Here is a 144179-nt window from a genome sequence, read left to right as displayed (position 1 = left end):
CCCTCTTAAAGTGAAAGACTGAACACAATGCAAACTTGCTCTTGGCATCTTCAAAACACCCTCCAAAACAACCTGCTGGACATAAGCCAAACCAATCTTCTCTCTGAAGTCCTCAGCAATCGACACCCAATGTGTATGGGAAATGTCTGGCACATTGGTAGCCATAATTGCCCTATTGCCTCTTTAGGCTGGAATTCAGAGCACCCCAGCCCCCAAAAGCATTATGTGGCTGAAGTCCAGGAACAATGCCACAAGGCCAAGAGAACGGCCCTACTACCCAGTTGCTCTATGCCTAAGGAGTAGCCCTCCCCTCCCTATAGCAGTAAGAGCCCAAACCCGAAGGGAATGGACCCCAGGCTGAATGAGCAGGTCTCCCGGCAGCAAATCTTTCAGCCAAGACCAAACACAGAAAACTGCACTTGATCCCAGCCAAAGCCCAGAGAAGCAACCTCAGACATACATTTCAACCTAGTGTGGACCTCTTCAGTGAGGTGCAGCCATATCCTTCTAGGCACACTGAACAACGGGTCCACGTCTGGATTCCCGCATCACACTTAGAGAGACTTCCCTAAGTGTCATAATTTGCATAAACAAAAAGGGAGAAGCGCTCAACCTGGGAAAGAACAATAGCATTATAGTTTGTTCTATGGCGAGTTACCACCCCAGAAGCAGCCTCTTTTTGCTTAACATGTGCCTTTCACAGACAAGAACTTTCATGAAGCATAGAACAAGCTATTATGCTATTGTTCTTCCTAGGTTGAGCGCTTCTCTCTTTTAATTTATGCAAATGATGACTCTTAGGGAAGTCTTCTATGAGATAGGGGGCGCCCTAAAAAAAACAAGTGTATCAAACCTAGTATGTTAATATAATAAATCTCAGATCTGTTGAACAAAAATCATAAATCAAAACATATATCACAATCAGTGCATTAGCAATTAGTAGTACTCCAATAATTCCAAAGATGTAAATTAAAAGTCTCTGAGGAGTAGATTGAGGATAATCTTAGGCAGCAATCTGTAAAGAACCCGGCCAGGATCCTATGGAGATGATCTACAAAACAGAGAGAAGACAGATGCGCCACATGGCCCAATATTGTTTGTTCAACACAGTGGATATGATTTAGTTGTGTCGATGCAAACTCACAATTTAGGGAGCACTCCAGTTAGTGCAATAGAAGCAGTCTTGGATCAATCACAGTCACCCAGCAGACCGACCTCTTGGATAGGGAAGATTAATCTGTGGTGGAAATACAAAGAGATACAGAGGTGCCTATATGGCCTAGTACAGTTTGGACCCAGGAAATAGTACTGTGTATAGTTGGTAGTGTACTCACATTTAGTAAAGCATCTTCAGTGATGCTAGTCAAGCAGGATGGGATCAATACGGTCACCCAACAGACTATGACAGGTTCCCACCGGAGGTAGTCAGCAGAAGTCCAAGGGACCAAAGTTGGTCCAAATAATGCACAAAGCACAAAAGCAAGTGTTTTATAAAAAAGTAATATACTTTACTATTTAAAAAAAGTAAAAACAAGCGATGCGTTTCTCAGCAAACAAGCTGTTTCATCAGGCTTACAACATATAACTAAAACACTTGCTATTTATAACCAACATTTGTATCAGCTTAATTGGACACACCTGTTAGGGGAGTGGCAGAAGGCAACTCCCTCCGATTACATCCTATCAGCATTAACTATAATGGATGACATATGCAATACACACTAAAAGGCATAACAGTGTAATATATTGGTGTTTACTTACAATGATAAAGCATTTTTTTCCCATCGTTATAGTCTCATATATGTTCATCAAACCTAAACATTAGTGATCCTGTTGGGCACCACCAAACAGTAAAGTAGTGTGCATAATATCGTTATATAAATTCTCTCTATTGAAAGCTAGAGAATGAAATGACAATATATATTTGCAACTTAATAAGATTCATTAACTTACGTGAGATTAATGCTATTATATCAAGTATCAATGGAGGATTGATCTACGTGTTTACATTTCCTACGGCGTTCACTCATTGTAATTGCGCATGGGAGTGATATCAATGGAGGATTGATCTACGTGTTTACATTTCCTACGGCGCATGCGTGTGATGTCATCTGTCAATCTCTGTCTTATAGATGCGCATGTGTATATTCCGTAAGTGCCGCGGCTCTATTAAAAATGTTTGTCTAATCAATTTAAGAGAGATTCATATAACATATATGCAGAGTGAAAATCCTGCTGTGCTTGGGTATTCAAACAATGCACCGCTATTTTCAATATCAAAAGGTGTTAAGTGACAAAGTTTGAGTAACACTTCCCAAATAAATTACGGAGTTTTAGCCCCTCATCGTTATCTGACAGATTATGTTTCTACTAGGGGATGTACAGTGTTCTCAAAATCAAACTCATTATAACAGACTTTCGAAAAGAGTAAGTTAATGAATCTTATTAAGTTGCAAATATATATTGTCATTTCATTCTCTAGCTTTCAATAGAGAGAATTTATATAACGATATTATGCACACTACTTTACTGTTTGGTGGTGCCCAACAGGATCACTAATGTTTAGGTTTGATGAACATATATGAGACTATAACGATGGGAAAAAAATGCTTTATCATTGTAAGTAAACACCAATATATTACACTGTTATGACTTTTAGTGTGTATTGCATATGTCATCCATTATAGTGAATGCTGATAGGATGTAATCGGAGGGAGTTGCCTTCTGCCACTCCCCTAACAGGTGTGTCCAATTAAGCTGATACAAATGTTGGTTATAAATAGCAAGTGTTTTAGTTATATGTTGTAAGCCTGATGAAACAACTTGTTTGCTGAGAAACGCGTCGCTTGTTTTTACTTTTTTTAAATAGTAAAGTATATTACTTTTTTATAAAACACTTGCTTTTGTGCTTTGTGCATTATTTGGACCAACTTTGGTCCCTTGGACTTCTGCTGACTGCCTCCTGTGGGAACCTGTCATAGTCTGTTGGGTGACCGTATTGATCCCATCCTGCTTGATTAGCATCACTGAAGATGCTTTACTAAATGTGAGTACACTACCAACTATACACAGTACTATTTCCTGGGTCCAAACTGTACTAGGCCATATAGGCACCTCTGTGTCTCTTTGTATTTCCACCACAGATTAATCTTCCCTATCCAAGAGGTTGGTCTGCTGGGTGACTGTGATTGATCCCAGACTGCTTCTATTGCACTAACTGGAGTGCTCCCTAAATTGTGAGTTTGCATCGACACAACTAAATCATATCCATTGTGTTGAACAAACAATATTGGGCCATGTGGCGCATCTGTCTTCTCTCTGTTCTTAGGGAAGTCTCCCTAAGCGTGATACGTACATATGGGGTTTTGCCGTTTCCCTTGTTCAAAGAGGGATTGCCTGGTGTTTTGGGGCTGGACTATACTGTTAAGTCAGGATCAGACTGATATGCTACAGGAAAGTTCTTCTCTGAGTAAGGCACATATTGAGCAAAAAGGGGCTGCTCCTTGGGTGGTAACTAGCCACAGAACAAGCTATTATGCTATTGTTCGTTCCCAGGTTAAGTGGTTCTCTCTTTTAATTTATGCAAATTATGACTCTCAGGGAAGACACCCTAAGTGTGATGTGGGAATCCAGACGTGGACTTCAATTCAGGATCACTTGAGGTTGGTCTAGGCTGTAAACAGTTTAATTTATGATGCAAATGTTAAAATGCCTCTTATGAATGGGAAAACTGCTGCTATGACTGTTCTGGCTAGAAGTCATGGGGGTCTATTTATGATAGTGCGGATGGACATGATACGATGTAGCATATCATGTCCGCCGCACATCGATAAATGCCGACAGTATACGCTGTCGGCATTTATCACTGCACCAGCAGTTCTTGTGAACTGCAGGTGCAATGCTGCCCCCTGCCGATTTGTGGCCAATCGGCTGCTAGCAGGGGGTGTCAATCAACCAAAATGTATTCGATCGGGTAGATTTCTGGCGATTTATGTCCGTGGCCTCAGAGCAGGTGGACAGGTTATGGATCAGCGGTCTTTAGACCGCTGCTTAATAGCTTCTGTTTCCGGCAAGCCTGAAGGCTCACCAGAAACACGGGGTATCAAGCTCCGTATGGAGCTTGATTAATTGACCCCATGGTCTGCTGATATGGTATCTAAATGTAGACTCCCATCCTTTCCAGTTTAGTTTGGACCTGGACTTGATACTATTATTGCAACAGACACTGAATTAGGAAGTTTTCCTGCCACAACACAAAAAAGCTAAGGGTTAAGGCCCCAGGATGTTATTGCTCCTTTTGTTATTCCAAGACACAAAGATCTTCCTCAGTGTCTCAATAGTCAGACACCTCCAAGTCCTTGTGGAAACCTGGTTCCTCCTCGTCTAAGCCCAAACAGGCCAAAAAGCCTGAAACCTCCTCCAAATCTGCATAAAGGTGCAGCCCTCAAACACAGTCAAAGTTCAGGTGGGGGCATATTGGACCTTGGGAGAAGTCCGTTCAGGACCCTAAGGTACTGAACATCATTTCCCATAATTTCACATAGGTTTTCAGTTTCACCCTCCTCAAGGAAGATTCCTCCTGTCTCATATTTATAAAGTTCCTATAAAGTCCTGAGCCTTCTTGGCATGTGTAACAGACCTAGAAACTATGTGGCTGCAATCTGTTTCCATCTAGAAAATGTAAATATTTAGGATAAACCCAAATTATTACAAAAGGAAAAGCCTTTAATGCAGAATGCTGTAATATGCCTAAAAAACGCAAAAAGTTGATTTGCATTAAACATCTAGACCAGTGTTTCTCAACTACAATATTCAAGTAAGCCTAACAAGTCAGATTTTCATTTTATGTCCAGTAGACCACAGGTGAAATAATAAACTGATGAGTGAGATTGGTTACTGATCAGCTTATTATTTCACCTGTTCCCTTTAAGGGTATTTGGGGATTGGAGTTGACAAACACTGATCTAGACTAAAGTGCAACTAATTATGATCATTAAGCTTGAGGGGACCCACTAGAATCCTCTTTCACTCCTTACCTACTAGTGCTCCTATAGTAATCCAGCAACCCCTTCCATCTCTCATGCCTATCAGTGCCCCTCAGTAAACACACTGCCCCCCTCAGGGGACAGTACCACCCACTTTGGGAACCACTACTTTAGAGGAACAGAATCAAGGTTTCTATTCCAATTTCTGCCACTCTCTGCACCCTCCTCACAACCACTGAGAGTGAAGTGACTTCCCTATTGTCTTTCTCACACCTCACTACCTGCCCACTTAATCCTATTCCTTCACATCTAATACCTTCTCTGTCTCCCACCCTCACTCTGGCTCTTACTCATATATTCAACCTATCCTTTTCTACCGGCTCATTCCCTCCTTCAAACATGCAAAGTTCACCCCATCCTCAAAAAACCCTCCCTCAACCCTAACTCTCCTGCAAACTACCGCCCCATATCACTGCTCCTGCTAGCTTCAAAAATCCTTGAAAAACTAGCTTTTGATCGCCTAACCCACTTCCTGTCCTCATGGTGAGGGCAGTCGACTGAGACTGCCCTCACCATGGTTACTAACGATCTCCTTTCTGCTAAAAACAAAGGTTACTACTCTATTCTCATCTTACTTGACCTCTCTGCTTCCTTTGACACTGTTGACCATCCGCTTCTCCTAAGGACTCTCAGCTCTCTTGGGATCTGTGACACTGCTCTTTCCTGGATTCACAGATCCTTCTTCATCTCTTTTGCTGGTGACTCCTCCTCTCCATTGCCTCTGTCTGTTGGAGTACCTCAAGGTTTTGTCCTGGGCCCTCTACTCTTCTCTATTTACACTTCGTCACTGGGTAAACGTATCAACAGCTATGGCTTCAACTATCACCTCTATGCTGATAATACCCAGATCTACCTTTCAACCCCTGCACTCTCTCCTCTTAATTCTCACATCAGCGACTGCTTATCTGACATTTCCTCCTGGATGGTCTCTCACCACCTAAAAATAAACATGTCCAAGACTGAACTACTTCTAATCCCACCCTCTAACTCTACCCCAGTTTCTAATTTTTCCATCACTGTTGGCGGCACCACTATCTCCCCATCACCCCAAGTCTGCTGCCTCAGAGTCACACTTGACTCAAATCTGTCCTTCATTCCCCACATCCAATTGCTCTCTTCATTCTGCCACAACCATCTAAGGAATATCTCCAAAATGTGTCCATTTCTGAGTGACAAAACTACTAAACTGCTAATCCACTCCCTGGTAATTTCCCAACTTGACTACTGTAATAACTTACTATCTGACCTCCCTCTCTCCCGCCTCTCTCCCCTTCAATCCATCCTAAATGCATCTGCAAGGCTAATCCACCTATCTCGATGCTCTGTTTCTGCTGCACCTCTCTGTGAGTCCCTTCACTGGCTCCCCATTCACAGCAGAATTAAATTCAAAATTCTCACCCTGACCTACAAAGCCCTCACCACTCTACTTGTCCTCACTCATCAACAAATATACTCCAGCCCGCCCCTAAGATCCAACAATGACCTGCTTCTTGCGTCCTCTATTATCACCTCCTCTCATGCTAGATTACAGGACTTCTTTCGTGCGGCACCAACCCTCTGGAATGCACTTCCTCAAGCTGCCAGACTTTCCCCTAACCTCTCCTCCTTTAAATGTTCCCTAAAGACCTTTTTGCTCAGGGAAGCTTATCACCCGACTCATTAACAAATTAACTTCACTTACCTAACAGTTGCCCTCATCTATCTCCTCACTAATATCATTCTCACCTTGGCAGTCCCCACCTCCTGTTTCCCATCCTCCTACCCATCTAGATTGTAAGAGCCCTCAATTCCCTCTGTATTTGTCTGTAAAATGTTGTCTCTTATTGTATTTTTTCTCCGTTGTACTTTTCTCCTTGTACCCATGGGCAGCACTGTGAAATCTGTTAGCGCTTTATAAATAAAGAATAATAATAATAACCTTTTCATTGTTCCAAAAAAGGGACTTTTTGGATCTCAAAACACTAAACAAATTTCTGTAGGTTCTAACTTTCAAAATGGAGACAATACGCACTATACTTCCTTTAGTGCAGGAGGGTCTATTCATGTCTACCATAGACTTAGAAATGCATATTTGCATATCCCTATTTACAGGGATTATATTAAATTCCTCGGATTTGCCTTTTTAAACAGGCATTATAAATTTGTGGTATTTCCCTTTAGTCTGGCAGCAGCACCCAAAAATTTTACAAAGGTTCACAGGGCACTATTGTTGGTAGTGAGAGTTCAGGTAATTGTGGTAGATCCTAACCTAGATGAGATTCTGATACAGGCCTCTCTCCAGATGGCAAAGCAATAAACAAACAAATTTCTTAGGTTCCTTCATATTCACGGTTAGAAAATCAACCTCCTAAAGAGCTCTCTAATTCCTCAAATCAGAGTTTCATAATAGATGCAGTATCAATGAAACTGTCTTTAATGGATCAACACAGACTCAAACTGCAGAAGGTTTGGGCTCTTTTCCAGCTCACTTTTCTTCCTTCAGTCCTTCAATCCATGGAAGTAGTAGTTCTCATGGTAGTGGCTTCAAATGCCGTACCATTCACCAGTTACATCCTCTACAACTAAAAATGTTGCAACAGTGGAACAGGGATTACAAGGAGCTATCTCAGAAGATCTCATTAGACTTGAAGACTTGGTAGTGCCTAACATGGTGGCAGACTCACTAAGCTCTTATTCAGAGGGGTCTTCTTTCTCTGTCCAACTTTGGTTATGATCACCACAGATGCCAGCCTGTCAGGTGTGGGTGTGGTGTGGATGTCACAGAGAATGCAAGGAGCTTGAACTCCTCAGGAGGTGAGGTTATCAATCAACATCTTGGAAGCTTTCAGGAATAAAGCTTCCCTTTAACAAATTTGTAAGGCAGTCATATGGTCCTCTTTTGCCTACTTTTATCAAGTTGTAAAACAAATAAATAAAACAATGCTACTCTACACACAGATCAAATAATCCTCAATACAAAATCACAGTTCACTATAAGAAGGATACAGAATTATTCACTATCCAAACTTCATGTAAGTCATAAATACTATACCCTTAAGGTTAGAATATCCATAACCAGAATAATTAGAAGTGCAGCTGAGTCACTGGAGTACACTTGAGAAACCTTCAAGCTCGTCAAGCAGTAAAGATAGAAATACACACAGCCCAACTCCAATTCAAGGTAAAAACTTATTTAATGACTTCACCACACACAAGATAAAATGCACTTACTAGAAGTACACAAATCAGTGGCACATCTGAGAGTCCCAAATGACAGAGATCCTACATTCCCCTACTTGCACCATTCAGAACATTAAATGTGAACATTCTATAGGTTTCAATGTCACCCGGTTCCTAGTTCAGTGAAGGAAACACAATGGATGCGTTTCATCTGCTAAGTCATGCAGACATTATTAAAGGCTGGTATGATTTAGTGCCTATTTCACATGAAGAGCTTAAAAGGACACTGAACCCAAATGTTTTCTTTCATGAGTCAGATAGAGCATGCAATTTTAAGCAACTTTCTAATTTACTCTTATTATCAAATTCTCTTCATTCTCTTGTTATGTTTATTTGAAAAGCAAGAATATAAGTTTAGATACCGGCCCATTTTTGGTGAACAACCTGGGTTGTCCTTGCTGATTGGACAGCACCAATAAACAAATGCTGTCCATGGTTCTGAACCAAAAATGTGCTAGCCCCTTAGCTTAGAAGCCTACTTTTTCAAATAATGATTGCAAGAGAACGAAGAAAAATTGATAATAGGAGTAAATTAGAAAGTTGCTTAAAATTGCACACTCTATCTGAATCATGAAAAAAAATTGGGGTTCAGTGTCCCTTTAAGTATTCTTGTCTCGGTAATGCTACGCCTCACAATAGGGGTGTCATATCATATACATGTAACTACAACCATACCTTAATAATGGCTCTTAAAAAAATTACAATAAACATTGCAAATATTTATAAAACAAGTAATTGCATGAAACCATATAAATAAAGCATGATAAATGCATACATAAAAACCAGACCATAAAATGGTATATAAAAGCGTATATATCCATATCTATATTTAAATAATGTTGCTGAATATCCAGTATTATTCATGTTGTCTTAACCGTAAAACGCTATCCTGGTTTAATCCAGTCAATAACCTTAAAAAATAAACATTTGGGGATACTACCATGAGATTCAGACATGCTGTAGTTTTTAAAGCTTTGTTTTATATTATAAACATGTTCATAGAGACAAATTCTAATATTTCTTTTAATATGACCTACTTAAAGGGATATGAAACACAAAAAAAATCTTTTGTGATTTAGACAGAGCAAGCCAATTTTAAAAAAGTTTTCCAATTCTCTTCTGTTATCAAATACGCCTAGATTTAGAGTTCTGTGTTAGCCTTCAAAAGCAGCGTTAAGGGTTCCTAACGCTGCTTTTGGCTGCCCGCTGGTATTTAGAGTCAGGCAGGAAAGGGTCTACCGCTCACTTTTAAGCCGCGACTTTTCCATACCGCAGATCCCCTTATGCCAATTGCGTATCCTATCTTTTCAATGGGATCTTCCTAACGCTGGTATTTAGAGTCTTGGTTGAAGTGAGCGGTAGACCCTCTACCGACAAGACTCCTACCGCCCATGGAAAGGCTGTAGTTAAGAGCTTTATGGGCTAACGCCGGTATATAAAGCTCTTAACTACAGTGCTCTAAAGTACACTAACACCCATAAACTACCTATGTACCCCTAAACCGAGGTCCCCCCACATCCCCGCCACTATAATAAATATTTTTAACCCCTTATCTGCCGACCACACATCGCCGCCACCTACATTATCCCTATGAACCCCTAATCTGCTGCCCCTAACATCGCCGACACCTACATAATATTTATTAACCCCTAATCTGCCCCCCCCAACGTCGCCGCCACCTAACTTCAAGTATTAACCCCTAATCTGCCGACCGGACCTCGCCGCTACTATAATAAATGTATTAACCCCTAAAGCTAAGTCTAACCCTAACCCTAACACCCCCCTAAATTAAATATAATTTTAATCTAACGAAATAAATGAACTCTTATTAACTAAAGTCTTCCTATTTAAAACTAAATACTTACCTGTAAAATAAACCCTAATATAGCTACAATATAACGAATAATTATATTGTAGCTATTTTAGGATTTATATACTTATTTTACAGGCAACTTTGTATTTATTTTAACTAGGTACAATAGCTATTAAATAGTTATTAACTATTTAATAGCTACCTAGTTAAAATAATTACAAAATTACCTGTAAAATAAATCCTAACCTAAGTTACAATTAAACCTAACACTACACTATCATTAAATTAATTAAATAAATTAACTACCAATAACAACAATTAAATACAATTAAATAAACTAAACTAAATTACAAAAACAAACAAACACTAAATTACAGAAAATAAAAGAAGATTACAAGAATTTTAAACTAATTACACCTAATCTGTTCCAATCAGCCAATAGAATGCCAGCTCAATCTGATTGGCTGATTGGATCAGCCAATCGGATTGAACTTGAATCTGATTGGCTGATTGAATCAGCCAATCAGATTTTTCCTACCTTAATTCCGATTGGCTGATAGAATCCTATCAGCCAATCGGAATTCGAGGGACGCCATCTTGGATGACGTCACTTAAAGGAACCTTCATTCATCGGGTAGTCGTCGGTGAAGAAGAATGTTCTGTGCCGGAGGTCTTGAAGATGGAGCCGCTCCTCGTCAGATGGATGAAGATAGAAGATGCCGCTTGGATGAAGATGTCTGCCGGTCCGGATGTCCTCTTCTGCCCAGATAGGATGAAGACTTCTGCCAGTCTGGATGTCCTCTTCTGCCCCATCGGATGAAGACTTCGGCCCGGCTGGGTGAAGACAACTCAAGGTAGGGAGATCTTCAGGGGGATAGTGTTAGGTTTATTTAAGGGGGGTTTGGGTGGGTTAGAGTAGGGGTATGTGGGTGGTGGGTTTTAATGTTGGGGGGTTGTATTTTTTTTTACAGGCAAAAGAGCTGATTACTTTGGGGCATGTCCCGCAAAAAGCCCTTTTAAGGGCTGGTAAAAGAGCTGATTACTTTGTAATGTAGAATAGGGTAGGGACTTTTATTATTTTGGTGGTTTTTTATTTTATTAGGGGCTTAGATTAGGTGTAATTAGTTTAAAATTCTTGTTATCTTTTTTTATTTTCTGTAATTTAGTGGGGTTTTTTTGTAATTTAGTTTAGTTTATTTAATTGTATTTAATTGTTGTTATTGGTAGTTAGTTTATTTAATTAATTTAATGATAGTGTAGTGTTAGGTTTAATTGTAACTTAGGTTAGGATTTATTTTACAGGTAATTTTGTAATTATTTTAACTAGGTAGCTATTAAATAGTTAATAACTATTTAATAGCTATTGTACCTAGTTAAAATAAATACAAAGTTGCCTGTAAATTAAATATAAATCCTAAAATAGCTACAATATAATTATTTGTTATATTGTAGCTATATTAGGGTTTACTTTACAGGTAAGTATTTAGTTTTAAATAGGAAGACTTTAGTTAATAAGAGTTAATTTATTTCGTTAGATTAAAATTATATTTAATTTAGGGGGGTGTTAGGGTTAGACTTAGCTTTAGGGGTTAATACATTTATTATAGTAGCGGCGAGGTCCGGTCGGCAGATTAGGGGTTAATACTTGAAGTTAGGTGGCGGCAACGTTGGGGGGGCAGATTAGGGGTTAATACTATTTATTATAGTGTTTGCGAGGTGGGAGTGCGGTGGTTTAGGGGTTAATACATTTATTATAGTAGCGGCGAGGTCCGGTCGGCAGATTAGGGGTTAATACTTGAAGTTAAGTGGCGGCGACGTTGGGGAGAGGCAGATTAGGGTTTAATAAATATTATGTAGGGGTCGGCGATGTTGGGGGCAGCAGATTAGGGGTTCATAGGGATAATGTAGGTGGCGGCGGTGTCCGGAGCGGCAGATTAGGGGTTAATTGTGTAAGGTTAGGGGTGTTTAGACTTGGGGTTCATGTTAGGGTGTTAGGTGCAGACTTAGAAAGTGTTTCCCCATAGGAAACAATGGGGCTGCGTTAGGAGCTGAATGCTGCTTTTTTTGCAGGTGTTAGGTTTTTTTCAGCCCAAACTGCCCCATTGTTTCCTATGGGGAATCGTGCACGTTTTGCCAGCTTACTGCTACCGTAAGCAACGCTGGTATTGAGGGTTGAAGTGGCGGTAAATTCGGCTCAACGCTCCCTTTTTGGAGCCTAACGCAGCCCTTCAGACAACTCTCAATGCCAGCATTGTTTGGAAGCAGCGGTAGGAAAAAAAGCTGCGTTAGCTACGCGGGGCTTTACCGACAAAACTCTAAATCTAGCCGTTAGTTTCCATGATATTCTGTGTTGAAGATATACCTAGGCAGGAAATAGTGTTAAATAAAGAAAAAATATGGAGGGTCTCCAAATATGCCAAAAAATATATTTTAATGTGAAAATTCAAGACATAGCTATGTCTTGAATTTTCACATTAAAAGATATTTTTTGGCATATTTGGAGACCTTCCATATTTTTTCTTTATTTGATACATTGGGAGTTTGGTAGTAACTCCAGGTGGGTCTGACTAGTTGGACTGTTGTGCTGGATACAGCTCTGTTTGCAGGAAATAGTGTTGCCACCTAGTGTTTGTGAAAATGGATAATATTCTTTCAAAACTGCTGCCATATAGTGCTTCAGAAATGGGCTGACTCCTAAGCATATGTCCCTGCTTTTCAACAAAAGACACCAAGAGAATGAAGAAAAATTGATAATAGAAGTAAATTAGAAAGTTGTTGGGGGGTGGAGCCTGCTCTCATTGCGGAAAGATGCGTCTTTATGAAGCTCCTGAAGTTCGAAAGATTTTCTGTGGGTTTCCTGCAGCAAATCCACATCATTTTATGCCTATGTGCACATCTGTTTAGCTGGGATCTGACAGATGTTAAGAGTGGATGATCTGACTGTGTTTTATCTATGTTCTTTGAGATAGCTATATGACCCTCATCTCCACAGGCCTAGAATCAATTTTGTACCTTGCTGCGTTTGAGCAGCGTAAGGATCTCAAGAAGTAAGGTCGGTGGGAGGAGTGAAGCGTAGGTCTGGAGCTGCCACAAAATTACCCCCCCCCCCCCAAACTCTTGGGTTAAGATATCCTGTAATAGGATAAATGCCTGAAATTAACAATTTATACAGCAAAGAAGTGCATTGATACCAGCCACTATCCTACAGAGACAACGTGTACCAATAACGCAATAAATAATGGATGCACTTGATAGATGAGAGACAAAAATCCTACAGCTACTTCAAACCTACTTCTCTATCCTGGAACAACAGTTTTCCCAAATCCTATGCCCATTAAGCGAGAGGATGCAATCCAAGGAAACTGACGAAGTTGAATTAGTCCAGCTTAATGGGAGCTCTGAGGAGTGTGCCATAAAGAGAGAGAAAGGAACTTCCTACACTACAACCTTCGGTTCCGAAGCAGGTACTCAACCCTTACAGCCCCTGCTAGAATCACCCAAAGGTGCTACAGGAGACAAAAGTCTCTTAATTCTCAGTTACATCTTACAGTGGACGATTGAAGCAAAGACCTTCTATGGCGGCATCTTCCAGACCCAAAGGAGAGTATGTAGAGAAGAAGCGTAAAACCTCACTGTAGGGTGCCATTGGTTCCAGCAGTTGAAGCATGAAGGAGACACACAAATGGATCGGCACAGACAGGGGAAACAGGAGCAATTATTCTAAATGTCTGATTGCTCCCTGGTCAGCCAAAACTCCCTTAACAGCGAGTATGGATAGATATACGCCGCAACCTACAGCTGTCCATAAAACTGGAGTGGGGTAACCTACACATACTCTTTAGTTGCCAATTTGTTAAGTCTCTCAGCTTGGACGATCAGAATTCTTGTAAACAGACATACAATTCCATATAGACAGCTATTATTTTGGGAGTTCCCTAAAGACTGAACTATAGTGCGTTAAACAGCATTACTACAATATTTTGGCCATTATCTGTGACAATGTTAAAATACCAGGACACTAGTTTATGTTTGTATGATTTCAGTTATTTACTAACACTATGCGTTGCGGTTCGTAACGCTTAAAATATGGCATTTTCAGCGTTATAACAGCACCGCAGCTATTACAAGTCTTGTCGTTATAGGTGTACCGCACACCTTTTAGCCTGTACCACAACGTCAGTCCCGCACTTGTAAAAGTTACGTTTTTTTTATGGGATTCCCATAGCGCCGGTATTACGAGTTTTGCGGTATGGCTAAAAAGTGAGTGTTACAGTCTAAAACGACAAGATCCATAACGCCATCTAAAGTCAGTAGTTATGAGCTTTACGCTACAAAGCTGTAACATAAAACTGATAACTAAACTGCTACAACGTACACTAAACACACATAAACTACCTATTAACCCCTAAATTGAGGCCCTCCCGCATCGCAAACACTATAATAAATTTATTAACCCCTAATCTGCCACTCCCGACAATGCCGCAACTAAAACATTTTATTAACCCCTATTTCGCCACTCCACGATATCGTCACCACTATACTAAAGTTATTAACCCCTAAACCGCCGCCCTCCAGCATCGCAAACACTATTTAAATATTATTAACCCCTAATCTGCCGTCCGCCCACATCGCCCCCGCTATACTAAAGTTATTAAGCCCTAAACCGCAAGCCACTATAATAAACCTTAACCCTAAACCGAAAGCCCCCCACAACAAAATATACTAAATAAAACTATTAACCCCTAAACCGAAAGCCCCCCACATCGCAATAAACTAATCTAAACTAGTAAACCCTAAACCTAATGCCACCCTAACTTTATATTAAAATTACAATTTTCCTATCTTAAATTAAATTAAAAATTACCTGTCAAATTAAAAAAACTAAGTTTAAACTAACAATTAAACTAATATAATTATTAAACTAAAATTAAACTAACTACCAATTAAATTAAACTAAACTACACATTAAAAAAATCCTAACACTATTCTAAAAATTACAAACTAATTAAAAAAAAAAATACTAAGTTACAAAAAATAACAAACACTAAATTACAAAAAATAAAAAACGAAATTATCAAAAATAAAAAAAGAATTACACCTAATCTAATAGCCCTATCAAAATAAAAAAAAACTCCCAAAATAAAAAAAAAACCCTAGCCTACAATAAACTACCAATGGACCTTAAAAGGGCCTTTTGTGGGGCATTGCCCCAAATATATCAGCTCTTTTACCTGTAAAAAAAAAACAAAGACCCCCCAACAGTAAAACCCACCACCCAACCAACCCCCCAAATTAAAAAACCTAATTCTAAAAAACGTTAAGATACCCATTGCCCTTCAAAGGGCATTTAGCTCTTTTACTGCCCAGACCCTAAACTAAAAAATAAAACCCACCCAATAAACCCTTAAAAAAGTCTAACACCAACCCCCTGACGATCCACTTACAGTTTTTTAAGTCCCACTTGAACGATCTTCATCCTGGCGAAGTCTTCATCCAGACGGCCTCTTTAATCTTCATTCCGGCGGCGACGTCCTAATCCAAGCGGAGAGAAGTCTTCATCCAGGCTGCCTCTTCAATCTTCATCCAGGCAGCATCTTCTATCTTGAGCATCCTCTTCATACGGTCGCCACCGTAGACTGGATCTTCAATGCAAGGTACGCTATTCAAGATGGTGTCCCTTGCAATCCTATTGGCTGAAAATTTTGAATCAACCAATAAGAATTAGGGCTGCTAAAATCCTATTAGCCAATAGAATGAGAGCTGCTTAAATCCTATTGGCTGATTTGAACAGCCTATAGGATTTTAGCAGTCCTAATTCCTATTGGCTGATTCAAATTTTTCAGCCAATAGGAATGCAAGGGACTCCACCCTAAACTAAAAAATAAAACCCACCCAATAAACCCTTAAAAAAGCCTAACACTAACCCTCTGAAGATCCACTTACAGTTTTTAAAGTCCCGCTTGAACGATCTTCATCCCGGCGAAGCCTTTATCCAGATGGCCTCTTCAATCTTCATCCAAGCAGCATCTTCTATCTTGAGCATCCTCTTCATACGGTCGCCACCGTACACTGGATCTTCAATGCAAGGTACACGATTCAAGATGGTGTCCCTTGCATTCCTATTGACTGAAAACTTTGAATAAGTCAATTAGAATTAGTGCTGCTAAAATCCTATTAGCCAATAGAATGAGAGCTGCTTAAATCCTATTGGCTGATTTGAACAGCCAATAGGATTTTAGCAGCCCTAATTCCTATTGGCTGATTCAAATTTTTTCAGCCAATAGGAATGCAAGGGATGCCATCTGGAATTGGGTCCCTTGCATTTAAGATCCAGTGTACGGCGCCGACCGTATAAAGAGGATGCTCCACACCGGATTTCTTCAGGATGGACCTGCTCCGCGCCTCCAGGATCAAGATAGAAGATGCCGCCTGGATGAAGATTGAAGAGGCTGCCTGGATGAAGACTTCTCGCTGCGTGGATCAGGACGTCGCTGCCGGGATGAATATTGAAGAGGCCACCTGGATAAAGACTTCGCCGGGATGAAGATCGTTCAAGCGGAACTTCAAAAACTGTAAGTGGATTGTCAGGGGGTTAGTGTTAGGCTTTTTAAAGGGTTTATTGGGTGGGTTTTAATTTTAAGTTTAGGGTCCGGGCAGTAAAAGAGCTAAATGCCCTTTTCAGGGCAATAGGTAGCTTAGGTTTTTTTGTGTAATTTATATTTTTAGGGGATGGTTTTTTTTTTAGCAAAAGAGCTATTTATCTCAGGGCAATGCCCTACAAAAGGTCATTTTAAGGGCCCCCAAAATTCCCTTTTAAGGGCCCTTGGTAGTTTGGGGGGTGGGGGTTTGTATAGTGTTAGGGGGTGTTTGTATTTTTTTTGGAGCAAAAGAGCTGTTTATCTCAGGGCAATGCCCCCCAAAAGGGCCCTTTTAAGGGCCCTTGGTAGTTTATTCTAGATTAGGCTTTTTTATTTTGGTGTGTTTTTTATCAAAATAAAAAACCTCCCAAAATAAAAAAAAACCCTAGCCTACAATAAACTACCAATGGGTATTAGAATAGGAATACTCTTTATTTTTTTGGATAATTTCGTTGTTGTTTTTTTGTAATGGTAGTTTTTTTATTTTGTTTTAACTAGGTATTATTTAGTTAATTATAGTAACTTTAATTTAAATCTAATTTCATTATGTTAAAGTTAGGGGGTGTTAGGGTTAGGGTTATGTTAGGGTTAGGTGTAGGGGTTAATATAGTTTAATTTAGGTTGTTGCGATGTGGGGGCTGGCGGTTTAGGGGTTAATAGGTATTATTTAGTTAATAATTGTAAGTTTAATTTAGATCTATTTTAATTATGTTAAAGTTAGAGGTTGTTAGGGTTATGAAGCAGCGGTCTAAAGACTGCTGCTCCATAACCCTGTCCGCCTACTCTGAGGCAGCGGACAGGAATCACCACAATTCAACCCGATCGAGTACGATCGGGTTGATTTACACCTTCCTGCTGGCGGCTGCAAGTCTGCAGGGGGCGGCGTTGCACCAGCAGCTCTTGTGAGCTGCTGGTGCAATGCTGAATACGGAGAGCGTATTGCTCTCCGCATTCAGCGAGGTCTTGCGGACCTGATCCGCACTGTTGGATCAGGTCCGCAAGACCTTTAATAAATAGGCCTCAATGTGTCTAGCAGGTGTACTACATTTTAAGTGGGATCTCGGTCCGAATGCTATATGTGGATGCATTATGAGGAGGCAAAGGGACCAAACTATCAAGCCTTGAACAGAGCTTGATACCCCTGTTTCCGTGCGAGCAGTTATGACCGCTGCTCCATAACAGCAGTTAAGACCGCTGCACCATAACTGATCCGCTGCCTCTGAGGCTGCGGTCTGCAATCCACCTGATCCTATACAATCGGGCTGATTGATACCCCCTGCTAGCAACCGCGATTCTGCAGGGGGCAGCATTGCACAAGCAGTTCTGGTGAACTGCTTGTGCAATGTCGGCATTCAGCGATGTCTGTCGGACATGATACACTACAGTGTATCATGTCAGACAGACATTGAAAAATCGGCCCCAAGGTCTTAATTCTATTTCTGCCACACACTATAATAACATACTGCACTCAGTACAGAAGTTTCGCTCTGCTTTATTAAAAGATAAAAGAACAGGTACAGCACAACTGTACGTGCAGACAGGAGACACTGCTGAATCTTCAAATAATCTGAAAATCCAAAGAACGTCCACAGCACTCCAAGATTACTTAAAGCAATTTATAGTGATGAATAAAACAGCAACGTTTCAGGGTCCACTAGGTGTTTGATGCCAAACTAAAGGTTTAAAAGTCTTGTTAAGATATACAATGTATCAACCATGATTAAGGTGCTGTGACCCCGAAACGTCACGTTTTTATTCATCACAATATCACAATAAATTGATATAAGTAATCTTGGAGTGCTGTGGACATTCTTTGGATTTTCTGCTTTATTACAAGGTAGCCTGCAAATTTAGCCCGGAGGTATTGAGTTAGAAATGTAACCTAGGAGTTCAGCAAATGTAAGTTAGATAATTATACTGTCACACAATTTATTGCTCCTAGTTGTATTTGTTAATTTATGGGTATGTTTAGTCGAGCGTGACCCACTCTGAGACAGAGGGACTATTGAGTTGAAAACAGAATAATGTAAATGAGGTACAGTAATTGACTGATGTAAACTTTCGAAATATTTCCTTTCCTCATATCGTTCGTTATGCCGAATATTCAGCCAGATTTAACAATCTACCTTCTACTTATCTCTTGCTCTGCTAGCTTAGATTATATACCAGACAATTTACAATGACAGCTACAGTTCATGTGCTATCTGCACCTACTTCATGTTATGTGCCTGAGACTAGCAGGTTCACAGAGTTACCTAGGGTTATTTATTCTTCACTATGTTTTTTTGTTTTTTTGTTTTTCTTTGCCTGCATTTTCTGTCCCATATAACTCCAAGAGGCCTACTCATCAAGCCGTCAACTGTGCTGCATTCGCCGGCACCAATACGCTCGCCTAACATCGAGCGTATTCTATCAGCCAGTCGGAATTAAGGTTGAAAAAACCATATTGGCTGTTGCAATCAGCCAATAGGATTGAGCTTTCATCCTATTGGCTGATCCACTCATTGGCAATCAGCCAATAGGATTGAGCTCGCATTCTATTGTCTGACTGGAATAGCCAATAGGATGAAAGCTCAATCCTATTGGCTGATTGTAAAAGCCAATAGGATTTTTTCAACCTTTATTCCGATTGGCTGATAGAATTCTATCAGTCAGTTGGAATCTAAGGGACGCCATCATGGATGACGTCATTTAAAGGAACCTTCATTCGTCAGTAGTCGTTGGAAAGAAGAGGATGCTCTGCGTCGGATGTCTTGAAGATGGAGCCGCTCCGCGCCGGATGGATGAAGATAGAAGATGCCATCTGGATGAAGACTTCTGTGGGCTTGGATGAAGACTTCATTCAGGACTTCTCCCGACTTCTTGGAGGATGGATGTCGGATCTTCAAAACTGTAAGTAAATCTTCTGGGGTTAGTGTTAGGATTTGTTAAGGGTTTATTGGGTGGGTTTTAGTTTTAGATTAGGACTTGGGCTGCAATAGAGCTAAATGCCCTTTTAAGGGCAATGCCCATCCAAATGCCCTTTTCAGGGCAATTGGGAGCTTAAGTTTTTTGAGTTAGCTTTTTATTTGGGGGGTTGGTTGTGTGGGTGGCGGGTTTTACTGTTGGGGGAGTGTTTCTATTTTTTTTTACAGGTAAAAGAGCTGATTTCTATGGGGCAATGCCCTGCAAAAGGCTTTTTTATTTTCATAGGGCCCTTAGATTAGGTGTAATTAGTTTAAATCTTTGATAATTTATTTTTTATTTTTTGTAACTTACACCTAGATTTAGAGTTCTGCATTAGCCTTAAAAAGCAGCGTTAAGGGGTCCTAACGCTGCTTTTTAACGCCCGCTGGTATTTAGAGTTTGGCAGGTACAGGTGTACCGCTCACTTTTATTCCACGACTCGAGGCTACCGCAAATCCCCTTACGTCAATTGCGTATCCTATCTTTTTAATGGGATTTGCCTAACGCTGGTATGACGAGTCTTGGAGAAAGTGAGCGGTACAGCCTCTACCTCCAAGACTCCTACCGCATAAAAAAGTCAGTAATTAAGAGTTTTATGGGCTAACGCTGGAACATAAAGCTCTTAACTACAGTTCTACAAAGTACACTAACACCCATAAACTACCTATGTACCCCTAAACCGAGGCCCCCCACATCGCAAACCCTATAATAAAATTATTTAACCCCTAATCTGCCAACCGGACACTGCCGCCTCCTACATTATAGCTATGAACCCCTAATCTGCTGTCCCTAACATCGCCGACACCTACATTATATTTATTAACCCCTAATCTGCCCCCCAACGTTGCCGCAACCTAACTACACTTATTAACCCCTAATCTGCCGCCAGGACATCGCCGCCACTTTAATAAATGTATTAACCCCTAAACCGCTGCACTCCCGCCTCGCAAATACTATAATAAATTTTATTAACCCCTAATCTGCCCTCCCTAACATCGCCGCCACCTACCTACAATTATTAACCCCTAATCTCCCGCCCCAACGTCGCCGCTACTATAATAAAGTTATTAACCCCTAAACCTAAGTCTAACCCTAACCCTAATACCCCCCTAAGTTAAATATAATTTAAATAAAACTAACTAAAATTACTATAATTAAATAAATTAATCCTATTTAAAACTAAATACTTACCTATAAAATAAGCCATAATATAGCTACAATATAACTAATAGTTACATTTTAGCTATTTTAGGATTTATTTTTATTTTACAGGCAACTTTGTATTTATTTTAACTAGGTACAATAGCTATTAAATAGTTATTAACTATTTAATAGCTACCTAGTTAAAATAATTACAAAATTATCTGTAAAATAAATCCTAACCTAAGTTACAAATACACTTAAGACTACACTATCAATAAATTAATTAAATAAATTAACTACAATTATCTAAACTAAAATACAATTAAATAAACTAAACTATAATAAAAAAACACTAAATTATAAAAATAAAAAAATATTACAAGAATTTTAATCTAATTTCACCAAATCTAAGCCCCCTAATAAAATAAAAAAGCCCCCCAAAATAATAAAATTCTCTACCCTAAACTAAATTACAAAGTAATCAGCTCTTTTACCAGCCCTTAAAAGGGCTTTTTGCGGGGCATTGCCCCAAACTAATCAGCTCTTTTACCTGTAAAAAAAAATACAATCCCCCCAACATTACAACCCACCACCCACACACCCCTACTCTAAAACCCACCCGATCCCCCCTTAAAAAAACCTAACTCTACCCATTGAAGATTACCCTACCTTGAGCCGTCTACAGCCAGCCGGCCACCGATGGGACAGAAGAGGACATCCGGACCGGCAGAAGTCTTCATCCTATCTGGGCATCTTCTATCTTCATCCTTCCGGAGCGGAGCCATCTTCTATCCAGCCGACGCGGAGCCATCCTCTTCTTCCGACGGACTAACAACGAATGAAGGTTCCTTTAAATGACGTCATCCAAGATGGCGTCCCTCGAATTCCGATTGGCTGATAGGATTCTATCAGCCAATCAGAATTAAGGTAGGAAAAATCTGATTGGTTGATTTAATCAGCCAATCGAATTGAAGTTCAATCCGATTGGCTGATTGGATCAGCCAATAGAAGATGGCTCCGCTCCGGAAGGATGAAGATAGAAGATGCCACCTGGATGAAGATGTCTGCCGGTCCGGATGTCCTCTTCTGCCCGATAGGATGAAGACTTCTGCTGGTCCGGATGTCGTCTTCTGTCCCATCGGTGGCCGGCTGGCTGAAGACGGCTCAAGGTAGGGTGATCTTCAATGGGGTAGTGTTAGGTTTTTTTAAGGGGGGGATCGGGTGGGTTTTAGAGTAGGGGTGTGTGGGTGGTGGGTTGTAATGGTGGGGGGGATTGTATTTTTTTTACAGGTAAAAGAGCTGATTACTTTGGGGCAATGCCCCGCAAAAAGCCCTTTTAAGGGCTGGTAAAAGAGCTGATTATTTATTATTTTGGGGGGCTTTTTTATTTTATTAGGGGGCTTAGATTAGGTGTAATTAGATTAAAATTCTTGTAATATTTTTTTTATTTTTTTGTAATTTAGTGTTTGTTTTTGTATTATAGTTTAGTTTATTTAATTGTATTTTAGTTTAGATAATTGTAGTTAATTTAATTAATTTATTGATAGTGTAGTGTTAGGTGTATTTGTAACTTAGGTTAGGATTTATTTTACAGGTAATTTTGTAATTATTTTAACTAGGTAGCTATTAAATAGTTAATAACTATTTAATAGCTATTGTACCTAGTTAAAATAAATACAAAGTTGCCTGTAAAATAAATATAAATCCTAAAATAGCTACAATGTAACTATTAGTTATATTGTAGCTATATTAGGGTTTATTTTATAGGTAAGTATTTAGTTTTAAATAAGATTAATTCATTTAATTATAGTAATTTTAGTTCATTTTATTTAAATTATATTAAACTTAGGGGGGTGTTAGGGTTAGGGTTAGACTTAGGTTTAGGGGTTAATAACTTTATTATAGTAGCGGCGAAGTTGGGGGCGGGAGATTAGGGGTTAATAATTGTAGGTAGGTGGCGGCGATGCTAGGGAGGGCAGATTAGGGGTTAATAAAATTTATTATAGTGTTTGCGAGGCGGGAGTGTGTCAGTTTAGGGGTTAATACATTTATTAAAGTGGCGGCGATGTTCGGTCGGCAGATTAGGGGTTAATAAGTGTAGGTAGGTGGCGGCGACGTTGGTGGGACAGATTAGGGGTTAATAAATATAATATAGGTGTCGGCGATGTTAGAGACAGCAGATTAGGGGTTCATAGCTATAATGTAGGTTGCGGCGGTGTCCGGAGCGGCAGATTATGGGTTAATAGTATAATGCAGGTGTCAGCGATAGCAGGGGCGGCAGATTAGGGGTTAATAAGTGTAAGATTAGGGGTGTTTAGACTCGGGGTTCATGTTAGGGTGTTAGGTGTAGACTTAGAAAGTGTTTTCCCATAGGAAACAATGGGGCTGCATTAGGAGCTGAACGCTGCTTTTTTGCAGGTGTTAGGTTTTTTTTCAGGCAGCTCAGCCCCATTGTTTCCTATTGGGTTATCGTGCAAAAACGCTGGTATTGAAGGTTGAAGTGGAGCTAAATTTGGCTCAATGCTCACTTTTCTGAGGCTAACGCAGCCATTCATAAAACTCATAATACCAGCGTTGTCTTAAGGGTGCGCTGGAAAAAAAAGGCTCATTAGCAACGCACGGCTTTACCGACAAAACTCTAAATCTAGCCATTAGTGTTTATTTTTTTTTGTAACATACGGCTAGATTTAGAGTTTTGCGTTAGAAGGGGTGCGTTAGCTACGCGTCATTTTTACCTAACGCATGCTGTTTTTAACACTGGTATTACGAGTTTCAAAACAAGCTCCTAACGCGAATCCTAACGCGTATATTTTAGACCCGTAATCACGCCCGCGGTAGACAGTCTCCCATATAGATCAATGAGAAATCAGAAAATCGCGCTTTTTTCACCTAACACTCGATCTTGCAAGAAATACGCACTGCTCAGTCATATGACCTATACCACATAATGCACAATAAAAAAAAAATGAAAATGTAATAACAACAATCACAAAACGTAGCACACACACATTACACATTCATAAGCGGGGAAAATAAAACATTACACTAAACAAGGAATACACATATACCTTACAATCTGGAAACAAGGAACAAAATAACACGAAAAAAGAATTGCATACTCATACACAAGCAAAACACTCGCATTCTACATTACGGAATATTAGTACAAACAAACATTTACAACACTTCACAAATACGACACCATCACAAATCAACATTTACATTTACACATAATACTATTGGACAATGTCATGCAAAACAATCTCTATGACATCATCGCATTCTACACATTCCACAAATACTAACTCAATATGAGCATGCACAAATTCATACAACTAATACACATTGCACACATACTAATTACTAACAAAGCACACCTGAACAGAATTTACAAGGCAATCCGGTACATAATTAAACATTTACACAGGGTATAAAGCACCACACAAGCATGGCTTCTTTGACTGTGTTGCTGGTGGGGTTTTGGAGATTTGAGATTTAGTGAGTTATTGTGAGAGTTAGTGCGAGTTAGTGTTATTGGGAGAGTTAGTGTTAGTGTGAGAGAGTAAGTTAGTGTTATTGGGAGTGAGTTAGTGGTAGTGTGAGTTAGTGGTAGTGTGAGTTAGTGGTAGTGTGAGTTAATGGTAGTTTGAGTTAGTTAGTGGTGGTGTGAGTTAGTTAGCTGTAGTGTGAGATAGGAAGAGAGCGGTAGTGAGTGAGAGTTGGTTTGGGTGAGTGTGCGAGTGCTTTTACTGTATACGTAACACATTTACACGCAAACACATTCAATACATACATACACTTATCAATAACACTACATACACTCCATACCCCATATCCTCTCATACTACACTCCATACCCCATTCCCTGTAATCCCATCCCCCATTCCCTCGAATCCTATACCCATCCCATCGTTACATTTAGTTTACATATCCTCATTTTAGTCTACTTTTACGTTTTAGTTTGTTAAATAATCCTTACCCTCTTTTATTTATATCCCTTTCACACTTTGAGCACTTTTTTGTCTTTTTATTTATTTATTTTTATTTGGGCACATTCACTTTTTGTTGTAGGAGTTAGGGATTAGTGTAGGGAAGAAATGGAAGAGGAGGGCAGGCAGGAGATTAGTCAGGGGAGAGGGAGGGGGAGAGGGAGAGGAACAGGACAGGAAGGGGGGCAGGAAGGGGGGGAGGAAGCGGTGGGTGGACCCAGCCACTTAGTTCAAGATGAACAAGTGGCTGGGCCCAGTGGCGGACAGAGTAGGGCTTCACAGTCTGGGAAACGGAGGACACCATCACAGGGGAAGGCCAAGCTGACTAGGGCGGCGAGGTTTACTATGGAGGAGAAGGAGGCCCTCATAGAGGCATATGTGCCGAGGGCTAGGAGGCTGCAAGCTCAGAAGGCCACCCCGAGGGACAAGCGGAAGCTCTGGCTGGAGATAAGGGATGCAGTTAATGCAGTAGGGGGCCACAACAGGGATGTCGAATCCATTAAACATCACTACCGGGACTGCAAAATGGAGCTGAAAAGAAAAATGTCTCAGGAGCATCAACATGCAACTGCAACCGGTGGCGGGCCTCCAATGACCGTGGAGTATAACCGATGGGAGGATATGTTGCGTCCCAGCATCTCCGAGGTGGCCATAGTCGGTATCGGAGGAGACGATACCGGGTACCTGCCACTCAGCTCATTTAATAATTTCTCAACCTCAAAAATAAAGAATGGATTTAAAGGGACATGAAACCCAAAATGTGTCTTTCACGATTTAAAAATAGCATGCAATTTTAAACAACTTGATAATTTACTTCTATCATCTAATTTGCTTCCTTCTATAGATATCCTTTGCTGAAAAGCATATCTAGATAGGCTTAGAAGCTGCTGATTGGTGGCTGCGCATAGATGTCTCGTGTGATTGGCTAACCCATGGGCATTGGTATTTCAACAACAAAGGATAGCTAAAGAATGAAGCAAATTAAATAAAAGAAGTACATTTGAATGTTGTTTAAAATAGTATTCTCTATACTGAAAAGAAAAAAATGTGGGTTTAATGTTCCTTTAGGAATATGATTAATGCTATTACTTTTTTTTACACATTATTACGTAAACGCATTCACAATTACTTTGCGATTACATTAGTATCTAGGCTACAGGTTAGGTGTGCATTTAAACAGACTGAAAACAAAATCAAAAACATTCAGATAGACCAGATAGATATCAAAAACACGGTTTGGAAAATGCAGAAATCGTATTGATTGTTGTATTTCAAAGTGGATTAATGAGGCTGCATTTGTAATTCTATTGTAAGCAAAAGCATTTACATCTTTATTTGGCAATATGCTAATATATACATTTCTTTTTTTTTGCAATATACAGAGTCTGGGGAGCAACCACAGGCTCCTCATTCACCCAGGTATGAGAGTGGTGGGGATCAATTGCCACCTCGGGACACATCGAAGACATCCCTCTATACGAAGAAGCCACCCCCACTGCCGAAGAGATCCCTGCACCAGAAGAGCCTCTTGACCCAGAAGAGCCTCTTGACCCAGAAGAGCCTCTTGACCCAGAAGAGCCTCGTGCACCAGAAGAGTCTCATGCACCAGCAGCCTGCCGTGCACCAGCAGCACCTGAGGAGGAGGGGATAGCCGAGGTGCAGGTATTGCTGGATTTCCAAGAACAAATGCGTGCCTCCCGGAGGGAAAATATTCAAACTCGAGTCCAGATGTCAGAAGATATTCGTGCCCTTCGAGAAGGACAAAGAGAAATTATAGAAGGCCAAAGACAAATTATAGAAGGCCAAAACCGGCTTGTGCAGATTCTCACAGATCTATTTCAGTTCCTCCGGGAGGCGCATGCTAGGTCATCTGCTGCTGGGCCATCTGCTGTTGGGCTATCTGCTGCTGGGCCATCTGCTACTGGGCCATCTGCTACTGGGCCATCTGCTCCTGGTACTCAATCTCCTCCTCAGCCTGGTCATCCCAGTACTCCTCCTTCCCCTCTTCCCCAAACATCTCCTATGAGAACTCATCGGAGGGGGCAGTTGCCCCCCCCCAGAGCCTCAGTCTCGTGGGAAGAGGGGAAGGAAGAGGAAGGAAGTATTTTCTGGTATATATTTTTTTGGTGATTTAATGTTTAATGGATAGGTATGTGATGATGTGGTCTTCTTACACTTGTGGACCACACTCTGCATATAATCTGCTTCTATGGGACCGGGTCCATGGAGGCAGATTTTTTGCAGAGTGTGGGTTACAAGTGTGTGGACACCACATCATTACATACCTATCCTTGTTCATTTCATTGATTGGTTTCTGTGATGTGATGTCCAAACTGTTTCCCTAATCTCAAACAAAATGACCATTACAAATATACATGATGGCATATTACTGTTTGAATGCCAATAACACAGCTTAAAGGGACAGTCAGAACATTATTGTCGTTTACAAAGAAAACACTGTATTACGCATTATCAAGTTTTTAAAATGAAAATTTGAGAAATACACGTGTGACTTATGTGATTACCCTTGTATCTATGCCTCTGAAAAATGACCACTTATTTATGTTATTTTGACAGACCAACATTTTAGCCAATCACTGATCAATCCAGGGTCACTATGCTGTATGAGCTCAATGTTTTCTATATGAAAATTTGAACAAAATGCCCTATAGTGGTCAAAATTCATTCAGATTACATGCACTCTTCAAGCTCTAAGAAATGATCCGATGAACCTCCTAGGTTTAGCTGTCGACTAACAATAACAAGAGAATTATGATAAATTGGTGATAAACGTTTGAGATAATTTTTAAAAATAAAAATGTTTTTTTCACCATTAAATTCATTATTGGTTTCCCAGACTGTCCCTTTAAAAAATTACATATGCTAACATATGCTAATTCTTTGATTGTTGGTATATCTACATGTATTTGTTCAAACAAGAAAATATTGCAATAGGATTTCTAATGACGTGTTAAATAAAGTCTATTTTCTTAAAGAGACATTATTGAGTATTAATTTTTTTAAGTAAGACATTTCATTTAGAAGGAATATGGTTTCATGTCCTTTTATGAGTTACTTTAGAAATATATGCTCACAATAATATATTTGGAGATTAACCAATGTGGAACTCATACATGACACAATACTCAACATTTACATTAAAGAGACAGTATACAATCATTTTCAGACAACTGCACGTAATAGATACTACTATAAACAACCAGATGACCACATACTGATATCAAAATCCATGAGAAAACGTTTTAAAGACTTACTTTGAAAATCTGTTTAGCTATGTTGAAAAGATAGCTGGAAAGCCCATTCCAAGTGGAAAATAACACAATACCCCTTCATTTGCATATGAAAAGACCCTTTACACAAACAGGAGCAAGCTGGAGAAGGTAGCTGATGGTATTCACATCAAACTTTGAGGATTGGGGACTGGGGAGGAGTCAGAAAAACATGGCGCATCAATGCAATGTTATTTAAACATCATCAAAAATAGACATGTATTTTAAAATAAGCAAAATAAAAAAAATATAGAAAAAACATATTTGTGTTTTAAAAATGAGTGTCTAATGACCCTTAAATAAAAAATACCATGACATAACATCTTGAAAAAGTAGGCATCTCATATATTTAGCATATGATAAAGGTCAATGCATATTGATTACTTGATTCAAATACAATAGGGCATATTTCGGAATTAGATATGTTGAAACTTATAACCAACACAGTCATTATTCATATAAAGGAACATATTGTTGAGAAAAATATTAAACAAGATGGACTATATCCATGGATTCGCACTTGCCTCAAAATATCTTATGCAGGAAAACATTTTGCTTTCATTCGTTTCTTCAACGAGATAGCCATCAAAAGAGAATGTTGTGTTCTTTATCAGCTATGGGTCAACAATGTACATGATTCACACAATCCATACTCACCATGGTTTTAAACTTGGCTTCTCATTCACAAACGTGGGTTACGTGCAAATTCAAATATTGCGGGACTACGTAATCCAATCAGATGGATTTTACACCAAGGCATGTGACGTCTTAATTAACATGGCGCATCGTTGATCGCGTAAAAACGCCATCCAATCAAAGGCGCATCCTTGATCGCGTAAAAACGCAATACAATCAAAGGCACATACTTGATCGTGTTAAAACGCCATCCAATCAAAGGCGCATCCTTGATCGCGTAAAAATGCCATCCAATCAAAGGCGCATTCCTTGATCGCGTAAAAATGAAATACAATCAAAGGCGCATACTTGATCGCGTAAAAACGTCAGTAAATACAAAGAGTCATTGGACAGCCTGGCAGGTGACGTCTTAAGCAACATGGCGCATCCTTGATCGAGTGAAAACATCAGCCAATACAAGGACTCATTTGACAGCTTGGCATATCAATAAGAAACATATTTATATTTTATAAACTAGTATGTGCTATATTGCTAGCTATGAATGTCACGCGAGATAACGTAATACTGTGATATATGAAATAGAATCCATTACTGAAAATAAAGAGATATTTAATTAGAAGCAGAGGATTATTAACTCAACTTTTTTGCAAGCAGCATGGTTTAAATAGACATTAAAACAACATTTTAGGTTACCCGATTATTGCAATACGACATTGCAATTTTAAATACATTTCATTAGAAGCAGAGGATTATTAACTCAACTTTTTTTGCAAGCAGCATGGTTTAAATAGACATTAAAACAACATTTTAGGTTACCCGATTATTGCAATACGACATTGCAATTTTAAATACATTTTAGAAATAAATGTAAATATTTGTATTGTGTTTCATGTCACTTTAACTGCTTTATAATGCTAGGAGATGCATTAGGAAAATAGGAATGTGTTATATATTATATGTTACCTATAGCTATGGTGTCCATCTTTACCATTTAAAAGGTACACATGAGAAATACATATGTCATTGATGTTTTCAGATTATTTTTTTTTAAATACCAATAATGACACATGTATTGATCAAACGTGTCACTTATTCAAGTTTATATATGGTCAGCCTATCTATGACCATATATCGTTGCATAATTAAATATAAACTTTAATAAGAGAAACATATTCATCATCTAAAATATGCGCATTACACGCAGTGATTAATTTTGTTACACTACTACAATAGGATATAAGTGAAATTGGAATACATGTGCTGTCAACATTCAAATAGTCTTTTTAAAAAAAGATTTGATGTCCATGTTCATGTAAAAATAAAAAAAAACGCATTCCAAATGCATATCCATTACTTAAAGGGACACTGAACCTGAATTTGTTCATTTGTAATTCTGAAAGAGCATGCAATTTTAATCAATTTTCTAATTTACTCCTATTATGAATTTATCTTCGTTCTCTTGCTATCTTTTTTCAAAAATGAAGGCATCTGACCGTTTTTTTGGTTTCAATACTCTGGACAGCACTTTTTTATTGGTTGTTGAATTTATCCACCAATCAGCAAGGACAATCCAGGTTGTTCAAGAAAAATGGGACGGCATCTAAACTTACATTCTTGCATTTCAAATAAAGATACCAAGAGAATGAAGAAAATTTGATCATAGGAGTAAATTCGAAATTTGATTGACATTTCATGCTCAATCTAAATTTTTGGGTACAGTGTTCCTTTAACAATTGTGCTCAGCATCACTTAAAGGGACATAAAATAAAAACTATTCAGTTTCCGGATTCACAGAGAGGATACTATTTACATCAAATTTATATTTTTAATAAATTATCTCATTGTATCAATCCTGGGATCATTTGTTAAAGGTGCATCAATTCACGAATAGTTTACAAATGAACACATGGATGTGAAAAAAAAATATATTAATATATATATATATATATATATATATATACAAAATTATATATATATATATATATATATATATATATATATATATATATATATATATATATATATATATTCATTCCTATGATAATCCTAATCTTGAAAAGGTAAACCTTGATGAAAAGTATATAAAGAAAATGATTCACATTAAATTGGAGATGTAAATATTAAAGATTGGAGCCATCTGACAAGGTAAAAGAGTGCATCACAGTCCTTTGAAGGAGTTGACAAGGGCCAACCCAGCCCCATTGGAGCCATTTGACAAGGTAAAAGAGTGCATCACAGTCCTTGGAGGGAGTTGACAAGGGCCAACAAAGGCCAGCACAGCCCCATTGGAGCCATTTGACAAGGTCAAAGAGTGCATCACAGTCCTTGGAGTGAGTTGACAAGGGCCAACAAAGGCCAGCACAGCCCCATTGGAGCCATTTGACAAGGTAAAAGAGTGCATCACAGTCCTTGGAGGGAGTTGACAAGGGCCAACAAAGGCCAGCACAGCCCCATTAGAGCCATTTGACAAGGTAAAAGAGTGCATCACAGTCCTTGGAGGGAGTTGACAAAGGCCAGCACAGCAGCCACATTGGAGCCATTTGACAAGGTAAAAGAGTGCACCACAGTCCTTGGAGGGAGTTGTCAAGGGCCAACACAGCCCCATTGGAGCCATTTGACAAGGTAAAAGAGTGCATCACAGTCCTTGGAGTGAGTTGACAAGGGCCAACAAAGGCCAGCACAGCCCCATTGGAGCCATTTGACAAGGTAAAAGAGTGCATCACAGTCCTTGGAGTGAGTTGACAAGGGCCAACAAAGGCCAGCACAGCCCCATTGGAGCCATTTGACAAGGTAAAAGAGTGCATCACAGTCCTTGGAGGGAGTTGACAAGGGCCAACAAAGGCCAGCACAGCCCCATTGGAGCCATTTGACAAGGTAAAAGAGTGCATCACAGTCCTTGGAGGGAGTTGACAAGGGCCAACAAAGGCCAGCACAGCCCCATTGGAGCCATTTGACAAGGTAAAAGAGTGCATCACAGTCCTTTGAAGGAGTTTACAAGGGCCAACACAGCCCCATCGGAGCCATTTGACAAGGTAAAAGAGTGCAACAGGCACAACAATAAACAAAAAAGGCCAAATGGCAACATGAAAAAACAAAACAGCAACATGTGGAAGGAAGATTCTTATCTGTGCCCTTGGAGCACCTCCAGATCCTCCACTTATTGGGCATCACCTTCATCGTCCTGTGCATGTCCAGCTCCAGATTCAAGCGTTGACTGTACATGCATCATACGTTGTAGAGTCAAACGCTGAACCTGTAGTTCAGCATGCATTGTGTCGTTCATCCTTCCAAGGACCAAGCGAGTTCCTCAACACGGCCTGTTCTATGCGTGCTAGAGCTTCTAGCATGAGCCATATTGAGTCAAAACCTAAAATAAAGAAAATTAAAAATATTAATGATAATTACACAACATAATAAAAATTGAGCAAAGATACATTGTAATAATAAAGACAAATCATTCTTTAAATTAAATTTTCGAGATTGATTATTTACACATTAAATATGTTCTTCAGACATAAACCATTGAAGGGAGAGTTTACTCAGACATGTTCTCCCCTTTAATTTGTTTTCAATGATCCACTTTTCAAGCTTGAGTGTATAAAATCTTGTAAAAGGATTTCCATTGTACTTACATTGGCAATTTAAATAGTTTATTTATACTGTGGTATCCACACCTATCCTTAAACCTTTTGGCCTTGAGGCCAAGCTGTGTAAACATAGCAAGCAGAAGAAATTACACTTCCACTGAGATAAGGTATGAAAACTTTTAAAGAAATTGTTGTATTCAAGTAGTGGGGATTGGTATATGGAGTGATATCATATTAAAGGGACACTGAACCAAAATATTTTATTTTGTGATTCAGATAGAGCATGACATTTAAATCAACTTTTTATTTTACTCCTATTCTTAAATTTTAATCATTCTCTTGCTATCTTTATTTGAAATGCAAGAATGTAAGTTTATATGGCTGGCCATTTTTGGTGATCAACCTTGGTTGTCCCTGCTGATTGGTGGATAAATTCATCCAACAATAAAAAAGTTATGTCCAGAGTTCTGAATATTTTAAAAAATTATATGCCTTTCTTTTTTTAAATAAAGATAGCAAGAGAACGAAGAAAACTTGAGGAGTAAATTATAAGTTTGATTAACATTGCATGCTCTATTTGAATCACAATAGAAACAATTTACCTTCAGTGTACCTTTAAATATGTTATAATGTTGATTTTGAATGATACTTACAGTTGTGCCTGGGAAGGACAATCCGACACCCAGGAAAATGAAGGTTGAGACAGGGGGAAGGGATGGGATTGGGCTGGGGAGGGATGGGCTGCCGCTCTGGGGTAGCCCGTACAGCTGGGGAGTGGTGAGTTGGGGGCTGGGCAGGTGGGGGAGCTGTACAGGCCAAAAGACGGGGAGAGCGGCGAAGGGGGGTAAGGAGCGTTTTTTGGGAGGGACAGGACAGGCGAAATGGGAAGGGCCGGGAGTTTCTTGGGCCTGGGAAGGGGCCTGGGCAGGGGCCTGGGAAGGGGCAGGGGACTGAGCAGGGGCCTGGGCAGGGGCGGGAAAATGATGCCCAAAAGTGGAGGTTCCATCTGAAATATATAATAAAAATATATTAACATCTCATACATCATGAAATTAAATCAAGGCATTTCAACATGATTATGTTTTAGATATACTTAGAAGTGGGTTTGAATTTATAAACAATGATGACATAAGGATATGGTATGCATATAGGCACTCAGATGAATAGCAATGACTGTCTGTACAATTAGAAAATGATTATTGTGGTTTGGCCTGGAATATGCATGTGACATCATGATGTCATGAATTACAAATCAGACAAAAATGATAGAATAATCAAAGCATATGTTCATGCTGCATGATATAGAAAGGGGGCAGTAGTATATTCTAAAAGAAAAGGAATATTACTTTTTAAAGTGCAAAAGCTGTAGACTTTGATTTTCTTCCAGATAATGTTTAAAATAAAAAAAACATGTTGGATACATGTTAGATATATTTCACATACCATCAGACTTCAAGGGAGCCTCTTCCTCCTCCGTCCCACATGTTACATTAATCTCTGTAAAACAAACATGTTGCGTACACATTAAGATCAGATATTATAACATATGTCACTGTTGCTCAAAGACGCACATCAATGTTGCATTGAAGATATACACAGCCAAAGTTATGATTTACATAATTTTGATGGAGCATACAAATGACATTAGATTTGTTATTCTCAATGATTCAGATTTTCATTTTATTGTCTGTATTATTTTTAAAATCACAAAAGCAGAGTACATGGAACATTTAAGAGTTCTCATGTGTGTATCACTTGATAATTGTTATCAAAATTGAAAATCAAAGCAAACATATGCTATCCATCTTCTGAAGAACAAAGGTGTAGACTAAGAAGCTTTGAGATCTTAATCTTTCAATATTAAAATAAAATCGATATATAATCAGAGTAGTAAATTATATGTTTAATTCAAATGTAATGCTTCATCAGAATCATGATCATAATATTGATTACCAATACACCTTCAATGACATATAAATGAGTCAATGGACTTACCAGAAGACTGCAAAGGCAGCTCAGTGTCGGTGCTGGATCCCTCTAGGCTCCCCACAATAACTATATCTATGAATGATATAGATATATATTAGTGAACACAGTTTGGACATCAGTAAATCACATCAGTATCGATTTTTAGGAGTCAATTATAAAGTTGATTAATATTGCATGCTCTATCTGAATGATAACAGTAATAATTTGTGCTCAGTGTCCCTTTAATATAAAAATATCTGGATTTAACAATGTCGCTGTTAATGAATTGTCGAGTCCATATGTTGATGTAATGAATGGGATGGAGCATGCAATTACAATCTAATATGTCATTTAAGGATATCCTCAAGATTCTTTAATTATCCTCTCTTAAAGGGACATGAGTCTCCAAATGTGTAATTGGATAATTTTTGCATTAAAATCAAGCCTGTGATTTTTTAATAATTGATAAATAGACTTATTTTGGACTTTTTTGCTTCATTGTGTTATAATCTTTTTTGAAAGGAGCAACTATGTACTACTGTTATCTGAACGCATGATTTGAACCTATGAAAATAGGCAAATTTCAGCATAAAAAAACAGCTGGTTAATCCCAGTAATGCATTGCTTAACCTAAACCGACCTAGATATGATTTTAGAATAACAATAACAATAGACTGAAGCAATTTAGCTAATCAAATGTTTCAAAAAATCAGGCAAATCACGTGTCTAAATCATTAAATGTAAAAGTTAGTTGTCATGTCCCTTAAATGACTCGAAACAATAAAAATATGTAATGTATATTTTTAAAATCAAAACATATGCAACAATGTGTGAATGTTGTCAAAATGTATCCCAAAAATATCAAGCAATACACAGGGGCAGAATATAAATTGGCCATGAAAATAATCTTACAGTAAAATGAAGATATCAAGAATAGAAGGGATATCTTCAAATAGTCCAAATTTCATATTTGTATTACAATGTAATCCAAAATTTGATTTGTGATTCTTAATTTAAAGTATTAAAAAAAATAGAATTAGAGGATCCATATAAATATCGATCAATGTGGATGTATTATGTAATGTTCTGTCCATGTTTCTAAGACAAATGTCAATTAAAAGGAGACATACCATACTGTAACAAGCCCTGGCTTGAGGTTCCAGCACCAACATCCAGATCTGTAAAATATTCAATGAGGATTGGATATCATTAATACAAATCAGGCCATGTTGAAAAACTTTTTTTTATAAAATTTTCAGTGACAAACTAATAATCGATTTTTATTCACATGAGTTCATTGTTTCCTCAATTAATGTCATAAAAAAATATATCCTGTACTCTTATTTTCAATCTGTTATGTTGTTGACTGTAGCTTTAATTAATTTGTTGTGTTCTTTCATTCTCATCAATTGATGGATATAGTTCATTGTTTATTTTGATTTTGCTAGTATATTTTTTTGAATTTAGAAGATTGAAAATAAGGATACTGTATTCTTCACATATATACTAATTAACATATACATTTGATCAACATGTGTAAAGCGATGCCAGTTAGAGCAAACACGGGTTCACATGTGTGAGCAATTCTATTTTTCGTGATCATTGCGCAAAGATTCCAAGCGGAATTACGCATCCGTGATATGATCAACATGTGTAAAGTGATGCCAGTTACAGCAAACACATGTTCACGTGTGTGCACAATTCTATTTTTCGTGATCATTGCGCAATGATTCCAAGTGGAATTACGCATCCGTGAATCTAAATTAATTTTGATATAGTAGTGTGATGAGTATCATTTCATAAAGACTTCAAATATATTTGCAATTGGGTGTATTACGAGATGGAAATCGTATATTGATTAATATTGAACAATATCAAAGAATATTTTTAACTGGGTTATGATTCGATAGTCAATGTATGAAATGGCAGATGATAGTGATTTCACGGATGCACAATTCTCTTTTCGCTCTGTGACGCATATTCTGGAGAGTGCAACAAACATCACTCCTATTTCATGTGTGACTAATCTAAATTCAGATATCTAAACATCATATGTAGCGTATGTTGTGAGATCTATATAGGTTGAATATATGACTATATACACATTTCTTAAAAGTCTAATCAAATATTAATATATTATATGAAGTTGGATAGTTACCTGGTTCACATTCTCTCTCTGCTCCTCCCAGGCCAGGATGAAGAAGCAGCTGCACTGGCCCCCGGGTCCGGACTTTGTGATCCAGCAGCTGGTAGGGAAGAAGAGGCGGAAGAGGATGGAGAGGATCTAAATTTGCGGGGGACCCGGAAATTGAGGAGCTGGCATAAAGTCACCTCATAAGGGAGTAGGTAGAGTTTCCGTGGGGGTTTAACTTTGCGACCATCTCTCTTACGGGCTTGTACCCACTCCCTTATGAGGTCGACTTTTTTGTGCAATCGCAACCTCATATCTCCGAACCTCCGCATGATCTGATCCTGGTTCCTCTGGACGCCCAACACCAATTGAACCGCACTGGTGATAGACTCCCAGAGGGCCTTCTTAACATGCTCATCTGTCAACTTCCTCTTGTTCCCAAACAACTGTGGATAAAAGTCCTGGACGGCATGGACCAGTGCAGCACTCTCCTACTTGGTAAAACCTGGGAGGTGTCATGCCTGCTCGGTTTGATACGAATAATATATAATATATAAATATATATATATTGCCTGCAGGCATTAGAATACTGACAAAGATGGCAACGTGTAATGGACTTTTATATGGTGAAGTAAACATGAGATGCACCATGTGACATGGTATCTGTACATCTGATTGGATAAAATTTAGAAATATTGTTATCATGTCTGTGAGACCATCCTGACTCAAGTTGTGTTTGTGTGATGAACTCTGATTGGCCGTTCCTTAATGTTTCATATCTTAGTAACTTCCATACACAAACCTCCTGGGGGTGCTGTTACTACATTTTTCATGTAGACGTATTTGTAACTCATGGGGCTGTTATGCAGATATGTGTGACGCAGATTTAATATACGTGATCCATTAAATATTAATGTTTCAATTGTCCAAAATCTAATACAGTCACATTATTAAATGTTGTAGACATTTCTATGTTTAATATCGTTCTGTTTCATTAATACAAATAAGTTTTAGTAATACCAATTTTACATTGTAAGTATTTATTGTTCATTAAATCAATTTTGTGACTTATTGTGAAGTATTGACATTGCTCTATTAAATGTATTTAACATTTGTCTTGTCTATAATTCACTAAATTATATATTTTTTAATGTCCCTTTAAGGACCAAAACATTAGGAATATGTGGAGTTAAAGGGACACTGAACCCAAATATTTTAATTTGTGATTCAGATAGAGCATGACATTTTAATCAACTTTCGAATTTTCTCAGATTATAATATTTGATTAATTCTCTTGCTATATATTTTTGAAATGCAAGATTGTAAGTTTATATTCCGTGCCATTTTTGGTGAGCAACCTATGTTGTCCTTGCTGATTTTTGATAAATTCATCTACCAATCAAAAAATGCTGTCCATATTTATGAAACCCCCAAAAATTAAATGCATTATCTTTCTCATAAAGTTAGCAAGAGAACGAAGAACTATTGATAATATGAGTCAATTCAAAAGTTGCTTGAAATTGCCTGCTCTATGGAAATCACAAAAGAAAATAAAATGGGTTCAGTGTCCCTTTAACATTGTATAAAGAAACTAAAGGGGAATGAAAATACATATAGATATGTTATATCTATCCAAGAGGTAGAATGAATAATTTAAAAAAATTATATTACAAGCTAGCTATAGTTAAATGAGCCTTCAAATGACTCCACTAGAACAGAAAAGTAATCGATATGGCATACAATAATTAGCTTGGTCAAAATATGAAATAAAATTAATTGACATTTCATAACAATTTTAAAGATTAAAAAATAAAAACAAAAAAAATTGTATACCTAAGGAAGATACATGAGATTATCCAAAAACAAATATTTTAAACAAAAAAATATGTCACTTTGATGTAAGTTAACCAATTTCATTTCTTACAAATGAAAGAACGAAGTTGTTCTGTCTAATTTAGACTACATATCCTCATCAGAAACATTTTTTAATTTTAACATCTAAAAATTATACAATAAAAACATCAATGGATTTAAATAAAAAAATATTTTCTAAAGATACTTGACTTTAACATTATCTGAATAGGCCATTTTTATATTATTAATTCAATACATGAAATTTGTTAGATCAGGCATGTGCTTATCAAATAGACAACTAACAGTCATGGTTGTATTTTTTTTAATTGGCATATTAGATGGATATCTTTCTTATAATATTTTAATAAAAAAAAATTAGAAATTCAACAAAAAAGATATCTTATAAAAATTTGTTTTATTGACAATAAAATAAATTAAATAAAAAATAAAATAGGGTAATTCCTCACAGATGAAACTCTGAAAAAAAGAAAATATATAAACATTAGTTATTTCATGAAAACTCTTTAAAAATTCATTAAAAGAAATTACATTTCATCTTGTGTCTATGCTCCAACATTTTTAGTTTTTAAACAATAGATATTTAAAAAAAAAAAATATACCTATCCATAATTTAAAATTACATTATATTGTCTCATCAATATTACATTTAAATATCAGCATTTTAAAATCTAATAAAAAAATGCACATAACATCTTCAAAAAACATTTATATAGTATGCTGAACATAAATGTAATGTTTGATGTCCCTTCAAATAATATACCTCAATATCAACTATAAAATGTATTCCTTTGTCTGATTGGTCAGAATGTGATTCCTCTGTAGCACAAAGTAGGGGTTATGTATGTAAAATTAAAATATTGTAATTGAGGACATGTAACTATTCCTAATTCTTAACATTCTTCCTCCTGTGATTCGTAACTAGCATGCATTGTGCAAACCAACCTGTATGCATGGTCTTTGAAAGTCAATTATCTTGAAAATAACAGTTTATCTCCATTAGGTGTTTTATTCATCGTTTTCAAATGAGGATTGTGAAATACCATCTAAAAAAAAAACAAAAAAACATCTAAGTGTCTCCAATAGGATGCATCCACAGCCTTAGTCCATCAAATTGTTGCCACTTACCATATGAACGTCTTTGTATGGTTTTCAAGGTCAGCACATTGGAAAGACAATGCCAAATATGATCCCATTGGTATTCTTCACTTTCAACCTTGGATTCTTCACTTTCAGTCTGGGATTGTTCACTTTCAGTCTTGAATTCTTCACTTTCAGTCTTGAATTCTTCACTTTCAGTCTTTAGATGAAGTCATCTCCCTAATGGCAGAGAAAGTGATGAACAAACAATTAATACAAGTGTGTTAATTATTTCTTCACACCTCTCCCACCCCCTATTTCTGAAATGATTTTTGTCACTAGCTTACTAAGCATGTGTAGCATCTTGTGTTATGTTCTATCAATCAAGTGTGAAGATGAGTCATATATTGAGCAGACCTAACCTCTAATGTGTGACTTTGAATCTGACTTTGAACCACAGTCTTGCTAGAGGATCCCTTTCTGAGTATCCCAAATTCAAGTTATGTGTAAACTAAATACTAGTTTGTAAAATGTATGCCATATGATGTCTGTTTGTGCCAAATTCCTGCCAGCCACAATCCATACATTATTTATACTTACCAGTTGATGTTGTCTTAAAAAACCAGGTGGCAAAGTCGTTACAGGACCCAATGACCAGAGCATCGCCTAAAGTAATAAATTAAAACATTTTAATCATTTGATGAGCAATCCTAACATATTTGCACAATTCTCTACTTGTCATTTCCCCAGAATTCACACATATTCGCAATACTCCTATCTAACTTCTATTATTTACCGTCTGAAGTGGCGGTTGATGATGTCTGCTCTGACATTGAGCCCCTCGTCCCGGAATGGTCCCTCTAGAACAGGGTCGTCCTCCTCATCTTGGAGGAGGCGTCGGGGCGCCTGGACGGCCTGCAGCATCCCAGCCCGCTGTGCAATGTTATGCAGGACGCTGCAGGCTATAACGATCTTCGCCACCTTACTAGGGCTGTATTGGAGGGCTCCTCCCGACCTGTCAAGGCATCAGAGTCTCATTTTGAGGAGCCCAAACATCCTCTCGACTACAGCCCTAGTCCGCTTGTGCACCCTATTGTAGCGCTCCTGGGGCTCATCAGTGGGGTTACGCAACGGCGTAATGAACCAAGGCCGGCTCATGTAACCAGAATCACCTATAAATAATGAACATAACAAAATTACAAATATTAATATTTTATGTATAATTATTAGATTAAAATACTTTTCATTTTGGTACACGAAAAAGCCCTAAAATAAACATTTTCATTAAAAAAGATTTATATGTTTAAATCGCATTCTCTATCTGCCCATTTAAGCTTAGACAAGCTACATATCTGTTTGTAGCTAAAACTATACATTTGTTGAAAGACAATTAAATGGTTAAATTGCATTCTCTATCTGTCCATTTAAGCTAAGACATGCTACATATCTGTATAAAAGTAAAACATGACATTTGCGGAAAGAGATAATGACATGGTTAAATTGCATTCTCTATCTGCCCATTTAAGCTAAGACATGCTACATATGCGTATTTCGCATAAACCAGACATTTGCTAAAATAAAAACAAAATGGTTAAATCGCATTGTCTATCTGCCCATTTAAGCTAAGACATGCTACATATCTTTTTGGAGCTAAAACTATATAAGTGATTTGCGAGATGTCAATATTGTATGCGTCCCTTTAAAATCGCAATAATAATGACGATCTTCCAGCTGACATCTGTAGTATTGTATATATAAGTGATTTGCGAAATGTCAATATTTTGTACGCATCCCTTTAAAATCGCAATAATAATGATGTTCAAAACTGTCATTTACGTATATGTAGTATTGTAGTATTGAGTGCTAAACTTCTGAAAGGGGCGGTACAGTCCTAAAGCTGTAATCTGTATGGTTGAAGCTTCTAATGACGTAATCATATTATCAACCTGCCTGTGTAGTTATGAAATCCTCATTGTGTTGTTGTATTTTACTACATTGTTATTGTGTGCTGATTAAAATATAAATGTGTGCTTTGTGTTTTCGTGATGCGTGTTATGTACATATATACGTATATATTGTGATTGTGTCCCACATATGCTGACTTCTATAAAGCAGTATAGCATTGTTGTTCCTTCCCAAAAAGTGACAGTCGTAATCTGTTCTAATGATGTTCTTATTGTACGTAATTCCTAATGGTTTATTGTGAGTGAATCGTGATGTTAAAGGGACAGTAAAATCCATATTTTATGTTTCCTGATTCATATTGAGAATGTAATGTGTTTTTCCCCCATCATATGAAAGCACATGTATGAGTGAATGCTAAAAGTAATGTATGTGCATCCATTAATGATCATGTGTTAAGCCTATGTAGATATGCTGTTCATGCAAGCATATGAGTTGAATAAATGAAATGCTATAATAGAGGTAAATGAGAGGTGTTTCCAATAGTCTACTGTTTGTGAATCCTGAAATGTTCCAATTATTTTTCTGTCCGTTTAAATGTGATGCAATTATTCCAAATGTTTGTTACTAGTGATGGTGATTTGTAGTTGATGTAATGTGAATGTCTCAAACAATTTGATGTTGTAGTGAATTTCACATAAGTAAAAGCCATAAGTCCATAGGGAAATAGTCATTTCGTGATCTATTTGTCATAGCTGGACTAACGCATGAAAACATGAGTTAGTTTCACAATTGTAACGCTGGTATTTAGAGTTTTCTTGTCTACGCTTTTTGCGTGCGTTAGGTAAATCTGTCTGTCGCGTGCACAAGCATGTCTTCCCTATAGAAGTCAATGGAGGAGAAAAATGTGTGTGTAAATAAAATCCAAGACTGGTTTTGAGCGTAAAGTGAGTGACGTCATGGTCTTACGTGAAAAAGTAGCTAAATCGTATTTATTTCGTAATCAAATTCATATTTTTGTATGTAATGTGGTGTATATTGTTTGTATGTATCGATTAGTGTATGTATGTGATAATATTATTATTTAGATGTAGCTATATGAGTGTCTGTTCCCGTCTATCAATGTAAGTAAATGGAGAATGGATTTGTGTGGCTTTTTTTTCAAACACCCGAGATCACGTAACTTTGAGCCTTTATATTTTGCCATGAAAATATGAAAAATTAAAAATAAATATAGTGTAGTGTTTGTATGAGTGTAAGTGTACTTTGTGTAATTTTATTTTTGTGATTTGTGGATGTTTATTTTGGCGTTAGATGTTAACTACTGGGTCTGTGTTGTCGGTAATGATTTCAGTGTTAAACAATTTTGGAGTCGCGTTAAGGAAACTCTAAATACCAGCTGCCGGTAAAAAGAAGTGTTAGGACCCCTTAACGCTGCTTTTTAACCCTAACGCAAAACTCTAAATCTAGGCGTTAGTGTTTGTTATTTTTTGTAACTTAGTTGTTAGTTTTTGGTAACTTAGTATTTTTTTAGTGTAGATTTAAATTATTTGAGTAGGGTTAGGTGTTTAAATATAGAATATAGTTAATTTAATTTGTAGTTTAATGTAATTTTAGTATAAAAGTTAGGTTAGCTTAATTATTAATTTAATATAGTTTAATGTAATTTTATTATAATAGTTAGGTTAGATTAATTATTAGTTTAATATAGTTTAATGTAATTTTAAAGGTAAGTTTACATTTATTATAAGATAGGGATGAGTTGATATTTAATATAAAGTTAGCGGGTTGTTAGGTTTAGGGGTTAATAGGTTAATTTAGTTTATGCTGATGTGAGGGGCTGGTGGTTTAGGGGTTAATAATTTTATGTAGGTGGCGGCGGTGTAGGGGAAGCAGATTAGGGGTTAATAAGTATAATGTAGGTGGCGGTGGTGTAGGGGGCGGCAGATTAGGGGTGTTTAGACTAGGGGTACATGTTAGGGTGTTAGGTGTAAACATAACTTTTATTCTCCCATAGGAATCAATGGGATATCGGGCAGCAGCAAACATGAGCTTTCGCTGCTTTCAGACTCCCATTGATTCCTATGGCATCCGCCGCCTCCAGGGTAAAACCAGGTACGGTGGGCCAGAATAGTGGCGAGCGTACCTGCTAGTTATTTGTTAACTAGCAAAAGTAGTCAGATAGTGCCGAATTTGCATTCGGAACATCTGTAGTGACGTAAGCATCAATCTGTGTCGGACTGAGACCGGCGGATCATATGTTACATCACAAAATTCTACTTTTGCTGGTCTGTAGGCTTTGATAACTAAGGGGAATCAAGCTCTCCACAATTACGCTGCGGAATTCCAGCGTATTTGCAGTTGACGGTGTGGTGACATAGCTTACTGACCTAACTGTTATTAAAATCCCTTCCCCCAGTACACCTTTCTCTCTGAACTAAAGACACTCCCAATAGCCTTTGACTGGCATTTGATAAACCACTCCCTATTGAATTGGTGTATAAAAAAACTGGAACACTCTCTCTCTCCCTTCTTATCTTGTGCATGCTGAAAAGATGTCTGATGGTGGACACACTGAAGAATGTGGCTAAGTATATTCCTATGATTATTTTAGCAGTGTTGGATAAACTGGGGTTATTGTAGTAGAGTTGCCCTATCTTAAATTTTTGACTGTTTTGCTGTAAAATAGATGTGTATTTATACCTGTAAATATTTCTCTTATTATTAACATATATTGATTCCAAATAAACTGTTTGGAAACAATAGAGACCCTCTCATAGAGTTTATGTCACAACTTACTTGTATTGGTTTAGTGGTTTTGCCATAGAGATTACTAAATTAGAATTATATTTAGTATAAAGTAAAAATATTTTAAATTAATTAGTAACCACAGACAGTTTGATAAATAGGCCCCCAAGTGTGTATCTCTTAATCATGAGACATTGGTATGTTGACTCTTAATGAGGATCAGAAGGTCTGAAGCTCTAAAGTCAATAACATAATGCCCCTATATCCTGTTGTTTATATTTCCTGGGACACAATAGTCACTGTTGCTTAGGAGAAATGTACACATTAAAAAAAAGTTATCATTTAATGAGGTTACCTTAGTTACAATGCCTTTACTTGTGAGACATTCAGACTAGTGCATTGTTTTCTAGTGCATTTTATAACTAGCTATATGTGAAGTTTACACTATCTAAGGATTGTATACCTCTACACCAGAGCTTTCCAAACTTTTCATGTTAGTGACACTTTTTAGACCTACATCATTTCGCGACACAGTAATTCAGTTGTACCAGCAAATAGGAGGTTAAACTCACTTGTTTTAAGAGATACGGGAAGATACATAAATTATATAATAACAAAATGTATTTACAAGTAACAGTATGTATGTGCAAGAATTAAAAAAAAGTTTAATAACCCCAATAGCTACTTACTATTTTAATGGGATGTATGAGGTTGATGGGATGAATTTTTTTTCTAAATATTTAGTGGAATATTGGCTAAAGAGATTTGCATTTCATTTTCAAGCATTTTTAAGCTTCTACTTCCTATCCATATATCAAGAGCAGGAACAGCACTACTGGGAGCTAGCTGCAAAAAACCAAAACACTTTGGGGGCTACTTATCAAGCCGTCTACTTTTCTGGCTTCGCCGGCCCAATACGTCCGCCTAAGCTCGCCTACCTTCGCCGCCGCGGACCTTGAATACGTTCGCCTAAGTTATCAAATAAAGCTGTCAAAAAGCCGCGGGGCGATGAGCAGCGGACTGTGACAGTTATCACTCATCCGATCTCGCTGCCCTTCGGCTTTTTCCCAGCTTTATTGCTAGCCTGTCACTAAGCACTCACACTAAACTACACTGTTCTACCCCCTATACCGGCGCCCCCGGAGGCCCCCGCAACTAAATAAAGTTACTAACCCCTAAACCGCCGCTCCTAGACCCCGCCGCAAGTCTTATAAATGTATTAACCCCTAAACCGCCGCTCCCGGACACCGCTGCCACCTACATTATACCTAGTAACCCCTATCCTGCCCCCCTATACCGTCGCCCTCTATTATAAAATTATTAACCCCTATCCTGCTGATCCCGCACCTCTCCGCAACTAAATAAATAGTTTAACCCCTAAACCGCCGCTCCATGAACCCGCCGCAACCTATAATAAATTTATTAACCCCTATCCTGCCCCCCACTACGCCGCCGCCACTGTAATAAAATGATTAACCCCTAAACCTAACCCTAACCCTAACGCCCCCTAACTTAAATATTAATTAAATAAATCTAAATAAATTAACTCTTATTAACTAAATGAATCCTATTTAAAACTAAATACTTACCTTTAAAATAAACCCTAATATAGCTACAATATAAATAATAATTATATTCTAGCTATCTTAGGATTTATTTTTATTTTACAGGTACCTTTCAATTTATTTTAACCATGTACAATAACTATTAAATAGTTATTAACTATTTAATAGCTTACCTAGCTAAAATAAAGAGAAATGTACCTGTGAAATAAATCCTAACCTAAGTTACAATTACACCTAACACTACACTATACTTTAATAAATTATTCCTATTTAAAAATAAATACTTACCTGTAAAATAAACCCTAAGATAGCTACAATGTAATTAATAATTATATTATAGCTATCTTAGGATTTATATTTATTTTACAGGTAACTTTGTATTTATTTTAGCTAGTTAGAATAGTTATTAAATAGTTATTAACTATTTAATAACTACCTAGCTAAAAGAAATACAAAATTACCTGTAAAATAAATCCTAACTTAAGTTACAATTAAACCTAATACTACACTATCATTAAATTAACTAAATAAACTACCTACAAAGAACTACAATGAAATACAATTACATAAACTAACTAAAGTACAAAAAATAAAAAAAGCTAAGTTACAAAAAATAAAAAATTAAGTTACAAACATGTTAAAAATATTACAACAATTTTAAGCTACTTACACCTAATCTAAGCCCCCTAATAAAATAACAAACCCCCCCAAAATAAAAAAAATCCCTACCCTATTCTAAATTACATAAATTTCAAAGCTCTTTTACCTTACCAGCCCTTAAAAGGGCCATTTGTGGGGGCATGCCCCAAAAAGTTCAGCTCTTTTGCCTGTAAAATAAAAATACAACCCCCCCCCAACATTAAAACCCACCACCCACATACCCCTAATCTAACCCAAACCCCCCTTACAAAAACCTAACACTAATCCCCTGAAGATCATCCTACCTTGAGTCGTCTTCACTCAGCCGAGCCACCGATGGAACTGAAGAGGACATCCGGAGCGGAAGAAGTTAATCCTCCAAGCGGCGCTGAAGAAATCTTCCATCCGATGAAGTCTTCATCCAGGCGGCGCTGAAGAAGTCTTCGATCCGGCCGATGTCATCTTCAAAGAGGCGCTGAAGAGGTCTTCTATCCGGGCGAAGTCATCTTCCAAGCCGGGTCTTCAATCTTCCTTCCGCCGACGCGGAACCACCTTCTTCACCGACGGACTACGACGAATGACGGCTCCTTTAAGGGACGTCATCCAAGATGGCGTCCCCTCAATTCCGATTGGCTGATAGGATTCTATCAGCCAATCGGAATTAAGGTAGGAAAATCTGATTGGCTGATGGAATCAGCCAATCAGATTGAGCTCGCATTCTATTGGCTGTTCCGATCAGCCAATAGAATGCGAGCTCAATCTGATTGGCTGATTGGATCAGCCAATCGGATTGAACTTGAATCTGATTGGCTGATTCCATCAGCCAATCAGATTTTCCTACCTTAATTCCGATTGGCTGATAGAATCCTATCAGCCAATCGGAATTGAGGGGACGCCATCTTGGATGACGTCCCTTAAAGGAGCCGTCATTCGTCGTAGTCCGTCGGTGAAGAAGGTGGTTCCGCGTCGGCGGAAGGAAGATTGAAGACCCGGCTTGGAAGATGACTTCGCCCGGATAGAAGACCTCTTCAGCGCCTCTTTGAAGATGACATCGGCCGGATCGAAGACTTCTTCAGCGCCGCCTGGATGATGACTTCATCGGATGGAAGATTTCTTCAGCGCCGCTTGGAGGATTAACTTCTTCCGCTCCGGATGTCCTCTTCAGTTCCATCGGTGGCTCGGCTGAGTGAAGACGACTCAAGGTAGGATGATCTTCAGGGGATTAGTGTTAGGTTTTTGTAAGGGGGGTTTGGGTTAGATTAGGGGTATGTGGGTGGTGGGTTTTAATGTTGGGGGGGGGGTTGTATTTTTATTTTACAGGCAAAAGAGCTGAACTTTTTGGGGCATGCCCCCACAAATGGCCCTTTTAAGGGCTGGTAAGGTAAAAGAGCTTTGAAATTTATGTAATTTAGAATAGGGTAGGGATTTTTTTTATTTTGGGGGGGTTTGTTATTTTATTAGGGGGCTTAGATTAGGTGTAAGTAGCTTAAAATTGTTGTAATATTTTTAACATGTTTGTAACTTAATTTTTTATTTTTTGTAACTTAGCTTTTTTTATTTTTTGTACTTTAGTTAGTTTATGTAATTGTATTTCATTGTAGTTCTTTGTAGGTAGTTTATTTAGTTAATTTAATGATAGTGTAGTATTAGGTTTAATTGTAACTTAAGTTAGGATTTATTTTACAGGTAATTTTGTATTTCTTTTAGCTAGGTAGTTATTAAATAGTTAATAACTATTTAATAACTATTCTAACTAGCTAAAATAAATACAAAGTTACCTGTAAAATAAATATAAATCCTAAGATAGCTATAATATAATTATTAATTACATTGTAGCTATCTTAGGGTTTATTTTACAGGTAAGTATTTATTTTTAAATAGGAATAATTTATTAAAGTATAGTGTAGTGTTAGGTGTAATTGTAACTTAGGTTAGGATTTATTTCACAGGTACATTTCTCTTTATTTTAGCTAGGTAAGCTATTAAATAGTTAATAACTATTTAATAGTTATTGTACATGGTTAAAATAAATTGAAAGGTACCTGTAAAATAAAAATAAATCCTAAGATAGCTAGAATATAATTATTATTTATATTGTAGCTATATTAGGGTTTATTTTAAAGGTAAGTATTTAGTTTTAAATAGGATTCATTTAGTTAATAAGAGTTAATTTATTTAGATTTATTTAATTAATATTTAAGTTAGGGGGCGTTAGGGTTAGGGTTAGGTTTAGGGGTTAATCATTTTATTACAGTGGCGGCGGCGTAGTGGGGGGCAGGATAGGGGTTAATAAATTTATTATAGGTGGCGACGGTGTAGGGGGGGCAGATTAGGGGTTAATAAATGTATTATAGGTGGCGACGGTGTAGGGGGGGCAGGATAGGGGTTAATACATTTAATATAGGTTGCAGCGGGTTCAGGGAGCGGCGGGTTAGGGGTTAATACATTTATTATAGTTGCGGTGGGCTCCGGGAGCGGCGGTTTAGGGGTTAATATGTATAGAGTAGCTTGCGGTGGGCTCCGGGAGCGGCGGTTTAGGGGGTAATAACTTTATTTAGTTGCGGCGGTGTAGGGGGGGTCAGATTAGTGGTGTTTAGACTCGGGGTACATGTTAGGGTGTTAGGTGTAGACAGCTCCCATAGAAATCAATGGGATGTCTGTCAGCAGCGAACTTGTACTTTCGCTATGGTCAGACTCCCATTGATTCCTATGGGATCCGCCGCCTCCAGGCTGGCGCTTTGAAAACCAGGTACGCTGGGCCGTAAAAGTGCCGAGCGTACCTGCTAGTTTTTTGATAGCTAGCAAAAGTAGTGAGAATGTGCCGCACTTGTGTGCGGAACATCTGGAGTGACGTAAGAATCGATCTGTGTCGGACTGAGTCCGGCGGATCGAAGCTGACGTCACAAAATTCTACTTTTGCCGGTCTCGAGCCTTTGATAACTAAGGCGTATCAGCCTCGCCACAAATACGCTGCGGAATACGCAGCGTATTTGAGGTTGACGGCTTGATAACTACCCCCCTTTGACTTCTGACTTCAGCTCAGCGTTTAAGCTTCTGCCCTCAGAGCTCTGCGAGTCCGACCACTGACTTCTGCCCACGCTGCAAGCACACTGCTATCCCACTCACTGACTACACATACAGTCACGAGCCGATTGAAGAGACTACACATGCAGTCAGGAGCCAATGTTCCGCCAATGGGAATAGTTTCAGTTTCCGCTAAGCTGCACCAATAGGTTAAGATGATCTGTGACCCACTAGGTATCAATCACGTGTCAACCACCTGATTTGCGTAGCAGGCAGGTGGAAAGTCGGAAACCATAAAAAATATTTAAAAAGAATTTTAAATTAAAAAATAAATTGTGCTGAAGCAGGGACACACCTACACACTTCCGCCGATACACTAATGTGTCACGACACACAGTTTGGAAAGCACTGCTCTACACACTATGCTGTATTAAAATGTATTTCCATTCTACTACACCTAATATCATAATCACACCTGCAACGTGAACATATGTACATAAGTGTTTATTTCTTATTATACATTAAAGCCTTCTAGGGGTTATAATTATATATTTCAATTTCATACGTAACATACTAATTGTTTATATATTTAGAAGAATAGCTTAGTTATTTATCCTATAGTGCTTAGTTGTGAATGTATACCTACAATCTCTGTTACATAAAACAGGCGTTGTGACAACAAATTAGTATGACTCTGGTCTTCAAATGCACATTTGTTATCAGGACCTTAGTTATAAACAAACTTCATGAGTGTCATATCCTATAGAGCTAGTTATCTGGAGTCTGATATGTCCCAAGAGGTCAAATGGTAACCCAAAACTTTGCTGGCATTTTACTGTTGCAGTTTGTAGAAACATACAGCATTTTCTCTGCTACTGTTTAGTTCATATTATAGTCAAGGATGTTGCATTACACTATGGCCCAAGAGAGGCCTTTGAGAGATATTAGTCCCCCCTCCTTTATATCACATGAATATACATAAGTCCAAGAGTGGCCGTTTGTTTAATGGGGGATTCATATAATATAAAACTGAGGTTTAATCTATGTTGGTTCATGTACTTTGCAGACACCATCTTGTGCCTTGGAATATGGAATACTGTTTTGTATTGAGTTTTATTTTCTTGCATGTTGCTATTACTTTTCATTTACTATCTGTAATAATTTTTCTGAAACCTCAATAAAAAATTTTTTACAAAAATTGAAAATTGTTTAAAATTTCATGATCTTCATGAAATAACAATTTTGGGTTTCATATCCCCTTGATTCAAATTACAGCTGCAAGCCAGTAGATAAACTATGTGGTTGGTTCCATAGCAGGTTTTATGTAACATAGTAACATAGTAACATAGTAGATAAGGTTGAAAAAAGACTGAAGTCCATCGAGTTCAACCTATACAAATCTAAAATACTTTCAAAAAGCTCCAGTTAAGATTAAATAACCTCATTAAAATGTGACCCATTTAATACTAGCAATCATATCCATTAATTTTGTTTATATACAGAAATGTATCCAGACTATTTTTAAATGTATCTATGGTATTGGCATTCACTACCTCCTTTGGTAATGAGTTCCACAATTTTATTGCTCTTACAGTGAAAAAACGTTTCCGTTGCAGGAGATTAAATCTCCTTTCCTCCAACCTTAAATTATGACCTCTTGTCAGAAACAATTTTCTTGGAATAAACAGAGCTTCTTCCATCTCTGTATATGGGCCTTGAATATATTTATATAAAGTAATCATGTCACCTCTCAAGCGCCTTTTTTCTAAAGAAAACAGACCCAGTTTGGCTAGCCTCTCCTCATAGGTTAATTTCTCCAATCCCCTTATTAGCTTTGTGGCCCTTCTCTGAACTTTTTGTAGTTCTGCAATATCTTTTTTAGCAATCGGTCCCCAGAACTGCACTCCAAACTCAAGGTGAGGTCTTACCAGGGCTTTATATAATGACAGAATTATGCTTTCCTCCCTTGAATCAATGCCTCTTTTAATACATGCTAGTATCTTATTAGCCTTTGAAGCCGCTGCCCTGCATTGTGCACCCATCTTTAGCTTGTTATCTATTACTACTCCCAAATCCCTTTCCTCCTGTGTTTGGCTAAGTCTTGTCCCATTTAAAAAATACGTAGCCTCTTAACCCAACCCTCACCTGGTAACTTACCATACTCTATAGACATGTGGGAAAGGGAGCTGGATGTAATTATTCTACCACAGGTAGCTGCTAACATATTTATTAACTCCAAAAAGCCCTCCACTTCAGCATCCATCCTAGAAACCAATTATAAAATGCTACACTGTTGGTATCTAACTCCACGGAAGTTATATCGATTATACCCCAGTACTCCAAATAAATGTTGGAGATGTGGCCACTTTGGGAGTGGCATGGGACACATGTGGTGGTGGTGCTCACAGCTAAACCACTTCTGGTATGAGATAATAGATGAGGTTAGAAATATTTTACATGTGACCTTGCCGTCTGACCCCCTCATTTGGTTGCTTAATAAATCCGTCAAGCTCCCTTTTAAATCTCTCCTCCCATTGTTCCGAATATTTACTAATAGCGTAAAAGTCCTGATCGCTAGACACTGGAAATTAAGAGATGTTCCCACTCTGGGAATGTGGAGGGCTAAGGTAACCGAGCTCCTAGAGTTAGAAGAATATTCCGTATATAAGAGAGGAAACACTGATACCTTTATAACCATACAAGCGATATGGGACGAATACCTCAAAACAAAGAGATCCAATTAGAATGAATATAAATGATCAGTATTCTTCCCTTGAAATAATAAAACCCTATTTTCCTTTTTACCATAATCCCGAGGCTGGACAATTTCTTAGTATCCCCTTTTTCCCCTCTTCCCTCCACCTAATCTTAACAGCCATACCTAGTTTTCACCCTTGTATGCATACAGTATAGCAAAATGTTTGGATCTGCGCCTTCCTATAACATCCCTATTATCTTAATGTTTATTGCAATGTATCTGTATGATGTTGGATGTGTATTGATTCAATCTAATAAAAAGAATTTAACTAAAAAATTCATAGCCTGCTTATTTTTACTTCCAAAATGTAGAACCTTGCATTTTTCCATATGAAATCTCATTTTCCATTCACTTGCCCATAGTTCTAATTTTAGCAAATCCCTTTGTAAAGAGAGTTCGTCCTGCTCTGACCTAATGACCTTACTTAACTTAGTATCATCTGCAAAAATAGAGATGTCGCTATTTAATCCTTGCTCCAAGTCATTTATAAAAATATTAAAAAGAACAGGGCCCAGTACTGATCCCTGGGGGACGCCACTGATTACCTTTGTCCAATCTGAGTATGATCCATTTACTACTACTCATTGCTCCCTATCTTTTATCCAGTTATTTATCCATGAGCTAACATTTTCAGCTATTCCCAGTCCCTTAATTTTGTGCATTAATCTCTCATGTGGCACTGTATCAAATGCCTTTGCAAAATCTAAGTATATCACATCAACTGATTGTAATGTTCTGAAGAATTCCAATTAAAGAAACATAATACTCATATGCTAAATCACTTGAAACTGATGCAGTGTAACTGTAAAAAGCTGACAGGAAAATATCACCTGAGCATCTCTATGTAAAAAAGGAAGATATTTTACTTCACAATTTCCTCAGCTCAGCAGAGTAAGTTCGGTGTAAAAAAAAATATACTTCAGCTGTTGCTCAGCTGCAGGTAAAAAAAAATAAAAAAAATGAAGAAATGAACAGCAGCCAATCAGCATCAGCAGTGCTGAGGTCATGAACTCTTTTACTGTGATCTCATGAGATTTCACTTAGCTCTCATGAGATTTCATAGTAAACTTCCTTAAACTGAATAGGGAAATAAGATGAGTGTGCACGTAAACTCACTCCCTTAGCTGTCCCTGGACAGACATACTGATTTGTTGCTTAGAAGTCCTTTACAATGGGATGTGGCTACTGAGGAATTTTTGTGGTAAAATATCTTTCTTTTTTACATAGAGATGTTCAGGTGATATTTTCAAGCCAGCTTTTTACAGCTATGCTGCATCACTTTCAAGTGTTTCAACATTTGGGTATCATGGCCCTTTAAGGAAATGTTCTCCCTATTTCATATACTTACACATATTGCAATTGTGTTTACCACAACAAAAAGTTCCTTTTTTTTATTAAATGTATATGACTCTCTGTCTCTCCCTTCTATAACAGATCTCAATTTACTAAATGCTAATACATATTTTAAGTCCTTGTTTGAAGCGGCACATTTGTCTAATGGAGTGTGAAGAGGAATTTAGTTCTCCAGTCATTTCAGTTGTGCCATTGATTTGTGCCCTTCTAGTACGTGCATTTTATCTTGTGTGAGTAAAAGTTATTACAGAAATTTCTACCTTGAATTGGAGTTGGGCTGAGTGTATTTATGTTTTTACCAAGTTCTACTATTTTGATAAATTTGCCTCTTCTGAGGCTGCTTTTGCCAGGAAAGTTCTGCAGGTTGCTGTGCCTGTCTAGTGCGATACCCGCCTTAACTTGTATCCCACTCTATTTCATTGTGGTCTTATGAACTTCCATGCTTGGGTATAGAATCCCATAAGATGGCTTATGGACTCTCACCACCTTATGAAAGAAAACAAAATGTACACTTTACTGATGAACTGTTGTTACTATGGTTTAGCAGCTCCCAAGAAAGTTTTAGCAGCTTGTAATAATTGGGTGGTGCCGCTACATCTACAGTGGGGTAAAAAAGTATTTAGTCAGCCATCAATTGTGCAAGTTATCCAACTTAAGAAGATGAGAGAGGCCTGTAATTTTCATCATAGGTATACCTCAACTATGAGAGACAAAATGTGGAAACAAATCCAGACAATCACATTGTCTGATTTGGAAAGAATTTATTTGCATATTATGGTGGAAAATATGTATTTGGTCAATATCAAAAGTTCATCTCAATACTTTGTTATATATCCTTTGTTGGCAATGACAGAGGTCAAACGTTTTCTGTAAGTCTTCACAAGGTTGTCACACACTATTGTTGGTATGTTGGCTCATTCGTGCATGCAGATCTCCTCTAGAGCAGTGATGTTTTTGGGCTGTCGCTAGGCAACACGGACTTTCAACTCCCTCCAAAGGTTTTCTATGGGGTTGAGATCTGGAGACTGGCTAGGCCACTCCAGGACCTTGAAATGCTTCTTACGAAGTCACTCCTTCATTGCCCGGGCGATGTGTTTGGGATCATTGTCATGCTGAAAGACCCAGCCACGTTTCATCTTCAATACCCTTGCTGATGGAAGGAGGTTTGCAATCAAAATCTCACGATACATGGCCCCATTCATTCTTTCATGTACACGGATCAGGCGTCCTGTTCCATTTGCAGAGAAACAGCCCCAAAGCATGATGTTGCCACCCCCATGCTTCACAGTAGGTATGGTGTTCTTTGGTTGCAACTCAGCATTCTCTCTACTCCAAACATGACGAGTTGTGTTTCTACAAAATAGTTCTACTTTGGTTTCATCTGACCATATGACATTCTCCCAATCTGCTTCTGGATCATCCAAATACTTCAGACGGGCCCGGACATGTACTGGTTTAAGCAGGGGGACACGTCTGGCACTGCAGGATCTGAGTCCCTGGCGGCATAGTGTGTTACTAATGGTAGCCTTTGTTATGTTGGTCTCAGCTCTCTGCAGGTCATTCACTAGGTCCCCCTGTGTGGTTCTGGGATGTTTGCTCACTGTTCTTGTGATCATCTTGACCCCACGGGTTGAGATCTTGCATGGAGCCCTAGAACAAGGGAGATTATCAGTGGTCTTGTATGTCTTCCATTTTCTAATTATTGCTCCCACAGTTGATTTCTTCACACCAAGCTGCTTGCCTATTGCAGATTCAGTCTTCCCAGCCTGGTGCAGGTCTTCATTTTTGTTTCTGGTGTCCTTCGACAGCTTTTTGGTCTTCACCATAGTGGAGTTTGGAGTGTGACTGTTTGAGGTAGTGGACAGGTGTCTTTTATACTGATAACAAGTTCAAACAGGTGCCATTAATACAGGTAATGGGTGGAGGACAGTGGAGCCTCTTAAAGAAGAAGATGCAGGTCTGTGAGAGCCAGAAATCTTGCTTGTTTGTAGGTGACCAAATACTTATTTTCCACCATAATATGCAAATAAATTCTTTCCAAATCAGACAATGTGATTGTCTGGATTTGTTTCCACATTTTGTCTCTCATAGTTGAGGTATACCTATGATGAAAATTACAGGCCTCTAATATTCTTAAGTGGGAGAACTTGCACAATTGGTGGCTGACTAAATACTTTTTTGCCCTACTGTATATGTAGTGGCATTTAATTCAACGTGAGCTGCACATTGTAATGACAGTGTTATCACTGATTAGCAACCATGATGCTACAATGTGCAACTTAACTGGTTCTGGTAAGGCTTACTTATTTAGGAAGCTTGATTTCTAAGACTCTGCAGTGCACCTCTTATCTGACCTCTTATCTGTGTGGCTGTGAATAGCTAATAACATATACTCTTTGTTCATGTGTGCCATAAATATAATATTGTGCTCACTCTAGTGGAGTTATTTAAGAGTCAGCACTAATTGTCTGAAATGCAAGTCTGTCAAAAGCACTGAGATAAGGATGCTGCAGAAGCTTAGATACAAGTAATCATAGAGGTAAAAGTATATTAATATAATAGTGTTGATTATGCAAAACTGGGGAATGGTAAATAAATGGTTTATCTATATTTTTCTACAATAACATTTTTTGTGTTGACTGTCCCTTTAACCTGTTAATTATTTTTCAACAGAGGGTTAAAGTTGTCTTAGTATTTGTGTCAGTTGTCAAAGAATTAAGGCTTCTTGAATGGATGCATCAAAGATTTCTCATAAATGTCTCATCTATGAATCAATTGTAGCATTAAATATGGAATATATTATACGATGCTCAATTGGTACTAAGGGGCCCAAAGTATGCCAATAAAATATCCCTCACACCATTACTAGTGATGTCGCAAATTGTTCGCCGGCGAATAGTTCCCGGCGAACATAGCTTGTTTGCGTTCGCAGCAGCGGGCGAACATATGCGATGTTCGATCCGCCCCCTATTCATCATCATTGAGTAAACTTTGACCCTGTATCTCACAGTCTGCAAACACATTCCAGCCAATCAGCAGCAGACACTCCCTCCCTCCCAGACCCTCCTAGCTCCTGGATAGCAGCCATTTTAGATTAATTCGGAAGCTGCATTGTTAGTGAGAGGAGGGACAGTGTAGCTGCTGGTGATTTTATTGGGAAATTGATAGCTAGGCTAGTGTATTCAGTGTCCTAAAGGACTCATCTGATATCTGCTATAAGGACAGCACCCCAAAAAGCCCTTTTTAGGGGTAGAACATCATTTTTAAAAAAAAAAAAATTCCCTGGGTAATCTAATTGCAGTTGCTTGCCTGCCAAGCCACTTGCCCAGTGCCACCACTCATATCTGGTGTAACAGTAGTATAAATAATTAAAAAAAACAAAAACTTTTTTGACTGTGAAACATCAGTCTGCTAGTGTAATCTAATTGCAGTTGCCTGCCTGCCAGTGTGTGTGCCAGGCCCACTTGCCCAGTGCCACCACTCATATCTGGTGTAACAGTAGAGTAAATAATTTTAAAATAAACTTTTTTGACTGTGAAACATCAGTCTGCTAGTGTAATCTAATTGCAGTTGCCTGCCTGCTAGCATGTGTGCCAGGTCCACTTGCCTAGTGCCACCACTCCTATCTGGTGTAACAGTAGTGTAAATAAAAACTTTTTTGACTGTGAAACATCAGTCTGCTAGTGTAATCTAATTGCAGTTGCCTGCCTGCCTGCCAGCGTGTGTGCCAGGCCCACTTGCCCAGTGCCACCACTCATATCTGGTGTAACAGTAGTGTAAATAATTAAAAAAAAAAACTTTTTTGACTGTGAAACATCAGTCTGCTAGTGTAATCTAATTGCAGTTGCCTGCCTGCCAGCGTGTGTGCCAGGCCCACTTGCCCAGTGCCACCACTCATATCTGGTGTAACAGTAGTGTAAATAATTTAAAAAAAAAAACTTTTTTGACTGTGAAACATCAGTCTGCTAGTGTAATCTAATTGCACTTGCCTGCCTGCTAGCGTGTGTGCCAGGCCCAGTGCCACCACTCATATCTGGTGTAACGGTAGTGTAAATAATTAAAAAAAAAAACTTTTTTGACTATGAAACATCAGTCTGCTAGTGTATTTATTGCAGGTGATTTATGCCCTTTATGGATTAAAACCAGACTCTGCATCAACTATGTAATTTTCCGTGGGAGTTTTGCCATGGATCCCCCTCCGGCATGCCACAGTCCAGGTGTTAGTACCCTTAAAAAATCTTTTCCATCACTATTGTGGCCAGAAAGAGTCCCTGTGGGTTTTAAAATTTGCCTGCCTATTGAAGTCAATGGCAGTTCGCCGGTTCGCCAACAGTTGCGGACGTTCGCGTTCGCCGTTCGCAAATGGAAAATTTTAAGTTTGCGACATCACTAACCATTACACCACCAGCCTGAACTGTTGATACAATGCAGGATGGATCCATGCTTTCATGTTGTTTTATGCCAAATTCTGACCCTACCATCTGAATGTTGCAGCTGAAATCGAGACTCATCAGACCAGGCAACATTTTTCCAATCTTCTATTATCCAATTTTGGTGAGCCTGTGTGAATTGTAGCCTCAGTTTCCTGTTCTTAGCTGGCAGGAGTGGCACCCGGTGTGGTCTTCTGCTAATGTAGCCCACCTGCTCCAAGGTTAGCTGTGCTGTGCGTTCAGAGATGGTATTCTGCATACCTTGGTTGTAACAAGTTGTTATTTTAATTACTGTTGCATTTCTATCATCTCGAACCAGTCTGAAAATTCTCCTCTGACATCAACAAGGCATTTTCCTACGTACAGCTGTCGCTCACTGGATATTTTCTCTTTTTCAGACCTTTCTCTGTAAACCCTAGAGATGGTTGTGCGTGAAAATCCCAGTAAATCAGCATTTTTTTTAAATACTCAGACCAGCCCGCCTGTCACCAACAACCATGCCACGTTCCAAGTCACTTAAATCCCCTTTCTTCTCCATTATGAAGCTGGGTTTGAACTTCAGCAAGTTGTGTTCACCACGTCTAGATGCCTAAATGCATTGAGTTGCTGCCATGTAATTGGCTCATTAGCAATTTGTGTTACCAAGCAATTGAACAGGTGTACCTAATAAAGTGGCCGGTGAGTGTAGATCATTCTTTATATTTACCATAACAAATTAAGGTAAACTACCTTGAACTGCAAATTAACTTCCATCATACAAATTCAGACTAAGGGGCCCATTTATCAAGCTCCGAATGGAGCTTGTGGGCCCATGTTTCTGGGGAGTCTTCAGACTCGCCAGAAACACCAGTTATGAAGCAGCTCCATAACCCTGTCCCCCTGCTCTGATGAGGCGGACAGGAATCGCTGGAAATCAACCGATCGAGTATGATCGGGTTGATTGACACCTCCCTGCTGGTGGCCGATTGGCCGCGAGTCAGCTGGGGGCGGCGTTGCACCAGCAGCTCTTGTGAGCTGCTGGTGCAATGTTAAATGCGGAGAGCGTATTGCTCTCCGCATTTAGCGAGGTCTTGCGGACCTGATCCCCACTGTCGGATCAGGTCCCCAAGACCTTTGATAAATAGGCCCCTAAATACCCCAGAGAATGTGAAATCCTTAGTGGATATTATAAATCATTTTAAAAAAATGAAGCTTAGCATAAAGGTTTGCAGGAAAATAACCTTGGCAATTAAAAGGTTGCAGAATTGTTTATTGAAAATATCTGTACAATTGAATTTGACAAACAGCATGATTGTTAAAGAATGTTGTTTTACAGTTTAAGTGTAAAATAAAATGTTTTTGAGCAACTACACATGTATTATTGTGACAAGGTCAAGCTCTAGTTATAAAACCTTTCTTGTAACAAAGGATTCCGATAGCAGCAACCGCTGCAAGAAAGGTGCAGTGGCCAAATAATCTCACTGCTCCTTGCGCAGATGGCAGAATTCTTTCCAAAAATGTTGTAGGGAATGGCAGAGCAGGAACATCCTAGATGAAGAACACAGGTATGCTAGCATTTAATAAAGACATTGAATAAAAGAGTACATACAGAATATCAACAGTATCAATAGATAATAGCTTAGTGCTTAGTTTTAGTTCAGAAAGAAAATATAGGGCCATATTATAAACAGAGAGGTATTTAATGCTCCCGGTTGAGCGCTAACTCAGTTAGAAGTACTTTATTGTGTGCGTCGGGTAGCGCTCATATAACAAGTTGAAAGTAAACTGTTTTCACTCCTCCCATAGAATTCAATGGAGCAAAAAAGTGGGGGGAAAACTAACACCTGATTGCATATTTTCAAGTGCGCTAACCCGACATGAAAATGTGAATATTTCACATATTTCACATTCCAATGTTCTTTACATAGCAGAATATGTTCTATTTATTCATTCATATATTTAGATGAGTATATATAAGCATAGATATATACAGATGTATATAGGAATATATATTTAAAAATGCATAGAACATATTTCCCTATGTAAATAACATTGGAATGTAAAATATTTACAGTAAATACACAGTTAAACACTTTATTAAATATGAATATTGCATAAATATGATTTTTATGTTTTCATCTATATATATGTCTATATGTGTACTTATGTATTTATTTGTTTATATATATATGTTGTTTATATATATAAAATGTCTGTAAATACATACAGTATATACACATTTAAATACATCTGTACACACATATAAACATATATATATATATATATATATATATATATATATATATATATATATATACACACAGACATACATACATACATATACATCTTTCTTCACATAGGGAAATATGTTAAAGCCCTTTCACTGCTTTTTTTTTTCAAACACCTGAGACCTCATATCTTTGAGCCCTTATAACTTTTTTTGTGCAACATTTTTTTAATAATTTTTATTAGATGTTATTATTATGAGGGGAAGTGTACTTTGTAATGTATTTTTGATGTGGTTTGTGACACTTTCTTGTTTCGTGAAACAGTTAACTAGATATCTGAGAATGCGGTAATCATGCTAGCGTAAATCACGATTTTGCTTAAGCATTTACTTTCAACTTGTAATACGAGCAGTAAACCCGACACGTGCAAACACCCGTGATAATCCCCTTTTCGCTTGTGCGTAACTGTTAACGCGCCACTCGTATTCTGGCATCATGTTTTTCTAGGCAGTACCATTACCTTAGTAAGCATGTATATGTTCATTATAGGATGACTTATGATGCCCATTATAGGAACATGGAACCTAAACATTTTCTTTCATTATTCATATAGAGCATAGATTATTAAATAAAGTTCAAATTTACTTTTATTATCAATAAGCCAATGACAAGAAGCATTTCAGTGCAGCCACCATTTAGCAGATAGCTCCTCGCTCCTGATCCTACCTAGGTATTCTTTTCAACAAAGGATACAAAGAGAACTAAAGAAGATAGATAATAGAAGTAATATGGAAAGTTGTTTAAAATTGTGTGCTCTATCTGAATGAAAAGTTTTGAGTTCCATGTTCTTTTACTGGAGCTGAATTAAAATGGGGAAAATTCAAACTGAATAGATCGGATATGTTGATGAATTTTATTAAAAAACACAATTTGTGGAAAACAGTTTTTGGATGGAGAGGAATATGGTCTGGGTCCATTCCCATTGTAAGGTAACTTAGTAACATAGTAGATGAGGTTGAAAAAAGAGCTTTCAACCTATCGAGTTCAACCTATACAAATCTAAAATACTTACAAAAAGCTCCAGTTAAACTTAAATAATCCCACTAAAAGGTGACCCTGGTATCTATGGTTTACAGAAATAGAGAGGTTAAAAATCTTACAGGCCATGTGATCCCATTGTAAGGTAACTAAGATACTAAGATTTTTCCCAAATCTTGAAAAAAGAGGCTTTTCTTACAGCTTAAATAATCTTGAATGGAGAGTTGGCTTCATAGCAATGATAGGTAAAAACTCATAACAGAATGTGTTTCCAAATCAAACCCAAAAGGAAACTCTCAAAAGCTCTGTCAATCCAACTATACATTAAATATTAAGGAACTGCAGAATGACCCTCAGCAATCCCTTTAAAAGTAACTAAAATATCTGAATGTATGTATCTAAAAATAAATAAAAGGTTGAACCACTTTTATTTATTAAATAAATATTTTTTTCTACTAACCACTGATTCTGGTTCAATTTTCCATATTTCATTTTCTGCAATGAGTCCCAGCTTGAACATTATCTGAAAGTAAAAGACATAAATACTTTACATTAATGATTATGTGTAACTGTGTATCATTATGTTTTCTAAGTATTACCATAATGGTATCAAGATCTATGATAATTGCTTAAAGGGACATAATACCCATTTGCTTAATCATTTAAAAGTGATGCACTATAACTGTAAAATGCTGACAAGAAAATATCACATGAGTATCTCTATAAAAAAAGGAAGATATACCTTATTTATGTTCAGCACACCAGCGTAAGTGCTCTGTGATTATTTTTGCTGATGACAGCAAAAACAAAACAACACCAACCAATCATCTTAATCAGTGGCTAGATCATGCTTTGCTTTACTGTGATCTCATGAGATTTCGCTGACATGTAGAGAGATTTCATAGTTAACTTCCTTAAACTGAGGAGGGAATAAAGTGACTGAACATGCCAGATGCATGCATGCTCCTTGTAAGTCCTGGGACTAGCATCCTGACTGGATGTTTAAACTCCCTTTACAATGGGATGTGGCTACTAAGGAAATTTTGAGGTTAAATATCCTTTTTGGATATCATGTCCCTTTAAATTAACATCTAGAGAATCTTTTAGAAACATCATTCTTTAAATAACTAGTGTTGATTTATGGTATAAAATAAAAAAGTCTCTTTATTCCATAAAGAAAAAGTTAAAACATAACATGAAAACCATAACTGTAGTGATCGGGAATAACACAATCTAACGTGTTTTGGCTACAAGGGCCATAGTTAAATGGTGTTACACTGGGGAAAAAAAACTATTATGTCATTTTTACTGGCTCTTGATTCTGAGGGCTTTATGATCTAAACCTCTCCACTCAGGTGAGATGATCTAAAATTATCCTCCAGCACTGCGAGATCCCTAGTAAAATTCTTAAAAGGCAGATTTTGCTTTACTTCTCCAAAGGGCATACTCTGCATTTCTGTATGTAAAGGATAGACACGCCCAGTGCAATATAGCACTGCATGGCATGACAGTTTTGCTGTAATTGCACTTTATGCTTTCTATATTATATCACTTTACACATCAGATGAAGTTTTTTTTACATTTAAATTTTGCACTTTCTGTTTTGCATTTCATTTTGTAAACAACAGTGTATTTAGGATTGTGATTTTACAAATTCTGACTATGCTTTCACAGTTTCTGTGTAACTTTAAAAGACTAGGATCATATTTATATGTATATTTTAACATTTACATTGCACTTTGTATTTCTTCTTTAAAAATAAAACTGAAAAACTGACAGCTTCAGTTTGTTAGAGAGCTAATATCCTTTTATGGGCCCGATAAGCAAAGATTCTCTAGTATATAAAGAAATTATAGTGCAGATGTCACAGGGGCTGAACTCACGGAATTCTATAAGAAAAGGGGGGGGACCTGGAAGTCCCAGAGAGATAAGAGATGCCTGCCATGGAAACTATTGAAGTTTTCTGGGATACAAAATTTCACAGGGGAGAGAGAAGGTGACAGAAGAACACTTGGGGCTGATATAAAGGCTCACTTTGCATCAATTTGCATCAATTACAAATTAAACTGAAATGTTTTCACTGCAATTTAACTTGCTTTTGCCTGTAGTTAAGTATATATTACTTTTCTGTCAGTTAAATAAGTGTATTGTGATTATTGAGCGAACTTCACCTGCATCCAGTTGGAGAAAAATAATTTCACAAGACTTGTGACAGAGCTTCAGACATATCCTGGGAACTCCCCTGCACAGACCAGGGAACTCCCTTGCCCGTACCACTTTCTGAAGCTCTGTTTTATCTTACAATAGAGAAAATACCAAGTGCAATGTAAGTTGTAAAAGATGCACAGAAATATACAAAGTGTGATTGTAATTTGTTAAAGTAAAACAGAAACTTTCAAAACATAATTAGGGGCATATTTATCAAGCTCCGTATGGAGCTTGATGCCCCATATTTCCGGCAAGCCTTCAGGCTCACCGGAAACACAATTTATAAAGCAGCGGTCTAAAGACCACTGCTCCATAACCTGTCTGCCTGCTCTGAGGCGGCGGACAGATATCAGCAGAAATCAACCAGATCAAATACGATCGGGTTGATTGACACCCCCTGCTAGCAGCTGCGAATCTGCAGGGGGGGGCATTGCATCAGCAGTTCACCAGAACTGCTGGTGCAATGATAAATGCCGATAGCATATGCTGTCGGCATTTATCGATGTACAGCAGACATGATCCGCAATATTGGATCATGTCTGCTCGCAAAATGATAATCCTTAGTATGTTTAAAATCCCTGCTGGATCTAAATTTAAATGTATTAAAATATAAAATAGAAAGTGCAAATATTGAATGGGATAATACTGAAAGGACAAAAGAAGGTGCTGCACGCTCATAAAATAAAACATCCAAATTTATTGCAAAATGTTAAAATCGAAATGGAATAAGGCATACAAAAAGAGTGAGCAGGTGTAAGCAAGACAGACTTACGCGTTTCGGCTTTGCACCGTATTCATAGCCATACTGTCAACTTTACTGGGCACTTATTTAAATCCTTAAAACTCATCTGATTGGATAAAACTCTCACACCTATTTCTCACACATTTCCTTAAATATCAATGGCTGAGAACAACAAGACATGTGAACTAATTACATTGCACAGAACATGAGACCAGAAAAATTGGATATAAAGTTCAAATGTACATACATTAATTTGCAACATTATAGCTACGCTAAACATCAACAACTAATGCGTGTAGAATAGGGAAATATATCATGAATTATACACACCTGTTGAGTGGAAATAACAGATACATGAAATTAGATATATACAATTGCACACACTAAGTTTGTATCAATATATCTAAGCTATACGCCCAAGAATCCTAAATAAATGCAATTTGCGATAAGTCACTAAGGCCTAGATTACGAGTTTTGCGATAGCTGAAAAAGCAACGCTAACAGGTGCTAACACTGCATTTTTACGCCCGCTGCTATTACGAGTCTTGCAGGTTTAGGGGCACCACACACTTTTTTGGCCTTACCGCAAAACGACTTACGTAAACTTCATAAAGTCTTTTTTCTATGGGACTTTTCATACCGCTGGTATTACGAGTCTGTCCTGGGAAGCCAAAAAGTGAGCGATACACCCTAAAACTTCAAGATTTCTACCGCATTTGAAAGTCAGTAGTTATGAGTTTTATGGTACAACGCGGTAACATAAAACTCATAACTAAAGTGCTAAAAAGTACACTAACACCCATAAACTACCTATTAACCCCTAAACTGAGGCCCTCCCGCATTGCAAACACTAAAATACAATTATTAACCCCTAATCTGCCGCTCCAGACATCGCCGCCACCTACATTATGCTTAATAATCCCTAATCTGCTGCCCCCAACATTGCCGACATTTACATTATATTTATTAACTCCTAATTTGCAGCCCCCAATGTCGCTGCAACCTACCTAGACTTATTAACCCCTAATCTGCCGCCCCCGACATCGCTGTCACTATAATAAACATATTAACCCCTAAACCGGCGCACTCCCGCCTTGCAAACATTAGTTTATTATTATTAACCCCTAATCTGCTGTCCCTAACATCGCCGCCACCTACCTACATTTCTATCTATTAGGGGTTAATAAATGTAGGTAGGTGGCGGCGATGTTAGGGACGGCAGATTAGGGGTTAATAATAATAAACTAATGTTTGCGAGGCGGAAATACAATGCAAAAAGTGTAAGTGTAACAAACCTGTCATATCCTACAGTGCTATATTGCACTGTGCTTGTCTCTCCTTCAGATAAAGACATGAGATAGATCTCGCAGTGCTGGAGAGCTCCGCACTTTTTCTTTTAGCATTCCATGAGTTCAGCCCTGAACGGAATAATCTTTGATCATCAGACCCTTAAGTCACATTCGCACTGTTGTGATTGTCACTAACATTGCTGACGTCTTCATTACCAGGCTTTCAAAAATAACTGAGTGATCTTGAGTTCCAAAGGAACCTATTGCAATCTATTTCCATCCTGCAACTGCTAAACCATCTGAATGCCATTTGTATGTTGGCATAATGCGTGCTGGGCACTTTAGCTCAATTGTTATATTTTCATTGTTAAAGGGACACTGTACCCAAATTTTTTATTTTGTAATTCAGAAAGAGCATGCAATTTTAAGTAACTTTCTAATTTACTCCTATTATCAATTTTTCTTCGTTCTCTTGCTATCATTATTTGAAAAAGAAGGCATTTAAGCTTTTTTTTGGTTTTAGTACTCTGGACAGCACTTTTTTATTGGTGGATGAATATATCCACCAATCAGCAAGGACAACCCAGGTTGTTCACCAAAAATGGGCCGGCATCTAAACTTACATTCTTGCATTTCAAATAAAGATACCAAGAGCATGAAGAAAATTTGATAATAGGAGTAAATTAGAAAGCTGCTTAAAATTTCATGCTCAATCTGAATCACGAAAGAAAAATTTTGGGTACAGTGTCCCTTTAATATTTGCCAAGTATTGTTTTTTGCTATGGGTTTCTATTAAAAGAACATATAATATCTTCTTATACTGGATTTTAACAGTACTGAATCTTTTCAAGAGGGTGTGTTTTACAGGGTATGCAACTTTATTATTCAAATCACGTTCACAAAGGTGCAATCCCATTTAGGAGTTTAATAATGTAGGCGCTATCACTGTAAAATGTACTCTCTTGGCCGTGTTTGAACTTGGCTGTACAGACCAATTATTTATAAAGTACAATTGCACATGACATTATAACTAGGTACCTCTCTGGCAGCTCTTTCTCCAGCTTGCACAGCTCCTTCCATGTACCCACTCCATGTAGTAGCAGTTTCGGTTCCAGCAAAGAATATCTTCCCAACAGGTTTACGAATAATACTGCAGCAAAAATATAACTTTATAATTACAGAATAAATAAAAACAAATATAGAACAATATGATGTTGCAATAAACATGTATAACCTCAGTGCTAATTAATATTAAAGGGACAGTGTACACCAATTTTCATTTAACTGTATGTAATAGACACTACTATAAAGAATAATATGCACAGATACTGATAGAAAAATCCAGTATAAAACAGTTTAAAAACTTACTTAGAAGCTCCCAGTTTAGAACTATTGAAAAGGTTAGCTAGAACACCAACTGCAAGTGGTTCTATAGCAAAAAAAAGCAGACACTCCCCCCCCCCTCTTCCTCTGCATATAAAAAGACTCTTTACACAAACAGGAGCAAATTGGAGTAGGTATACATCAGTATTCTCCTAAAACTTTGGGGCTTGGTTAGGAGTCTGAAAATCAGCACAATGTTATTTAAAAATAAGCAAAACTATACTTTTTTAAATAATAAAAAAAAAAGCTCTATAGGCTATGTAAATGGATCATCTACAAGACATGTAGAGTAATTAAGTTACTGAAACACTTAAAGGGACAGTCTAGTCAAAATTAAACTTTCATGATTGAGATAGGGCATGCAATTTTAAACAACTTTCCAATTTTCTTTTATCATCAAATTTGCTTTGTTCTATTGGTGGTATCTTTGAAAAGCTAAACCTAGGTAGGCTCAAAATGATTTCTAAACCGTTGAAAACCGCCTCTTAGCTCAGAGCATTTTAAAAGTTTTTCACAGTAAGACAGTACTAGTTCATGTGTATCATATAGATAACATAATAATACCTGTTATCAGTGCCGCAAGTCGATTAAGTTCGAGCTTGTGCGCTATACCAGTATCCTATTATTATAATTATTATTGTGCTCACTCCCGTGTAGTTATTTAGGAGTCTGCACTGATTAGCTAAACAGCATGTCTGTCAAAAGCAATGAGATAAGGGGGCAGTCAACAGAGGCTTAGATACAAGATAATCACAGAGGTAAAACATATATTAATATAACTGTGTTGGTTAGGCAAAACTGGGGAATGGGGAATAAAGGGATTATATATCTTTTTAAACAATACAAATTCTGGTGTAGACTGTCCCTTTAAGATGGATTCCTTGAAATATAAGTTTAAAGTTTTATTTTTTTATCTTTTCACTATGACTCATTTTTATTTAGTTTTTCTGCACTAAGGCTATAGACGATTTAGGAAAGTCGATATTTTTTTTAAATCTTTTTATTGAGGATTTTGCATGTAACAAACAAAATCAAAAATACAAAGTGCATGCTCTCAAGATGAATATAGATATAAAACAATACAGACAAATGGGTGCGTACACATTTCAGTCTTCATGTCTAAATGCGTATCTTTGAGACCCAAGATGTGATAAACAGAAGGGGTATGGAATTGCTATGTGATAATATATCCTGACAGAGCGTGAACTGTATACATTGTTAAAATAAAATACTCCTAAAAGATATGTATAATACTCGCTCTCAATAACAGTGCAGTTCTAATTTAGTACAGTCACATGTAACATACTGGTGCTTGCACATTTCTGTCCTCATTTTTTAATATATAGCATGTTGGTGCTTGCACATTTCTATCCTAATTTTTTAATATATAGCATGTTGGTGCTTGCACATTTCTATCCTAATTTTTTAATATATAGCATGTTGGTGCTTGCACATTTCTATCCTAATTTCTTAATATATAGCATGTTGGTTCTTGCACATTTCTATCCTAATTTTTTAAATCCCAAATAGTATTTCTTTGGATCACTCTTGGATCCAAAATGTGATGAACAAAGGAATGTGGGAATTCTATGTGGTAATATAACCTAACAAAATGCAAACTGCATTATTTGGAACATAAATACACAGTAAAGAAAAATATATTAGAAATAAAGTAATTAAGTCTGGACAAACAATGTACATATATGACATCTGCTCCTGGTAAACGTGGTATGATAAATGAGTTTGGTATCACATAATCAAAATGTTATTTCAAATAGTGAGGAATAGTTTGCTATATGAGAGGGTATTCTCTGCTTGATTTAAGAAAGTAGATAATAGGGAAATCACATTGGTAACATAATCCTATATAGCACATTAAAGTTATATGCTTTAAATTAATAACCTGCATAGTGTTTGTTATGCTATTTGATTCTCTGTGAGGGTCTGGATTGATCTTTAAATATATTACTCCCGCGGTTACGGCCGCTAGCGCATGGAGTTAATTGGTATCAAGACAGCATTATGTATAAAGTTGCGTCCCTACAGGGATTCCCCATATAAACCACCACAAGAGATCAACCCCACAATCAGATAAACACTGTTTGGTAGTCAGATTGTCAGCTCTAAGGATCTTAGAATTCTTATAGTAATTTATAACGGATAGATCATATGCTATAATCAAAGTCACAAGTGATGGAAAGCAGTGCAGTAGACTTTCAAAGTTATACATTTCCCAATATTACCTATAACATTTCTAATATTCACCATAAAATTACTCTCTTTAAACTGAATTAAACATAAATAAAGGTAACATGTTGTCTTATACTGTTAGTATATGGTTTGAGATTGTTATCCCAGCATCTCTTCAGGTAAGACACCTCAGAGTCTATGTCCATGTGGTTTGCAGGGGGTGTGTGGTTGGGGGCTGTTATCATACCAGCTATGGTCTCGCATATATTTACTGATAGGAAGCTTGACAAGGTAGTTATTTTACTTTTTGGCTGGTATCTCCTGCCTCTCGGGTCAATAATGCTGACATCAATATTTTCTCTTTCCGCCATTTTCTGATCTTGGTGCCTCCGTAGCTAGCGTGCCCGGCTATGTAGTCCGGAAGTCAGTCTCTCCACGCAATGGCATCTCAGCCGCAACTGGCAACTCCCGACTTGTCATAGTGCTTAGGAAGTCTGCCCCATGTGTGTCTGAGGCCGAGTAGGGTTGTTCTCTGCCGAATGGTTCTTTTGATGTAGGTATGCTATTGGCAGCATCGGAACTGTGGTGTTGTTTTGTCTCTGACTGTTCCTACAAATGCTTTACAGCCTCTCTCTCCATTGTTGCGATTCAATAGATAATCATATGGTGCCCTTTCTATCAGCTTATGCATAAGGAATGCAAGTTTTGCAGGAAAGTCCTCAAGATGCATAAGGCTGCTTTCTTCTGTTTTGTCTGCCATATTTAAGGGTTGTTTCTTCTCTCTTCCAAAGAATATTATTGCAATAGAGTGATGTTGAGTAAGGGGTCAGCTTATTGTCCAGTTAACAATTTAAATCAAAGAGATTTAGTAAGTCAGATAGTTCTGAAAGCACTGATGACCCGGCTCTTCCCGCAGGGGGGGGGGGGAGGTGAATGCCTAATTGTAGTAGTCCTCCGCCTTAGGCCTTTATGCTCCGTTCTGAGCCCTCAGTGTCACAAAAACAGCCAAAAGAAGATATATAGGGCCACAATTACCAGCACTGTGGAGCTTTTGTATTTTGTAGTCTTATTTTCACTGTTAAAAGGTAGTAATCGGTGGATTACTTAGAATTCTACTGGAGCTAACAGAAAATGCGTCCTATCCAGAATGATGTACGGACATGCCCCCCCCCCATATTATTTTTTTATCACTTCACTACCACAATATATTGTATAAGTACTTAATATATTGTTTTTATGTATAGTTTAGTTTTGTTATCTGCTTATGATAAATAATTAGTATAAAATGTATTATAGATATATCAGGTCCGCAAGACATCGCTGAATACAGAGAGCAATATGCTCTCCGCATTTAACATTGCACCAGCAGCTCATAAGAGCTGCTGGTGCAACGCCGCCCCCTGCTGACTCGCAGCAAATGGGCCACCAGCAGGAGGTGTCAATCAACCCGATCATACTCGATCTGGTTGAATTGTTGCGATTCCTGTCCGCCTGCTCAGAGCAGGTGGACAGGGTTATGGAGCAGCGGTCTTTGTGACCGCTGCTTCATAACTGCTGTTTCTGGCGAGTCTGAAGACTCGCCAGAAACACGGGCCGTCAAGCTCCTTTCGGAGCTTGATAGATAGGCCCCATAGAGTTCACTGAGCGCAAAGTTTTACACCTGAAGAGCTCCCATGTTTCCCTACAAAAGCATACAGGTAATTTCCCCCAATTAGCCTCTCCAGAACCTTATTTGTAGGAGTTAAATACCTACTGCTCAGGAGACTTCATTAAAAATAAACAAAATAAAGTAGTTTCATGATTCTCTAAATCTAAAATTACTTTGTTTTGTGGAGATATATTTTTGCATTTGTTATCATGCCAGTATCACCTATAGAAAGTTTGATTCTTTGTATTTTATATCAGATATCGGCTTCTATAAGACAAAGTTTAGTTGGTGGATGTCATTTTGATTCCTATTGGACCATATCTTTCCTCCACCATAATCACAATGATAGCAGCGGCTCTATTTTTAGTTCAAACTAGCTATTAAATTGAGCCATTCTTCTACTGTGAATATTTTTCATTAAGATATGTAAGTTGTAGTTTTTTTGTGTAATGATACATGACTGGTTATGGCTGTTGGTTGATTTACTTTATTCCGAAAAAATTGCTACTTGTAAGATACTTGTAACCAAATGTAAGATTCGTGCATTGTGTTCTTGACTTCCAGTTATGAAAGAAGCAGCCATGGAGTCATTGAGCTGAGGCACTGACAGATCTCAGTAGATTACAACTATTTCAGTGCTTTTAACTTGTGAGTGAGTCTTTTTATTTGTCTCATACTTCTGTGAAGTTGATTACTATGCACTGTGGAGCACCATCTTGGCTTTTTATTTTTCTCTTTGATCTGATTCCCTACATAGTCATACCAATAGCTGCCTATAGTAGACTGTAAGCAACAATGAAGTTTTAACTCTTACCTGGTTTACAGATATTATCATGTAGTTTACAAACATATTTCATTTTGGTTTGTATATTTCTGTTATCAGAAAGGTGGTGCTGTCCATATAAATCACATATTGGTTCTTAAACAAGAGAAGAATCCATGTCTTTTAGGAAGCATGAAGAAACAGCAGTTCATCGCTGGAGTCCATATTAAGGTAGGTACCTACATTTTGGCAAATTTTATTTGAGGTGGGTGTCATTTTGGGTGGGTAATATCTTATAAATAGCGATCATTTGGGACAGCAGTGGGTCCTATGGATCTTATGGATGAGGTGGATATCAGAAATGGTGTCTTGTAATGGACCCATGTTTAATGTAGGGTGGGTGCTTAAGGCAGCAACCAAGATTATTGAGGTACTCAAGGGATTTTTGTTTGAATTATGGGTATTGTCTGAAGTATAGGTGAGTCTTTTAAGTGGGCACTTAAGGTGTTTTAGTTGTAGTGATGAGTCATGTGTTATGGGGTTAATTGCTTCCTGCCCGCTCCTCTTGTTCTCCTGTTATATCTGATTCAAGGAACAAGATCCTATCAAGTTTTTGGACTGTCTCCTGTTGCTCATTATTTTCAATGTTGCTATCTCTGACTACAAAAAGAGACAAAACCATAGCTAAATGATTGGATTATCTCCTGTCTACTCCTCTTTGTGCTACTGCTATTTAGCAAAGTTATGGGATGGTTTCCTGGTGACAGTCAAAATTCTTCAACTGCTACAATGACTGTCAAAGAACCAGACCTAGGTCATCAAGTAACTAATATATGAAATAACTTATTTTGACAAAAAGGTTCTGAATAATCTCCTGGTACATCTCCATTGTTGTTACTCATTCAGACAACTTCAGGTACAAATCTTCTTTGCTTTATATTGCATCTCCGTTTGCTTAATAGTTCATCTGCTAACTTCTTGCCTAAATATTTGTAACAATTGCCGTCCTGACAGGAGTTTATTGCAAAGGTGCACAGGTTCTGATTAAACTACTGTGGTGGTGTTTATTCCTGTAATAAATAATTGTTGTGTTGCATAAAGATCTCTGCTGTATATACAGATCACCCTGGTACATATATCATTTAGGTGTTACTGCTTATTTTTTTATATTATTTTATTTCAAGCTATTACTCATATACATTTTGTGTAGGGTCATTAGCAGAACCTATTAGGAGCCATAGATTTTATCATCTGAAGAAGTACAATAAGCTTGCAAAAGCTAGCACACTAGGGTGAGATTGATACATATCTAAGTATTAAAACATGTCTTTTATTTTATTACAGAACACTTTCTTTTGACTATGATGTTGCCTTTGTATTTTATGATAAAAAAGTGGTTATGTTCTGATGCTTTTTAACTTTAATTATATTTCTTTTTCTAGGGCAGTTTAATGTTAAAATAAAAATATTGAACACACCTTCTTATATACCACCTCTATCCGTGTTACTAATGTTTGAGTTTTTAAGGAAGGTTTCTATGATGATGATCAGTTCAAAACCAAAGTGCATATAAAGTTTTTTCATGCTCCATCTATGTGTGTGTATGCGCGCCAGTGAGTGCAACTTTAGTGCTCCCAGTAGTGCCCTGGCATTTATATATTTGTAATTCCCCTGCCAACTGATTGTTAACAGTCTTATACATTGTGAGCTGTCCCTGAGCTCTGTTCTTACAAATTCCGATTATTCTGCTTCAGATGACCTAGCTCTAAGAAGATACAGGTCCTACCTTTCCTCTGGGTGTGTGTTTACTCTTACTGGTCCTGGCTTGTTTCTTCACTTTAGTTCTGTTGCCTTGTACTTTCTACCTGTTACACTTTCTACTGTTATCCTACTGGGTCTGACCCTGGCTTGGGATCTCTCTCTTTGGTACTTTAAATAATATCTCCAGGTGCTTCATTCTCAACTAGGGTCCTGTAACACTATCAGGGCATTCTGGGAACAGGCGCAAGGTAAGGTGTGGTAATACTTGTAATTGGTCTCCAGAAAATATAACAAGATAACAACTTTACAGGTCCTAATTTGGATACAAATCACAGCCAGGTCACAAATGAACCTCACCGTTTGTAATTCTATAATTTGTGTTTCTAGTAGTGCATTAAAATACTAATTTCCTTTTAAAACATATAAGCCTTGAATTCAAGTAAAGAGCAATTGCTAGCACAAGGTAAATTATCATTATCGTGATCCTGTGCTATGTATGATGAATTAAAATAAAGTATTTCACTCGTATTTATACATATTATAGTGACAGTCTATTCAAAAATAAACTTTATAAAACTGCATGCCTTAGCTGAATCATTAAACATCTTTTCAATTTACTTTTATCAACAATTTTGTTTGTTCTCTTGGTATTCTGAGTTAAAAACTAAACCTGGATATACTTCTATGCTAATTTCTTAGCCATTGAAGGCTGCCTCTTATCTGAATGTATTTTGACAGTTTTTCACAACTAGAGGGCAATAGTTCATGTTTGCCATATAGAGAAAATTGTGCTCACGCTCGTGGAGTTACCTAGGAGTCAGCACTGATTGGCTAAAATGCAAGTCTGTCAAAATAACTGAAATAAGGGGGCAGTCTGCAGAGGCTTAGATATAGGGTAATCACAGAGGTAAAAAGTATATTAATATAACTGTGTTAGTTGTGCAAAACTGGGGAATGGGTACTAAAGGGATTATCTATATTTTTAAACAATACTAATTCTGGTGTAGACTGTCCCTTTAAATGTAAAATCAAGGGTTATTATTAAAATACATGTTTTAACAGTGATCTATGATCAGGTGATGGTCAGGTATTTGTGTGTAATTTCCATGTGTGTATCTTATATTGTGTGTGTGTGTGTGTATATATATATATACATACATAGTTATGTTTCAATACAAAATCATAGTGTAAAAGCATGTGCAAGTGAAGAACTCCATTATTTGACCTTTTGCTTAGCACTTGAGCGATAGTCGACAAGTTTTTCAGCGCATCCCCAGAGAAGTCTAATTATGTGAAGGATTTAGTGCACCTGCACTATACGACATCCATATGTTAGCATGCATTAGACTTATGCTCAAGCCCTAATGTATTACTTTCAACTTGTAATATGAGCACAAAAATAAAAGATCATTTGATTTAAGTTGAGCAATGTTCTTGCACTATAATGCTAATATTTTTGAGCTCCACTTGTAATCTAGCCCATAGTAGGCCATATTACGAGCAGAGCGGTAGTTTACTTTCAAGTGTTAAAAAAACGCAAAGTCTCGGTAACAAATAGATTTTGAGAAATCTTGAAAGCCAAATCACATTCCTCCATAGACTTCAGTGGAACCTGAAAAAGTTGAAAAAAAACCTAACACCCACAAATCGCACAAACACGATTGCGGTTAATTAAAAGCGCAACTAAACAACATAATATTGCATATTTTATAATCCAATGTTCTGCACATAGCAGAATATGTTCTATTTATTCTTAAAGGGACAGTATACACCAATTTCCACATAACTGCATGTAATAGACACTACTATAACGAATAATATGCACAGATAATACTGATATAAAAATCTAGTATAATACCATTTAAAAACTTACTTAGAAGCTACCAGTTTATCTCTGTTGAAAAGGTTAGCTAGAACACCCACTGCAAGTGGGTGTATAGCAAAAAAACAGACACTCCCCCCTTCCTCTGCATATGAAAAGACTCAGAAGCAAACTGGAGTAGGTATAAAACTTTGGGGCTTAGTTAGGAGTCTGAAAATCAGTACAATGTTATTAAAAAAAAAGCAAAACTATCCTTTTTAAAAACAAAACAAAACAAAAACCTCTATAGGCTGTATAAATGGATCATCTACAAAACATTTATGCAAAGAAAAATCTAGTTTATAATGTCCCTTTAAAGAGATATTTAGATATCATTTGATGGATTTTTACACAATATATATATATATACATGAATATATATAATTATAGATATATACAGATATATATATAGAAATATATATTTAAAAATACATGGAACATATTCTGTTATGTGCAGAACAAAGGAAGGTATAATATGTACAGCAAATACACAGTGTAACACTTTAAATATTAAATATAAATTTAATGTGTGATGTTTCGGGGCATTCACCCCTTCCCTCAGACAACCATAAAGTGAACAAAACAGTGCATAAATAATCAAACAGGCGCCTCCTACTTCCTCCAAAACCAATCACAGAGGTATCACAGTTGGGATATGTAACACATATCAAATACTGCATAAATCAAAATTTCTTATTTATAATACATCCCTCGTGTAAATAATGTGCCTAATCAGTAACAAAATATTCCTAAGCAATGGAGATCTGCATCTGTTAATACATATCCACATATTGCTAACACATCACAGTCATTGTTACCCTGTAATAATATATATATATATCTTGTGAAATAAAAATTGTCATATTCGTATTACCCTTAAGTATGTTCATAGGTAAACAACATCGATACTCTGATCACCACCATTACCAAACAATTGTAGCGTGGTGGAATCTAACTGAAACTGAGGGATGGGGGGCGTTTCTAGCTGCGTCATAGAATGAGTCCTGAGGCATAGCCAAGCATCCGACGTTAATAACGTTAATAACGATCGCATACAAGGACACAATCCCCATATCTCTGTTAGGAGTGTATTTAATAACCACTTTTCTCATATCGGTGTGAGAGACAAATTACACTAATGTGTGCAATCACATACCTTAATCATAGCACATAACCCTATTGTGCCCCACAGCACCACTAGCAGATACTGGCAGTGTAGTGAAGTCTAGTTGAGATATAGGGGCATGTCCAGCCGCGTCATAATATGAGACATCAAGCTTAGCCAATCAGCAAGCGTATGTTACGATCGCATACGTGGTCACGATCCCCATCTCTCAGTTGCTAGTGTATTCAGTATACCACAGATCATCCTGACAACTGAGAGTAACATTGTAAAAAATGTATAAAATAATCCCAAAAACATAAAGTTATGCACCAAACCACACCTGTATACTGATAAACTATTTACATGAATATAACATTCCAATGTATTGTATAATAATGTCATCATACATATTCCCTAATTCCAAGAGAATAAGATAGCTATTCTAGGGATATGGAACAAACCTATCCAATACCTATTGGTTGAGAATTGAATATAGGGCCCCATATCTCAGGAGAATTAGTCATTCAGGTCATATCTGGCACTACATACTAGATAGGAGCCCATCAGGAGAAGGCCATGGGTACATAAACTAATGTAAGTAGTGGGTCTCTCAATTATGCCTTACTACCTCATGTCTTCATGGATTATGGTAGTGAACTTTCCATTTATCAGTGTTTCCCAATACAGGAAACAATGCCAGTCCACACTAGTATTAAGTCCTCCTGGATGCATAGTCCCCAGGGTATAGGTCCATTTCGTCTCCAATTGGAGGAGCTTTCTCTTCCTGTTTCCACCTCTTTCAAGGGGGGGGGGGGTACGTGGTCAATCAACACAAAGTGTAGATCCTTCACCGTGTAATTCTTCTCCAAGAAGTGCCTTGCCACAGGTTGGTCCATCTTCTTTTTAGCCAATGCTGTTCTAATGGCACTCCAATGGTTAGCCATCCTTTTCTTAATATCATCATGCATTTTTCCCACATAATACTTCCCACAAATACAATTGAGTAGATAAACCACATACTTAGTTGAACAAGTTGAGTGGAATTTTATCTTGTATCTGTAAATAGAATGTGGATGATGGAAAGACATACTTTGGATCATTGAGTTACAAGTTGTACAGCTAATGCACTTGAAGCATTCCAGTGTTTGAGTCTGTAACCATAACTCCTTGGTGTATGCATGTTTGGGATCCGTTTTCATCGGTAGATCCTGCAAGTTGCGGCCTCTCTTATAGACCATTCTAGGGGGTTCTGATTTATAGTTTACAATGTTCCCTTATTGATTTTGCCAATAAATCTGTTGCAGGTGTGTAGGTAGTGACAAATGTCATCCATTCTTTTGTACCCTCTTTCAGTTGATTTATGAGTAATTCCATCCTAGTGCATTCATTAGCTGCCTTCTGAGCTCCATTAATGATATCAAAGGTATATCCCCTCTGTGACAATTTGATTGACATTTCTTGTAGTTGTGTTTGTGCTTCCTCTTTTTGGAAACTATTCCTCACCACATCTGAGCCTTAGGTATAGCTCTAATGAGAGATGGTGGATGACAACTACTTGCTAATAGCAGGGATTTTTTGTCCGTGGGTTTGTGGTACATTATCGTCTACAACTGGATCCCATTCTTATAGATCTTTAGATCAAGGAAATCGACTTCTGTTCTACTATGTACCATTTTGAACTTCACAAGTGTAGTATGATCATTCAGGGATTCAAACCAGGCCATGAGACTTTCTTCATCACCTCTCCAGATCAGCAGGACATCGTCAATGTGTTGCTTGTACATGGTAATGTTGGGATTCTCATGGACTCTCATCACGTTGGTCTCATAATCCTCCATGTACAGATTTGTGTATGAGGGGGCCATATTCAACCCCATTGCCATTCCTGTGATCTGTTGGAAGTATCTTGTTTCAAACCTGAAGTAGTTGTAGGTCAGACAAAGTTGTGGAATATTGATTATGTACTCAGTTTCAGGTCCCACATATGGGTATCTTAATCAAACTTTTCGAATCGCCTTCATCCCATCCTGGTGTGGGATGATCATGTACAAGCTTGTGACATCCATAGTCAGGTGGGTGGATCAGCTGTTTGGAATTATATATATATATATATATAGAGAGAGAGAGAGAGAGAGAGAGAGAGAGAGTATATATATATATGTATAGTACAGGGTAACAATGACTGTGATGTGTTAGCAATATTTAGATATGTATTAACAGATGCGGATCTCCATTTCTTAGGAATATTTTGTAACTGATTAGAAGCATTATTTACACAGGGGATGTATTATAAATAAGAAATTTTGATTTATGCACTATTTGATATGTGTTACATATCCTTATGTTTGCAATAAGTTTTTTTAACACTATGACAAGAATGTAATTAAGTCAGTATCAACTGTGTGATTGGTTGTGGTGGAAGTAGGAGGAGCCTGTTTAATTATTTAAGCACTGTTTTGTTCACTTTATGGTTGTCTGAGAAAGGGTAAATGCCAAGAAATGTCACACATTAAAGGCTGTTGTGGTTTAAATCCAGTATATATATACTGTGAGAAATAGAGTAAACCAAGTCTCTATGGGAGGTGCGCAAAGTTCAAAAGGATGTTCAGTATGAGGATGTTCCCAAGGTCTTCCGAAGAAGGGGGCAGCACTCTTGTAAAGTGAGGGTGGGTACCTGTAAATCAAAGAGAAAGAGAGAGGCGCCTCATGGGACAGTATTGAAACAACCAAATCAGGTATACAATGGGACAGCCCGTAATGGGGTATACTCACAAGGAGAGCGGCATATAAGGATGCCTAGTAGAGCGGGACGGGACTACAAGTCGCCCGACAGACGTGCACAGCAGTGCGTGGAGACGTCAGGTCACGGGGTCCGTTCAGCCAATCAGCGGCCAAGGAGAACCAGCATCGAACGTCACAGCTGTTCAAGGAGTGACCTATGCAAGGCTGTAGACGTATGGATGTGACACTATCAGATGACTCAGCGGTAGTGCACGGAGGAGAACTGTATGTGTGTGATCAGGTGAAGACTGAGGAGGATGAAGTTCCTATAAATACGTCTACAGCCTTGCATAGGTCACTCCTTGAACAGCTGTGACGTTCGATGCTGGTTCTCCTTGGCCGCTGATTGGCTGAACGGACCCTGTGACCTGACGTCTCCACGCACTGCTGTGCATGTCTGTCGGGCGACTTGTAGTCCCGTCCCGCTCTACTAGGCATCCTTATATGCCGCTCTCCTTGTGAGTATACCCCATTACGGGCTGTCCCATTGTATACCTGATTTGGTTGTTTCGATACTGTCCCATGAGGCGCCTCTCTCTTTCTCTTTGATATATATACTGTGTATATATATATATATATATATATATATATATATATATACATACATACATACATACATATGTATTTATATGTGTATATGTCTTTAAATACATAAATACACATAAAAATACATAAATACATATGTACACACACACATATAAACATATAATTGTCTACAATTGTCTGCAGAGCCAAATTAATGTTTTATACTATTTAGTATCACATTCTTTAGATCAATTACACCAACAATTATAGATCATCTATGCAATGTTCTTTATTTTATGTTTTTTTATTGACAGCTTACCTTCCATATTGTGTCATAATTCCCGGTGGAAAATAGGCAGTATAACATCCACCAGAGTATTGTTCCTTACACCAGTCCTTCTCTTCGTAATGAACTGGCTGTTAAACAATAGAACAATTTGAAAAACTAACAATTTGGTGGAATGCTTTGTGACTCAAATGAGCTGAATTCAATATTAGCATAATTTTAGAAAGAAAGCTACCTAAAAGGAGAATTTCCCTTACTTGTCCCTTAGCAAACGCAAAAAACATTCTTTGGGCAGGAGGACAATACATTGCTGTCCTTCACTCAGGGGGAAACATGCAAAGAATGGGAATGTGTTGTGCTTTATATTCTGTGGAGCTAAATTAAAATGTGATTTTGGAATGGAGAATTGAGAGGATAAGAGAAATATAATTGTTTGGTACTTTAAACACAATAGTATGTTTGAGAAAGTGTATTGTAAAGGAACTCTAAAGCACCTTCATGGTTTTAGATATCAGCTAAGTACACACGCACACTGTGTTCTGGAAAATATATGACAATTTAATAGATAACAAACATTTAATAGTTGTAATTATTTGATTAAATAAAGAACATGCAATATTAATAAAACATAAATTAAGTACATTTTTAAATTACTGTCCTCATTTACAGTTTATGAGCAATAAAATTATAAATAGTAATGCACTTTTAAGGTCATATAGAGCAAATATGTCTATCAAATTATATATACTATAACTGTGATTTTTTTTTTGGGGGGGGGGGGGCGGGTTTGCAGCAAGGAAGAAACCAATACTTAAAGGGATAGGAAAGTCACACTTTTAAATTAACTTCAATTTTCAAATGTGCTTTGTTCCCTTAGTATCCCTTATTAAAAAATTAATACGCACATATCATACACTAGTGGCAGCTGCTGCTAATTGGTGCCTGCACACATTTGTCTCTTGTGATTGGCTAAATAGATATTTTTGGTTTCCTGAGTAGTGCAATGCTGTCCCTTCAACAATGGATAACAAGAGAATGAAGAAAATTTGATAATAGAAATAAATTGGAAAGTTGTTTAAAATTGTATGTTCTATCTGAACCATAAAAGAAAATTTTGAGGTTTACTATCCCTTTATAAGCTATGCGCCCTTCATTCTAATAGCTTGGGTGATAGATATGTTGATTGTCTATATAATAATCTAAGCATTTTATTTATATATTTATTATAAGTCAAAATTAAATTTTCAGGAATCAGATACAGCATGCAGGGTTTTTGTTTTTGTTTAAAAATCTAATCAATTTCCTTTATCATAAAGGGCACACTAGTTTATATGTATACTTTCTGATTCATCAGCTAGTTCTGAAAATGTACAAGAGTTCGCAATATATATACATATATGCAGTTTGTGATTTGCTGATGGCTGTCATATGATACAAGGCAGTGACAAAGGAAGTCACTTTGAAATTTGTCAGAAAAAAATGCTTTAATGGTATCACTATTCTATACAAAGGGGCAGAAAGTGAAGCATGCAACGTAAAGGGACAATAAATTCATTTTTGTTGCATCTAAGAAAGCATCTAAAATACAGTATATGTTCCTGTGTGTGTCACTGTCATATATATATAAATAAATTATTTAATTTATATCAAAGAACACTATTTAAACATGTTTTAAATAACCTTTTCATTACGCAAAAATATTTTATCTGTTGATTTTCTTTTTCAAACTAACAGAAAGTTCATGTTTCTATTATTTTTGTTCATAGGATAGAATCCTACAGAATTATAAGCAAACCTCCCTCACTGCCACTCACCATAAGAATAAACACAAATGGCTTTTTTGCTCAGTACTGGAACATCCATTTTAGGGGGGGGGAGATGCAATATATTTTAAAATGCAACAAAGAAAATACAATTACTTATTTGTCCATTAAAATATAACATATGTAGTAAACAATTGACAGATTTTTGTGAAACTTACATGCAATGCTTCTTCAGTGCCCAGCACTTTGGCATAACACTCACATATTTTTCTTTTTCTACATAAAAATGTTTACAAAATATAAAACATGTAAAACTTTTCTACTAAAAGGTTTGTTATTTTATATCATTTTTTTTAACTATAATTTATGAAACAGTCTAAAAAACATTTACCAGGACTATAGATCTTTTTTGTTGTTGTATATATTTCGTGAGGATCTGAATGCAGAAGTAAGCACCGACTCGTGCCTTTCGGATATTTTCGTAGCTGGATTGGTTCCTGTAAAAGATCCCCACACTAAGATCTCTGCAAATCCAGATCTTAGAGTGGGGATCTTTTACAAGAATCAATCCGGCTAAGAAAATACCCAAAGGGCATGAGCTGCTGCTTACTTTCGCATTCGGATCTTTTGTGAGGATCCAAATGCAGAAGTAAGCAGCGGCTTCATGCCCTTCGGATTGATTCCTGTAAAAGATCCCCATGCTAAGATCTCTGCAAATCCAGTTCTTTACAGTGGGGATCTTTTGCAAGAATCAATCTGGCTATGAGCCACTGCTTACATCAGCATTCGGATCCTCACAAAAGATCCGAATGCGCATCCCTAATAATCAGTGCATTGAGGATATTCTGGCACCTGAATATCATCCAATGTTTACGTCTAATTTAAATATCATCTTTAGCCAAAAAAAATAGGCAGTTTATGAAATTGCACGCATTTTTATATACCCTTTGAATCTCTATTAAAAAAAGTGTACACAATTAAACAAACCTCTAAGGGTAGAATGAACAATTTGGACTAGCTAGGTCTCATTACAAGAAAATTTAGAATTTAAGAACAATTGCTTCATTAGATGGATTGTACATTCATAGGTTGTGTATTGTTTTGTTTATACAGTATGTTCTATAGTTATCGTCACCTTCTCAACTTATTATTTATGATGGTAAGCATAAGAACCTCTCCAGAGTCTCCGTGAAGTCTCTTAGATCATATCATGTTTAATGTAATGTTAATACCAAGGAGTAAGGCCTTACTTATCTCTAGGAATCAGGCAGCCATGAACTCCGGTAAAAGCCATTTAAGGCATGTAAAAGTCAAATTAAACTTTCATGATTGATAAAGCATGCAATTAAACAAAAAAATCAAATTGTGCACAAATTGTATGCGCACTTTCTGAGACACCAGCTCATAAGCATGTGCAAGAGTCCACATTATATATGCAAATGAGTCTGTACATACATCATAGTGTTTATATAAACTCACCTTTCTTCTTTGCTAAGCAATGCCAATGAAGTTGCTTTTCTTGCCAGAATAAAGCTGCAGAAAATCATCAAAATATAATTACACTGGTATAACATATGTGCCTAGATTGTTTAGCTATAGAAATATATATCAAAATATTAAAAAAAATAAAAATTAAACACATTTAGGATTAACCGTGTTTATTTGAATTTAATTAGTCAGTGGCTAGATTAAAGTTTAAAAACTATAGATTAAAAAACTATGCATATGAATTAAAAGGTTAGAGAACTCCTGAGAACAAAACTAAGAGGCCTTTTTTTGAGACATGTTTAATGTATGTAGAGTATATGTCCTACTTTTGCATAGATATTGTTCAGTTACCTCTCCTATAGTCATAATCTGCACTCAATTACCGGCTTGATACAGCCTGGTTATGTTTTAAAAGTAAGCTTCTTACTGTTATTCTCCCCACCATCATGTTTATTGTTTTTGTATAGATATGTTTTTGCATTAACATTGTAAAGGTTCTTCTGTTCAAAATGGAATCTCGTTTTTGTTATACTCTAGAACCAGCTCAATTTCTGAACAGTTTTTTATGAAAAAATCTGTTTACGCATATTCTCATCTATCCATGTGACTGCTGAGAAAATTTCTGCTCTAGTTTGTAGGCCTTAATTTCAGTTTGATAACACCTACTTTTTTATTTAAAAATCGGAACATTTCCTGTACGAATTTATTCACCGTTAATCTGCACATTATCTTTATAAAGACAGCATCCAATAAGCAAATGTATAAATCAAGTCCATCAGTGTTCTGGTTATTCAGTAATTACAGCAATATTTCTTACTGTCCATAAAACTTAGCTCAGCTTTGGAGAATAATTCTGACAAGAGTTTTATTTCTGCCAAAATGATTTTTAAAGCATTTCAGACAATCCATAAACTCCAATGCATGTTATCTGCCCCAGCGAATAATTGCATGGGGACTATGGTTTTAAAGAGACATTAAATCCCAAAAAAATATTTCATTATTCAGATAGAGAATTCAATTTAAAAAAAGTTTCCAATTTACTTCTATTATCAAATTTGCTTTGTTCTCATGTTATTCTTTGTTAAATGGATACCTAGGTAGGTAGCGTGCACATGCCTGAAGCACTACATGACAGGAAATAGTTCTGCCATCTAGTGTTCCTGTTAATGTAATACATTGTTGCAAAACTGCTGCCATATAGTGCTGTAAACACGTGCACACTCACGAGCTTACATTCCAGCTTTTCGACAAAGGATAACAAAAAAACGAAGAAAATGTGATAACAGAAGTAAATTGGAAAGTTGTTTAAAATTGTGTGCTCTATCTGAATCATGAAAGAAATTTTTTTGGGTTTTATGTCCCTTTAATGGTGGAAACCTTAGAGTTATACCTTCTGCCAAGTTATGCAAGAGGCATTGACAGATAAATATATGTGGGGCTGTGATCAAAGACAGGATATAATGCCAAAATATTTATCTAGCAACATGACATCAGCCATAGCTTTACTGTGCAACACAGTGAAAAGTACATACTGAATAAGGTAGGAGTGAAACAAAAGGTTGAGTTCAGATATTCAAGGTTCATAATTACAAGGTAGGTTTCCTAAGCCATCATAACAGTAATGTAAAATTAATGGTTATTTTATAATAGGGAAATCCTTAAATAGATTTAATAAATTTATATTATTGGAGCATAGCTTAATATATGATAGATGTGGGGACTCCTAAATACAATCCATGGAAATTCAGCCTTGCATAAGTTTTTCCCCAATGTTCATGCTTTTTATATGTAATGCAAAAGATACTGTTGATCAAGGAAATAAGTGACTAATATTCCTCTTTTGCAAGCAAATTGGTTGCCTCCCTGTTATAAGTACAACTTTTAGTTGGGCCATTATTTACAAATGCAATTCCTATGTAAATTAATGTACACCCTCATGAAGATTATGCTTTATGTATGTGGAGTGTTTTTACCAAAGTTTTAATTTTTTTTCTCTATATTATTTTTGCTAATTTGTTTCCCTTTTTTTTTAGGTTTTCCTTAAAGGGATACTAAATCAAAAATTTTTCTCTAATGATTCAGATAGAGCATGCAATTTTAAGCAACTTTCTAATTTACTCCTATTATCAATTTTTCTTCGTTCTCTTGCTACCTTTATTTAAAAAGCAGGAATGTAAAGCTTAGGAGCCAGCCCATTTTTGGTTAAGAATCTGGGTTACGCTTGCTTATTGGTTGGCTGAATGTAGTCTAAAATAGTTTTTGTATTTTAAAATAGATATTCTGTATATATCTATACCTATATATAATCATCTATGTATATACTTTAGGTATAAATATATTTTTGTTTAAAAACCATCAGATATATATAGAAATATTTCATTATGAATAAATAGAACATATTCCGTTACATAAAGAACATTGGAATATGAAATATTCATATTTTCATGCCTGGTTAGCACTAATGAAAACATGTGATCGGGTTTGCGCGAGAGTGGGTTGTTAGGATTTTTTTAACTTTTTTTTCTCCATTGACTGCTAAGGGGGAATACGTAAACGTGCACTTGATATTCTAATTTGGGATTTTTGCGCTAGTTGGGTTACCACTACAGCAGAAACAGTTTGCTTTCAACTTGTAATACCAGCGCAACCCAACTAGAGCAAAAATCTTAATTCTAGCACAGTTATCGCTATAGCAGAAACGCAAAATACCTGCACTTGTAATCTGGCCCAATAAATATTTTGACGATGGCTAGAGTGAAATTTGGTTGAACTATTGTAATATGTCTATTCCTAAGGAAATTGATTTTCTATTTTCTGATAACTCAGATAGCAACATTTGTCATAAAAGTAAACAGCTATAGATTTATTTCACTTTCATGAAAATATATAATCCTAACTGAAAAGTGGATTAGTTTGTTGAAGTTAAAACAAACCCAAAATATACATTTAGCTACATTATAAGATTGCACAGCTACTATTTAGCTAGCTAAATCCATACTTTATTGTAGTTTATTATGATTGTTGTGGTATCTTACCCTATAATAGCAGGCACAGAACCATCAGGTTTAGTATCATCTAATGTGTATCCAATTGGTGTATCATCATCTTCAATTATCATGCAACCACATAAACCTTTTTAGGAAAAAACATAGAAACAGAACAGATAAATAAGTCGAAATTAATTAAACATATTAATAACACTTCTGTAATGATATTCTCAGGATTTTATAACCTGACATTCCCCTTTTCAATATGGACTAGCACTTGCATATTAAAACAGAAAAACCAAACCAAAGACATATGCAGAGAAGATTGTAACTTACTGGCAGGGGGGAAGCATTGCATTAATCAAAAAGTCTGTATTTTTGAATAATTCAGCATTTTGCAATTTCAAATTTGGGATTTGTGTCTTTAGATATATAAATATATATATATATATATATATATATAGATAGATAGATAGATAGATAGATAGATAGATAGAGAGAGAGAGGGAGAGAGAGAGAGAGAGAGAGACAGAGACAGAGAGACAGACAGATAGATAGAAAGATAGACCATTTGGCGTAACTAGAAACCACAGGGCCCAGGTGCAATAATCTAAGAAGCCCTCCCCCCCCAAAAAAAAGGTGAATTTGATACATATCTTTTTTTTACATTTAGCACAGAAAAAAATGTGAATTAAATTACATGTCTGCAAAAGGAGGTACCCTGTGCCCACAGTCTGTGAGATGGTCTGACCCCCTATGACTGTATATAGTGACACTGTTTAACCCACCAGTACTGTATAAAGTGAGTTAGCAACACAGTGAAAAGTCTGTAATCTGCCGGTGAGATGGCTGGCCTGACCCTACCCACCCAGTACTTTTTTTTTAATTTTTTTTTATTTTTTTTATTTATCATTGACATGGTGATTGAAAATACAGGGTCTCCACCATAACTGGCAGAGTACAATATATACATAAAAAGAGAATAAGAAATCCACAACATATGGATCCGAAATACATTTGAATAGATACAAACAATCAAAATATCACCACCCTGGCATTTTTAACATTTCAAACAAATGTAAAAAGAAAAATAATCCTTTTAGATAGTAGGGCTTTATATGTATACCATAGTATAGATAGACAAATTTTTTACCTTCTCATACTATATAAACAATAAAATACACAAGCATAGTACAAAAGTAAAAAAAGGGGGAGGAGAGAAAAAAAATTGTATACGTCCCGCCAAATTTCCTACCTCCTACTATCACCAGTCTTCCTGCTATTTTAATACCTTTAATACCAACTCACTGGAAATATTTCTCTCAGCATTAGACTTTCAAAATATTCAGACCTATGAAACACTTTGGTAAGTATGTATTGTGTAGATATAGGATGTCTGAATAATTTTCATCCATTTATTAAAGAAATACTGTATTTGTTTATTATGTGTATTAGATAGGTTATGTTGTTTAAGATAATCTGTGATTTGATTGCCTCTGTGAATAATCTAAAAGAGGGGGGCTTACTGTTTTTCCAGTTTCTCAAAATCAGATTTCGAACCAATACAATAACAGTGTTAATCAAATCATGGCTTTGTACATCTGAAATCAAAAAGAAAATACTTCTTGGCTCGAAAAGAAAATACTCTGGTATAAGTTTATTTAACCAGAAATTTACTTACTGCCATAACTGTCTCACTTTTGGACAATACCAGAAACAGTGGAGCAAGTCCGCTGCGGGAAGGTGACATTTATAGCAAAAACCTTGTTGTCCTACTGCCCAGGAAGCTAATCTTTTTTAGGGAAAAAGTACGCATTATTAAGAATCTTTAAGTGGGATTCCTTCCAGGAAGAAGAAAGAGGAGCGTCACAGATTCACTTAATACCTTTTTTAATAGTATCATGGTTAATTTCTTCAAAATATTTGATCCAATAAAGTAGAGAATGCTCTATAATTAACTGCCCCTGTTTTGCCAATAATATTTTACATAATAATGATATTGAATGATTCCCTTGCCTATATAGGTTAATATAATCGCCAATTGTTTCAAAATGATCCAACCAGGTTCCCGTTTGCAGTTTTTTATTTATGAAATGACGTAGTTGGAGATATGCATAGAAACACTTGTTTGACAAATTATATTCAGTAGCAATACTCTCAAACGTTCACGTATTCAGCCCCTCATCATGGAATTGTACTATCATTGATAAACCTTTATCAGCCCATCTGTTAAATATTTCATACTGAAACCCTGGTTGAAACTCTGGACAGCCTCTAACTGGTAGGAAGGCTGATATATGAAAATTGATCTCCAAGCGAGAGCATAATTGCTGCCAGGTTTTGACAACATTATAGATACTAAATGTTAACTTAATGTTTCCAGGGAGATGTGCATGTGGGCAATGTAGGCTCGCTTTAAGAGATAGTGGTTGTAAAAGATTTTCCTCCATTTTTATATTAGTTAGGTAATTAGAGGAAAGAAGCCAATCCACTCTGTGCCGTGCAAGTATGGCAATATTATATGCCTTAATATCAGGGAAGGCGAGGCCTCCAAATTCCTTGAGCTGAGAAAGTTTTATTATGGAGAGCATATGTCTATTCTTTTTCCAGAAAAATTCGGCACAAACCCGGTTAAAAGTTTGAATATCTTTGTCCTGAATAAACAACGGTAAATTATTCATAATATATAGTAATTGAGGGACAAGAATAGACTTAACCAACATCACCTTGACAATGAGATAGGGAAAAGGCTCCAGCTCTGTAGTTTAGCTAGTATATGTGAGAAAAAAGATGTATAATTGAGTTTGTAACAGATACTAGGATTCTTATGTAAATTGATTCCAAGATATCTAAAGCTGTCAACTTCTCTAAAGCTATGTTGTCTAAAACTATGTTTATTTTTATATATCCAGAGAATTTTTGACTTTACAGTTTTAACTTTATATCCAGAAATTAAACTAAAGAGCTCCAGAATCCTCAAGGCTATTGGGATATTTTTTTTGGTGTTTTTAAAATATAGTAACAAATCATCAGCGTATAATGACAAAACACATTTTTGTGCCCCCAGGCTTATTCCCACTAAATCTTGCCGAAGATGGATTGCTAAAGGCTCTATGGCAATGTTAAAAAGAAGGGGGGAAAGAGGACACCCTTGACGTTTCCCTTTTACTAACTTAAAAAAAGGTGTTTGACTACTGTTGACCAGGATAGCAGAAATGGGGAAATTATATATAGCTTTAATAAAATTAATTAACTTTCCACAAAAACTAAAATTAGACAAGGCATTATATAAATGCTCCCATATTATAGAATCGAAAAACTTCTCAGCATCAATTATGACCATAGCAAAATCCTGTTTAAAAACAACTTTATGCATATGTATCTTGTTCCTAAAATGTTCAAGGATCATATATGTCCTACGTATGTTCTTTGTAGGCGATCTACCTGTCATAAAACCAGATTGATCTGGATGTATAATTTCCTGCAATGGATTTCTTAGTTGGTTAGCAATGATAGACGTGAGTAATTTGTAATCTATATTTAGTAAGGAAATTTGTCTATATGACCCAGGATCTGTTGGCTTTTTCTCTTTTTTGAGAATTAGAGTGATAATAAATGCTGAGAAGAAATGCAACATTACTTTTATTTTATATAATAATCATTAAATAAACTAGTAAGTATGGGGACAATCTCTGACTTCAGTAATTTATAAAATTCGGCAGGGAGTTGGTCCGGGCCGGGGGTTTTTCCAAGTTTAGTTTCCTCTATAGCCTTCAGAACTTCATCCTGATTAATGGGAGTATTAATTAACTCAATCTTCTCTGATGGAACTATAGGGCAAACAATTTTGTTCCAAAAAATCAGCCTACTCTGTGGATCAACCTTTTTGGATGCATATATGTTTTCATTATAGTAAAAAAAATGTTTTTTGATGTCAGTGAGTTTTGTATGATTCTGTTCGCCCATAACAATATGCTCAATTATATTATTCTTTTTCCTGACCTTATCAAGTCTAGCTAAGTGTTTGGCAGACTTACCATAGTGGCCAGAGTATAGGGCATTCATTCTTATCTCTTCATTTGTCATTTTAGATTTTAAAAAAAGATCTATGTCCTGCCTAGCTATTTTGAATTTCTCCCAATATTTTTTGAGTAGTATATTTATATATTTTCTATAAGCATTAGTAACTGTGTTTGTCAACTGTAATTCATGTGTTCTAAGTTTCTTTTTGGCAATAATCATATAGGATTTAATCTCGCCTCTAAAATATGCCTTTGCGGCTTTCCAGAAAATCTCTGGTTTGTCTGTATATAGGTAATTATCTGCACTATAGTCTCACCACTTGCGTTGTAGCCAGCTTTGAAATGATATATTATTAAGTAAGTACTTTGGGAAATAAAAATTATTTGCTGCATCCATCGGAGCAGGATGAGACCCAATTTCTAGTGATCTGTCAGAACAATGTCATTTATCTCTGCCCTAGTTCCAGATTTGAGAAGAGAAGTAGAGATTAAAAAAAATCAATCCTCGAAAGGGATCTATGAGACTTGGATTCACAGATATAAAATTTAGTATTTGGGTACTGAATACGCCATATGTCATGTAGCTTTAAATCTTTGCATATTTGAAAAAATGGTTTTGATTTTTGAGAGGTGGCAGAACTCTGTCTGGGGGAAAATCTATCCAGTGAAGATATAGGAGTTAGATTAAAATCACCAGCAATAATTATATTCTGATCTAAATTTGGGCAAAGTTTAACAGTGATAGTATCCCATAATGTGTGATCAACACTATTGGGGCCATATATATTGCAAAATATATAATTTACATTTAAGATCTCAACGTGCAGAATTATCCATCTATCATTTGGATCTATTTGTATATTCAAGATATTGTAGTTCATATTTTTGTTAAATAAGAACGCAACCCCCTTCTTCCTCCTGGAGCAATCTGAAGCAATAAATTGACCAACCCATTTACATTTAAATTTCTCTGTCTCCAGTTTTTTTAAATGCGTCTCCTGTAATAGTACAACATCTGGTTTATATTTGGCAAGTTGTTTAATTATTCATTTTCTTTTGATAGGTGATGTTACCCCGCCTATATTCCACGAAAGACATTTGATCCTATTTTTCCTCATTTATGCTTATTGGTTTGAAGAGAAGGGAAAAAAAAAGAAAAAGGGAGAAGAGAGCGAGACGTTCTCTCAATGTGTCTAGTAATAATCTGATAATAACAATTATAGAGAGGGTGGAAACCAAATCATATACAGTATTAATCTTTATATAATGCAAGGCCCAATTACTAAAACATTTAAACTTTTGTTTATTCTGCATAGCTAAGATTTTTACATTTACCTAAGAACACAATGACATAAATTAAAATAAAAAACCCTTGACACTCCTGATATTGGAGCATAATTTGATTGCCTAAATTCCTATCAGAGTACCTTCTTATTTTTGCAAAATTCCCTAGCTGCTGACTCATTGTTTAAGGTAATATTGCCATCTTGTTCCTCACCTTGGCAGGGTATATAAGCCTAGCCTTGAAGCCTGCTTTGATCAGTTTGGTGCAGTAAGGGGCTAAGTCTTTCCTTTTAAGTGAAGTTTCGCTAGAGTAGTTTTGAAAGATTAATATCTTGGATTGACCTATGAACAAATTCTCCATCTTTCTATAGAGTCTTAAGATATTCATTTTATCTTGGTAGTTTAAGTATTTAACCATTACTGGTCTATTATAATTCTTATCTCTTGAGTTATCCCTAATTGGGCCCGATCTATGTGCCCTTTCAACTAATATTGGAAGGTCTTTCTGTACCATACCAACAGCCAAGGGGAGTATTGAACTAGAAAATGCAATTAGATCTAAATAATCTCCATTATCTGGGAGGCCTATAATTTTAAGGTTATTTCGCCGCAAGAGATCTTCTAGCTCATGGACTTTATCTTACAGTAATTTCAGTGTTTTACTGTTCTCGCCTATATTTTGTTCTTGTTTGTACAATAGGTCCTCATTACCTGATACAGGTAGCCCTCAGTTTACGCTGGGGTTAGGTTCCAGAAGGAATGGTTGTAAATCGAAACCGTTGTAAATTGAAACTCAGTTTATAATGTAAGTCAATGGGAAGTGAGGGAGTTAGGTTCCTGGCCCCTCTCAAAATTGTCATAAGTAACACCTAAACATTATTTTTAAAGCATTGAAATAAAGACTTTGAATGCTAAACAGCATTTTAAACCTAATAAAATAATCACACAACACAGATTATATAATTACGGTAAACTAAGTTAAATGAACAAAAACATTTGCTAAACAGCATTTTAAACCTAATATAATAATCACACAACACAGATTTTACTTGCATTTTTCTGCAAACAGTTCTTTCTATGCATTTCAATCTGGACTGATTTATAGACAGGAAGATCTTGTTCCTTTGAAATCTGCTCAATAGCTCAGGTCTAGTTACACAAATTAATTTCAGCTTGCTTGGCTTGCATATCTTTGCTGCAACACAAGCGGACAGCTCCACGTACTGGCTATTTTAATCAATGCATTGCTTCTCAATGCTTTTCAATAGCAGTCACATGACTGAAAAAAAAGGTTGTTATTCTGAAACGGCTTAAATTGAACCGTTGTAAACCGAGGGCTACCTGTACTCTATTTTCGACTTCTGTAAGCTGATTGGAAAATTGTCTTAATTCTACCATTAAACTTGTCATTTGAGTTTTTAAAGTTCGAATTGAGGTAAAAAATGTCAGTCATCTGAGTTACCAGTGGTTGTATATCGATTTTATGTAGTGTTGAGTCATTTGGATTTTCTAGATGTGCATCAGAGGTCCGCGTCTTTTTATCTTTTTGTTTAGCTGGCATGGCCGGTGAGTTAACTTTAGTGTTTGTGAAATATTTATCCATGTGCATCTATCATAAGTGTATATATTTTTTTTCTTTTCTTTCCCCTTTTTTTTCTTTTCCTTTCTTTTCCTTCCTTCCCAGTACTTTATAAAGTGACCACAGTAGTCAGTGACATGGTCCAGCCCCACCCCCCGTACTGTATATTAGGGTTGTCACCCATCCCTTAAAATACAGAACACTTATAAGTTACACATGCTGCAGGGTGTGGAGGGAGGAATATGAATAGTGCTGTCCAGAACAGGCACCCTCAGGGGTCCAGTCGCAGTTGCGCACTCTGCACCCCCTGTAGTTTTGCCCCTGTTTAAAAGCTACATGTATGCATTACAGCTAGGAAAATGTTTGTCTTCCTTAAAACATGCATTTCAAATGTAAACAATGATAACACCTCAATGCCAAAAGCATTTTGTTTACTACTTTGGTAATTTATCAAGAAAAACAAACAGTGTTATTGTATGAATTTCTTACCCATTTTTCTCCAAAAGGCTTCTTTGTAATACACCATACATTTGATAACAGATCCCATTGGAATACGTTGGATTAACTGATTTCTCATTGCTGGCAGCTCTGGAGTAAAATGGATCTTTGTGGTTAGAGGTGGTGGTATTGCACTAATAACGTACTTGCCCTGAAAATAAAATATATTTTATTTGTTTGATATAGTAAAATATAAAAGAAGTAAAATAATAGTTATAAATGACAATATGATATTGGAAGATGGCATACTTCAGAAACAACATTTTTTTTCCAATCATCGCTCTAGCTACAAAAAAAGTGCCATATGGGGAGAGCGCTGTTTGGACAACAATTTAAACCATTAGCACACAGAATAAATTACTTTTTAAGTGGGCAGCGGAGTGCTGGGTATTTAAATTGTATATCTTTATTAAAAAGTAAGTTATAGGGAAACTTCATTACAACTGATGAATTAAACTTCATCTAAAATATCACTAATATTCCGGATCTGTTTTTAAAAAGGGAAGAGTTTACCATAACTTTAAGTTGCATCATTGTTTCATGTTTTCAGTACTTATTAACCATTCTGAAGTTTAACCTTGAAACTGACAATGTTGATTTTAATGATGGAATGTAGGAATTTTAAAGTTATCTGAGTACACTCTTAGGAGAAATAGCAGTACGTGTGACAGACAACATTTATATATATTTTTGTCAATTGCATATACGAATGAATCATTTGGCACTAAAAAGAAGTAATAATATTTTTTTAAATTTATTTTTATCAGGAAAATCCTAAGTACTTATTGCATAGATTCCCTGTCTAACTAATATTAAATTATGTTAATTACTCATTTGCATTTTCTTCTCACACCTAAACACCTATTAATGAGAATATGCTTAGGTCTTCAAAAGGACCATAGATTTTTTTTTTTTTGTATTTTACTTTTTACAAAACCTTTTTGACGTGCTTACACATTTTCTCATCAATAAATGTAATGTATACAATATCATATTGCATTCTTAAAGGGACAGTCTACAATATAATTTTTATTGTTTTAAAAGATAGATAATCCCTTGTATTACCTATTCCACAGTTTTGCATAACCAACACAGTTATATTAATATACGTTTTACCTCTGTGATTACCTTGTATCTAAGCCTCTGCACACTGCCCCCTGATCACATGACTGTGTTTATTTAAAATCTATTGAGTTGCATTTAGTGCTGTGTTGTGCTAACTCTTAAATAACTCTCCGTGCGTGAACACATTGTTATCTGGCCCACATGAACTAGTAGTCTCCTGTAGTGAAAAGCAAATACAAAAGCATGTGATTAAGAGGCTGTCAATAGAGCCTTTGAAACAAGCAGAGCATTTGAGGTTTCAAGGTTATAATGTGCAAAGCTGGGGAATGGGTAGTAAAGGCGTTATCTATCTTTTTAAACAATAACAATTTTTGTGTAGACTGTCCCTTTAAGTAGTGCTAACTTAGTGCATTTACCTCAAAGATTTCATGGTTTAGAGTTTCCACAATGACATTGTCTCCAGACTGATCAATTCTTACTACGGGTTTTTGTAACTTCACCCGATCTTGCAGTCGTTCATGCATTTTCTCACTTATCTGGCCAGATCCTCCCACAAATTTTCTCTCCTGATAAAAATATTACCACACAAAAAAAAGAGAAATATAATGTTAGCAATGTTATTGATGTGTTTTCTTATGGGATGACTTAACACAGTAGAATAGTATAATCAATAAATGCACAATAAATAGACAATGCAAAAGCACGTTTGAATTTCATGAGTAGTAGATTTTTTCCTGACAAAATTTAAAGTTACTTTTCCTTGCCACTACATCATGTGACAGCCATAAGCCAATCACAAAATGCATATATGTATATTCTGTGAATCCTGCACATGCTCAGTAGGAGCTGGTGCCTAAAAAAGTTTGTATATAAAAAAAATGTGCATAGTTAGATAATGGATGTGAAATGAAAATGTGTTTACCATTGTGTGCTCTACCTGAATAAGGAAAATTTTATTTTGACTTTAGTGGTCCTTTAAAGCTTTTAAAGTGCCATAAAACAGGTTGAGATCTGTGCATATCCTAAAAGGGCTAATTAATTTACAATAATTTGCATAAAAAAATGTTTAAAAATTGCTGGAAAGTATTTTAAAATAATTTGCAAAAATAAGCAAAATTAATTACATAGCTAAGCTGCCTGGAGCAGCTAACTCCACCCCTCTTATCAGTGTTTAGACACAGGCATTGTATTTCAACTGAGTTCACAGCTTTTAGGCATGCTCCAGCAGATAGTCCGTATTCACTTTTGCATTCTACCAAAAGAACAATAAACATAGATACAGCTATAAAAGGAATTGTGTGGGGGGAGTTAGAGCTTTACAATTCAGAAACTAAAAAGGAAGAGTTAATGGCGAGGCACTGCTGTATAAATTTGCAGGTAAAGTTATTAAAGTACATATTATATTATTTTTTTTTTTTTTTTCAAAAGAATTTTATTCATTTTCAAACTTGTAGAAGTAACAATGAGGGACACGCAGGTCCCAAACACATACATCAATGGCATACAGGAGTATATGATTACGGATCGAACCAGGGGACCCAAAGATAAGAAATAATACAGTAGTGGTAAGATTAGATGGACTCCCCTGGTGGAGAGATGACATCTCACATCAGTCTGAGAACAAATGGGATATCTGAAAAGGAACCTATACAACACAACGCATGTCTTGAAATCAGAACAAAGTCTAAGGGGAGGGGGAAGGAGGGGGGGGGGGGAAAGGAGGGGGGGAGCATAGAAGAGGAGAGGGAAGAAATGGAGGAAGATGGTAGATAGATCAAGGTTAGTCAGGCTGTAGGCTTTAGGACATGACAGGAGGGCTCCAGGAAGTATCAAACTTGTCCTTCCAATCAGCCCAAGCAAGCTCAAATATATCTAGTTTGTTTAAGTCGAAATATATAGTCTTTTCCATGGAGTATAAGAAGGCCATGGTTTTTTCAATCTCGTTCCATGAAGGAGGTTTTTCTTTTTTCCAGGACCTAGCCAAATTAGTCTTAATAGAGGCTAATAAGTAGGTACTGAAGATGCCTTGATGCTTAGGTAAGTCCTGTAAACCCAGGTGGAGCAAAGCAGTAGGCGGGCCAGGCGGAATTCTGATTCCGAAATCGGTAAGGGCGCGGAAACCTTGAGACCATAAGGAAGTGATTTTAGGGCATTCCCACCAGATGTGGAGCATGGTGCCCTGCAGACCACAGTTCCTCCAGCAAAGAGGTGACACTCCTGGGTACATCCTTGCCAGCCGTGTGGGGACCAGATACCAGTGGGAAATCACCTTGTAATAGGTTTCGAACATAGTGATGCAATGGAGGGTTTTCTTCGTCAAAAGGATGGCCCTTTGCCAGGTGTCCACCGAGATTTGAGAGTTCAGTAAAGCCTCCCAGATCTGCAAATGCGGGGCAATTTCAGGCGGGACAGTACCATCGAGAGTCCCATAATGGAACGATAATGGTCGGATAAGTCTGTGACCCGTCTTCCAGACAGACTCCCACGGGGTGGACTGTCGAGAGGTGGTGGGGAGAAAACCCCAGCTTCTCAAGAGGCTTTTAATCCTAATGGTCTCAAAAAAGAGGACCGGAGGAATATCCCCAGGGGAACCCAGGAGAGTTGGATCTATAAAGCCATCGGGCTGTGATGCGGACCAAAAGTCCGAGACCCGCCGAATCCCTAGCCTGGCCCATATATTCGGGTGGGTATCCGCCAGTCCAGAAAGCAGACCAGCCACCGAAGTGATAGGGGAAGGGTGGGGGGCAATTAGTTGGCGGTGCCGGATCTTGTCCCAGACCTGAAGGCATTCTGTGATAACTAAATTGTTGATACCTAGAGTTCTGTGGCTGTGTGGCGGGGTCCAAATAATATCCTTGAGCAGGACATTATGGGGTAGAGAGGCCTGTTCAATCTCGCGCCATTTATCACGGGACTGAAGAACTCCCCACTGGGAGATGTGGGTAAGCATGGCCCCCTCATAGTATTTTACCACAGAAGGGGAAGCCAGGCCTCCTAGGTGTATAGGAAATTTCAGATGTTTTTGTGCTATCCTGGGGGTCGAGCCCTTCCAAATAAATTTTGTTATTTCACTCTGAAACTGTAGCAAGAGTGGCATAGGGACTCTGATGGGGAGGCACCTAAACAAGTAGGTGAGCTTAGGGAGGAAAGACATTTTAATAGAGGCTATACGCCCCATCCATGAGATGGACTTGTGATCCCAAGCGTTTTTTAAGGATCTCAGTTCAGACAACAAGGGGATGTAATTGTCCTTGACCATTTTTGAGGCGTTGTTAGATATTCTAACCCCCAAATGTGTGACCTGCTCCTGCGACCATTTGAAGTTATAGCTCTTCTTTAAACTATTAATGTAATTGTGAGGGTATCCCCACCAATATATCTCTGTCTTTTGAGTGTTCAGTTTATAAAATGAGAGGTCGCCAAAGTTCTGTAGAACATCCAACAGTCTGGGAACAGCTCTACCGGGGTCCGCAGTGAAGATTGTGATATCATCTGCGAATAATGCAATTTTTTGCAGAGTGCCTGAAAGCATTATCCCTGGAATGGACGCATCATCGCGGATATGGGCAGCCAAGGGCTCGATTGCCAGGGCAAACAACAGCGGAGATAGGGGGCACCCTTGTCTAGTGCCATTGGAGATGCTGAAGGGATCAGCCTGAAAGCCAAGACCCCTGACAGCAGCCGACGGGGCAGAATATAGCGCCTGAATAGCCCTGCATGTCGACTGGGGGAAGTTAAAGGTTCTGAGGGTTTCCCACAAGTAGGACCAGCGGATTCGGTCAAAAGCCTTCTCGGCATCCAAGGAGATAACCGAGAAAGGCTTCTGCATTCTGGTAGATTCACACACAATATTAACAAGACGCCTAGTATTGTCCGGCCCCTCGCGCTTGTGAATGAACCCTACTTGATCCGGACCTATAAGGTGCGGGAGAAGCCTGCTGATACGATTGGCAAGAATTTTAGAGTAGACCTTCACGTCTACATTAATTAAAGAAATTGGCCTATAGCTTGCACAGGAGGAAGGATCCTTATCTGGTTTTGGCAGGGTGACTATGGCTGCTTTTAAGAATTCCTCCCTCAGGGAGCCTTCTTCACTTGCTAAGGTAAAAAACCTCTGCAAGTAGGGTGATAGTTCATTAACAAATACCTTATAAAACTGGGCAGAGAAGCCATCAGGCCCTGGAGCCTTAAAGGGTTTTAGATTTTTTATCGTTAGCTTAATCTCCGCCAAAGATAAAGGAGCTGTGAGGGAGTCTTGTTGCTCTGTAGTAAGAGTGGGGAGGTTAGCGGAGGTCAGAAAGTCTCTGATATCCTGACTAGTAGTTGGGGTGAGAGTCTCCGAATTTTCAATATTGTAAAGTTTGGAGTAAAAGTCAGCAAAGCATTCTCCAATCTGAGAGGGCCTCTTATGCAATTTGCCATTATAATTAATCTGGGAAATGCGGGAGTTACTATGCTTATGCCTGAGCCTATTAGCAAGCATAGTGTCAGGTCTATTACCTTTGTAATAGTATAATTGTTTTAGTTTGCTTAGATTAGTTTGTGTATGGCGGAGCTCTAGGAGGTTGATATGCTCCTTAACTGTAGCAATCTGCGCTGCCACATCAAGGCTAATGGAAGCGCGATTGAGGGACTCCAAGGATCTGAGTTTTGCGTGTGCCTGTGCAAGAGTAAGGCCCGCTCGTTTTCTCAGTGCTCCTTGTTTGCGAATGATAAGGCCCCTGATAGTTGCTTTTATCGCGCCCCAGAGAATATCGTCTGAGGTCTGGCCGTTGTCATTACAAACTAACAGTTCAGTCAGGTCCCGTCTTAATTCCTCCCTGAACGGAATATCGGCCAAAATGTGTCTAGGAAGGCACCAATTGGATTTACTTGGTGCTTTATCTGAGGGAAATAGATCCGCCGTTACAAGGTCATGGTCCGACCAAGAACAGAGTGGGATCCTGGAGCAGGAGACTGAGTCCAAAGACCCAGCCTGACAGAAGATATAGTCCAGTCGGGAGTAAGTTTTGTGGGGGATAGAGAAATGAGTAAAGTCCCTATCGTTAGGATGTAGACTTCTCCAAATGTCGAAGTATCCATATTGCGACATTACTGCCCTAAATTGGGCAGAGATATATGTCTCTTGCGAATGCTTACTGCCCGCTCGAAGCTGTTTGCGGTCGAGATTTGGCTCCCATGTCATGTTGAAGTCTCCCGCAATCAAAACCCTCCCTTGCCTAATCGTATCAAGTGTCTGCAAAATAGTACGGAGAGATGCAGGCTGGCGGGAGTTAGGAAGATAAATGGAGACCAATGTATGAAGAACATGGTCCAGTTTACAAACCAGAATTGTATATCTGGCTTGGGGATCAGTAAGTGCATAAAGTTGCTCGTAGGCGATCCTGTTGTGAAGCAGGATGGCCGTCCCTCTAGCTTTTTTGGAGAAGGGTGAGTGTTCCAGGACTTTATAGGAACGAGAGTGAAAATATTGAGGGGCGCCCGACTGCCAGTGAGTCTCCTGCAGGAAGACTACGTCAGGATTGTGGAATCTCAGTTCACGTGACAAAAGACTCCTTTTAAAGGGGGAGTTAAGCCCCCTAACATTATGTGTGAGCACCTTTAAAGAGTGCGCCATCTCACTACCGTGGCCTGGGGACAGGGGATAGGATGGAAATTGAAGAGAGGGGGTTAGAGGGGGAAATTAGGACAGGAAATCAGTTCTGAGGTGTTGTAATAGGAAATGAGGTGAAAATAGTTCACCTAAGTGGAACCCTGGCGTGGGCTACCTATGTGGGGGGGGAGCTAGGAATAGGTACAGGGAGAAAGCCGAGACCATCGGCCCCTCACTGTGCACAAGGGAAGGAAACAAATAAGTCTATAAACATATATTTAACCTGTGAAAACAGTAATGGATATGTACATACAACAACAAACCTGAGTAAGGTACGAAGCATCCAGATTAGGTAAATAGAAAATCAGTCATAACATGTTGAGGAGAAAAAAAAAAAAAAAAAAACGGTACTTATGCTATCTAAAGGGAGGAGGTAATACTATGCCTATTCATTTAGAGATGAATAACCTGTGCTGGGTTGACCACATAAAGTATTAGAAAGCATGTATAAACCCTGGTAATACAAATAAGCACACAAATTACAAGAAGGAAAAAATAATAATATTGACTGTAACTTTAGACCCGATATGGGCCGCTAAGAGTCCAGTGCTAGCTAAGTACCGCTGTCGCTGTGGGGCCATCCATAGAGAATGGACCCTATGTTAGAGCATGATGACAGATTAAAGTTGTTGTTGACCAATGGTGCCCTGCATTCAGGAGGAGGGATCTTGGGGCCCCCGGGAGTCCTGTGCCTGCTGTGTTTTTTGCCTTTTGGAACGCTGATCCTTAGCGGTCCATTCTGGGGCAGTAGCCCTCAATTTTGCCTTGATGGGAATAGGTTCCGTCGTGTCTCCTTTGGTAAGACCCCACTGTGCCAGCAATACAGTGCCCTGTGCCAGTGAAGAAATTATGTGGGTTTGATTGTCCCTTGTAATCAACAACTTAGACGGGTATCCCCATCTGTAACGGATGCCAGCATTTCTGAGAGCCAGTGTGACTGGTTGGTACTGCCTTCTGAATTGTAGGGTGTGAGCCGACAAATCGGGAAGAAGCTGGATGGTTTGAAACTTTTCTGGCAACTGAGGCTTACGGGAGGCGGCCTGCATCAGCTTGTCTTTAAAGAGGAAACTGTGAAAACAGGCTATAACGTCTCTTGGCTTTTCTTGTGAGACAGACCTGGGGCGTAGAGCTCTGTGAACTCTTTCAATAGTGGTAGTTAGGCCCTCCATAGGACCCAACAGGCTACCAAAGAGCTCTTGGAGAAAACCTTGTAGATCTGCTGGTGTAATGTCCTCCGGTATACCCCGAAATCTTATATTATTCCTGCGGGCCCGATCTTCAACGTCCGCCAGCTTAAACTCGAGCTGACTCAGCTGGTCAGCCAAAGACTCAGAGTAGGCCAAAAGGTTTGATTGATCCGTAACAATATCATCTTGCCGCCTTTCTAGGGAGTCCACCCTTTCACCTATCTCCGAAATATCCTTTTTGAGCTCAGCATGATTTTTTTGAATTTCTTTGGTGATGAAGCGGGTTTGGTTAGCGAGCATCTTCTGAAGGGTATCCTCAGTAATGAAGTGCTGAGACCTGGGGTTTAACAGGGCATCCTGTTGGGAACCATCACCCAGAGACTCTGACCCACTCAGGCCATCATTAGAGTCATCTTCCATTTCCTTGCGTGGTAGGGAGAAGTGGTCTATCACCGTTTTTTTCACTGATCCAGGTGTTTTAGTGGTTCGTCTGATCGTATGAGGCATTTTGAATTTGTGGCAAAAAGAGAGTCAATGAGACAAAGGCGGACACAAGACAGGTAGAGCGGTGGTGGCACCAGAGGTTAGATTCACAGGGGATTACAAAAATAAGAGCATGAGCAAGTAATCACATTAAGCAGTACACAGAGAGGGGCCCAGACGGCCTCCCCGGCCCCTACCCCTCCATGACGGCCACCCTGCTAAGGATTAAATGACCACAGGTCTAGTTTGTAAAAAGGAATAGGCCGCCACCGGGGGGCGAGGGCCAGCGAGACCTCCCAGACACAGGTCAAGGGCAAGTTCACTCCAAAAGTTATGGATAAAATTGTGGTAAGTCCCCTTCTGGCCCGGGAATAGGGGGTACGACCTTTCGGAAGGGAAAAGGGGAGAGGGAAGTGACCAGCCCAGACAAGCAGGGCCGGAAAGGGGGGGCCAGTTGGGGTTCACCTGTTAAATGAAAACCAATACAATGCAATACAATAATGGTCAGAGTGGACCTCAGCAAATATTCTAGTTTTTCTTTTAAGCCACGTGGGTGAAGGATGAGGCAAGCTACGTTCTGTGTTAATGAGGGTGCAGTATGGTGTAGCCTAAGTGTGCGTGATGAGTGTGTGTCAGTATATAGAAGGTTAAAGATGTAAGATCTGTGTGGCTATGCAATAAAGGAGGGTGTTCTAGGTCTAGGCTGGCTTGGATGTAAGTCGTGGGAGTACTGGGTGTGTGTTAACAGGTTATCCTACTAGTGAGATATTGAGAGTAGAGGTGTAATGTAACAAGTGGACCGAGAATATAGATGGTTGTATTAGTTTTCAGACTCTTATATTTCTCTTAAGTCACGTGTGTGAGGGATGAGGGGAAATTACGTACTACAATAACAAAGTGACCAGCCTAGACTAGCTAGGCCGGAAAGGGAGAGTCTTGAGAGACCAACACTGAGGCAGTAGTTTAATTTACTGGGATGACTATTACCGTGGAATGAACCTGCAGGAAAGAAAAGTCGTTAGGCAAACAGTAAGATAACACAACACTCTTCTTTGAGACGGGGCCCAAAGACACATAAGCTGGCACAGCAGCAATAAGCTAGTAAGATAATGTGGCCCACTGGTGGAAAATGTGCAACACAGGGCCCAAGACATATGAAGTAATGCTGCAATATTTGTTAACAGTCCAGGGCCGCTATATTGGCTATATGTGGGGGGTATGTCCCGCAGACAAGGGGTCCCGCAACAGCAAAAGCCAAAAAAGTGCGGCCACAGACCGCAAAGTTTACTTAAGCAAATTTATGGGGACCAATAGCACACAAAACTCCGGTTACAGCACCTTTATAATAGAAAAGTGAAGATTAGGTAACAGATTAATACTACAACTTGGGTAAGTGAACTAAGTGTAAGAGATTGGCGCAGTAACTATGAATTTAAAAGGTCTATGAGGTGTAATAGAAAGAGTGGCAGGGAGTGGGAGCCTTTTCTAGCGTGCCAGAGGGGCGTCTGTATAGGTCATGTGAAAGGGTAAATCTTAGCCAGCAAGGGACGCTGGAGGAGAAAGTTGGGTTGGGGCTTAAGCTGGGGTTACAATGGCTATTCTCGCTGGGATGGTACAAAATATGGTAGTGGCGGGTACAAGCGAGAACAAACGTGCAGCAGATATTAAATCAGGTGACTGAGGGGCTATAAGTAAGCTGGGGGAAGAACTGAGCGACCTCCTCTCGACTCAGGAAAGGGGGATACGACCCGAAGGAAGGGGAAAGGGGAGGTGGAAGTGACCAGCCTAGACTAGCTAGACCGGAAAGGAGGAGTCTTGAGGGGTTAACACTTAAGTGTACACTGAACTATTTAAAAACTATAACCTGCAAGGAATAAAAATGGTTAGACAGACAGTAAAGCGATATAACACTCCACTCTGAACTGAGAGCTCAAAGGTACATAAGCTGACGCAGCAGCTAAATTTTGCAAACTTATAATGATGAAATATGAAAAAATGCCCAAAATACAGCAAAGTCTCTGTGGGTATGACAAGCTGAGACACCAACGCACTGCAAGTAATTACTGCGTGTAATATATTGTATACTCCTCAGAGCAGGCCAATATATTTAGAACTTCAAATTAACCCGTCTATTCAAGGGTTTCCTTAATAGGAAGGTTGATCTAGAATGCTAGTGTCTCTCATTGGTTTGCAGCACAGAGAGCTGTTTTATGACCAATATGTTTGAGATGTGGTCCGTTTGTAGTGGTAGCTTAGGTATTTTATCTGAAGGCTTAAACTGTGATCTCAGATGTGTCTGTATATAGAAGGCAGTGTCCTGAGTCTTTATTATACTGCCCAATTTGTAATATTAGGGAGCCACTGGACAGTGGTGGCTGGTAAGGTAGTTTGATCTATTTGTTACCCTCAGAGTTGAAAGAACTAGAAGTTGCTGTTGTTCAGCACACCCCTTCCTCTGGCCTCAGTAGGAATCAGGAATAGGAATGTATCGGACACAGTAAGTTGTCAATGGTCTAGTGTGAAGCTGTGGAAGGGGCCAGGGCTAGCAAGGGTACTAGCTTTAAATATTATCAAACAGTTCTTGGAAGCAGAAAACTCTGGACACCCAGATCCCCACTACACTGCAATCGATTTTTTTTCCTTCTTCTTTCTTTCTTCCTTCTTTTCTCTATTGTAAACCCGCTGATTTACTATGGCTGCCGGGAGCAAACAGACAGAAATGAAAATGGCGTCTTTTCGCGCCTTTTACAGGCTTAACGTTATGGTGCAGGAACAGTTATGTGTGTAAGAAGCCCCTGACCGTTTACTTATGAAAGGTCCAGTGGGGAGGTGGGAAGCCCTAAACAACTTGTTTCCCTGCAAGTTCCAGCTAGCCGTAAGTACAACTTCACACTGTATGCCGAAGCGGTGTCTCAACAATCAGATGTTAGGCTGCCTGGTGGTATAACAATAACAGCACTTATTGACCGGGAGTTGTGTTTGAGTCCGTTCGGAGCGGAGCCCCGACCCTCCGGACTATATCCCTGCACTGCTGAACTTACTTGCTTCCCGGCTGACAGGCGGATCAGCGGTCTGATAATAGATTACCTCTGCAGCGTCGTTAATCCTGTAGGTGCTTTTCCACACTGCTTCTAAAGTGCACCGATGCTTGGACTTTGGGTATTTTCTTCCTAGGTGCTTGTTTTGGAAAGTGCAGTCGTTAGGGCTGAACTCCCATTCACCGGTGTCTGCCACCCAGCTCTGAGGTCACTACTTTTTCAACTGAGATTCTCTATGCTTTTGTAATGCCTCGTCAGTTCCTGGGCCCAAATATGACTAGCTGGGAATCTGAGCAGTGTGACCACACAGAGTCAGGGACCGGAATAAAAGGGGAACTCCCACTTCAGAGCACGGGCGGTAAGAGAGCCAGAAGAGTGACCGCTACTGCAGGGTATGTTCCTGTCCCTGGTAGGAAAACTGTTGCATGTATATGTGCTGAGGCTGTGCAATACAGGAGTGGTGAGGCGTGGGGAAGTCGTGTGGCAGGGTAAGGCAAGTCTCTGGTATTGAGAGCGGTCAAATAAGTGGGTCTTACCAGCTTCCCAGAAATGATACTGTGCGGCACTCTTGTCCCCCGCTGCCAGAAGGCCCTGATGCTGTCGGGAGGCTGGGCCGCAAGATGGCGGATGTTCGCGCCAGAAAGCTTAGAGGCGCACTTTGGCTTGGAGGTATCGTTGCAGGGTTTCTATGGGCTCCAGACGGCAGCGGGTTGTGACTCCAGCAGAGCAGCACTTCGGGTGTTAGGACTGAAGATGATACCGGCATCCGATATTTAGGTAGACTCCTGTCTCCTCTCTTCTTTCTATGTCAGTCGGCAATCTGCTGTTCCGGAGCGGAGCCCCGACCCTCCGGACAGCAGCGGCAGAGACAGGAGGTGTTTTTATTGTTTAGCCCAAAGACAGGATCGGTAGAGCCAGGGTCCTAATTCGCAGTAAAAAGCTGTACCCCAGTCTCCACACTGCACGGCCGGTCCGCAGTAGCTAACTGTCACGGACTATATTTGGAGGCTTTACACCTATATTTACCCCTCTCCCAGAATCTGAGGGGGTCTCACTTACACTAGGTAGTGTTAATAAGCTTCAAAAGATAGTCTTTTTCCCCAATAACTATGGGTTATTTGTAGATAAAAGAGAGAGCTCTCCACAAACACGTCTCTCCAGCTTGATGGCTAGCTCCGCCCCCCATATTATATTATTTTGTCTCCATCCCAACGTGTTTTATGTCCCTTTAATACAATTAGTAAATCTGTTAATTGCCCTTTGGTGATGTGATCACAAATATGTGTGCAATCATATTACAAGTTAAAAGTAAAGTTTTTCCGCTTGAACGCAAATATCATTATAGCACAAATTATTGATATGTTACATGAAACCCAATAGGAAGTGAGAAGCTGTATAAATGCTAAACTTTCTGGGACTGATCACAATGAACACATATAAATTAGGTATTGTAATTAGTTATTTTTAATTTTGCATGGTTTTGCTTGAGAATAAAGATTAGCAGTGCAGGATATTTACAGGGGTCAAGTCCTACAAAAAAAGTGTGGGAACTCACCAAGACTTCCACCACTCTCACAATTAATATTGTTTCATACACACACACACACACACACACTGTATTGATAATGCGATTTAAAGTAAAATTGTGATCACAAGGCATCTGAGTGTCATTTTCTTTTACAATTAACACTTATACCAAGTAAATGTGAAGCAAGTAGCAGAGGAAGTAGGAGACATTAGGGCACAGTAACATTGAAAGCAAAACAGGACATCTTTTGCTTTGGAATGAAACTGTTAAGGTTGAATTTGCAGCAAATACATTATCTTACACAGGTCAGAATTCTGCAGAGAACCTGGCCTGCTGACCATACATTGATAGACATACAGACACCAACACAGATACACAGACTGCATATACTATTGGTGTATAAAATAAAGTAACAGGAAAGTGTTACTGTCCATTACTAGAGGATCTCACTATCCCTATAACCAGACTGTGCTCCAGCTCCTCCCATCAGTAGCAGCAGTTTTTACTGAAGTGTTTCTGTTCTCTTTCTAGGGGGATCTTAGTTCCATCTGCAAAAATAGTGCAGGAACATCGTTCCCATGTGTTTCAGCTGGACTTGACCCCTGGATATTAATATCTCACAGAAGAAAGTGGCCACAACTGTTCACATTTACAACAGTGTGCTTTAAGCCATTCTCACACTATAAATCTTGTTTTTGCAAAATGGTGAGATTTCAGACAATAAAACTACTGAGCCACTTCAATGTCCCCAAACTGTAAGTCATCCCAGTACAGAACATGATCCTGCAGTAAACCCTATTCTATACTGTGATAAATTACAGTTTTCTGATTATTCAAAATGTGATCTCACAACAATACAGCCATTGCCTGTATGTTGCCAGTTAATTAAAGGGATATGAAACCAAATCAATTAATTTGGGGATTCAGACAGCGCATACCATTCAAAAAAGTTTCCAATTTACTTCTATTATCAAATTTGCTTTGTTCCCATGATATTCTGTATTAAAGAGATATCTAGGTATGCATCTGGAGCACTGCATAGCAGGAAATAGTGCTGTCATCTAGAGCCCTTAAAAATGAATAAGATTCTTGCAAAACAGCTGTCATATAATGCTCCAGAAATGGTGTTCTGTCGAAATTATCTCCTTTGTCAACATTTGCTACCTCCATATGCGCATGCGCTCAATTACGTAATCACACTCCACATATGTTTCAAAAGAATGTGTGGAATGTGATTATGTAATTACAAGCATGCGCACAAGGTTAGTTAGGTATAAATTGGTCCTTTATTATTTATTGTTAAAGTGGAAAGCCCAATAAGTGTGCATGCGTTTGCTATGTCGTCGAGATTTGCGTCAAGTTATCATTGCGCAGCGTGTCCTCAATCAATTTAAGAATAAATGCGAGGACTAATTTCATGCCTCGTCGAAATTTGCTACCTAACCATGTGCACATGCTTGTAATTGCATTCCACACATTCTTTTGAAACATAAGTGGAGTGTGATTACATAAATGTGCACATGCGCACATGGAGATAGCAAATCTCGATGAGGGAGCTCATTTCTACAGAACACCGGCACCTCATATCCCTGCTTTCAACACAAAATACCAAGAGAATGAGCAAAAAGTGCTAGAAGAAGTAAATTAGCAAGCTATTTAAAAGTGTATGCTTTAGCTCAATCATGAAATACATTTTTTATATCCTTTTAGGAAACCACAGAACCTCATTTCACAAGAATACAAAATAAGATATGTTTAATTCAATTCTTAATTTATTTCAACATTTAAATTTTTAATTTAACAATTATCTTTTTACTTGAATCTTCAGTTAAATAGAAGGGTTTCTTTGTATATAATTACATTTACACATCTTTTTTAAAATAAAAAAAGTTTAACCCCCCCCTTTCTATGAGTACAAAAATCATTAAATAATTCCAAGTGGAAAATAAAAAAGGAAATATAGCAGTATGTTTTTTCACAAATAAGCATATCAAGAATTCATTTAAATTATGTACGTTTACATGCTTCAAACACGTGATTAGAAGACACTTGTCTCTACTTTTATATGGAGTAATAGATGCTTATTTATTAATAAAAATGTATACCTGCCCTCCATTTTCTGTTGAAAAAACTCTTGCTGTTCCATCACAAATTTTGATATACCATAGAAACCAGAGTGCGGAAATCTGATGCGTCTCTGCAGTGACAACCAGATTCACAAAAAGTTCTGCAAAACGTTTTGTTGCACTGTTTAAGGGGGAAAAAAATGATTAATAATTTAATATATGGATACTTATATCTGCATTATTTTACAGTTATTCTAAGTAAACTCATGGGTCACAGTTTATTAGTGTATTAAAGCAGTAAACACCACATATAGCAAGATTATTCCACTGTCTTGCAAAAAATGAACATATAAGTGGAGTTTTGAAATGTTTTGAAACCTTGTTTGCTGCAACTTTTTTTTTTTAACAGCCAAACTCCCCTGACCACTTGCCTTATTAGAAGGAGCCACATTCTGGCTTGTTACTAGAGTAGACAGAGCTAGACAGTCAAGTCCAACAAAAACTTTAATGATTCAGATAGGGCATGTAATTTTAAACAACTTTCCAATTTCGTTTTATCACCAATTTTGCATTGTTCTCTTGGTATTCTTAGTTGAAAGCTAAACCTAGGAAGGCTCATATGATAATTTCTAAGCCCTTCAAGGCCGCCTCTTGTCACATGCTTTTTTATTTGCTTTTCACAACAGGGGAGAGCTAGTTCATGTAAACCATATAGATAACATTGTGACCACGCTCGTGGCTTGTGGCAGACACTGAACTAATTGGCTAAAATGAAAATCAATAGATAATAAATAAAATGTTATGTGATCAGGGGGCTGTTAGAAGATGCTTAGATACAAGTTAATCACAGAGGTAAAAAGTATGTTGAGTATGCAAAACTGGGGAATGGGTAATAAAGGGATTATCTATGTTTTTAAACAAAATAAATTCTGGTGTTGACTGTCCCTTTAACACAAGTTCTACTGTTTTGCAGTTTCTTATCTGATCTCTGCTAAAGGCAATTATAGACAGATTTATTGCAGGGTTAAGGTTGCTCTTCCAATGATCAGAAACTGAAAACTATTCACTTGCAGACTTAAAGGGACATTAAACACTAAATACATGCTAGATAGAATGATGCATTCAAAGAAAAGATTAGTCCATGACTAACATGTAGATGTATTTTTTAAAGTTTCATTAGTTGTTTAAAAAGTGACAAAATAAGTGTAAAGTTTTAGTGTCTATAAAACACTGGGAGCTGCCATGTTGCAACTTGTGTTACCTTCTCTGCTGTGGCCAATTAGGGACAGTTATACATAGGTCATTAGAGTGTGCAGCCAATGGTTGTGCTGGATTTAAAAGTGTTCTGCACTTCCATTTCTAACAGGAACTGAAAAGCTCACAATTTCAGAATGGAATTACAGGCAAAGAGGACAAAATAAATAATGAAAGTATATTGCAGAGCTGTTTTATTATATACAATTTATCATTTTATATTACCATCTCAAAGTGTTTAATGCCCCTTTAAAGTACAGGAAAGGAAACAATATAAATCAGAAAAATAAAGATTTTGCTCCAGTAGGACCGGTTGTATATGAACATATTCCCAGTTATAGGTTAGCTCCAAATGTATTAATACTGAGTTACTGTAGAAGTGAAGTTGTTATCTGACAACCTAATTAGAACAAAATTGAAAAGTTGTTTAAAATTGCATTTTTTTTTTCTCCTGAGGACTTTTCCAGCAAGTAGGATATTGTTTTTACAACTAACTCCCTAAACCTTTTTTTTAAACTGCTTCCAGTTATTCTGTCTAATCCTTATCTTCAGGGTAAAAATCAACATCACACAGATAAGGCAAAGTAAAACAAAGGGCAATCATGTAAACCTGCTACACTGTATAACATGCAGTCAGCAAAATGGAATCATAATTAAAGGGACAGTAAAGACAAAGTTAAACTGTTTTGATTTGGATACTGCATACAATTTTATTTTCTCTTAATTTTTATTATTGAGGGTTCAAAAAATAAAAAGTACAGAAAGTGTCTGGTTTAAACAAAAACAAAACAAGGTAAATGGTGTCTAATAATCTTTACAAGGATTTTCATCTTATCCAATGTACATAGCAATTAAACCGTAGCAAATCTAAACAGAATAAAACAGTGTCTAAAAATATATAGTGCTGATCAATGTTTCCTAGAGTGCGTGACACATTCATCTAAACCAGAATTACACGAACAAAAAATACAACCTCATTTCCCCTTTTTACAAAGAATGCTATTGTCCCCTTGCGTTATCCTCTCTAATACAAGTTGGTTGTCAGACATATTCATTCTAAGCAAAGCCCAGAATTTTCCCCCAGGAAGAAAGAAAAAAATAAAAGGGAATTTTTATTTTCTCTCTCTCTTTTTTCTTCCCCCCCCCCCCCTTTTTACCAGATACCTAATATTACTATTTCTGAATTCCTAAAAGGATAAATCAAATAATCTATTTCTCTGGGGAAAGCATACAATTGTAAAGGGCCATGATAGTTGAAACATTTTAAGACTAATGACCCAACACTGCTGTGAGTTTAACCCCAGCAAATGAATTAAACACACAGTAGAAGTACTGTTTGGGACCTGCAGAGCACTGCTGGTCCTGAGCAGAATCCGCCACTAATACAGTCAGCAGTGCTAGTCGCATGACTCAGATGTACTCATCAGTACTCCTACTGTGTGTTTAATCCCTTTAAAGGGACACTGAACCCAATTTTTTTCTTTTGTGATTTAGATAGAGCATGCAATTTTAAGCAGCTTTCTAATTTACTCCTATTATCAAATTTTCTTCATTCTCTTGGTATGTTTATTTGGAAAGCAAGAATGTAAGTTTAGATGCCGGCCCATTTTTTGGGAACAACCTGGGTTGACCTTGCTGATTGGACAGCACCAATAAACAAGTGCTGTCCATGGTCTAAACCAAAAAAGTGCTCGCTCTCTAACTTAGATGCCTTCTTTTTCAAATAAAGATAGCAAGAGAACGAATAAAAATTGATAATAGAAGTAAATTAGAAAGTTGCTTAAAATTGCATGCTCTATCTGAATCATGAAAGAAAAAATTTGGGTTCAGTGTCCCTTTAAGCTTTTGATAGATATAGCTTGTAGGAATTTCTAACACCTACGCCTATTCAAAACTATTTTACCCGTCATGGTGAATCCACTTGCAGCTGAAATTGTGTCCAGTTACTGCCACAAACAAATGTCCTAATACAATTTCAGTTTAGGAGAATAATTAGTATACCACATAAATGACGTGTCAGATAAAGTCTATTAAAGAGCATGTGCTAAATACCAACCTCAGGATAATGTGGCAGGTAAAGCATAACCCCTGTCATACACTCCAGTAGAGGGCCAGAGTAAATATGGAATTTACCGTATATATTTTACAGTTAGTAACATTTTATTATTTTCATATTTTTATATATATTTTTCTTGTAATACTGTTAAAATGTATAGTCATTAAAAAGTAAAATGTAGGGGGGCGGAGCCGAGTCAGGAACCAGCATGGCCGCAACTTAGCTGAGCTCCGTGCAAAGTTCCCCTGTGAGGGCTTAAAAACAGAGATGCCCGACGCTTAACCTTAACTAACTGACTGCCCATGTGCACACTTATCAGTGGGACACACTATCCTGCCGGACCCATGGATCAAAAACTAGCGCAGAGGATTTACAGCTAATCGCAGTTGCGCAACGCTGCAGGAGGAAGCGCCATCTTAGCTCCACAGAACGGATACCGCAACAGAAGCGAGACTGACATGAGCGGTAAGCTTGCTACAGGAAAAAACCTTAGGAGGCTCATTTACACTCTCCGTTGGCAAAAATAAAGAACGCTCCGACCCATCTGCAAAACGGCATCAGCTGAGAATTATCACGCAGCCGGATGCCTGCAGGACTCACACAACGGATCAGCTTCACTGACACCAAGCAGACAAGGCCCGCAGGACCAGCTCTACAGGCAGATTAACAGAGCGGTGGGGTAAGACACTCTTCATCCCTTATTAGGCTTAAGGTCTCTTAAGTGCAGGCTGGGGAAATGTGAACTTAAAACATGAAAGCCCGGTCAGGGAGTAAATAGAGATGTTAAGGCCTTAATACACATACAAGCCTCCTATCATGCGTGCAGTAAAAGAGCCTGGGGAATAGCAGTACACATTACGATACCTGCGCTGTATTTTACCATTTGAGACAGGCCACGTGCTAGCTCTGTGAAAACTGACTACCTACTAAAATATATGATGGCGTTTAAACGCCTTACCAAGGGGGACAAAGCCAATAAAGCAATCGCAGCAGCATCCACAAAACTAAATTCTTTCTTTAAAACAGTGGAAATCAACACTAACATAACACCTAGCTCCCCACACTCCACTGATAGCATGCAGGAGGAAGAAGTGGAAAATATACAACCAGACCCCCACACTCCTATCACCAAAGCAGACCTGCAGTTTTTGCCAACCAAAGATGACTTCGCATCCTTTATGAGCCAAGTCAGTCAACTAATAAAAGAAGGTCTCTCGGATGTTAAAAGAGATGTTACTGACCTGGGGAACAGGGTGCTTCAACTAGAGGAGCATGCAGAGGAAATTTCAGAACCAATTAATCTACACTCCATGCAGCTCCAACACCAAGCAGAAGAAATAAGGCAAATGCAGATACAAATAGAAGATTTAGAAAACCGTGGCCGAAGGCAAAACTTGCGAATTAGAGGAGTATCTGAAAATGTCTCAACTGCCGATCTCCCACAATACCTGCAAGGTCTGTTTAACTTTCTTATAGATAACAAAGAGAATGCAAACATCTCCCTTGACAGAGCGCACAGGGCGTTAAAGCCTAAACCCTCGCCTAAAGCACCACCGAGAGACATCATTCTCCGGTGCCACAACTTCAAGGATAAAGAAAAACTACTAACTGCAGCTAGGAAAAAGGCTCCGATCTCCAAGGATGGCAATACAATACAAATCTTTGCAGACCTCAGCCCTTACCAGAAGACGAAATGTCAAGTTCCTCACTACACATTTACAAGACCTCAAGATTCCTTATCGCTGGGGCTTTCCCTTTGCAATTAGAGTGACCAAAGACAACAAAGAATGTGTATACAAAGATCTAGAGGACCTTGACTCCTTCTGCTCACAGCTGAGTATCCCCTTACTGAAGCAAATACCTCAAGAATCAGACCAAGAAGGAAATGATACATCGCCAGATCCCCCACCACCAAAACCACAAAGACAAAAATGGAATACAGTAATCAGGAAACTCAAAATGGCCCCCACCGCTCCCCATCGTTCCCCAACCCCTGCACCAGATCCTCCTTGACATTGGATCTCATCCATTAAGGAACCGCAATTGAACATTAGACACTGGCATCTGCAGCAGACTAGCTGCTTTGAATTGGAACTTTCTCTGACACAGTGTCTTAGAGACCTAAAAGACTCATCTTACTCAGCTGGAGGGACAGGAGAAGATCGCTCTTTCCCTTCCTTCACCACTGGTAGCCTAGCCTGTATCACCCTAGGCAGGACTCTCGCAAACAAAATGGAAATCCCTTTTGCCATAAAGTCATGCATGCCCTAATCGGGGAACTGTAGTGGCCCTTAACAGCTGCTACTATCCCCCCCTGAGATTAGTTTAGTTTAGTAAACTTCAATTTCTGAGTACAAGTTTTACTAATGTTCGATGATATAATTAATAATTTGTTTTGTTATATATTTAATTGTTTGTTGTTATGTTTTTGTATCTCTGCAAGGTATTGTTCAGCACATAGGTATACACCACCTACAGGACACATCGCTTGCATGCATCTCACCCCTTTGAGATCTACTGTGGCACACCACACCCACAATTATCGGCGGCAGTCTGTGACACCACATCGAGGTAAGAACCACTCAGCTAACTCACAATCGCACCCTCTCACACATAGTAGACATGATCCCTAGACCAATATTAATAACCTCCCAAAATGTGAGAGGCCTAAATTTGCCTACTAAGCGGTCAGTCGCTTTACACTGGTTTGCCAAACAAAAATTCTCGATGATATTTGTCCAGGAGACACACTTCCCCCGGGCCAACGAACCCAAATTCTCTAGTAAAAACTTCCCGTTAGGCTTCTTTAATTCTCACGAAAAAAAAAAGAATGGGGTGGGTATTCTTTTCCACTCCTCACTGCCCTTCAAACTACTCCATACCGCATCAGACAAAGAAGGGAGAATATTAATCCTAGTAGGCCTCCTATATAATAGGCCGATAACCCTAATCAACGCATACGCCCCCAATGCAAATAAAAGAACAATGATACAAGAATCACGTAAGGGCACGGTTGTAATGGGAGGGGACTTAAATGTCACTTTAGACCCAACGCTAGACACCACATCCCTAAACACAAGCAACTCATCATGTCCCCCTAACTCAATTTACAAGTGTATTAAACAGTTAGGGCTAATAGACACGTGGAGAGCACAACACCCCACTCAGCGTGGATAATCCTTTTTCTCCCACCCATGGTCTACATATTCCAGAATTGATTATCTATTTCTTGACCAATCCAGCCTTTCTTTACTGACAGAAACTGATATTACACCGACCGCTTGGTCAGACCATTCTATGGCCTCCCTTGGACTAAACTGGCCTGACTCCCCAATCCACCCCTTCATATGGAGACTAGACCAATACCTATTACATCACCCCCCAACAGCACAAAAATTGACTAATACTCTAACTGAATACTTTACCTTAAACGCAATACCAGAAACCCACCCACTATACATCTGGGAAGCACACAAGGCAGTATTCCGGGGTGAATGCATAAAACACAAAGCATACCTTAAAAAGCAACATGATACCCTGCTTAACACTCTTACTAATAGATTACATGAGCTAGAGGCACAACACAAACAGTATCCCTCAAATAGAGACGCATTGTCCGCCTTAACCACCACCAGAAAAGAACTTAGAACCCTGCTCTACTCTGAGGCTCAGAAAAGAGCGTTACACCTCCGGAAAAAATATTTTTATGAAGGAAACCGAGCAGGAAAACTCCTCGCTAATACCCTAAGGGATAGAAACACTCTTACATACATCCACAAACTCACAACCAAACAAGGAGAGCACATCCTAGACAGTAAAATTATAGCTGCCCACTTCCGCACCTTCTATCAACAATTATACAATCTAACCACAAACCCTTCCCAAGATCGTGCACAAAATATGATAGCATACATAGCAACAGCGGACCTAAATAAACTAACACAGGCACAACAGACCAACTTAGAAACACCTATAACCTTGACAGAGATTGTAAAGGCCATAAAAGACCTCCCGACAGGTAAGATTCCAGGTCCCGACGGACTTTCTAACCAGTATTACAAAACACATTGCTCCATACTAGCCCCACACTTACCAAAACTTATTAACTCTTTAGATGAAGGCGCACAACTATCCAATGACTCACTAGCAGCCCACATATCTGTGATCTTGAAACCAGACAAGCCACCAGATGACCCAGGCAGCTACCGGCCTATTTCGCTGCTCAATACGGATGTTAAAATATTAGGAAAAGTCTTAGCAAACCGCTTAAATTCTGTCCTGAGGGACATAATACATACCGACCAGGTAGGTTTTGTTCCTTTCCGGGAGGCCAGGGACAACACACTTAGAGCCTTAACCCTTACAGAGTATGCCAAAAGCCATAACATAGAATCAGTCCTAATGGCCATAGATGCCGAAAAGGCATTTGACCGCTCAGATTGGCAATTCCTTTTAGAGACCCTTAAAATCATTGAATTCGGCCCGAAACTAATTAACAGAATCTTTAGCTTGTACTCACATCCAAATGCAAAAGTCAAAGTTAATGGTATACTATCTGACTTATTCCCTATCTGCAACGGCACGTGTCAGGGATGCCCCCTATCACCAATTCTATTCATCTTGATGATGGAGGTATTAGCCTCGCATGTACCCAAGAACCCGATAATTAAAGGGATACCATTTGGCCAACAATCCTACAAAATAGCCGCGTACGCTGACGACCTATTATTTACTGTCACCTCCCCGCTCACGACAGTACCAGAGATACTGGCAGAGTTAGATAAATTCGGGCAGTACTCCAATTTCCTTGTCAATAAACAAAAATCTGAAATCCTAAATATAAGCCTATCAGACACCCAATTCCAATACTTATCTAAAATATGCCCTTTAAAACTTAAAAAAGATGCGGTCAAATACCTAGGGATATATTTATCCCCCAAACAAGCAACCCTTTTTGACATGAATTACAACACTTTACTCACTAATACACAAAGAGACCTCAAGACATGGACAAACAAAACTCTGTCTTGGGGGGGACGGATCCAAGCTATAAAAATGACCACTCTCCCTAGGATTACATACATACTACAGGCACTACCGATGCACATTCCCCGATGGTACATGACTCGACTCCAAAATAGCCTTAACTCATTTGTATGGGGAAAATGTAAACCCAGAGTAAATAGAGAAACAATGTATAGACCGACCGCAGACGGAGGACTGGGCTTACCTAAAATCGAAGACTACTACCTAGCGGTGACACTACAGAGGGTTTTGGACTGGCACGGGAAACAAGAATGCAAGGCATGGGTGGCACTGGATTCACATATCCTTAAAGCACCTCTTGTGCATACTTTGTGTTGGGTACCGAACGACCTAAGACCTCCACAATGCAAACAACTAGATATACACAGACACTTATTAAAAAACTGGGACTATATAATAAACACCAGACCGCACATCTCCACTGACAGATCCCCCCTTTTTCCAATAGTGTTAAACGTAGAGATGGTAGGGGGCCTAGATAAAGGGTACCAGAGGCTTACGGAATGGGACTACACTATCCCCTTACTCAATTTTACTGAAGCAGGCAAGCTCCTGGAAAGAGATAAATTGGCCAACATAGCTAACGGTAGATTCACCAGTTGGCTGAAATACGCACAACTGCACCACTTTATACATACTTCCCCATCGAAAGCAAACTTATTGAGAACACCTACTGCATTCGAGTCGGTATGCCATAAAGGGATCATACCGAGGGGGACACTCTCACTATCCCGTAAGCTCTTGATTAGGAAGTCAGCTGACACCCTGCCACTATACACAATTAAATGGAATGGAGATGTAGTCACACACATAGAGCAGGACAATTGGGCCAATATCTTTAAGTTAGTCAAAAAATCTTCGACATCGCCTGAAATCCTAGAACTTAATTACAAAGTTCTGTTGCGATGGTACTTGACCCCATCAAGACTGAACAGTATCTACCCGAACACATCTGACAAGTGCTGGCGAGGATGCGGAGGACATGGTAGCTTCATACACATGTGGTGGCAGTGCACCAAGGTCCGCCCCCTATGGACATTAATAAAACTACACTTCAAACAGAGCATCTCAGCTGACCTATCACTAAACCCTAACATTGCACTACTGAACGACCTACCCAAGCTACCGTGCCGCCTAAATGTTACTAGTGCTGCAAATAGGCCTCAATAGCGCGAGGAAATTAATAGCCCGCCATTGGAAAAAACCCTTAGTTCTATCTAAAGCAATGTGGCTAGAAGAAGTAGAGGAGCAATTTGCCTTAGAGCAATATGGTTACCTGTGCCGTAATAAAATCGACACCTTTCTAAATGCTAAGTTTATTTGGCAGGAATCTCTTCACGCTATAGCTGCCCCGCTCCACACATAGACCGCCTACCCCCTTTTCACCCCACCTTTGTAGTACTCCAACAGACAGAATAGCTATTACTACACATGCAGCATGCACTCGCGAGAATACACGATGATGGCGAACTGACCTTGCAGAGAACAACATTGGTTGTATCACTATAATACCTTGAACTAAAATTCAATCTTGAACCCGAAGATACCTTGCAGAACCAAATTGTTTACCTGGTTATCATAAGATTTGTTAAATTAGAATTTACTTTTTGTTTTGTTTCCTATTGTCATTGGAAACCAGAAATACAGCTTGCTTATATCCCACCTAAAACTACCTGCGCCAGGTGTGCCTGCTCCTATCGAGGACTACGCAAAATCAACACAGAGGATGGTAACTAAAGGTGCACATGGTAGCAATTGAATTTATGAACATTGACTCTAAGCAGCAACAATGCATTCTCCTAACATTCCATCAGGTTAATGTTTTCGTTTTATTTGCTATTTTTCTGTTTTGGAAAAAAATAAAAAAAAAATGAATATATGTTGTTAACATTCAAGATTTCAATAAAAACAATAATTTAAAAAAAAAAAAAAAGTAAAATGTAAACAAACACTCATATTATACAGTAATGTCATATATAAAGATTAAGGGTTCGAAGAATTAATGTTTTTTTTTGTAGTTATTTTTGCAAAATCCCTTTAAATAGCAATGATGAATTTAAATTTGTATTAGTCTTAACGTGGGCCTAGTTTCATGATCATATTTCTCCATAAGATTTGAAATGTTCTTACTATTTTTATATAAAAGTATTTTATAGAGAAGCATTTTTTCCTCACACTAGTTTATTTTACCTTGTATAACATGTTTTATCAATAAATTCCTTCATAGTCATTTTGTCCCACTCAGCAGCACGAGGCGCCTTCCAAGGAGCATCTGCAGGAATCTTAAAAATAGATAAATAAAATAGTATCATTATCTATATGTAATTCCCACATTACTTGAGCAGTGACTGTGACACAGTTTTGCTTAAGTTGCTGATCAATGTTATAATGATATAATTCATTAAATGATAAGTGCTTAATGTTACAAATATAACACTCATTTAATATATTTATAAGCAGCATCAATACCAGTGATGGCAAACCTTAGCACTCCAGATGTTTCAGAACTACATTTACCATGATGCTTAGGGAGTCTGATGTCCAGTCGAGCATTATGGGAAATGTAGTTTTGAAACATCTGGAGTGCCAAGGTTTGCTATCACTGATCTATGCATATAGTGAACCTAATTAGCAAAAACAGTTCTAACATTACATTTTCATGAAAGAAGACAGAAGACCATTGAGTTCAACCTATACATCCTGCCTGATTTACAATAAAGGAGCTGCACAACAAAAGCAATGAAAAATCTTTGAATTCTGTTTTGATTCTGTATTGCGTGAGTGTTGCAGATAAATACGTGAGTATGTCTGAGCAGTGCAAGTGTGTGTATATATGTGCATGAATGATTGGGGCCTATTTATTAAAGGTCTTCCGGACCTGATCCGACAGTGCGGATCAGGTCCCCAAGACCTCGCTGAATGCGGAGAGCAATACGCTCTCCGCATTTAACATTGCAACACCGCCCCCTGCTAACTCGCGTCCAGCAACGAGGTGTCAATCAACCCGATCGTACTCGATTGGGTTGATTTCCGAAGATTCCTGTCCGTTTCATCAGAGCAGGCGGACAGGGTTATGGAGCAGCGCTCTTTAGACCGCTGCTTCATAACTGGTGTTTCTGGCGAGTCTAAAGACTCGCCAGAAACACAGGCCCACAAGCTCCATTCGGAGCTTGATAAATGGACCCCTTTGTGTCAATTGAGGGTGTGAGTCAGTCTAAGAACAAATAAGTGGCATCTGTGTACATGTACAGTATATCTTTGAAACGCCAAATTTTTCTTTCATGATTCTGATACAGAATACAATTTTAAACAACTTTACAATTTAGTTCTATTATCTAATTTGCTTTGGTCTCTTGGTATCCTTTGTTGAAAATAATACCTAGGTAGGCACAGGAGCTGGGAGCTAGCTGCTGATTGGTGGCTGCACATACAGTATGTCTCTTGTCATTGGCTTACAGATGTGTTTAGCTAGCTCCCAGTAGTGCATTGCTGCTCTTTTAATAATGAATTCCAAGACAATGGAACAAAATTGATAATAAAAATATTATTGGAATGTTGTTTAAAATTGTATGCTCCATCTGAGTCATGACATTTTTTGGGGGGGTTTCATGTCCCTTTAAATATAAGAAACAGTTAATCAGATTAATATCTCGGTTGTTTTGTACATATTAAGCATGACACAGCTTCAAATTCAAGTTGGTCAAATATGTTGCACTGAATCATAAAGAAATGTTATGTTTTAATGAGATTTTCAGTAACTTAGAGACCAAAACTGCAAGACATTTCTTAGCAAAAACATTAAGGGCTTGATTGCGAGTGGAGCTCTATATCTATTTTTTAGTGCTAGCTCATATTGCAAGTTGAATGTAAAATGTTTTTGCTCTTAAGCTAACCCAATACGCGCAAAAAGTGGAACTTCGAATATTATGACCGCATTAACATATTCCCCCATAGATGTCAAAGGAGCAAGAAAAGTGAAGAAGAAAAAAATAACACCATTCTTGCACGCAAACCCAATCGTATTACCAACTTTGTAACTATCTGACCCCTGATCAATCAGGTTTTCGACCGAATCACTCCACTACAACTGCCCTCCTAAAAGTTTGCAACGACATCCAAACTGGCATGGAACAAGGAGACCTAATTGGAGCTATTTTCCTTGATTTCGCAAAGGCTTTTGACACAGTGGACCACGACATACTACTGCTCAAACTAAAAATCTCTGGTATTGCTGATCGTCCGTTAACCTGGTTTCGATCATATGTATCGGATCGATCACAATATGTCTCCGTTTCTAACAGTGACTCCCTCCCTCTCCCAGTCACGTGTGGTGTTCCCCAAGGTTCCATTCTCGGCCCCCTACTATTCACATTATTTATAAATGATCTGCCTAATGTCTGCAAATCTTCAACTGTACTCATGTACACAGACGACATGGTAATCTATGCAAACAAATCTGATCTGCCGCAGCTTGAAGCAGTGCTCCAAGACCAGTTCACAGAGGTAGAAAAGTGGATCTCAAAAAACAAACTCTTCCTAAACACTGACAAAACTGTCACAATGATCTTTGGAACGGGTCCTAAATTACACAAATTACAAAATTCCCACCTACGCATCAAAACAAAATCCAATTGCACGCTTACTGCAGTCCACTCTTTCAAATACTTGGGTATGTTCTTAGACCCTAATCTATCTTTTGGCCCCCACATAGAAAAACTTGCATCAAAACTTTTTCCAAAACTAGGTGCCCTGTACAGAAACAAATCCTGCCTCAGCCCTACAGTAAAGGAAAACATTGTACAGCAAATGCTGATGCCTATAATGGATTATGGGGACATAGTATATGCACCTGCACCGCAAACTCACCTTAATAAACTTAATACATTGTATAACTTGTGCTACAATGTAACTACAGGACCCACCATTGTGACATGCTAAAAGAACTAAACTGGCTGTCGCTGGAATTCAGATGCACCGTCAATCTTTCCTGCCTTGTGTTTAAGAGCCTTTCTGGGAAGCTCCCACCCTACCTGAGCAGAATGCTCTCTCCAGCTATTCCCACCTCCTATAACCTCCGATCCAGTACAAACACATTATTTAGTCTGCCTCAATACAAAAAGAAAGCAGCTCGATCCTCCTTTTCCTACAGAGCACCACAGTTATGGAATGATCTCCCGCACACTTTCAAACTTTCCCCAAGCCTAATATGCTTTAAGAGATCCCTCTCTACATATCTCAAAACAGAATGCACCTGTCATGGTTAATTACATATTTCCTACCTGTTCTATATAAAATTTTTGCATATATTGTGTATTATTATTGTTTTTTAATTTTATTGTACCCCATTGTATCAATGTAATGTTTTGTGGACCCAGGACATACTTGAAACGAGAGAAATCTCAATGTATCCTTCCTGGTAAAATATTTTATAAATAAATAAATAAATTTTCTCAAGTGCGCTTACAAGACATGAAAATATGAATGTTTCCCATTCCAATGTTCTTAACATAGCAGAATATGTTCTATTTACTCCAATGCACTTCTATATATGTCTATATATGTATACATATGTATTCATGTGTGTATATGTATGTAAATGCACAAATACACATATAAACACATATATACATATGTACACATATAAACATATATATATATATATACAGTGTATATATATATATATATATATATATATATATATATATATATAGATACATATCCATCTTTAGACATGTATATGTATGTATCTCTATGTTAAAGCCCCTTGCAGTGCTTTTTCTTCTAACACCCGAGACCTCATATCTTTGAGCCCTTACAACTATTTTTTTTGCAATTTATAAAAATATTTTTTATTAGACAGTGTTAATATGAGTGTAACTGTACTGTTAAATGTATTTTTGATCTAGCTCTGGCCAGGTTGTGGCTCCAACAGACCGTGCCCTCTTGGACACAGGTAGTCGATATTCTAAACTTTGTAAAAGCGATGGAATCATATGTTTCTCACATACATGGTTCAGAAGACCTTCAAATTATGATCTGGGAGTATGGTCCTGATTAGCACTCAGTTGTAGGCAATATTTGCCCCTCCGATCAGGATATGTTACAGTCCTGAGAACGGTTCCTCTCATCCATTCCCTGTCCCCTTCCTGACCCATTGAATGCAACCTCCCTCTCCCCCTTTCCTCCCCCCCTTCCTCCCCTTTTTTTTATTTTTTTATTCTTCTTTGTAGTTTTGTTTGTATTTGATTTTTTCTTGCCATTTCATTCAGCACGGGCATAGAGATCTTCTTATTTTCTCTCATTTCTCCTGATATTAGTTCTACCAATGGCAAAATGTTAATGCTGGTAAGAACAATCTGTGTTATCCTTTCTCTTATTATTAATCGTTTATTTCATTATCCCTTGTTTATACAATGACCATAATTACATAATATTTAAGCACTTTGACAATTAAGAATTTAGTAGCGAGACTGCTAACTTTGCAATATTAATCTTGTCTTACTTTGACTAGCTCTAAGTGGCCTTTCCTGGGGCTCCCTGGAGGAGTTCTAGACAGCCATGGACAATAGCTCTTATCATCCGATCAAAATTCTTTATGGACATGTATGTTATATTTTCAAGCCAAAGGATATCCTGAAGATGTAACACTGGATATATTGTACTGTCTGTCATTGCTCATTGTATACTTGATCTTGTTGTTATTCTTATTGTATTTTTGATGTGTTTTGTGACACTTTTTATTTGAGTGTAACAGTTAACCAGAGCTCGGAGGTCATGCTATCTCGACGCACGTTAAATTCAATTGTGCTCAAGCGATCACATTTACTTTCAACTTGTAATACGAGCGCCCCTTCAGACGCACGCAAACAACCGTGATAATCCCCATATCGCTTGCGTGTATCTGTTAGCGCGCCACTTGTAATCTGTCCCTAAATGATTACACGTCACCCATTCAAAATTGCTGCTAACTCTCTACATTCTTATTTAGTTTAAAGACTGTGAATGCTACCAAACAATACAGCTTTTTGTTTTAAAAGACTTATAACTATTCATACCTCTTTGCCCCAGTTATCCATTGTTCTAATTAGGTTGTTTAAATCCAGCAAAACCAGTGGATTATATACTGGTGGTAAGGCTCCATAAAATGTGTAAGATTTGCCCTGCAAAGCAAAATTTCCCATTATACATATATATTCATATACTATGTTCAGTTGTTTTCTGGTACCATTCCTTTTTATCAGCAAATTAATATATTTATAAAAGTCTATATGTCTGAACTCTCCCTATGGTTATAATAGAAATTAAATAATTCACTTTTAATATTTTCAAATACCTTATTACTGAGTGTAGTCATTTCTGTCATCTGTTTTGAAAGGAAATAGTTATCAAATTTACTTTATTCTCTTGCTATACTTTGTTGAACAGCATACCTAGGTAGACTCAGGAGCATGCACTCTGATATCTATGTTAAATATTTTGGGCACTTTGTCAAGTCAATTTTTGACTGCAAATATGTTTTAGGAATTTTGACTACAATATGACACTAGCATACAATGGCATCTATTTATCAAGCCGTCAATTTACTTGCATTTGACGGCACCAATACACTCGCCTAAGATCGCCTAACATTGCTGCTGCGGTCCTGAATACGCTCTCCAAAATTATCAAAAAAGCTGTCAAAAAGCCACGCACCAAGTACGGTGCGATGAGCAGCGGACTGTTGTTAACTAACAGTCATCGATCTCGCTGCTCTTCGGCTTTTTCCCAGCTTTATTGGTACCCTGTCACTAAACACCCACACTATACTATACTGTTTTACCCCCTATACCGCCGCTCCCGGAGCCCACCGCAACTCTAATAAATATATTAACCCCTAAACCGCCGCTCACGGACCCCGCCGCAACTAAATAAAGTGTTTAACCCCTAAACTGCCGCTCCCGGAGCCCACCGCCGCCTATATTATACTTATTAACCCCTAATCTGCCGCCCCCTACACCGCCGCCACCTACATTACACTTATTAACCCCTAATCTGCTGCCCCCTACACCACCGCCACCTACATTATATTTATTAACCCCAATCTACCGCCACCTACATTATATTTATTAACCCCTAATCTGCCCCCCTACACCGCCGCCACCTACCTACATTTATTAACCCCTAATCTGCCGCCCCCAACGTCGCCGCTGCTATATTAAATTTATTTACCCCTAAACCTAAGTCTAACCCTAACACCCCCTAACTTAAATATAATTTACATAAATCTAAATAAATATTCCTATCATTAAATAAATTATTCCTATTTAAAACTAAATACCTACAAAATAAACCCTAAGCTAGCTACAATATAACTAATAGTTACATTGTATCTATCTAAGGGTTTATTTTTATTTTACAGGCAAGTTTGTATTTATTTTAACTAGGTACAATAGTTATTAAATAGTTATTAACTATTTAATAACTTCCTAGTTAAAATAAATACAAATATACCTGTAAAATAGAACCTAACCTACGTTACAATTACACCTAACACTACACTATAATTAAATTAATTCCCTAAACTAAATATAATTAAATACAATTAAATAAAATTATCTAAAGTACAAAAAAACAAACACTAAATTACAGAAAACAATAAACAAATTACAAGATTTTTAAACTAATTACAACTAATCTAATCCCCCTAACAAAATAAAAAAGCCCCCCTATAATAAAAAAGCCCTACCCTACACTAAATGACAAATAGCCCTTAAAAGGGCCTTTTGCGGGGCATTGCCCCAAAGTAATCAACCCTTTTACCTGTAAAAAAAATGTACAATCCCCCCCAACATTAAAACCCACCACCCACACAACCAACCCTACTTTAAAACCCACCCAATCCCCCCTTAAAAAAACCTAACACTAACCCCTTGAAGATCACCCTACCGTGAGAAGTCTTCACCCAACCGGGCCGAAGTCCTCAATGAAGCCGGCAGAAGTGGTCCTCCAGACGGGCAGAAGTGGTCCTCCAGACGGGCAGAAGTCTTCATCCAGACGGCATCTTCTATCTTCATCCATCCGGCGCGGAGCGGCTCCATCTTCAAGACATCCAACGCGGAGCATCCTCTTCATCCGACGTCTTCTTCAACAATGATGGTTCCTTTAAGTGACGTCATCCAAGATGGCATCCCTTCAACTCCGATTGGCTGATAGAATGCTATCAGCCAATCGGAATTAAGGTAAGAAAAATCCTATTGGCTGATGCAATCAGCCAATAGGATTGAAGTTCAATCCTATTGGCTGATCCAATCAGCCAATAGGATTGAGCTCGCATTCTATTGGCTTATTGGATCAGCCAATAGGATTCAACTTCAATCCTATTGGCTGATTGCATTCTACCTTAATTCCGATTGGCTGATAGAATTCTATCAGCCAATCGGAATTGAAGGGATGCCATCTTGGATTACGTCACTTAAAGGATCCGTCATTGTTGAAGAAGACGTCGGATGAACAGGATGCCCCGCGTCGGATGTCTTGAAGATGGAGCCGCTCTGCGCCGGATGGATGAAGATAGAAGATGCCGTCTGGATGAAGACTTCTGCCCATCTGGAGGACCACTTCTGCTCGTCTGTAGGACCACTTCTGCCGGCTTCATGAGGACTTCGGCCCGGTTGGGTGAAGACTTCTCACGGTAGGGTGATCTTCAAGGGGTTAGTGTTAGGTTTTTTTAAGGGGGGATTGGGTGGGTTTTAGAGTAGGGTTGGGTGTGTGGGTGGTGGGTTTTAATGTTGGGGGGTTTGTAATTTTTTGTTTAAAGGTAAAAGAGCTGATTACTTTGGAGCAATGCCCCGCAAAAGGCCCTTTTAAGGGCTATTTGTCATTTAGTGTAGGGTAGGGCTTTTTTTATTTTGGGGGGGCTTTTTTATTTTGTTAGGGGGATTTGATTAGGTGTAATTAGTTTAAAAATCTTGTAATTTGTTTATTATTTTCTGTAATTTAGTGTTTGTTTTTTTGTACTTTGGATAATTTTATTTAATTGTAATTAATTGTATTTAATTTAGGGAATTCATTTCATTATAGTGTAGAATTAGGTGTAATTGTAACTTAGGTTAGGTTTTATTTTACAGGCATATTTGTATTTATTTTAACTAGGACGTTATTAAATAGTTAATAAATATTTAATAACTATTGTACCTAGTTAAAATAAATACAAACTTGCCTGTAAAATAAAAATAAACCCTAAGATAGCTACAATGTAACTATTAGTTTATTTATAGGTAAGTATTTAGTTTTAAATAGGAATAATTTATTTAATATAGGAATATTTATTTAGATTTATTTAAATTATATTTAAGTTAGTGGGGGTTAGGGTTAGACTTAGGTTTAGGGGTTAATAAATTTAATATAGTGGCGGCGGTTTAGGGGGCAGCAGATTAGCGGTTAAGAAATATAATGTAGGTGACGGCGGTGTAGGGGAGGTAGATTAGGGGTTAATAAGTATAATGTAGATGGGGCGGTGTAGGGTGTGGCAGATTAGGGGTTAATAAGTATAATGTAGGTGGCGGCGGTGTAGGAGGGGCAGATTAGGGGTTAATAAGTATAATGTAGGTGGCGGCAGTGTAGGGCGGACAGATTAGGGGTTAATAAGTATAATGTAGGTGGCGGCAGTGTAGGGGGGGAAGATTAGGGGTTAATAAGTATAATGTAGGTGGTGGCGGTGTAGGGGGCAGATTAGGGGTTAATAAGTATAATGTAGGTGGCGGCGGTGTAGGGGGGTAGATTAGGGGTTAATAAGTATAATGTAGGTGGCGGCAGTGTCGGGGAGGCAGGTTAGGGGTGTTTAGACTCGGGGTACATGTTAAGGTGTAAACTTCCCATAGGAATCAATGGGATATCGGGCAGCAGTGAACATAAGCTTTCGCTGCTTTCAAACTCCCATTGATTCCTATGGCATCCGCCGCCTCCAGGGCGGCGGATTGAAAACCAGGTACGATGGGCCGGAATAGTGGCGAGCGTACCTGTTAGAAAATTGATAACTAGCAAAAGTAGTCAGATTGTGCCGAATTTGCATTTGGAACATCTGTAATGACGTATGCATCGATCTGTGTCGGACTGAGTCCGGCGGATCGTATGTTACGTCACAAAATTCTACTTTTGCCGGTCGGTAGGGTTTGATAACTAAGGGGAATCAGGCTCGCCACAAATACGCTGCGGAATTCCAACGTATTTGCGGTTGACAGCTTTATAAATAGATGCCAATATCTTTATTCTGTGCTTTTTTAGTTTCTCTAATGCAAACATTTTTAGCTAAGCATCTACCACAATGAACATCACAAGCCAAGTTCAAATATTTATTATGATGATGAGTTGATTACCTTAGCATGTTCAACAAGGCGTCCATTGGTATTTACTTTATATGTCTGAACACCTAATTCCTTTGCCATCCGTAATATGTGATTTTGGGTCGGTCCCACGTATGATCCTCCAACATCAACGTAACTAACAGTTTTATTCTTTTAATAGAAAGAAAGCAAAAAAATAAGTTATTAACTATAAAAAAAAATTTTTTATTGTCATATCCTAACATAATAAACAATAATGCTAATTTGCATGCTATAAAATATTGGCAATTACTTTTTTAACATGGATTGAAAAATTAAAACAAAGTTCAATAAATGTGAACATTAATATGTGAATATGAAAAATGTGGTGAAAACAAATGTGAAAAGTATGTAAATATATATTAAAGTATAAAAAAACTTTTTAGAAAGACATATATTCCACAGCTGGTAATACGGTATACATTTCAGTAATGTATGAACATAATATGATGCTGAATGTATATACAAAGGTAGATTGAAGAAGTTATGAGTGATCAAGTTTCCAGGCAGGAAACCTGTCCGTATACAATAACCATCGGCTATGCAACATTGGCTAGTAACATTTAAGTCTGCACAACATCTCTCTTGTGCAATCCCCCTGCGTCCATGCAAACAAATGGGCCCTTCTTAGATTCTTGCACCTGGGCCCTGTGGTTTCTAGTTACGCCTCTGTCTTAACCCACAAAGGGGTTAAACACACAGTAGAATTACTAATTGGGACTCAAGTTGGGTCTCAAATTTCCCACTCAAGTTTCCCACTTGAGACCAATGCTGGTCTCAAGTGGGAAGCAATGCTAATCCAGTCCGCAGCTCTAGTCGCATGACTCAAATGTGGAACTAGCGCCACTGATTGGATTTGTTTATACTGTAATTAACCACTTTGTTGGAGTTAAACACACAGTAGTCTGGGGTCGTTAGTCTTAAAATGACATGCTCTTACAGATTACAGCATGCCATGTTTTGACTGTATTGTCCCTTTAATTATAAAATATTTACCCGTATTGTGTGGGTTCTTCCACCAACTCTGTCTTGAGCCTCCAATACCACAACGTTGAGCCCATTTTCAGCCAGAAGTTTAGCAGATGACAGACCTAGAAGTACAAATATTTAATTTAGATTTATTTTGTGAAAAAAGGTAAAGTAAAATAATTAATTTTTTTTTACTGGATTTAAAGGGACATAAAGCTGTAATAAGAAAATGTCCTAATGCATTAGAGTATTTATTATATGTCTATAACAATATGTAAAAACATTAAACACACAGTTAAAGTTAGCTCCAGACTGACAAAACTGATCCTGACCTGGACATGCTTGGTGATTGGCAACTATGCACATATGCTGTTCTTGATTGGTTTGGAGGCTTGAGACAACGAGATCAGTTGTTGCTCACTAATAAAGTAGTAGGATTTTTTAGTATCAGTCAATATGCAATAGGCCTTTACTGCACACAGGAACATACATTTATACTGAACAGATTCAACATAATGTTAAAATGAAAATAGTATTTTGTGTAGTTTGTGTACAGTTCTACATAAAAGAACAGTATTTAAATGATACTAATGTGTCCTATTTTTCTTTATATTTAACAGATGAAAATATTTCCACGTTTCAATATATATTTTATAGAAAATATGTTATCTCTTACTTTACAGATACCACAGAAAGCAGATGTTTCTTTAAAAAAAAATAGAATATGGAACTTCAACAAGAAGATATTAAAGGGACACTGAACCCAAATGTTTTCTTTCATGGTTCAGATAGAGCATAATTTACTCCTATTATGAAAATGTCTTTGTTTTCTTGCTATCTTTATTTAATAGCAAGGGGGCAGAAGTTTTTTTTGGGGTTCAGAACTCTGGACAGGACTTTTTTATTGGTGGATGAATTTATCCACCAATCAACAAGGACAACCCAGGTTGTTCGCCAAAAATGGGCCAGCATCTAAACTTAAATTCTTGCATTTCAAATAAAGATACCAAGAGAATAAAAAATTTTGATAATAGGAGTAAATTAGAAAGTTGCTTAAAATGTCATGCTCTATCTGAATCCCGAAAGAAAAAAATTGGGTTCAGTGTCCCTTTAACATAAAATAAATGCAATCATCTACTCCAGAAGGAAAAATTTCCAACTAACTTCCACCTTCAATGAAATCGCAATCTTAAAGGGACAGTCTGGTGGAAAAATGGCATGCAACAATTCACTATGGCATAATATTTTTGCAATATTGATGCCCTCAACTCTTTGTGTTTAACCCCCCCCCCTCATGGGATTAAAGGGACAGTGTAGTCAAAATTAAACTTTCATGATTCAGATAAAGCATACAATGTTAAACCACTTTCCAATTTACTTTTATCCTCAAATTTGCTTTGTTCTTTTGGTATTCTTTGTCGAAAGCTTAACCTAGGTAGGCTCATATGCTAATTCCTAAGTTCTTGAAGGCCTCCTCTTATCTCAGTGCATATGGAAAGTTTTTCCCAGCTAGAGAGGGCTAGATCACAAGTGCCATATATATAACATTGTGCTTACTCCTGTGGATTTACCTAGGAGTCAGCACTGATTGGCTAAATAACTAAAATAACTAAAATAAGGAGGCAGTCTGCAGAGGCTTAGACACAAGGTAATCACAGAGGTAAAAAGTATATTAATATAACTGTGTTGATTATGCAAAACTAGGGAATGGGTAATAAAGGGATTATCTATCTTTTTAAACAATAACAATTCTAGAGTAGACTGTCTCTTTAAGCGCACATTTAATGTCCCTCTTGGGAGCCTCAGTGAACTATTGGTCCTGAGCAAGAAACAGCTGCTAAACCAATCAATAGCAGACATCACCAGCTGTCATCAGCAGGAATTTAACTGTGTTTAACTCCTTTGCAGGATTTTAAACAAATAGAGTTGGAAACTAAACAGTGCAAAACGTTTGCACTAAAATATTTTTTTATTCTGTATCACAAACTCAAACACATTACATATAAAGCCACACTTTTCATTACTCATACAATAAGTACAAAACCTTTTTATCTTTCTCATTTCACATAACCAGTGGAGGGTATTGAAAGTAAACGGAACAACACAGCAGAAACTTGAATCCATGCCATGAATTCTAATGTAAGGAAAATAACTATAGAACAAGCAGCTAATTGTTCTCACAAAAATCTTTCAAATGTGGACTAGATCAGAGCCCTTATTCAAAGGGAAAGGACATTTACAATAAGCAGAACTGACAAGGCCAAAATCTGTAGGGATCCTTGATACCATGAATACTGATTTAGTTATCCTATTATTTATACTGCATGTTTTTTTGTTGTTGTTTATTTATATTCAATTAGTTATTCTTTTACTGTTCTTTTGTACATTCTCATAAGAATTATTCCCTTCATTTATATATCAACACGTTTTATAGTTATTTCATTTTGTTTTTCACAGACTTGTTGCCACTGTAATATTACAGGTTTTTTTTGCAGAAGGAACAGAATCATTAATGGGTGTAAATTATGTTTTTTTGAAGCTGTTTTATTTTACAAAACCTGTTGCCATTACATCTAATGAAATACTAAATCATTTTAAGTACTCCTTACTTTCATGGAATATTCCCTTCACTTCAGTAATGTTATTATCTGATTCGTCCAGTCTATTGATTATTACGTTCGTCATTTGTACTGAAGTCACTTAAACCAAAACTCATACATGTAACTGTGAAATAGATGCTGTCTGTCATTTTTTCCTAACTGGGATTAATATTATAATTAGTTTGTGATCATTATTTTCATTGTTCCGTTTTTTTATTGGCTAATCTATTTGTTCTGGTAGGATAAAAACAACTAAATACATTTGTTGCATCACGAAATAGGCATGGGCAGGATTTTGTTCAGATCACAAGCAGCAGCATTCAGCTATTTTCCACACCAGATTTATTTGTGTAATAGAGTAACACAGAAATATCTGTGCAAATCCATAATGAAGTTTTGTCCAAGCCTATAAGAAAAGTATAACATTTGAGAAATGTTAAAGGGACAGTCAAGTCCAAAAAAAACTTGCATGTTTCAAATAGGGCATGTAATTTTAAACAACTTTCCAATTTACTTTTATCACCAATTTTGCTTTGTTCTCTTGGTATTCTTAGTTGAAAGCTAAACCTAGGAGGTTCATATGCTAATTTCTCAGACCTTGAAGGCTGCCTCTAATCTAAATGCATTTTGATAGTTTTTCACCACTAGAGGACATTAGTTCACGTGTTTCATAAAGATAACATTGAGCTCATGCATGTGAATTTACCATGGAGTCAGCTCTGATTAACTAAAATGCAAGTCTGTCAAAAGAACTGAAATAAGGGGGCAGTCTGCTGAGGCTTAGATACAAGGAAATTACAGAGGTAAAACGTGTATAATTATAACTGTGTTGGTTATGCAAAACTCGGGAATTGGTAATTAAGGGATTATCTATCTTTTAAAATAACAAAAATTCTGGTGTTGACTGTCCCTTTAAAAAACACCCGCCAAAGGTTCTATTTGTGCTTTTAATGTAGGTTTGTTTAAATAATACATCACTAGAAAGAACGTTATCAATTTGGTGATATCAGATGGGACTGAAGGGATAATATTTAGTGCCAGATGGAAAATAGGATTCTTTAAAATGTGTATCAACATGAATGGCTGTCATGAAATATGATTTTTTTTTTTTTTAAGGATGTCATTCAAGATTTTAAGTGTTTCTGAAATAATGGGGTAATGGAGCAAGTAAGCTTTTCATAGAACTGTAGATTGGGGGGGTACGTATAATATATTGTGTAGGAAGGGTCATTTTAACAGAGTTCATTCTACCAAACCAATTTCAGAGTTTAAGACAGACAATGGAGTATTGTGTGCTAATGTTCTGAAGATATTATTACATTTGCTTTTAAAGAGTGTATCAGGGTTTGGGGACAGCATTGTTCCAAAATATTTTAACTATGGATTCTAGAGACTATTCACCTTTAGGTCCTGTATAACTGAGGTAGGGAACAAAATGGGAAGTATTTCAGACTTGCAGAAGTTTATGGAAACGTGAGATTTTGACAAATGATAGAAGTTTGTTTAGGACCACAGAAAGAGACTTGGTCACAGTAATAAATGTCATCAACATGTTTTCCAATAAAAGAGCTAATCTTTGATTATTAAAGTTATTTGGTATGCCAGTCATGTCAACATTTAATATTCTAGTTTATAAAATACAGAAAGTATGCAATGTGTTACAGAATGTGATAAAAATTCAGACACACATATACAGTATATAGACTCCATCATGTCAGTGCAATTCTACTCCTGGCTTATAACGTCTCAAAGAACCAAAACAGATGTTCACAGCAGCCATTGTAAAATTAATTTGTACATCCTTACCCAGAATTCTCTTCTCCAGTAGAAACACTACTAGCTGAGATATTTTGCGGAAACATCATCTAATTCGTTTGAATGTTCTATACAATAATCTATTTTGTATCACTGTATATACAGTGGAGGATAATTTTCCCCTTATCATTTTATTCACGATAATTTATCATTGGAACTAGTTTAAAATACTATGGAAGCAAGTTTTTTTTAAATTTAAATTAGATTTTTTGCAATACGTACTTTAAAGTTTTGTTCACGAAACAGAAACATTTTGTCATAAAACTGTGAAATATTTTTCTCCCTAGTAAAATAAGGTTGATACAAAGAATTATAACATTCCTTTTATTGTAGAATTAGAGTTTCTAAAGTTTATCATGAAAAGTTCTAGGGCAAATGTCAGAAAATAAAGCTATGCACAGCTTACTTTTTAAACATGTAAATGAATAACTAATTACACTCTCATGCAGAGAGAGAGGAGTCTTCTGATCAAAAGCAAAGTTCATTTAGATTAATAGCTGCATTAAGACTGTATGTAACAGAGCCTACATACTGGTTTACAGGCAGAATTATTTCTCAGTGGTTAGAGAACATACCATAACCGTATAAGGCAAAACTAAACTAGTAAAGCAATAACAAATAAGGGTGTTGCTACAGAATTTTTGCAATATCTATATGAACCACAGCATGTATTATGGAAGAAAAGATAGAATAAGAAGACATTCTCAGTGTATTTGATAAGTTGTTGAATTGCATTAGATCTTCCCAAACGCTCATATTTACAGCTGAAGGTTAAAAATTATTTGCTGTAAGATTAGTAAAATAAATGCAATTATAATGTTTTTGATGCTAAATGTGACTGCAGTTAACTAGGCCAGATGTATTAAGGTTCTTATGATTCCTTTAAAGTGTGACAAATTCATGTAAATTAAAAAAAATTCTTATTATTGATTTGCACTTACCTGAAATACCCCCACCGATGACAATCACATCATATACATTGCTCATGTTTGCTTCCTTCTTTCTGTTTAGCAGAACGACAAGACTCTTATGCTGCCAGCTGTCGCAGAAAAGAGGGAGTTGGTAGAATTTCCCACAAACTGACTCTCTTTAAGAGCTGAATGAATGTACTTTGGTTTTGGAAAATTGCCATTGTAAACAATATGTGTGACTTTGCATAATTTGCTGAAACTGCTGATTATGTAAGATTGTGTCTTATCCAGATTACTTGCAATTCATGGTTTGAGATTCAGAGCTTGAATCCACAATATTAAACAAATTGTATTTTTTCATACATTTTTTTATTCTTGTCATTTTGTCCCTGATATATTTATTTGAAATGCAGTGTACTGAAATAAAGTTACTTTTAATATTGAGTAGTGAATTATAAAGCTACAAAGCATAATATAATATAAACAAACTGAAAGCATAATTTTTCCTAATTATAGATATTTTTCTTTTTTATATAAATGGAGTAAGAAACCCCAAATCATTAAAACTAAAATCAAATGAACTCTAAAATATAATATGAATATACTTTACTTTTGTATGAGGTGGTGCTGTCTATTAAATTAATTGCAAGTTACACAAAGTAAAGCACCCTCTAAAATACAATTAATAGCACAGTAAACATTTTTTATATTATTGTGCAGTATGTGCACAATTAATATGCTTGGCACCCACTCACCTTTAAAAATGCTATTTTTAATTATAGTGTCCCCCCCACAACAACCCCTAGTCACTTTCATAGCCTGTCTATCTGTTGCGTTTTATTAAACCGCTTGACATGGTAGCTGTCATAGCCTTATTGATCATGTAGCTTGCTCCAGCGTGCTGGCTATGGGCTAGCAACTGCAAGTGGAGCGCTAATTAATATATTTATTTTCTGTAAATGGACAAATTTGCCCGTTTACAGGTGCACGATAAATAACCAGCCATTACAAGTGGCTGGTTAATGCTACTGCAAGCTCGCGGTAGCACTTAGCGCTCCAAACATTAACCAGAGGTCAGACCTCTTGTCAATTTAAAAAATTTCCTTTACAATTACGGGCTCGATTTATCAAAGCCCTACGGCTGCAAGTTCTCACAAGAAATTGTTCGCCATAAATTAACAAGTAGCGGCCACCAGAATCTGACCTAGGAGATTAACAGCTCCTGCCCGCGCGTGATTGGCTGTGAGCGTGCAGGGGGCGTGATTTTGCGCGAGAGCTAAATTGCGCTTGTGTGCAATGATGATTACCTGCAGGTAATTTCGCCCCGCCACAGGCACCCCTGTCCGCCTCAGCTTTGATAAATCTAACCCTAAGTGTACTGTTGTTTTTAAAAATAAAAAAATAATAACTTTTTATTTTTTTAAATAATAACGATATGAGGCAGTTTTTAGATCTTAAAGTGAGCGGTCTGCGGTGTTAGAAAAAAAAAATGCACTGAAACGTGTCTTTACATTGCCGTCTATAGGGACTGTGTGTTCACTGTAAACATATATGTATATGCTTATATACATATATTTAAGTGTTAATATGTGAATATAAATTTATATGTATATATACCAATATATTTACACTTTGATGCCCATCACTGTGCACCTTACCCTCTTCGGTGAACTAGGTTCTCAGTCGTGTCTGAGGACATCAAGACGAGGCTCCCATTATGGAAGTGCGCTATCATGAGCGCTACATTTTCAGCAAAGCAAACAAGAGGTTATGTTCGCATTGTGCTCAACTTGTAACCAGTACACATTTGGGTGCGCTGGTAATACTGAGTGGAGTGCAAATATCGTGCTCACATAAGTGATATTTTATGCTCCACTCGTAATCTGGCCCCATATCTTTATCTGATGTGGGATCACACTGCATTAAGTTGAACAAAAAATGACATTTTAAAAGCTTAGTAATTGTATACTGCACAACATTGTTAAATTAAAGGGACACTGAACCCACATTTTTTCTTCCGTGATTCAGATAGAGCATGACATTTTAAGCAACTTTCTCATTTACTCCTATTATTAATTTTCTTCATTCTCTTGGTATCTTTACTTGAAATGCTAGAATGTAAGTTTAGATGCCGGCCCATATTTGGTGATCAACCTGGGTTGTTCTTGCTGATTGGTGGATAAATTCATCCAGCAATAAAAAAGTGCTGTCCAGATTTCTAAACCACAAAACATCCACTTAAATTTTTCAAATAAATATAGAAAGAGAATGAAGAAAAATTGATAATAGGAGTAAATTAGAAAATTGCATGCTCTATCTGAGTCACGAAAGAAAAAATTTGGGTTCAGTGTCCCTTAAAGTGTCAATAGGTATCTAAAAATGTTCCCTTCATTAAATTATCAAACATCAAACAATTATACCAATAAAAATTATCAGGAGTTTCATTGTCTAGTAAATATCATGGTTGATAGATTTCTGCAAAACTTGCTAATGAAACAAGTATCCAACTGACAAACTTGCTACAACTTCATAATGATTGGTACAGGGTTTAGCAAAATCAACTACTTTGAAATCAATGGAACAGATTTTGTCTTATGAACATTAACTTCTCTCTCCATAGACGACTACCACTGTCAAGGATACCAGCATCCGGAAAATCTCTTATAAAGATTACAAATGATGAAAGAAAATCCTTTATAAAACCATCCACTTTAACATATGCACAAAATAAAATTTGTTAAGGAAAATAAAATAGAACAAAACAGGCAAAAGAGACAACCTCTTCAGCCTGCGAAATAGCCGGGTATGATAGTGAGATAAGATACTTCACATGGACAATTGTGTCTTTCTAAATCTCAGGGTTTAGAGGGAAAATCCCAAAAATACCTTGAGAACTCCCTGCAACGCCCATGGTCAGCCCCTTGTTCTCGGCTGAGAGATTGCCAAGCCAAATTTCAATCTATCCAGTGATATTTCTTGATCATAACAAAACAGACAAGCAAATATTTCAATATTAAATATAACAACTGCATACATTTACAGAATCCCTTTCCAAAGTGTTGCAGTTGTAATGACTGATTATCCATATTGTCAGCAGTTACTCTTCTGTGACAGATTTCATATACTGGGTCATTTAAAACATATATCACCGTGGGAATAATGTCAAGCTCTGAGGAGAAGGGTTAGGGTTTGGAACTGTTTCCCTGGTGAGTTAAAAGTGGCCAGTGGAATTTGCTTCTCTGGTCTACTTCCTCTTTTAGTTATTATGGCAAACATAAACAAAACAAGTTTATTGAACAGATATTATAATCAGCAGGACTTGGACACTGTGCAACAGGAGACACAGGACTTGAACACTGTGCAACAGGAGACACAGAACTTGGACACTGTGCAACAGGAGACACAGAACTTGGACACTGTGCAACAAGAGACACAAAACTTGGATGTAGTGCAGCAGGAGACACACAACTTGGATGTAGTGCAGCAGAAGATACAGATCTTGGATGCTGTGCAGCAAGAGACACAGAACTTGGACACTGTGTAGCAGGAGACAAAGAACTTGGATGCTGTGCATCTAGAGACACAGAACTTGGATGCTGTGCAACAGGAGACAAAGAACTTGGATTCTGTGCAGCAGGAGTGCCCGCATAAAGGCTATGGGCAGGAGGAATGCCCGCACTGTGAGCTTACACTGGAACAGGGTTTGTGCCTGGGCATATTAGCGTACACCGGAATACAGTTTGTACCTTAGCAGGTGAGCATACACTGGAACAGGACCTGTGCCTTGGCAGGTGAGCATACACTGAAACAGGGCTTGAGCCTTGGTAGGAACCACAAGACTTGGCAGAAGCCGCAGGACTAAGAGCAGCACCGGGGCCTTGGCCAAGAGGAATGCCTGCACTGGGGCCTTGCAAGGAGGAATGCCCAAGCTGGAGCTTAGGAGAAGAGGAATACCTGCACTGGGACCTTAGACAGGAGAAATGCATGCAATGCGGCCTTGGACAGGAGGAATGCCTGCAACAGGACCTTGAACAGGACAAGGTTGGGTATACTCTGGAAGAAGTTATATAATACAAGACAAAAGCAAAGTCCAGGTACAAGCCAGGGCTCTGAAAAGCAGGAAGCAGTCTGATTTAACAACAACCACAAGGATAATCCAGAAGAATGGTCAGAAGACTAGACAGGTTAGCCAAAAAATCAACCATAAAGCAGGATGCATGATACAGGTCAGAGGCAAAAAACAAGGGACTGAACCACAATGTCAGGGCAAGGAGGAGACTGAAAAGCAGCCTTTTATAGTGATACTGACTAGATTACTGCTTGCAGCTGGCAGGCAGGTAGAGCCAAAGAGCCAACCAGTGCAGGCAGTAGGACCCAGAGACTATCAAACTGAACCAAAGCCATCCAATGGTTCAAAGGGTAAAGCCACAAAAAGAGAGCCAGAGAAGATGAGACTGAGGATCACTCTTAGGCACAGTTGTGACAAATATCTACTAGCAATAGGCTAGAAAACATAGGGGAAGTGAGGCTTGATGAATTATGAACATAGGCTAATCTTGGTGACGAGGGTCCTCAGCAGCCAAAATAGAGTCAATGTATCTAGCTCAATATGTAAGGCCGGATACTAGGTATAAAAGTGATAATAAAATGAAAAAATATTTTCTTCACATGGCAATTAAACAAAAACTAACTATAATAAGAATAAAAATAACAAAAACAAGATATTAAAATACATAAATTATTTGGTGTGCCAATATTACCCTATTACATTAAACCAAATTTTTTCTTTCTTTCATGAGCATACAATTCTTAAAAATGTTTTAAATTTACTTCTATCATCAAATGTACTTTATATTTTTGGTATCCTTTGTTAACAAGGAGGTAGATATGCTCAGGAGTGGGCACGTGTCAGGAGCACTACATAGCAGCAGTTTTGCAAGAATACCATGAAATTGAAAGAAATTTGATAATAGTAAAATAAAAAAATAAAAATGTTATGCTCTGTTTGAATCACAAAATAAATATTTTGTGTTTCAATTCCTTTTTTTAAGGGACTTCAATGGACAGTAAACTAACACATGTTTTAAGCATGAAAAGACATGACACTTATTGCATTAATATAGTTGAAAGAGTTTTTATTGATTTTGAAGAACTGTTTTTTTAAGGACTGATTGCTTTTAAAAGGGTTAAATAGTATATGGTATATGACAAGTATTTTGAATGGAAAGGGCTATAATAATAATAATAATAATAATTTTATTTAATTTTAATATTTTTAAATATGTTTCACTGTGTTTTTACTGTAAAAGTTTTACATATCAGTGTTCTTCACTTAGAAGAAAAGTTAAACACTGCCCAGTGCCTTCCAATGTACTCACGTGCAAGCTGTAGGGGCATGCAACCCCAAAGGTAAGTATACAAATAGAAAAACAGCAGCACTGTGGATTTTGCTTCATAATCTTGTTTTATTTATACATTGAGGGAACAAGTATAGACCACGTTTTGGGCCTTCTGCTCTTAATCATGTCATAACAGGTAATACCATACATGCACACCTTTATACACTACACCTGGTAGCTCATTAGCATATTGATCAATAGTTTCATTGGCCTTTCTTGCTCTAATAAATTTATTCTGTTCTATCGCCACCTAGTGCCCCTTAAAAAAAATTAAAACGATACTACTATATACCAGAGGCAGGGAACAACTACACAAATAATTTTCATTCCATATCCCTATTCATACCTTTGGAAAAACATTGAATCAAATCTGTATATCTAATATGCTTCACGTTTCCTAAGGTACAATTCTCTATTCCCTCCTCTTCTCAAAGGATCCACATGCTCTATAATTTGAAATCTCAGTTGAGAGACAGAATGACCAGTCTCAACAAAATGGTGTGCCACAGGCACATCCTTATCTTTTCTTAAAATCGCAGATTTGTGCTGTATCATCCTGTCTCTCACTCTTTGGGTTGTTTCACCTAATTAAATGATTCCACATGGACATTTAATTAAATATATTACGTAAGTAGTGTTACACGTGTGGAACCCAGAGATCTTAAACTTCTGTCCAGTTAATTGATGTACAAATGTATCACGCCTTATCATACTATTACAGTTTGAGCATAACAGACAAGGAAAACAGACATTTCTTTTAGATGTAATATACCCTGTATTATCTTTCTTGCAAGTACCTACATCCATCCTCACTAGTTTATCCTTAATATTGCCTGATCTCTTAAAAGCCAAAAGTGGGAAATTCTTAAATTCCTCTTGTTGTGGATGACATTCCTTTAAACTGTACCAGTACTTTCTCACAATCCCAGAAATGTGTTTACTTAACAAATTGTGTTCTGTAACCAGAGCTATTCTATCGTGTTTTCTCTTTTTTCCTTTTCTCTTTATAGGTCCCAAGACATCTGACCTGGGAATTTGATATACTCTCTTAATGGCATCATCAATATTATCTCTGGGGTAACCCCTATTTATAAATTTCTGTCCCATCTCATTCAGTCTAGTATATATTAGACTTTCATCCTGGACAATCCTCCTCACCCTCAACAATTGGCTATATGGAAGAGATTTCAATAAAGCCTCAGGATGTGAACTAGCGAAGTGTAATAAACTCTTACAGTCTGTCTTCTTGGTGTGTAAATCAGTTTTTAAGTCAATATCCTTCCTTGTACAGCAATGTGTCTAGAAATGGCACAGATATCTCACTATGCGTCAAAGTGAATTTAATCTGAGTTGTAGCTGCATTCAAATGTGATACCATTTTTTCCAGGGATCCTATGTCCCCCCACCATATACCAAACACATAATCAATATAGCGCCACAAGATGGCACCATACTGCAAGAATAAAGTATTTTCAAACACAAATTTTTCCATAAATTGGTTCATGTATATATTGAAATAGGTTGGGGCAACATTGGATCCCATGGCCATTCCCTATTTCTGCATGAAGAAATCATCTTGGAAAAGGAAGTAGTTGTAATAGAGAATAATTTCCAATAATCTCATAATAAACTCTGGTTGGATTTCAGAGTAATCATTGGAGAAGGACAATGTTTTCTTTATAGCTCCCAAGCCACTAGAAGGGGTGATAGATGTGTACAGGCTTACTACACCTAATGTGTATAGAATACATTTACTTGAGGTTATGTCTATACTTTCCAATTTCACTAGAAAATTGCTGGTATCTTTAATAAAGGACATAGATTAAACCACATAAGTTTGTAACAGTTTGTCCAGTTAGTACTGGCCCCAATGGGTCTCCCAGGGGGAGTAGATCTATTCTTGTGAATCTTTGGGAGCGTGTAGAAAACTGGGATAATGGCATCCTCAATCAATAAATAAATTTTGGTTTCTGCATCAATAACGCCCAATTCTTTAGACCTCTCAACGCACCCAAAGATAACTTTTTGAATCATAGCTGTGGGATCTTTTTCCAATTTCTCGTATACATTTGAGTTATTTAACTGTGTCAGTATCTCTTTGACATAATATCCTTTATCCAGAACTACAGTGGCTCCACCTTTATCAGCCTGTTTGCAAACAATATCCCTGTTATTTTTCAATTTATCTAATGCCACATATTCCGACCTAGACATGCTCTTATTGAACCTTAATGAATTCTGTTTTGATTTCAACGCTTCAACATCTTTATTCACCAAATCTATAAATGTATCTATACTATGGTGATAATTGCTGGGTGTAAATCTACTTTTATTCCTCAAACACACTGCCTTTATGCTTAAATAATCACCAGTATTCCTCAAAACATCATCCCCATTTTAATTTAAGATTCCTATAGAATCTTTTGGCTAGATATTGAGTCTTGCGTTAGCCTTAAAAAGCAGCGTTAAGGGGTCCTAACACTGCTTTTTAACGCCCGCTGGTATTACGAGTCAGGCAGGAAAGGGTCTACCGCTCACTTATTTTCCACGATTTTAGCATACCGCAAATCCCCTTACATCAATTGCTTATCCTATCTTTTTAATGGGATTTGCCTAATGCCAGTATTATGATCGCTTTAAAAAGTGAGCGGTACACCCTCTACCTCCAAGACTCCTACCGCATTTTAAAGTCAGTAGTTAAGAGTTTTATGGGCTAACGCCGTAACATGAAGCTCTTAACTAAAGTGCTACAAATTACACTAACACCCATAAACTACCTATTAACCCCTAAACTGAGGCCCCCCACATCGCAAACACTATAATAAATTTATTTAACTCCTAATCTGCCGACCGGACATCGCCGCCACTTTAATAAATTTATTAACCCCTAAACAGCGCACTCCCGCCTCGCAAACACTAGTTAAATTTTATTAACCCCTAATCTGCCGTCCCTAACATCGCCGACACCTACCTACATTTATTAACCCCTAATCTGTCGACCTCAACGTCGCTGCTACTATATTAAATTTATTAACCCCTAAACCTAAGTCTAACCCTAACCCTAACACCCCCTAACTTAAATATAATTTAAATAAAGCAAAATAAATTTACTACTATTAAATAAATTAATCCTATTTAAAACTAAATACTTACCTATAAAATAAACCCTAAGCTAGCTACAATATAACTAATAGTTACATTGTAGCTAGCTTAGGATTTATATTTATTTTACAGGCAACTTTGTATTTATTTTAACTAGGTACAATAGTTATTAAATAGTTATTAACTATTTAATAACTTCCTAGATAAATAAGTACAAATTTACCTGTAAAATAAATCTTAACCTAAATTACAATTACACCTAACACTACACTATCATTAAACGAATTACCTAAACTACCTACAATTAATTACAATTAAATTAAATAAACTAAATTATAAAACCCCCCACTAAATTACAGAAAATAAAAAAAGAATTACAAGAATTTTAAACTAATTACACCTAATCTAATCCCCCTAATAAAATAAAAAAGCCCCCAAAATAATAAAATTCCCTACCCTATACTAAATTACAAATAGCCCTTAAAAGGGCCTTTTGCAGGGCATTGCCCCAAAGTAATCAGCTCTTTCACCCAACCCTACTCTAAAACCCACCCAATCCCCATACTCCAGGATAGATTTATTACTAGTCTCAAAAAATATGATACCAGCAGTTACAGACACAATTATTTATCCTTTAACACTATCAGACCATGCCCCGATTAGCTTAGTATATGGCCCTCAAATTAAGAAAGGGAATAGCTTTTTCTTACCTAAGTACTTGGTAGAAAATACAGAATTTTTTAAATTTTTAAAAAACAAATTAAACGAGTTTGAGACTACTAATATTGAATATATACAGAAATCATTATTATATTGGGAGACTGCAAAAGCGGTTTTAAAATCAGAAATGATTACGTTTATAGCCCATAAGAAAAAAGATACAAGGTAAACGAGAGTTACAGTTATTAAACACTTTAAACAACGCATATAACCGATATCTAAGGGATGCTTCTTTAGAGAACTGGAACAAATATACGCTAGCTAATAATCAAAGAAACATGTTTCTGATTCAGAAAACTACACAAGAAGAGACTAGGTGTAGAAGCAGATTAAAAAGATATGGCAACAAGTCGGACAAATATCTAGCAGGGTTAAATAAGATACATAAGAAAAAAACAATTATAGCCAACATTATAAAAGATGATATAAGCATATCCTCTCAAGAAGAGATTTTAAAAGCTTTAAAAGAGTACTATTCTGAAGTATATAAACAGGGAATAAATCAGGAAAAAAAAGGAAATTTTGGGAAAAGGTCAAAGTACCTGAAAATTATTCAGATCAACTGGCTTGATTAAATCGCCCGATAGAGATAGATGAAATAGTGGGGAGGATTAAATCTCTACCTCTAAATAAGGCTAGTGACCCGGCCCAAATTAGTTTTTCCGATTAATGAATATGGAAATAGCCCCAATTCTTGAAAGGGTATATAATTATCTATATTCTTCTCTTCAGAAATCCAGAAT

General features: G+C 37.6%; 1 protein-coding gene across 1 annotated transcript; it reads right to left on the bottom strand.

Moving 5' to 3' along the window:
- Nucleotides 1-59004: 59004 nt before the first annotated feature.
- On the bottom strand, nt 59005-134428 carry LOC128653289 (amine oxidase [flavin-containing] A). Its single transcript, XM_053706493.1, has 15 exons — nt 134246-134428; nt 128917-129011; nt 127915-128052; nt 123616-123720; nt 118751-118842; nt 108244-108385; nt 94666-94815; nt 93176-93335; nt 85850-85946; nt 82806-82859; nt 81545-81602; nt 79597-79694; nt 66299-66410; nt 61482-61544; nt 59005-59303 (listed from the first exon to the last, which is right to left on the bottom strand). Exons 1-15 carry the CDS (start codon nt 134289-134291, stop codon nt 59148-59150), a joined length of 1566 nt encoding a protein of 521 aa, XP_053562468.1. The 5' UTR covers nt 134292-134428; the 3' UTR covers nt 59005-59147.
- Between the last annotated feature and the right edge of the window lie 9751 nt (nt 134429-144179).

The sequence above is a fragment of the Bombina bombina genome, chromosome 3, assembly GCF_027579735.1.
Source record: "Bombina bombina isolate aBomBom1 chromosome 3, aBomBom1.pri, whole genome shotgun sequence".
In the NCBI taxonomy this organism is placed as follows: Eukaryota; Metazoa; Chordata; class Amphibia; order Anura; family Bombinatoridae; genus Bombina; species Bombina bombina.
Note: the sequence above shows the minus strand (reverse complement) of the source record. Positions and strands in the feature narration are given on the sequence as shown.

What these genes read in the sequence shown, in the direction of transcription:
- LOC128653289 (XM_053706493.1), bottom strand. Translation starts at nt 134,291, where the DNA reads ATGAGCAATGTATATGATGTGATTGTCATCGGTGGGGGTATTTCAG. An exon ending in TTGCTTAGCAAAGAAGAAAG is followed by an intron (nt 81,603 to 82,805) that starts GTGAGTTTATAT and finishes ATTTTTATGTAG; the next exon opens with AAAAAGAAAAATATGTGAGT. An exon ending in GCACTGAAGAAGCATTGCAT is followed by an intron (nt 79,695 to 81,544) that starts GTAAGTTTCACA and finishes ATTGTTTAACAG; the next exon opens with CCAGTTCATTACGAAGAGAA.